Source organism: Lagopus muta, chromosome 1, assembly GCF_023343835.1.
Source record: "Lagopus muta isolate bLagMut1 chromosome 1, bLagMut1 primary, whole genome shotgun sequence".
Lineage (NCBI taxonomy): Eukaryota > Metazoa > Chordata > Aves > Galliformes > Phasianidae > Lagopus > Lagopus muta.
In genome coordinates this window covers 109,710,760-109,854,938 of record NC_064433.1, presented here as the reverse complement: position 1 = coordinate 109,854,938, position 144,179 = coordinate 109,710,760, and the positions used below count along the sequence as shown (strand labels likewise).

Sequence of the window (144,179 nt, the reverse complement as noted above, 5' to 3'; positions counted from 1 at the left end):
CAGGAAGGCCATGAAGTGTGGATGACAGTTTGAAGACTGCAGCTGAAGAAGCAAAGAAGAGGAGTGAAAATCGGGAAGATATGAAAAGAGCTGGTACAAATAGAGTAGAGGATAAACTTGGCAGCCAGAAAGGCAAGAGAAGATACAAACAGCTGATTAATGAGTTAGCAAGGGATAACTAATTAGTGAGAAAACTGGAGGGCAATGAAATTAAATAATTAATTACGCAATGGAGCAAACAAACAGTAAATCAATTAAATGCACGGGGATTTACCAGATACACTGATTAGTTTAGGCAGAACATGGTTAGTGAAACTATTTATTCTTTGGTATTTCAATTATTCATGGTATCTCCGGACACAGAGATTACTGCCTGTTTAAATGCAAGATCTGACCATGTGCCTTTAAAAAGGATTTATCTTGGTAGTGCAAGTGAGAGGGGCAGACACTGATGGAAAAGCATTAGGGATCACAACTGCTCTGAATGAGATGCCTTAAGAGAAGATGTTACAAAAAGATAACATGTACAGTGTTGTGTTGCTTCCTTTTTTTTTTTTTTTTTTTTTTAATTCTTGGTTTGTGTTATTACAGCTGAGAATGGGAGTTGGCAATGTTAGGCTTTTGCTACAGGAGACAGCGGAGGATCTGCTGTGTCAGAAGCAAGGTAATTCAAACACATACAATTTCTTTTTCTTTGATTAAAATTCTGGAGGAAGTCAGAACTTTTGAAAATAAATGGTTAACAAAGCTCCAATAATTTCTACTTAAAATATTTCCTATTCTTATAAGCACTGATATCCTCTCCTGTGACAGTGACAGGGCCCGAGGGAATGGCATGGAGCTGCGTCAGGGGAGGGCAGCTGGGGGTCAGGGAAAGGGGCTGCACCACAGGGCGGTGGGCATGGATCAGGCTGCACAGGGCTGTGGGCACGGCCCCAAATGCCAGAGTTCAAGGAGTGTCTGGACAGTGCTCTCAGACAGAGTCTAATTTTTCACTGGTCCTGTGTGGAGTCAGGAGCTGGACTTGATGGTCCTTATGGGTCCTTTCCAACTTGAGATACTTCATGATGATTCTATAGAAAAAATCTTTCTTAATAAACCCACTGTACCTTCTCTATTGTCTGTAGTCTTTTGGGTTAGGCTGTAACTTCACTTTTCAAGCATGGCAATGTCCTCCTCTGGTCCTATCCACTTTCATTGCCTGCTTTTTAAATACTGGGGCTTTCTATTTATTTTTAGAATTTTAATTCTGTGAATATTTTCTTATTTCCTCTCTGTGAAGTAGGCTATGATCTTAGGTGTGATGACATTAAACTGAAGTGATTCCTTTTCTCTCATTAAATATTCTTGATGATCATAGTCAGTCTATTATCATTCTTGAAAACATTTTTATGAGCTATGAAAATTTCATTTGCATGAAGATCCAATGGCAGACACTGAATACTTTGAGGACTTAACCAGGTGCTGATCATGGTATTTAATGGTGGTTTACAGAGCTAAAAGTTAAGGTTTGAGTTAACTTGTTTGAGTTTGGAAAGTATTAACAAATGTACAATTGCATGGATCACTCATTCATTCTAGTCACCTGAGCATAGAAGTCTTCCTCACCTAATACTTCATTGCTGCAGAGGATGCATTTATCATTAAATTTGAAAGCTACAGCAGGACAGCGGCTTAAATAAACCACTGGTATGAACAAATCCAACTGGCAACTTCAAACTAAACACCAAGAATCATAAAAAGCCACTTGTCAGAGCTGGAAGGAGCAGTTTGATTAAGTCATCGCTTCAGCCCAGACATGTTGGGCCTTATCCTCCTCTCCCAGATGACTCATGTGAAGCGTGGGCAAGTGTGCTGCTGCAAGACTGGCGGGGTGGCACTTGGACTCTGGAGCTCTAATTATGTCTGTCTGACACCACAGAGCTAAAATGTGTAGCTAAACAGATTTATGGTGCTACACTCATCTGAGGTGAATAGCTGCTCCTACTCATGGTTTGGGATCAATAAACTAAAGCAGAGAGAATTTTAGAGGCCAACATTGCTCCAGTGCCTAAGCTACTAGTGAGATGGAAAACAAGAGATGGACCCTTTCTAAATTGTGTTTTTCTTATAACAGTTGCAGGGAGTTGCCAGTGTGGGTCATATGTGAAGTACTGCAGTTGGAAACTCTGTGGCCATCACATTTTACAGCCCTAGCCTTTGCTCTCTGATTCTTGTCCCCACCTCGCATCCTCTCCTGGCTCACAGCAGGGCAGGGCCAGGCAACTCTAAGAGCTCAAGCCTCCTGTCTGCATCTCCCTCGCCCCTTGGCTCCATTAGAGGAGAGAAGGTATGACAGCTGCATTAGGTATGCTAACTATGTGCTCCTGTGAGCAGGCTGACAGCCGCCTCCCTCTCCTCAAAGGCATTTCTTAAAGACCGTGGCAAAGGAGGATGACCAGTGTACCAGTCCTTTCCAGCTCTATCTTCTTTGCCTGGCTGGAGAAAGCTGCATTGCTGTTCAGTAGGAGCAGCATGACCAGGAAATGCAGGAAAACAAGTAGTTTTTTATTTTTATTTTTATTTTTATTTTTTAAGTCTGAAATGCATTATTGCAATACTATTAACTTCTCTGAAACATGTCAGTGTGAAAATTTAGCATGGCATTACTTTGAGTGCTAGTGAGAAAAGAGTTAGACATTGGGCTGTTCCACATTAGTGAAAGCCACATGATTCACTTTGTTCTTAAGCTGATATCATTGCAGTTACAACAGACAATTTGCAAATGCCTTGCTGTTTTATAAAAGCCAATGTACTTGGATTCACAGCAGGTACTAATATTGTGTGCATCTGCTGAGCTGTGCACGGCATCAACCTGTTTTTAATTATACCTGAATGTCAGACTCAAAATGTGTCTGCGAACAGGAAAGATGAAAAGTAGGCAGAACAGGATGTTATGTATTCCCCATCACCTTCCACTGGCTGGCCGCCCACAGAAGCAAGAAGAAATTCCCCTCTTCCATAGTGAAAATGTAAAGATTTACTAAGCTCAGCACTGCCAACAATAAGGTATAATCACTACTATACGGAAGCACACACATGTTAACAGGGGCGAGCAAGGAGCTCTGAATATCTTTCTACACCTTCTTCATCACTGATCAGCAAGAGGCCACAAGTTAACTCTTGCTTTGTTATATTTTATTTGCATTGAAATGTGTGAGTTGGATGACTCAATATCCTAACTTCACCATAAAATAAGATATGTGGAAGTGTATGTGGAAGAGAGCAGGTGTTTTTTGTTTTTTAATACAGGAATAATAAAGACAAAGTTGAACAATGCTCCTGTCTTTCATTATTTCAACCAAGAAAAAATAAATAAAATTACACAGTTACACAAATATGACAATTCAAACTACAGCTAGGCATGTCCATGAGGCTTGAAATTCTGGACAGTGGTTCACAGGTTCCTTGAAAGTTAGAAGAAATGTTTTTCCTCAGTATGTTCTGGTGGATGAAAAGTACTAAGGAGTTGGTAGCTGTACCTTTAAGCCTTTCCTTTAATTTATTTCTGTCATTTGAATTTGTTTCTTTTTCTAATTGCATTAACAATTGTGTACTGAAAAAACTGTGGAATGTGCCAGGAATCTGTGTGTGTAGTCAGCATACAACATAAGAATAGGGGCATGCCTGCCCAGAGAGAACAAAAAAAGAATCCATGAGCCCATTCTATTTTACTCTAGGTAAAATCTGTTGAAACGTTTAGATTCTCAGTATTTTATGGAGTTGTATTTCTATCACATTTTGCAGATTTTCTGAGTCTTTCAGCAGAACCTGGGTGAATTAACCAGTGATAACTTGTGAAATCAGCTCTCCTGGCAGGAATTTGTGCACAGGCTGCCCTGAGCCCCTGGCACAGGTGACCCGTCCTGGTGACCTGTGCAGGTCAGTGCAGGACAGCAGCCCAAGGCTGGGGGCACTCCCTGGCCTTTGCCAGAGCCCAGGGGGGTGAAGGGATGAGGGCCAGCACACCTCACTGCTTAATATTTCTGTCCAAGCTTTAATGAGTTTAGTCAGAGGCCTAGGAGACTGTGGTGCTGAATTCCTGCTTTCCTCAGCTGGGCGCTGATCCAGCAGAAGCTGTGGTTGTAGTTGCCCTGGCACTATCTTTGCTCTCCTGGATTGTAATATAAAAAATGCAAAAAAGACTCTTGTGAAGTAGACTGAAGGGCCATTTGGTATAGTTCAGCCTTGAGGGTAAGCAAAATAAACCAGAAATGAGGTTGAGCTGGCTGTAGATGTCCCTGTTCATTGTGGGGAGTTGGACTAAACAACCTTTAAGAGACCCTTCCAACTCAAATGATTCTATGATTCTAAGACTCCTGAATGTCCTCAAGACTTATTTCCTTTGTAGCCCTTCGATCCAAATATTCCCTGAACTTTTTGCATGCCCGTTAAATTTAAGCCATCAGCAGTAATTTCAGTTTTATGGTGACCAGGTACTATCTTGCCCCTTTGAGTCAAGCTCTGCCACTCTCCAGTTATGAGCCCCTAAGGGTACAGAGGTGGCACCTTTAACTCTGTCAATGTATGCAGTGCATTTGCTTCTGAAGGTTAAAAGTACATTGCTGTTTTTTGAGTTTTATCCGATTTACATACTTGATTTGTCAGTGGATATGTCCTATGTAACACTTCTTTTTTCCCAGTTAAACGAGCTCTTTCATACAGCCCTTTCTTTGTCACCTGAATACACTTTAGTGCACTTTTGTTCAGGCAGTGGGAATCCAGACAAACTAGAGTTAATTCCCCATGATGTTTTCCAGCTGACAGGCCTAATTGATTTGATTTCCACTCTTTTCACAAGTGACCCCCCTCAACCCGTCATCACCACTTCTTTTTGATACTTGAGCTTTACTTTCTGCTCTCACGTTCCACTTCAACAAGTAATAAAGAGCTGATTAGGAAGGAAGAACCTCATTACTTGTTTTCTAAAATATGCTCCATGCGCAGCATATTCGTCAGGTCATGGCTGTGTCTTCTTAATCAATAAAAACATGTGCTTCTATTAGGTTACCAGTGCCTTTTATCATCAGAATGAAGTTAGGAACCTATTACTTTGTGTTCTGCTACCCACGCTCCAGCAAGGCTAGACAGAGATAAAAGACAGCTGAGTAATATTTTCCTGAGGTCCCTGATGATGCACACAGATGGTCTGTAACAAATGAAATATGCAAGGTGACGGCTGGAGTTCTCCTCACACCAAGTTCAACTTTTATGGCTTATAGAGCGTTTCATGGCACAGCTTTGTCGTCGAGAAGGATTTATTATTGGCAAAAGGATTTGTGAAACTTCACCTATCAGAGCTATTAATGGTTGTAATTGGAAGGAGCTTAGTAGTCTCGCTGTACTTCTCCCTTCATTCATAATAAAAAAACCAACAGAACAGTTGGAAAAATGATATATTAAAAAGGGCAAGAAGGCCATGTGTGACTTGAAAAAGTCTTCAAAGAGAAACTGGGGATTTCGGTTATCAGCAGGAAATGAGTGACAGGACTGAAGAATCCCATTAAGGCTTTTAGCATATGTAAAAACAAACAAACAAACAAACGAAATCCAAACACTTATTAAGTCAAGTGAAAGATTACATGTTGATAGCACAGGGGAAAAAAAAAAAAGCTTTTGGAGCAAAGTAAACACAGCTCTCTTTACACTACCAGAAAGAAATGAGTATATTTGTTTTGGCCTATTAATGTGTCCTCTCTGAGACAGCCTTATCAGATCACAGTCCAGCTGGTGACTGTATCCATCAAATTCACTTTTGCTAATGTATTAAATAATCTGGTCATAATGCCTGGCTGTGGATCATTGTCTGGTGAGCAGGAATTCATCCAATTTGAAATGAGCATAGGTTTGAACACAAAAATCCTAGCCTTCCTAACCCTTGGTGTCTCAGCCTGGTGATGAAAGATGTTCCAACAATCCAAATATCTTCTGCAAGAAGATACAGAGTCAAAAAGTAACTCAGTTTCACTCTGTATTGATGAAGCAGATGGTCATAAGTGCTTACATTGCCACTCCAGAACACTGGGAGCAACTCACCACCATGCCTACATCCACATATTTTGGAAGCCACATGTGCAGATAGAAAAAAAGACCTGGGTAGTGTCAGCTTCCCACGAAAATGAATTTTTGTGCCTCTTCATTGGGAATAGGGTGCCCATGGACAACGTGTGGCTCTGAAGAAGATGGCTCTGCTATAGAGATGCTCCTGAGAAATGCAGGGCATTTTGTCCAGATCCTAGGAGTGAAGAGGACAGTGGCAGCCCCAGACCCAAGAGATGCCAGGCAGCTGAGGTGAACGAGATCAAGGACTCTTGCAGCTAGTCTTGCACTCTAGTCCTGGACTCAGCCTCACTGGTTGCAGTGCCAGTAAGAATGAAGCACTGGTGACTTGACCTGTTAGGATTGGTGGGGTGAGGATGAGCTGAGGAATCATAGAGTCATTAAGGTTGGAAAGACCACTATGATCACCCAGTCCAGCCTTCAGCCCATCACACCATGCCCACTGCCCATGTCCCTTAGTGCCACATCCACATGGTTCCTGAACACCTCTAGGGATGGTGACTCCACCACCTTCCTGGGCAGCCTGTACCACTGCCTCACCTTGCTCTGAGAAGAAATGTTTCCTAATATCCAATCTGAATTTTTCCTGGTGCAATTTAAGGCCATTACCTCTTGTCCTGTCGCTGTTACCTGGGAGAAGAGGCCACCACCATCTCAGTATGACCTCATTTCAGGAGATGCATCTTTGAGGAGATCTTGTCAAAACCAGGTGGGACCATGTGCTATAACATGCTGATGCTGAGCAGAGCAGATCTGTTGGATCCAAGTGACTGCTGAGAAGCACATGACTCCCATGCCTCCCATGCCACACCTTCTGATGACCTCCGTGCCACATTTGCTGATGGGAAGAGATCTCCCTTAAAGTTACCAGATTGTCTTTTCTGGACTGTATTAAAATATTTACATAGGTGTTTATTAATTTTGCAGCTTCAACCAATTATACAGTCATAGTTTTTAAATAAATCAATCCATAATTATGCATATAAAATATACTGTATTTCTATATATAAACCTAAGCCATTTCCTGTCTATATGGAAAGTGTGAGTATTGTCTGCTGTGTAAAAAAGGGATATGCTTCACTTTTTCCATTTATTGTCCAGAACATACCCTCATATCAAATGGTGTCTGATTGAAAACAGTCTCTTAATGCATTACAAGTAAAAATAACCCATTATTATGTAATATATGATATACCCTTTCCTCTTTAAGGCAAAGCATGCTTGCAAATATGTCTAGACAGCATGATGGAAAAGCACAAATTGGCCTCTAACTATTGCCACCCACTTATCAGGCAAACCTGGAATAAAATTTAAGATACTGCAGTCTCACTCTTTGCACGACATCTGTAAGGGGGTGTGTATCTCTGAGATACAAAGGCCTCATTGCTTACTGCACAGCAGAGATGCTGAAAACTCTGTTAATAAGAGCATGACTAACGTACCTTCATGGCCTGATGAGAATTGCCAAGCGACTGAAGTATGCCAGTGTTTCCTGCGAGCAGCGGTATGTCCTATGTGTGAACATAATTAAAAGGTCTTCTTTCCATGCTGCTGATGAATTAGTCACCTGCCAACGCTCCAGACATGATCAGAATTCAGAATCTATTTGCCACATTTTGGAGGAATGCTTTTAAGTCCTGTCTTCATCATTCTGTCCTGCATCTGACCATTTTTTAAAGAACTTCTTTTAACTCTGTGTGCTTGTGTCTGGTAATAAAATTGTCTTTGACAAGGTTCTTTTTGCAAAGAGATCATTTTCCTCCTTAGCACACCTCCTTGCTACCTTGCCATGGCAGGGACATCAACTTAGCTTTTACTTGTGCTGAGGAATCTCAGGATGTAATGTACATCTTGGATTTTTTTTATACTTACGTTCTTGTTCTCAGCATTAGACAATAATGACAGGGAGAAAATGATAATGGAATGGAAGAGCGGCTGAAAGATAAATCAGAGAAAATCTCTGTTGTTCGACTTAGTTATTATCCAATGCCATTAATTTTCCACTTGCAAGATTCTTTATATCCTTCAGAAAACGTCAGTCTTTCTTCTGATGAAAGGTGAATCAGCAAAGAAGTGGGCGATTTTTGTATAAAGGATGTCCCACATGGTGTGTGATTTATATGGTTTCTAAGCATTTGCATATTTGCATCTGTGCACATATGGGTGTTGGCGAGCAGAAGTGACTGACCTTGGTCCTAAACCAGGTATAGAAGCCTTGCCATGTGTTCTGCTCCAACGCTGTGGTGATGAAGGGCCAACATGGGTTAGGATGACCAAACTTTGTAAAGCAATAATAGAGTACACATCAATCACATCAATTAGCTGTGATCTGTAGCCTGTGGGTTAGAGCAGATTTAATTCCCATTCACTGTTGAAGGAAAGGCTCTCCTACACACATATATCTTCCTTACAAGGGGAGGAGAGGGGCAGCGCTGAGCTCTGCTCTGTGTGACAGCGACAGGGCCCGAGGGAACGGCATGGAGCTGCGTCAGGGGAGGGCAGCTGGGGGTCAGGGAAAGGGGCTGCACCACAGGGCGGTGGGCGGGGAACGGGATGCACGAGGCTGTGGGCACGGCCACCAGTGCTGGAGTTCAAGGAGCATCTCGGCAGTGCTCTCAGACATCAGGTCTGATTTTTGGGTGGTGCTGTGTGAAGCATGGAGTTGGCCTCGATGATCCTTCTGTGTCTCTTCCAGCTCAGAATATTGAATGATTGTATGATATGCACACACACACACACACACACACACTACACATTTATGTACATACTCACATGTACAGCTGAGAGGTAACCTAAACAGGATCTTTTTTTCATTTTGTTTTGGAAAGTTAGATTAAAGCTGCTTCTAAAGGATGAAACAAGGAAAATGGCACATACACAACTCCTGTCTCCTCACATACAAGTAAATTGCCAACTGACTTAGCAGATATCACAGTGGTTTTAACACAGATGCCCTTGTGAATCGAGCCAGAAAGCTGATCACTATGCACCAGAAATGCACTCGTGTTTGAGCTCCAAATTCACCCATTTGTGTAAGTGAGGTTGCAGCTGTTGGGACAGGCAGAAAAAACAATCTGAGGAATAATCTTCAAGGCAATCATCAGGAGGAACTTTCCAGTTAAATTTTGAAGTTAAATGCAGCCTACCAATGTGTTTTGGATTTTCTCTGCTATTTTTAAAGCTAGAAGAAATGTCCAAGCCTCTGCCCAGCCCTCCCTCCTTATGTTTGGTGCTGTTATCGTAGTTGGCCTCCTGTCTGAGGCAGAAGATCAGTCAGGAAGTTAACCAGAGGGCCAGATGCTGCTCTTGGAAATGCTCATGCCAGAGCCAGGCTTCCACACATTTCAACTGCCAAATTCCTTCCACACAAATGTCCACAGTTTCTGGCTCTTACACTGGGGTAGTTAGAGGAAAAGCCTGAAGAAGAACGTTTTCTACTCTACAATTATCAGGGAGAAGCAGTGCCAAGGGAATAATACTGCTGACATATGCTGGCATGCTCTGTGTTACCAGTTACTGCTTTCCAGCCAGAGAAAGTTCTTGTTTGATGATGAAGATTTGCACACGTGATGGAACAAGCAGTACACTTGGCAAGCTATGCCCTAATGAAGGCAATTTGATTTCCCACTTACAGGTAACACTGAAACGTAGATGTCTACACACATTTACATGTTCGTTAGATAAATTCTGCAATCCCTAGCCCTCCTTCCCAGAAAAGGCACTAATACTACAATAACTACTTACAATGTAGATCATGGTTGCTACCAATCTAGCAATTTATTTCCCTTCAGGCTCCTGAAATCCTGTCTCTTGAAAAGTTTAAGGCGCTTTGTGACACTAAAAAGCTTAATATTCAAAAAATCATATGTATATTTTTGAAGTAGGGCCTGGTTCTACATAGACTTGGCTATGAGGCTCCTGCTGATGTCTTTGGTGTGTGTGGAATTTCTGCCCTTTGCAGACACAGCTCCAGCGCTGCAGGTACTGAAATGTTATTCCTTCAGTCACAGTGCTTACATGTTTTTTTCAGTTGTGCATATTATAGCACCTGGTCATGAAAGGAAAAAGAGCAGGTGAAAAGCCAAATTTGAATATCTGTCCCCTTGAGACGACTTCAAGCTATGGTTCATCATCATGCTTCAACTTATTTGTCCTCTGAATCTCCTGACATGAAGGTATCAAAGATTGCAGGGTCTACAAACACAATCACAATGGGGCATTCTTTCCTTAGACAAAACCTAGGAGGCTATGTGGGCACACACATACACCTCCTCTAGGATAAAGAAGTGAGATTTCAAGTCCACAGCCATATTGACACTGTCTAGAACATCAATATTTTTAACAATCTGAACTGACTTTTCTTCCAGTTCAAGATTACTCACTTGAGATCTCTATTGCAACTGCAGACCTTGAGCACATATAAGGTGATGTGGGTGGTAGACCCTGAGAGATCCAGCTGCTACCTGAAGCCTAACTCCTCTAGGGTGTCTAGTTTGTTAGCTCTGAGCTATGCCTGTGCTCTATGTCAAATTAGAGCTAAAGGCTATTCACATCATTAAAAAAAAAAAAAACCAAAACTTATTCTATCTGGCATAGATTTTTCTTAATTCCAGTCACTTCTGCTGTAACAGTTGATGTGACAAATTAAATCACAAATGGAATTGCATCCAAAAGTTCTGAGCAGCTCAAAATGTAGTAGCAAGGAGATGGAGGTTGGACCTAGGACAGAAGCTGAAATTCAACCATAAATATAACAATATCTACGCTACCTGAAGATCTTCTCATCAAAAGTACATGATAAAAATCCCAGTGCACATAGGAAATACTGTCCTCTCTTTAAGTGGCTATTTAAAGCCTGTTTCACTCAGTGTATCCATAGGTAAGAAATGGTGGCAGGGCCCACTTATTGCTCCTCTCTCTATATGCAGGTGCAACATTCCTACCAAATGCCAGTAAAGGCTAGGGAATTTCATCAAAGATTTTGTCTTTTGTTTAGTGGCATTTTGGCTTTAGTTTCACCATCCTGCTGACAAAGTCACTTGAGTGTTTTTATTGATTCAAAAATCTGGGCATTAAGACTCATCTTTATAGTTCTCCAAACAGTAAACGTTTTGAAATGCAAAACTCACACAGCTTTTAAACTTTATAGGCTGAACATTGAGTGCTGTAAAGTGATTTTTTTTTTCCAATAATGGAAGCAGAAAATGGTAGCTGTTAATTCTACTTGCTAAAACAAAACAAATAAAATCAGAGCTGCTCTACGAGATGTCAAGAGTTGGTCATCAATAATTAAAATACAAAATTTTCACATCCTCTGATTTCAAAAGATCCATTTTACAGGTTTTATCATACAGTTATACCTTAACAGAGGAATGATTTTGTGCATGTTAATGTAGTTGGAATGAAAAGTAATGTAGGCAGAAATGGGAATGAATGAATGACAACTTGGAAAATAGATTTTCTCTCTTCTTCACTGTAGTAATTACGTACTATGTGGAAGGAATTCAGGGGGTTAACTGTGGTGGCATCAGCTATATCCTTGTCCTTCCTGGCTTTTGTTTTCCTACTCTTATGGGCATCCAGTGCAGGAGACTCCAGAATTTCTCCTGAAAATCTATTACAGGTCTTCACAGTCTTACTACAATGAAAGATGATGGGTTTTTTTTTTTGTTCCCTTGGTCTAACAAGCATCTTCTATGCTTCAGTTTAAGTTTCTACCTCTCCAACTCACCATAGACTGAGCATAAATGTATTCTTCTGCTATTTGCAGTAAACCTTTAGATATTTAAAGGCATTCTTACAATCTCCTCCATCTTTTTTTTCATAACAGAAATTAATTACAATGTTTCCAGACTTATCCTTATAGGGAGTTTGCTGTAGTTGTGGTGATAGTTACAGTGCTCTGGACCATCCCTAGATGGTCTGCTTCTTCCTTTTATGCTATAATGCAACTAAACCCAAGGCGGTTGGATTCGTGGAGAGACAAATTATCAGTGTCATCTAGTGTCTGGCAGCTCCTGAATTTCTTTTCTAGCACTAATAGTGGGTACATCACAGCCCTCAGACTTCATGTATATAGTACCTGTGTGATGCTCAGACATGCTTCAACAGCTTCTAGCACATACATGGCACACCCTCATAAGGAGCTATAGGTTTCGGGCCTCTATGTACAATTATAGTGTTTCAGTAAAAAGCTGTCCCCGCACTAATCTTGCTTTCATCTCAACCAGTTCATTTATCTTCCCTTTTTTGATTCCAAGACTCAAAACCACAGAGGATAGAATGATGCATCCTGGCGTTCATTGAGTTCTCCTTGCCTATACAGAAAAAAACTTTCACTTGAGAGAAATGCATATGGGAAAGATTGAGAATTCAGCAAGTCCTCCTCTCATAAATCTTTCACAGTGCCCTTCAATTTCTTGAGAGCTCATTCCCCCTGTCTTGATACACTGCATGCAAATTCTGAGGCATTCTTGAGAATCATATCTGTTCCAAACATCTACAGATGAGCTACTTGGTCACCTGTTCCCTTCTCTGTAGAGCATTACATCCTCACCATTGTGTTTCTACAGTTTCAAGCACTTTTAGGGAAACTGGTTTTCAGCAGTAGCTAAAAGGCAGAGTCAGACCCCATCACGGAAGAGAACAACTTCAGAATTGCACCTGTAAAGTAGGCATGTGCAGTTACAAGAGGAAGGGAAAACAGTCGTACGCTTTCCTCTAATGACTGCATTCCGCATATATCTATTCCATTTTTGTAGCTATATCTGCTGCTGACTGGCCTGGAGTCAGACTCTATCCGACAGTCAGGCTGTTCCTCATTATGTACATGTCTCATCAGTCCAGACATCCTTTAATTTTGCTTGATCCTGAAGGTTTAAGTAACGAGTTTTCCAGAGCAGCCCATGGCTGGCTGAGCAGATACATTAAAGTACACTAGGCATCTTTATACTGGTTGGTTCAGCAGTGTTAACCAAAAAGCCACAAAAAAAAAAAAAAAAAAAAAAAAAGACAGGGCTGGGATGGATTGCCTATGTGCTTACTCAGAGAGCTGGCTGGATTTTTCAGCCCTTGATGCTATTACTGATGCTTACATAGTTGAGTGTAATGCTAGCTGAGAAATTTCTTCCATGAGCAGTATTCACACCTTTGACTGAGCTATGGATGTGTTTTGGGAAGGAGTAAGCTACTTGAGAGGTATCTCCCTCCTGGTTCCTTGGGTTGCACTAGTAGCCTTCCCCATCACTCACTCTTCTAAGTTGGAGGTGGTCATTCCAGTTCTGCTGCAGGAAAGCAATTCAAAGCCAACACTTCCCTCAAAAGATAATAGGAAAAAAAAGAGGAGTGTGTTACCTTATATTTAAACTCCTTAAAATAAGGGCAACATGAGTTAGAAAGCAACTGCCTGGCCCGTGTGTGTCTGCTGAGGTATGGGGGCTTGTGGGGAAGCTGACTGACACAGATGTGCACCTCCCTTCCTTGCCCACCCCAGAGAGTCACCCCAAGGATCGCCCCTGTAGCCCACTCCCAACAGAATGATATTCTCTTGTGAAGGAGTGATCACATTACCCTGGCCCTTTGTGTAATTCTGGTTCCCAGCGATTGTTTTCTGGTGACCTTTTATTGTTAACAGTTAGTGCTCAGAGTGGTGTAAGCATATTTTACATCCTCCTCAAGCAAACAAAAAAGCTGGGTGGGCACGGGCTCATTTCCTGGTTCACACCCATGACTCCTTTGTGTCTCGGATCTCCTCCCACTGTGTCATAGTCAGCAAACCCACTCCCTTACCTTTTGGCTCCCAGAGAGAGTGACGTCTTTGAGGGATGCGTAGGCACGCTCCGTGTATCCCATTCTCCTCTCACATCCTATAGGAACTCCGCCTCTCCCCGATACTCAGCCCTTCCTTATCCACAAAGCCAGAAATGCTAAGTCTCTGTGCAACAGAGTGCAAAGGGCAAGGATGAAGGATGGCTTTTAATAATTTAAATGTACAGGCCATATACACTGCCCTTCAGTACTGTGCTTTGGGTGCTTGTGTATACCTCTGTACACTAAATACCTGAACAGCCTGCTCAACCTCAGTCATTTACACATGCTCCCGGAGACATAGACAAACCAGCCGTCTGTAGATCATCACATATAATTGCACAGATTTCCTTCTCCTCCCTCTCTACTAAATTGCCCCTGAGGAGCGAAGGTATAGCTAGCTGCACGCTGCCATATGGACAGCCCCGCAGACCTGAGGTAGACCACAACCAGGCCGAGTTTTTGAGCTGAGGACCTTTCACAGATGTACAGCACGTTGCCATTAAGTCCTCATCTTTTCTGTGGGGGAGAATGGAAAGCGGAGAGGCTAAAGAGCTGGGGAAGATGCTCCAGTCTAATTCTGCTTTGCAATATGGCATGTGTGTATGAGGGTGTGTGTATGTGTGGGGGGAACTACATTAATCAAATTGTGGTCCTTGTAGGGTACAATGGGCAATTAAAAACAGCAGCGCAAATTTATCCTGCAGCCTGCTGGCAGCTAGTACATAACTCCTCTTTCTGTGGAGAGCTTAACTTAGCAGGTCTGTGCCATGACTAATGAAGCCATCTCTCCGCTAGCGCGCTAATTCCAGACCTTTTGGGAAAGAGCCCAGCTCCGCTTGCCGCACGGCCCTCCCCTCACAGGCTCCTTATGGCCACCCGCAGGTCCCTCCCACTGCCTGCACTGTGCTTGGGAAAAGTGTGAGAAAATATTTCTCCCTTAAATCTGCTTCAGGGGACTGCTTTGTGATGACATTTAAGGATAGATTTTCTGGGGTACTTCTCATTTTGCCTGAAACATTTGAAAGCTGTTTCCTTGGCACTCCTCTTGCCACATAACCTGATCCCATTGGCCGCAGGGAGAGGCACACATCTCCCCGGTAAAGTCATAGTTAAAATAAACACTAAACTGTCCAAGAACTGACTTCCTCGACAGCTGTGATTCAGGCTCCCAAAAATGCCCTGCACAGTGAATCATGCTTCCTCCTGGAAATGACAAAACTTCCTCATCATGGTGTTCCAACTTGCCCTCTCCTTGTGTCCGGTGCTATCAGGAAAGCATTGAATTGCATGCCACATTTTTTCCGTGGTCAGTAGGGAGATACATCCTTTTTGAAGAGGAAGAATTTCTATGAGTCAAAGGATGAAAAACTGAATATTAGTACCAGCCCCAACATAAATAACACAAATAACAACATAAAACCCCACAGAGGTGGTCACTGGGTGTGTTTTGGATATTCGCCTTTCTGGCAACTTGACTTGCCTGTTACAAGGCAAACTTGCTCTTCACCACTGGAAGAAGCAATGAAGTTGCAAATACTAGTATCATCTGTCTGTCTTTCTTTCCTGCCTGGTTTGATAGGTCTTGTTTGCTTGCAGTTCAGACAGGGCAACATTGTCTAGCCCAGGTTTGAAGGACGACTGCATTTGCCATCTGTGCAGCAAAGGTGTGAGGAGGGGGAGGAAAAAGGGCAGTGCTTCTGGTGACTTCTTCCAATCAGACTTACAGAGCAGGCGGTTTCACAGACATTGCAATGACAGCAATTTACAGAAACAATCTGCAGTATAAACTTTAAAATGAAAACAATCTCTTTCTTTCTACCCTGCCCCCCACAAAACCTTGTGATTCACTGAACAACATGTAGTTGGGATAAATACCTTACCATATGGTAAAGAATGACTTGCACTCAAAATGAGATTTTAAGCAGCTCTTTTTGCTTCTTTATGTGCAAATTTTTAACTCCCTCAGAGCTGGGGCAGTTGTAAGCCCCAGATGCACAGACTGTGTAGTTGTTATTAGTTGTCAGGCTTTGGGCCAGATGACATCCTATTCCTGCCTGAATCAGAAGTAAAATCCCCAAAGGAATAGATTTTAACCTCATTTAACTGTAATGAATAAGAGAATTTGGATGTCAAAGAAAAATGGAAAATGTTTGAGTGGAAATATAGGGGAAACAACCATGACTTCCATAAGGTAAACTTATTTGCTTTACCTAGCTGAATCCCATCATCAGCAAACAGCATGTACTTACTAGGAGATAATTGTAAGTAATACTAAAATCAGTAACTTTCATGCATTTAATCTAGATGAAATGCATCTTTTTTTAAGGCTAGTTTTTACAAAACTCAAAGTAGTTGAGACTCAAGTTTGTATTTCTGCTCTTTACATTGTCTCTGAGAACAGGCATTATTTCCATGTTAGCATTTCAGTTTTTCAGACATGATTCACAGTTGCTGCCCATAACAGATGAAGAACTTTATAGGTGAGCATGAAGACAAGTAGCAAAAAAAACAGCTGAACAACAACAAAAAACAGCAAAAAAAAAAAAGGTCCAGCCTCAAAACAGGTAAGGTGATTTCTTGCTTCTTAAAAGACTAGCTCAAATCTTCCCCCTTCAAGTTACCTTTTGATTTCTTTCACAAGCTTCTCTGTGGCCAGAACGATCTTTGCAGTCTGTTTTAAAGTACAAGTATCATCAACCTATTACCTAAATTTAATGCTGCTGGATAGCAGCTGATTTGATCATTGGAGTAATAAATATTCTTAAAAATGATCAACAGGCAGTCCCTAAAATGCATATATGGGCTGTGTTGGAATAGCATACATAATACAAAATACCTGCTTTTTCATGATCCTGAAACACACTGATCTGGAACTGCAAGGCACGAGGAGAGGTACTGAATCACAAGGACTGACAATGCTCAGCAGTTTTGCAATCAGACGGGACCTTGCCAATTTGCTGACTCATTTCCTCTGGTCCCTCAGATGTAAATATGAGAGGACTAATCCCACTGCCACTGTTCAGGGTACGCCTCATCAACAATGTCCAAACCAAAGTAATTTGAATCTAATGGGGAGATTCACACATCATAAGTATGTACACTCATGGAAATGCAATTGAAACAACACTCAGAAGGAACACTTTTTTTTTTTTATTTTCTTTTTTTGAAAAGTGTACTCTTAATTGCAGGAAGCCTTATTTTAAACTACCAAGAGAGATCTGTGGGAATTAGCAATTATCTGTTTTTAGCAGCAATGTCTGTTACTTTTTTATCCATCTGCCTTTCATATGAAGGTTTGAGCCCAATTTTTGTACAGCTGTTGGCAAATCCCACTTGACTACAGTGGAAGAAACTGATTGTTGATCTTTGGAAGATGGTTTAGGTGTCTTGTGCCGTACAATACATACATGCAAAAGAAACTTGTACCAACTCTTCTCACTGTGGTTGCAGCCAAAGATTAGGACATGTAGGCAGCGGCTATGGCCAGAAGGGGATTTCAAGTTGGGAAAATGTTGGTTGGAATGAAGAATAGAGGACATACTCCCGGCACTGAAATGTCTCCTTATAGCTCTGATGGGTCATATAAAAATGCTCTGTGTTTAGGTAATGTTTGATTGGTTACATAACATACAGTACTCATCAATGGTGACATTCATTAATGTAACTGCATACAGTGATTATGGATTTAGAGGGCCTGCTCACTCCCACCTCCCTTAACATCTGTGAATACCACAGCTAGTAGAAAAATACCATAAAAATTCACAGAAAGGCTTTTCTCAAAGTGCTACCTTGAAAAAGAAATAATTCAGCTACTCTGAAAACTGGTTAAAAAGTAGTGAGGTATCTTCAGAAAAAAAAACTGTTGAAATCAAAATCTCAAAACTTTTCTGTCAGTTCTAATGAACAAGCTGGTCTCTCTCTTCTTCTATGGATCCACATATAAATAAATATATAGCCATAGTTGGAACTAGATGATCTTTGAGGTCCCGTTCCAACCCAAGCTATTCTATAACTTTATGGTTAGAAGTCTGTTCTCACCTGGAAATAATCCCTCCCCATGCTCACACATCTCCTGGCTTTCTCCACTTGCACATGTTCAGGATCTTTGCTCCTCTGCTCACAGACTTACCCTAGCACACACAGTATGAAGCCCGGTCCCCAGCCAGCTGCTGTCACTCACAGAACACCAGAGGAGAAGATGTGTCAAGTTGTGGCCCCTCCTAGCTAACCTTGTGCTGTTGACCCCATGACTGTGGACTCATCCTCTGTGATCCCGTGAGTCCCCACCAGCTATGCAGGGCTGGAGCAGGTCAGCATATGGCTAAGATGGCTTCAGAGCATTGCAGCATGTACTCCTGGTGACTCACTAGGAGTTCACCAAACAAACCAGACATCAAGCACTGAGCAACTCTTCTGGCTGTGTGCAAATGGAAGTAAAGGTTTGGACAAAGTGTTGTTGTTCCTTTTTTTTTCTTTTTTTTTTCTTTTTTCTTCATGATGATTAATGTCAAGTCCAAAAAGGGCTCCAAGACAAAAGAAAGGGAGCTAGAAAAACATTGGAGGGCTCTCAGTCTGTGCAGTTCCTCAGCAGCTGCTGGGGCCTGCTTATCTCTAGAAATTGCAGTCATCTCTGCAGTACTATCTCATTACAAAAAAGACATTGAAGCCCTGGAGTGTGTTCAGAGAAGGGCAACAGAGCTCTGAATGGTTGGGTGCACAAGTCTTATGGGGAGTGGCTGACGGACCTGGGATTGTTCATTCTGGGTAAGAGAAGGCTCAGGGGAGACCTTATCACTCTAAAACCACCTGAAAGGAAGATGTGGTGTGGTGGGGGTCAGCCTCTTCTCCCAGGTAATAGCGGTAAGATGAGAGTGAGCAGCTTCAGGTTCCACTAGAGAAGGTTCAGGTTGGATATTAGGAGCTATTTCTCCTCAGAAAGAGCAGTGGCACAGGCTGCCCAGGGAGGTGGTGGAGTCACCATCCCTGGAAGTGTTCAAGAACCATGTGGACATGGCACTGAGGGACATGGTTAGTAGGACAGAATTACAGAATCATAGAATTGCAGGGATTGGAAGGGACTTCAAGCGATCATCAAGTACAACCTCCCTGCTAAAGCAGGTACCCTATAACACAGGTAGGCATCCAAATGGGCACACTGGTGGCCCATGCCCAACCTGTTGTTCACCAGGACCCCCAGGTCCTTTTCTGCAGAGCTCCTCTTCAGCAGGTCATCGCCTAACCTATACTGATGCATGTGGTTATTCTTCCCCAGGTGCAAGACTTGCATTTGCTCTTGTTAAACCTCATCAGGTTCTTCCCTGCCCAACTCTCCAGTCTATACAGGTCTAGTTGAATGGTATCACAGCCTTCAGGTGTGTCAGCCAATCCTCTCAGCTTTGTATCATCTACAAACTTTCTGAGGGTGGACTCTATCCCTTCATTCAGTTTGCTGATGATTTTGAATAAGATCAGATCCAGAACCAACCCCTGGGGAACACCACTAGTTACAGGCCTCTATCCAGACTCCGCACTGCTGATGATAATCCTCTGAACTCAGTTAGTCAGCCAGTTCTCAATTCACATCACCATCCACTTAGCTATCCCACACTTTCTAAGTTTCATAACAAGGTGTCAAGGTGTACCTTGCTGAAGTCAAAGTACACAACATCCACTGCTCTCCCCAGTCTACCCAGCGAGTGATGACATGATAGAAGGTTGGTCAAGCACGATTTCGCCTTGATGAATCCATGTTGACTACACGTGATAACTTCCCTTCCAATTGCTTGGAGATGGCATCCAGAACAAGTTTTTCCATCCCCTTTCCAGGGACAGAGGAGAAGCTGACTGGCCTGTAGTTTCCCTGATCCTCCTCGCCCCTTTTGAAGACTTGGATGGACATTGGCTATCTTCCAGTTTTTTGTCACCTCTTCTGTTTGCCAGGACTTTTCAAAGATGATAGAGAGTGGAATCACCTCTGCCAGTTCTCTCAGCACATGTGGGTGCATCCCTGCAGGACCCATGGATCTGTGTGCATTGATTTTGGCTAGATACTCTCTGACCAGATCCACCTCAACCAATGGAAAGTCTTCCTTTACCCAGACTCTCTCATTTCCCTCCAGGGTCTGGGATTGCTAATCTTAGCAATAAATACTGAAGCGAAGAAGGCATTCAGAATCTCTGCCTTCTCAGTGTCCCCATTACCAAGATGCCCACTTCATTTAGTAAGGGACTCACTTCTTCCCTCATCTTTGTTGACATACTTTAAAAAAAAGCCTTTCTTGTTATCCTTTACCTTCTTTTCAACATTTAATTCCAAGAGGACCCTAGCCTTCCTCACTGCATCCCTACAGGTCCTGACAACATTTCTCTATTTTTTCCAAAGGTGGACAGGCCCTTTTTCCACATTTCATGGATCTTCTTTCCTTTCAGTTTATCCATGAGTTCCTTGCTCATCCACGCAGGACTTTTGTCATCTTCCCCTGATTTCTTACTCTTAGAGATGCACCAATCTTGAGCTTGGAAGAAATGTTTATGCACCAACCAGCTCTCATGGGCCCCTCACCTTCTAACACTCTAGCCTCTAGCCCATGGATAACTCCAAGTAGGTCTTTGAAGAAGTCAAAGTTGACTCTCATGAAGTCCAGGGCACAGTGAGGATGGGCTGATAGTTGGACGTAGTGATCTTAGAAGTATTTGTCAACCTATTATTCTATCAATTAAAGAAAAAAGAAAAATGATAAAGTCCCCTAGGGAGCCTTGGAGGAGGAATGGGAAATGAAGCCACATAAGATACTATGTACTTACTGTAGCAAGACGGCTACTATACTATTACTGTATACTATACACTATACTATTACTATATACTATTACTGTAGCAAGACAGATACTATGTACTTACTGTAGCAAGAAGATCAGAGGAGGGTGTGAAGAGTAGTTAGTGATGGTCTTCACTGCAAGCAAAAGGATGTCATAACAGCAGTGTGGAGAGACATGAAGATAAGAGAACAGAGCTGTGCAGAAAGCTACAGTAAGAGCTGGTGTATGACTTTGGAGTAACTAAGCAGCATAAAAAAGCACTACCAGAACCCACCATAATAATGAACATCTGTTTTCAGTGGGAAAGTATGATCCTAAGGCAGAAGATGAGTCTCAGAAGAACATTTGTTTTGATGTGCCACTTCACTGTACATAAACTGTTTCACCTTGTTCTATGACATGTGAAGAGTAGCTGGGCCAGGCATTTGCAAAGCAAAATATGATGTGCTTTTATCTTGCTCTCTCTCCATCCCACTTCTCACTTTCTAAACACTGATGGAGAAGGTCACATTGGGCAGGCCTCTCAAATCTTCCATCCATAAGGAATGCCTCCCAGTCGAAGAAGATTATTTAGGTTTTAGATTATTTAGATCTGACAGTTGGACTAGATGATCTTAATGGTCTTTTCCAACCTTAATGATTCTAGGTTGCCTTCAGTGAGCCCCTTCATGGCCATTTGTATTGACATAATGCAAGCAAGAGTGCTGGCCCAAGTTGCTGATCAGTGTTCCCCAAATTAGCCAGAGCCGAAGCTCAGATAGACTGCAGGTTTTGGTAAATCTGCAGTCCTTCTCTGAGGTAAAGCTGTCATGTTTTATGTATTAGCATCCAAGAGAAATAAATTTAGGATAGCGTGGTAGCACTTCTAATCATGCATGCTAACTGCTTTACTGGAAAAGTGAGCAGTTGCAAAATTCAAATCAGCTATAGCCTGCATAGTTTTTCACATAGGATGCAAGATATATACATTATATGGGATGTTCAGCAATTCTAATAATAGATCAAATATGTCCCAGAAGTTAGTTTTTGAGATGTTTGCATTTTGGGCAGAAATCCTTTCAAAATATTTCCTCAGGCAACCAGTAGCTCAGGAGTGAGGAATTTATCTTGTTTAATTCTGACTGTCTTAAAAGGAGAAAGATTGTGGGGATCAGCTCCTTAGCTGTTGCAAACTGGCACCATTCCACCAACCTAAATCAACCTTTGAGTTTGTGTACTGAAAATCTGGCCCTATGCTTCACTTAATCCTAGAAATTTTCACTGTATTGGCAAATCCAGTTTGATTTAAATGAAGAAGTATTAAACGTTTTCAGTTCTGTCTTACTGTCAAGTTGAGAGCACCAGTGTATAGGTCCAAGCACTACTTGTGATCCTGTGTATGATCAGTGTTTCAACATCTCACTGCAAATAGCCAAGACTGATGTAGAAATGGTAAATTTAGTGTCTGATCTTATGCAAAAAGAGGTGAAATTTGAACACCTATTGAATAAATGAACTGCTTTGCAACAGCTCATGAGGAGTGATGACTCCTGCTTGGCTCTATCTGTATTATCGAGGTATATTATCTTTTGTACATTTTTCAAATCCATCAATAAAGTGGGAACTGTGTGTCTTTGGCTCCAAAGAAGGTGTTGTTTTAACTATTTTAACTATGTTTCTTCTCATTGCAAAGGAAACGAAAAGTGGGATAAAGAGCTGCTAGTAAAACAATTTCCAGGATTGCCTATTTTTCTTGCTTGTAAATGGTTCGCTTCAATTTAACGCTAAGTCACTAATGAACGTCTGGCAGAGGGGACTAGTGATTTATGCCTCCTTGTGATGTTCTCCTGGCAATTGTCCAGACTGCTTTTTTCTTTGTACTTCACTGACTAGTGCAAGGATGCAGACTGGTAAATCTTAGTAATATTGGGAACTGAGAAATTCTGGTTCTTGTGTATCCAGTGCAGACGCATAAATTTGTCTTCCTGAAATCCATCTTCTTTTTAAAAGACAGCCTTGCTAAGGCTATATTTATGAATGCTAACGATAATAGAGGCAAAGCTCATGACTTTATAGTTTGGTGCAAATTTAATTCTAAGAACAGGAATCAAACCGCTTTATTATTTTTTAAGCAAATATAACAAACTTCCAAAAATTGAAGCATATACTTATTACATACAGAACGAATTTGCTGAAAATGAACATGACGAAGTAGGAAATAGTCTGACTTAAAAAAAAACAGACAGACACTTACTACAGACATCTTTTATTATTTTTTTACCTGTTAGCTTATGAGATCCTGATTTATCTTAAAATTCTGCTTAGAATTCCCATTTAGCTGCAACTCTCCAAAAATTCATTAGTCCTTTTATCTGTATGTTCCTCCTCCAAAAGAGTTAAATATGATATTCCAGAGATTGCCACAAATAACTTTCCTCTTTGCAAATAACTGTTGCTGCTATTATTATCAATGCCAGCACAGCTTAGGAAAAAATACCCTCTGTCAGAATGATCCCTATTCCCAGTCCAGTGGGAATGAAACCCAAACTGTCCTGGGATGATGCTGTCATCAGGGACCACATTTTGAAAAGACAAAAATGGTGCGCTTTTCTGAAGCCATAGGAAATGAAGATGTAGACATCTTATGCACAGTCCAGCATACATGTGTATGTGCAGTTGAGGGAACAGCTGGCTACTTAGGCCAGAAAAGAATTCTGAAATAATGCTGAAAATGACAGTACAACTAGGGCAACAGCAAAGTTACAGGACACTCTTGCATGATGATTTCCTTGGCAATGAGGAATGGACACAGAAGAGACAGTCTTTGTGAAGTAGGTTACATACCCTTAGATGCTTTGACTTTTCATAGTTTTGTTTTTATTTTCAGTTTTTATGCTGTGGCACATATAGAATGATTTTTACATACAACATAAGAATTTTTATTTGTCTGAATTATAATGCACCATATGTGAATGCATCTGTTCTTCAGTGTGTTGCATTTATTATTTGTGCTATGGTGGGGCCTCAAGTTTCCACCTCAGATCAGGGTTCCAGCTTGCTAGGCAGTGCGCAAATACATAATGGGAAACATTCTCTGCCTAGAGAAAAACATGCTCTAAATTGTCGAGAACAGCTTAGGGTGGGAAAGCAAAACAGAGTCAGAGTACCGTTCCATGGTAGCTCAGCCTCATCCAAACTGAAGTCACCATAGTCCCACACCTCCAATCCAGACTTCTGATTGCCCAGAGGTGGCTAGGACCAGATCATGGCTAGAGAGCTGTATCACAACAAGGAGAAGAGAAAGGTAGATGAGAGTAACCACCTTTTTTGGTAAGGTTAGTTCAGCAGAGGTGATTTGCAGTGCTGCAATACAAGTGCCAATGCTGACATGAGGAAAGGGCCATGGCAGGACATTGGGAGCATAATAGCCCTGCTATAGGTTGGCAAAAACTGCTGTAGAAGCATGTGTGGAGAAGCTGCATCTGTCCCACCTCCTACAAACTTAGTGCTGAGCAAGACAAAGCACCACAGCTCCACACAAGCACATCACTCTCTGCACTACCCCTCACTCTGCTGTGCTGCAGACCTCACCTGCTCCCACTGCCTGGTGACAGCAAAATGCACAGAGAAGGACACTGGCACTGGAATCAGGCCCTTGAATTATCAGGGCTGGAAAGACCACTAAGTTCACTTTGTTCAACTGTCAGCCTGCCATCACCATGCCCACTAACCACTTTCCTCAGTACCACCACATCTACATGGTTCTTAAAAACATCCAGGAACAATGCCTTCACCACCTCCCTGGGCAACCTGTTCCAACCTTACCCAAAACAAAGGATATTTGGGCAGCTAAGCCACAGAATAAATGCTTTGGCACGCAGTAAGTTTGCTCAGGAACCCAGTTTTTCCCACTCCTCATTGCGTATGTATGCACACACATACATTCAGGCCCACATGATGTCTGGAGAGTGGCGTGGGATCGTCTGCATTTCTGGATCTTCAGAGCAGGAGCTCAAGGCTCCTGGTACCAGAGGTTGTGCTGAGTTCACTTGGCCATGGCCAGTAGGTACCATTTATGAAGCCTTTGATGTTACATGCCGCGTTACTAACAAAACTGTGCATTGCATATATTCAAGCCATAAAAAAGGCCAGAATGGTTTCTATCCTCAGATCTTTGTGTTCTTTCTGCTCCTTTCATTTTCAGTTCACACTGTTGTTTTTAAAAGTCCACTGGGGCTCACTCCATCTTAGCATTTGGTTTCTTTCTTTGTCCTCCTACTGCAATCTGTTACCTCTTGTTATCTAACATTATCCCCATCTTTATTGCTTTATGTGGTCTTGCATAGTTGCTGCTGCCTCTAGGAAAAGGCTGCCTGCCTCTGAGGGCATATCTTTTTTTTTTTTCTTTTTTTTTTTTCTTAAATTCTCATTTTAAAACACATGTTTTTCCAGCATTTATGATGCAAAATTGGCCTGTCCTTCTCTGCTATGGGCCATGAAGCATGCTTGCTTTAATTTACCCTACATGCTGTGCTTTTGCATTCTTCTTGTCTGTAATTTATGCCACATACTGTGCACTCCCTTGTTTTATACAACATAAAGTTGCCAGATGGGTGAGTGCAACGCATGCTTTAAAATGAAGGCTTGAAGGCAACTGCATAATATGAAGCTGTAGAACAAACCAACACCAAAAAGGAAAGAGCATTTGAAAATATATCTAAACGGGTCAGTAGTTATTATGTGGGCTAACACTCTCAGCAACACCTCCTAATTAGCAAAACACGCTATTAACTTTTCCCTGAGATTTACTTTTTCCTGCTTGCTTTTCATGGTATATGGTGGTAAATGGTGGAGCAAACAACAGAGCATTAAGAGGAAAGAGGGATATTTGGGCCTAAACAAGGAGCAGTCATTTTGCAGAAGGAATTGGTGCCTAATGATGGGAGATTTGTTTGGCTGTGGCTGGTGGGTCAGTTCAGGAGAGCACTTTGCTGGGCTGTAGAAGATATCTTGTGCATGGAGGATTTCTTGTTATTGATCTGCTCCTATCCTTTCCTAGCAAAGGTCATTTTACATGTCACCAGGGTTTATTCCATGCTGTGCGTTCTGAATAACTGAGGAGCCCTAGCTCTCAGTTAGCACTACTCTGTGCACTCCATGTTTCCTTGGGCACATGTCATAGCAGCTGCACAGCCCTAATCTTCTATCACCCCCATCTCAAAAACAGGATGGCTACATCCAGCTTTGATGCAACTGCTGATCTGCACCATTTGCTCTGGTGTTGCTGCCCTAGACCGTGCTACGCAAGATGTATCTACATCACTATAGTTCATGCAGTCTGTATTGGGGCTACAGAAAGCAGATGTAGCCATAGAGTCCTTCTGCACTAACCAGTCCTTCACTCACTTTGGGGCTTCTGCAGTACTTTCTAGAGGAAGAAGGCAGTAAGCATAGTGGTTGGCTCGGTCAGTGCTCCAGCAGAAGGAAAGGCTGGGATTAACCATGCATTTCAGGTTGGCTGTTGGAAACCAGGCTGGGATTGCTAAACAGATGATGTCATACTAAGCATCAGCACCCTCACTCTGCTGTGAGTGTTCTTGAGGAAAAACGTGAAGATAGGGAAAAAAAGCATGTGACAAAATCCTACTGCCTTGTGGAAGGGCCAGTGGGAGGAAGAAAGATGAGGAAAGAAATCATCTACATGCAAAATGAAAAGATAACATATCTATGCTAAATGTTGACAAATACTCAGCTCTGAGAGAAGAAGTCAAGATGCAGAACTAAGTTTTTTGCCTTCTTTTTGCCCTCTTTCACCTATCCTCTTTAATACCAAAACTGTAGCTGGTAAATGATCCTACTGTATCATCCTTAGACTGTTTTTGGAATGCTCTCTGTTCTCCCATCTACTGTACTCTTAATTGCTTTTACTCTAAAACTGGCTGATGAAATTTCCTCATCGGAAAGATGAGGAATGAAGAACAATCGTGTTGCTCATTGTTAGAGAGCGAGTCTGGAACAATGGGGCAGGGCTGCTAATATAAAGGCCTTTTGTGCTCCCCTAGACTGAGTGATATACACAAAGTATCTTCTGTGGAAACAGAAGTCATTGGTGATATTTCAAGACCATTTCGTCACCATTTACCTACAGATGCTTTAATTGTAAGTCACAGACCAGAGTTTGCTGATGCAGGTATTTGGCATTTCAAGTTCCTCCTCAATTTTTTTTTCATTTCTTCATTACTGTGAATGCAGATAGATTATGCTTTTGGTGGAGATTATGTCAGAAAAACATAAAAGGTCTGTACCTGATACGATGAACTTCCTCTTGACATTAAATTGGTGGAATAATGGAACAGAAAAATATATATCACACTTAGTTTAATATGCCTTTAAGAAATCAGGTTAAAGGACAGAGAGTAAGGAAAATTAAGATCCAAAATAGCTGCTTATATATTTCCTTTGTTTTCTATAGGGCTGGACTTTTTAATAATCAATCAGTTTATCTCATGCACGCTCATATATTTGAGTACACTGGACACAGTCCAGGCATTGATTGACTGTCCTTTGCAGCTCCTACTGTGTTTCTTTTTCTTCCGAAGGAAGAAGAAACTCAAGAAAGAGAAACTTAGCATGACAGTGCCTGAAAAAAAAGTTTTCTTTCCAGGCCTGAAAATAACTACTATGTGCTTGTTTGTCGTGGGTATATTTCCTGTTTCTGTATGACAGCCATTAGAAGAGACATGCCAGTGCAACCAGTAGAGTAGCTTCTTTTCTAAGGACATCTATGCGAGCATACGCAGATACATACAACTTTTATTCAGGGCTTGACCTCCATCATCACCAAATTTTCAGTTGCATCTCAACCCTGTAATTCAGGAGGCTGATTTATTAGTGAACCTCTGACCCTAGTCCCATAGAACAGTGTTCCAAGAGTGAGAAATGAGAGCAGAATTTGCCAAATCCCAAAATTACAATCTTATTTTCAAGGCTTCTTTCTTTTTTTTTACCACCTACCATGGGCAAAAATTCTGCACTGGCTCAGGTACAACTGAGCTGGTGATTCCCAGAGGACAGCACAGCAAAAAGGTCTCTCACTGGGGTGGCGAGGACAGAGCCTTCTTTTGGGAGTTCTCAGTTCCCTTCCTGAGGCCAGCTGACACCTCATGTGATGCTCAGCTTCTTTGTTATACTGGTTTGAGGGCGACGCATCTCTGCCAAACTTTTCATTCTTTTGGTTTGAGTATTTGGATTGTCATCAGAAAGGATTGAGGCCGATACACTGAATTTCATACCACTAGGATCTAGTTTTCAAGAGAGCAATCTATCAAATGGTAACAGAAGGAAGGACACACTGACTTACTCAAGATCAAAAAAACTTCTGTTTACATGACTAAGATTTAGTCACATACCTGTGACAGGGCTCTGTATTGGCTCTGAAACTGATGTGAAGAGCACATCCCTCGTTTTGGCAGGGGTGGAAGTTCAGTGCATTTTTCAGGGATGAAACTCAGAAGAACAGAGAAGGTCAGTTTAACCTTGTGGTTGTGGTTATGAATGAGCAAGGAAGTTTAAATTACACTGGAGGACAGCTCCTTTAGTCACAGGAGCCTGTAGTGCACTCTAGGGCTTTTATAAATAAATATAAGCACTTTGTGTTTTTACAGCAATAAGCAAACTGTTAAGGCACAGTGACTAGGTTGTTCTTATTTAGCTTTGCTGATGATGAAGTTCCTTATTGGTTGCTCAAGATTGCAGCTACAGAGCGGGCTATAAACTGAACAACCATGCATTTTTCACAAGTGCAACACAGTAGTTTTTCAGTAGAACTCTTTCTTGCTTCCTTGTTATTTTAAACGATAAGCATCAAGTGAAAGAGCTAATTAAATTTGTGTTTAATCAGTCCAACAGCTCATTCCAAATCTGACAGATTGTTTCGTACATTGGGCTGAATACAGTAAAAGCAACAGTTTTCTTCCTAAGCTCCTCAGCCATTACACATAGGGTTGCGTGGACAATATCAACAGCTATCCCTGAGAATTCTTCTGTTCCAGACTTAAGCACTTTGATGGCTGAGATACTTTGCTGCATGGTTTGTTTCACCTTGTGATCAGCTGCCCCTTGGATTACACATGCTCTTCTCAAAACGCCTGTCTTGTACCACAGGCAACACGGCGGTTCTGTCTCACAAAACATCTCTTCAGAGAAATCTCCCAACATGGTTCAGGGCTCCTCCCTGCCACCCGTGTGGCCCAGATTTTGCTGGCAGATGCTGGCTGGGTGTATGCACTTGCTCAGCAGCACTGGGTGCAGCCAAGCCTCCCCAAATCCTTCACTCAACTTTGCCTAAATTGTCGCAGCAGCAGCAGCTTTTCACTGACTCACCAAAGCCCTATTAACTGAATAACAGAACATTTCCAACTGTTTTACCTGGCATCTGCCATCATTAAGTAATATTAAAGTTTTCATTAGTAACATAATCAGAAGTAAATAAAAGCCTAAAGTCAGTAATGCTCCGACTGATGTGACATTAGTTGTAAGAAAGATCTGAATCAGACTTTTAGTCTTTATTAGCCAGGTGATTAAATACAAAATGAATTTCTGAGAGTGAGAACAGATGCCCAAGATGCATTTATCAAAACCTAGGCAGAAAATGCACTTGCACTTCAAATGGCATCTCATAATAGGTGGCATTTACAAAAACATGTAACTGTACAGTGTCCAAATGATTGGGCAGCTCTTTAATAAATCTTGTGCAAAAAGGCCTTTTGTGAAGAGAAGCTGTACTTAGCCATATTCTTCTTATTACCTAAATCTAGAGTCAACTGAGAGGGAAACCTCTCCTTGCCAGCTGTGTCAGCCTGCAGCACTAACAGGAAGGCTATTTTAATGCTGAACTGAGAACTGAATTACTTACTCAAACAGTAGTTTCCAAACTGCAAAATGACGATCTTGTTCCCTTTGCAGTGTGTTCCTAACAGCATCCCTTGCACTGCACAGTTTCAAAAGACCGTGCCTTTGCCATATACACACACAGCATCTTGCTTTCTGAAATTGGTCTCCCCCAGCTGATTTGAGCAGCTACTTTTCCCATACATCTATTTCAGTAACTCTTCAGCAGCTGACAGCCTGACCAGGCTTCAAACCAGCCTCCAGAACAGCTGGGTGGAAAAAAAACAGTATTTCCAAGCTCCAGGTGGACATGTTTGCCATGGAAGTTATGATTCGTGTTCATACTGCTGCACTCTAGATACCTGCAGTAATTTGTGTGCACTTTGGTTTTCACTCTTGTGTGTGCTGAAGCCTTTGGGAATTCTACTACTGACTTCATAACAAGTGCTGTATCTTAAACTGTCAGATATCCCTCCTACTGTGAAGAATGAAAGTATTCAGCCAATTAAAAAGATCCTTTTTCTAAAGAAATAAATGCAAATATATTGCTATAGTATGTAAAATAATCAGTAAGGAGAAGGAAGGGATTGTCACCCTCTGCTCTGCCCTCATGAGGTCCAGCTGGAGTGCTGCACCCAGGCCTGGGGCACCCAGCACAAGGAGTGGAACTGTTGGAGCTGGTCCAGAGCAGGGCAACAAAGGTGCTCACAGGGCTACAGCACCTCTCCTATGAAGAGAGGCTGAGGCAGCTGCGCTAGTTCAGTATGGAGATTCCAGAGAGACTTCATTGCAGCCTTGCAATACTTAATAAGAGCTTATAAACAGATGGGCAACTAACTTTTTACATAGTCTGATAGTGACAGGACAAGGGAATGGCTTTAAACTAAAAGAGGGGAAATTCAGGTGAGATGTTAGGGGTAAATTCTTTTCCCAGAGGAAAGTGAGGCATTGGCACAGCTGCCCACAGAAGCTGTGGTGCTCTATCCCTGGAGGTGCTCAAGGTCAGGTTGGATGGGGCCTTGGGCAGCTGAGCTGGTGGGGGGCTGCCCTGTTCATGGCAGGGGTTGGGGTGGGTGGGCTTTGAGCTCCCTTCCAACCCAAACCATTCTGTGATTCTATGAATTTAGACTAGGCTTTCAGAGGCAAATGTTAAGAATGCTTTTACAACCTGGGTATCAGTCACTGGATCTGAAAGGCTACTGAGCTATCTTGTGTGAGGACAGGGGGCCTGGATCCTCACTGAAACTCTCAGATGGGAAGGGCAGCCAGCCAGACCTTCCTGTGGCCAGAGCTGTAGGTCTTTTCTTTCCACAGAGGATATGTTCTCCCATATCAGGAGGCAGCTGATTGTATCCTTAAAGAGTAACAGAAGAAATTCCCCATGCTTCACAGCATGTTCCAGAGAAGGCTAACTGCACATGGGATTGATAGGTCAGTGAGCCTGGACACTCCTGGTATCATGGAAACCATCTGCTGAGGGGTCCACAGGAGCTTTCCAAAACTCTCGTCAGCTTCCTGCTGCCCTGCCTTGTGACAGCAGGCCTTTGGGAAAACCTCTGCAGCTTCTAAGTGAAACTTGACTTGCACATTACTTGTTCAAACAAGCTATGAGTACATATGACTCATCATTTCCCTACTTTGTTTTGCCTGTTAAGCAGCCATCAGCATTTACATCACAATTGATCATAAAAGAGCAAAAACCGTGTAGCAGTTCCAGCCTCACCCCATGTGAGTTACTACAAGAAATTAGCAGTCCTCCCTCAACTCTCCACCTTAACTGATATCATTTTGCTTCCTAGTACTTATTCTTACAGCTTTTACGATCTGTTGTGATCTGCAAACTAGCACATACAAACAAGTTTATGGCCTAAACAATCTGGTTACAAACTTCAGTGCACAGGAACACTCTCGCTCCTTCAGGCTGACCCAACCTGAAGGTCAGAGCCCTGTCCAGCCTGACGCCTTGAGGTCTTGAGCATCTCCAGGGAAGGAGCTTTTACTGCCTCTATGGACAACCTGTTCCAGTGCCTCACCACCCTTACGGGTATAACAAAGTTATTTTACAAATCTAAATCTCCTCTCTTTTGGTTGAAACTATTTCCCTTCGTCTTATCACAACAGACCCTCTAAAGAACCCATCCCCTTCCTTCTTAACAGCTCTCCTTTAGATACTGAAAAGACAGCTCTCAGGTCATTCCAAAGCCTTCTGTTCTCCAGGCATGCTTGTGCTATACAATTCCAAGCCCTATTTTTCTTCACAAGATTCACTTTACAGAGGACTTAATTTTAAGCAGACTATGGGGGGGGGTGGGATTTTAGGGCACAAAATATACAGGACTTGAGTGCTAACTATCCTGGGCACATGTGCCACAGCTGCATCTGTCCCAAAGCAGATATGCATTAAGTGACAGCTGGATAGATAAATATGTGCACATCCATACAACTGGAGCACTGTAGTTTATTTTCCTGAAAGCACGCGATTTGTCAAGGACCCCAGGGGAAGTAGACGAAGTGGCAGCATCTTGCTATAAGCAGTGGCTAGGGAGGGAAGAAGAAATTTGGATCATGAATGGGAAATCCCAGCAACAGCTTCCTTTCTCATGACAGCAAGTTCCTTAAGATGAACTTATTTCTCTCCCTGCAGGGAGAAAGATCAGACAGAGAAAAAGCATCAAACCTAGAAGAAGATAAATAGATATCATGGAAAGCAATGATGTCTGCAAAGCATTTGGCTTTATTATGTTAATTAAAGCAAGCCTTAAGCAGAATTTAGGCTACTAGTCCCTATTACGCTATTGATTGTGCTGCAGTCCATGCCAACGTGAGAACCAGACTTCGGAAAGCCCACTTGATGGCTGTCTGTTTTTGAGGCACCTGTCTCAGTATGCTCCTACAGTACAAGGTATTGTACTGATATGCCATCTTTCTCACCTTGGTCATAACCCAGCACTTCTCACTCCACACGTGGCATCCCCTGAGAGTCCTGAAGGCCATCTCATGCATTGTTGGTAAGAGAACAAAGTGTAATGACATAATGGAACAAAATAGAAGTGCAAACTATCTTTGAAGAACCTGCTTTAGATTTCAGTGAGCAGCAGAACACAACACTCCTGGTGACATCGCCTTTCTGGTGATGTGCTACTGTAATTTTTTCTTAATTAAACAGAACTATTTAATTGCCTTCTAATTTATTTAATCAACTCATTTTTCATCGCAAATTTATCATTGGCTCAACTGAGCAGCTTTTACATGAAAGCCACAAAAGAAAAGAAAAAAGATGTTTCTGCATGGGGAACATTTTAATATTCCATCCCTGGTTTTGCTTCCTTTTTCTGAAGAGTAGAAATTCAGCATTTTCTTTTTCTTTAAATAATCCTTCTTGCTGTTGGGACAACTCCCTTTTAAGGCCAAGTTTCGCTCAGAGGGAATGTTGACTGCATTTATAAACACCCACTTCCTAGGGTTTATAATAGTAACAGCAACATAACCTGAACTATAGTTTCAGCAACACGAGGCAAATACATTCAGCAGGCCAACCAGCTTTTTTGGAAAAAAATTTGAGATGTTGTCAATGCCACCTTGGTTTTAATTTTCTCAGCTCACACAATCACATCTTTGAAAACCCCCTTCCTTTTTCTTTGCCTCTTTGAAGGTAGAAGCTGATGCTTCCTTCAGCTCCAAAATTCATAGTCAGAATATTCAGATGGTGCAGCAACCACAGAAGCAGGAAAATGCCACCTTCTTTATAACTCAGGAATTTTAAATGAATCCAAAACTGTGACTGTGGATAGAGTTTCCAAGAACTACAGTGAAGACCAAATTTCACCATATGTGTTATTCTGCTCAATATATCCCCTTTAACTCTGGGGAAGGCTGCCAAAAGAAGAAAAAAAAAAACCAACCCTTGTGCAGGCCATTTCTAGTGTAACTTATTGTAATCTGATTAATCAGTTCAGTACCTTGAAAAAAGATATGATGTAACAGAGCAAAAAGAATTGCCACTTAATAAGGGTTACACACTTCCCAAAGGATGAGCCATACAAACCACAGCCTCCAGAAACACCACTGACTTCTGGATGTATCCTGCTCTGACACCATCAGCACTGAACCAGAGAGGGATACTGGCGTCTGGTCTTTAATGCTGCCACATTAAAGCTTGAGGTACCACAGCTACCTCAAGCTTTCCAGCCACGCAGGTTTGGAATTGCTACCTTGTATGAAAGTTACTGTCTATGTATTTGCGTCACCATAATATTTTGCATCGTGTCCACCTTTTGTCTAGAGTGGGATGTGTAACTGCAGTGTGATACCAGAACAGCTCCCAAGGGCCTGGTGCTGAACTTGCTCAGGTGGCCATAAATGAGGAACAACCCCACTGCTGGTGGTGACACAGAAACGCACAAGCCTGGACTCGGGTTTCTCATACCTGTTGCACAGTTTTTAAGTGAATAGCCAGGGGACTGAAAGTAAAATGATCTGCCTCCACCCTCCTAGAAAAAAAAAAAAAAAAAAAAAAAAAAAACCAACACCAAAATCCACTAAAACAAAACCCCAACAAATAAAAGCACATCAGAAATGTGTAAGGAAAGCAGTGGTGAGGAAATTCTCACTGCAAACATAGCAATCCTGTGCCAAATGAGTTGTCATGACTTTACTATAACATTCCCACAAAGAGGAGCTGAATTTTTCTTTATTGTGAAATCTTAGTTGTGAGCCTTTCTGCTCCTGGGAAAAGTCATATGTCAGAATAGAACAGTGTTTCCAAATATGACTAGTCTGAGCAGATAAACAATGAATGTCAACAGAGCATTCAAGGAAGTTTATATCCGTGGTTAAACTCCTTTCCGAAGGAGTGTATATTCTTGTTTTGGTAGTATTACACATCAGAAGTACCTTGCCTTTGTGCAAAATACTCTATTGAACTGTGGTCACAGTTACCTGCAGTCCAAGTATCAGCTGTGCTCAAGAACACGCTATAGCAATACCGTGCACCATGTTCAAAAGTTTCAGGTTTCTTTACACCATATTTTTTGATGCTGTTGTACATTAGGCACTCACAAAATGAACATGCTAATTCTCTTAGTTCTTTCAGTTGACTCCAAACCAGACAAAATTTGGAGGTTCAATCTCTTGTATTTCTCAAATCTTGGAGACGATCCCACTTTGCTACTTCCTGTCCAGAAGGCTTTGAGGACCATAATGGGGCAGAAGACTCAGTCCTGACCACTCTGTTCTTACAAATACTGGGACCAAGCACACCTTGTCCTTCTACGGAGGTGAAAACAAAGCATTCTATTAGAAATGAGGGATCCTTTAGAAGCAAAATACTCCTACAACTATGCTGCCTCTATGGCTCCCAGATCCAACAGCTGTTTAATACACTGTGCCTAGCAGCCTTGGAGAGGTTTTCTACCTCAAGACAACATCCATTTTAGTCACATTTTGACCACCAAACCACAGCTCAGTTTTTGCTCTCTGGATGTATCAATTTTTATTTCTTAGAGGCAGAGCAACACCACTTTATTAAAGTGCCCTGCTGCTACTAAGCAGACTAAAAACTAGGGGTCACACCAATCTGCAGATAATGCAAAGAGGAAACTGAATTTGGGTCTCCCACTTCCTCAGGTTGCACTCCAACTTATATAGGCAGTAGCACTGAAGGTAAGAACTCTCTCTTCTGGTCAGTGTCCAAAGTCTTCAAGAATTCAGATCTTCTCCTCTTCCTTCCAAGTTCTCTTTATTATTGACAACACACTTTCAGTTCTCCTCAAATTTTGTCCATGTGCTTAGGACAAATCCAGCATTTCACATACTTCCATTTAAACTGAATTTAAACTGATTTTAATCTGCAGACAGGCTAGCTCTTAATTTCACTATACCTCAACATCCCTCTTTTGTAGATGGGGAATTACAGAGCAGATGGAGATATAACACACTTAAAACACATTCAAGACAGCAACTTTCTTTTGTGGCCCCACAACACAGCAGAATCTTGGATCCAAGAAAGCACATTAAATCACACTGTACTTGTTAAGGGAAAACTGAAGGGAGTTTGGTCACTACGAGGGTTGGGTTTTGTTTTTTTTTTTTTTATACTATTAAACACAAAGAAACCCAGAAGCTTGGCAGCCTATCCCTCCATGTAAACCCATGTCTTTCTACATTATGAGGAAGTTCAGTTGAGGTGAAAACCCTCTGTGAAAATTTGGATTCTGAAATGCCTTCTAATCACTACCTGAAGTCTTTTTTTTTTTTTTTTTTTTTTTTTTTAAATCATTATTCACTGCAAGTAAGCTTTAAAAAGAAGGGTACAACTGGCCTTGAGAGAAGGCTAGTTTCAGCAGACTGATTACATGACCAGTAGGATATACTGCATATGACTGATGTCTTAAAACATTCAGGGAAGTCCAGTGAGTTTCTCATTGCTGTCCCCTTCTAACAGGGTCGCCAACCACCAGATCAGGCTGCCCAGAGCCACATCCAGTCTGGCCTTGAATGCCCCCAGGGATGGGGCATCCACAACCTTCTTGGGCAACCTGTTCCAGTGCGTCACCACCTTCCGAGTGAAAAACTCCCTCCTAATACGTAACCTGAATTTCCTGTCTCAGTTTAAAACCATTCTTAAAATGAACTTTTTACCAGGACTGCCTGGTAAAAAGGACTGAGAACCTTCTGCAAAGGTTGGCTTTTCAGCAACTCATACAACTTGCTTTCACACCTCTCTTTCAGTATACGTATATAGGAAAGTAAACAGAGGAAGACATTAGAAAGAGTTGTCACAACTCCTAACCTTACAGTTAATGAATCAGCTCTGCAGTAACCATGACAAACCCCACTGTTGTGTGCTGCAGTAGCTGCCGAGGCTAACCACAGACAAAAGGCAGCACTGGGGCCTGTTTGCTTTTACATTCATTCATTTTCTGAATATTGGAAAGGCCGCAGCTACAGAGCAGAGGTATTCTTGGCTGTGCTGCTGTGGTTTTAATGCCTTTTACATGGACATTTTAGAAAGACTGCAATTATGCACAGCACTGAGATAACTGTGGCTAAGTCTACAAAACCATTTCCTCTGAGCACGTACTTCCCTAAGTGAGATTCATGAAGCAGGGAAAGCATGCTCAGGGAAAATAACAGCAACTGCTGCTCTCAGCAGAGATGGCACCTGCTCAGTTTCTGATACTACTCTCAAAGCAAGCCCAGCTCATCTATCTATACTACAGGACATCTAGAGAACAAGCACGCATGAACAAAGGAAGCAAAATATCCAAAAGGTGTGGTATGACATATGTCTAACTGAACAGTATACCAAGTTTCTAGGTATTTGAAAGGGACTGATCCCTCTTCTGGTAAAGCAGATCTAAAGAAGTGATTTATTACAGCTACTCTCCACCAACTTGTCCCCTGGCACCTCCCTAGTACTCAGCCTCTCTCTAAAAACCACAGCATCTATAGCTATGTAAACATTAGTTGGCCAGCCTTGAGGTACGCAAGAACTCCCCTAACCAGTCATTCATCCTACATCCCTCTGCATTTTAGACAAAGCACAGCTTTGAAATTAGATACAGTCATGATGAGCAAGCTGCTGTTAGAGGCGAGTCCCTTGCAGTTTCTATCCAGAATTAGTGTTTAAGTGTCTCAGAAGATGCTGCTTTCTTGTAGCTATGAAGAATCAGAGATTCACTGTATTAATGATTCCGCAAATGTCTTTAGATGGGAGAATTAACACCTACTGCTGGCAACATGATTGACTTCAATTGCAGTGCCACTACCTTTCAGGATCTTGAGAGACACTAATTTTGGAAAGGTGTTTTGCATGGAAGACTGGCATTCAAAGCAAATGGAAGATTCAGTGTGTGCAGGTGTTACTTAGCAACCCACAGAAGAAAACTTTAGTTGCAGCTAGAAAAATTTCTAATTTAAAAGGATAGCATGGGTTAACGGTTAGGGACAGCAACAATTCAGCAAAGCCTTTAGAAACAAAACTTATGCTGCTGTATACATGGACAGCAACTGTCATATTAGCCATACAACTGCACACCATTTTCTTAAAATTAAGTGCAATTCTCTCATCTTCCCTGAGCTACCACTGGAAGATGCATATTATTAAAAGGAGGAGTATCAGTGGTATACATCTCTGTAGAACTATCTTTTCTTCCACTCAGCCTGAGCAAGCCTCTGCTGAAGGGTTTTCAAAGAGAATGATCCAAAACATTCATTCTATCCCTTCTGCTCTGCACTTCCACAGGCACCTCCTTGGAGGCTTCCTCTGTGCTGAGAAGAGCTTGGAAAACAGCTACAGCACAGTCATTCCCCATCAAGCAGTCAACCTCAGAAAGGAGATTGTACAGGACATATTTAAGCTGTACTTAAGCTGTAGAAATTTTCCAGATATCAGCAATCTGCTCAGTCCAGTTGGGAATGGAAACTGAAACAACCCATTCACTTTCGCACACTAAAGCAACCAACCATACTTGCATTTTGTTATTGCAGTATTAGAAGCTTCATTACTCCAGTTTTGCTTGAAGAACCTTAAGAGAATGTATGTTGCACTACTGCATACTGATAGGGCAGCATATGCTGTAAGTGCATCGAGATAAGACTAGATACATCCTTTCAGTTCTTTGAAATTGATTTGTGCAGAAACAATATGCATAGGCAAGAAAATAGTGTTTAGAGTTCAGAGGTATTCTTTTCAGAACAGAAATAGTAAGCAGTGAGGCCTTCCTAGCAGTTATCTGGAGCCAGAAAGTAAAAAATATTGTTCTTACTTGTATCAAGATTTAAACAGATATAAGGCCAAATTAAGAGTCAAGACAGGAAGAAGTATCAGTGTGGGAAGGTATTATGTGAACAGAAACACAGAAGAAAATACAAGATGAAAGTACTGTGATCTTCTCCAGCCCACTATTCCAGCAAACAGATCCAACTGGCACTGTTCTAGCTCCCATTATCTGCTTAGTGAATTATGCAGGGCAAAAAAAAAAAACAAAAAAAACCAACAACACACCAACACAACAAAACAGTACAAATCAAGCTTGAATTCCCAACTCCACACTCTGCCTTCTGGAGAAGGAATATGGTTGAGTAATCCAGTAGTTATCAACACCTGCTGCATTGATCTGGTTTCAGAGATGCTGCAATGGGTTGGACAGCTCTGAACTGTCTCAGTCTCATATTCCCCTCTTTGGGCACGCGAGTCACTCTGCTTCTGTGCTGACTGCAGGCCTTGCACCTCTGAAATCTAAAAAGAATAGGAAAGAGTAGGAATAACAAACAAAAACAGATGGTAAGAGGAGTAACCATTTTTTAATGCTTCCATTAGCTATGCTACACACTGAAAATTACAGAAAAACCTCAGAACAAGGTAATAGTTTTTGTTTTGTTTTAAAAGGTGCATGTACACAAATGCAAACAGCATGACAAAAAAAGAAGAGGAACCAGAAGTACCTGCCCACAAAGGGGATTTCAACATCGTAAGTTTAACTGAAACAGTGGGGGAACTGAAACTGAACAGGAGAGGGGGCTTAATATTGAATACTGCAGTGATATGTTTTAATTGCTATACAGCATTTGCCATGTAGCCAGTTGGGGCAGAATTACCTTACTCTGATATGAACCCTGAGAAGCTGAACAACTATCGGCACAGAAGCAAAGCAACAACATAAGAACTGCTGCTATCTTAGTTCCAACTAAAGCTAAAAGAGCCTCATAAACACCACAGACAGGAATATATTGCCATTTTTATGAATATCTTAAGTATGCTTGTCGAGATTCAGGAGGCAGCTTTATGGAGAGAAACATCAGTAACACAACCAAGAAAGCACCAATTAATTTAAACAACTTAAATATGAAGTCTTCACCAATTTACGCTGAGAATACATGCTAACAGATTAGCATTGAGGAAATCATGTAAAGGAGAGGACAAACACTTGCTCAACATTAACAAGTAGTTTCCAAAGATGTATGGATAATCCAGTTCCTTCCATGGAGAATCAATATTTGCTCCAGATACTGTCTGTAGTCAACCCTGCACAATTTTACAGAAAACAAATGCAAAAGGTGAATTGCAGGACTGCCTATACTGAATGTGTTAATTAACTTTATGTTCCCTAGTTCCTTTAACATTTTGTGGAAACATAGTTTAACAAACAGAACAACACAGTTGTTATCACTAGAAGTTTTATTTGTTTTTAACAGAATCAAATAATTTTTAATACAAGCACTCACTTAGGAACCCTTCTGCTTCTTTAAATATGCTATTAAAATTAAAAAAAGTTCTGGATATCTGCTGATCTTAACCTGTAGATAATTCAGAGAACACAGGCTTAACCAAACCATACATTTCTTCATTTTTTGGCCATCACAGCTCTTCCAATGTCCATGGTTAAAGTGCATATGATATCAATACTGAAAAGTTAACAGTACAGCCATATGCTGTACAAGCTCAAGCTGAACAAGCTTCCCCATTCACTACTATGACTGCAGTTCAAGTCTGAATGGACAGTCTCCTGCTATTCCAGGCCTCATCTTCTCAAATTGAAACTGCCTGTTTTGTCACTGTTCAGCTAAATATAGTGCACAAGTGAAACATCCTAGTTTTGGTGAAGCTTAAGAGATCTAGCTGGTACCAAAACTCAATATGTTAGCTTATCCCTCCCCAATTATTTCTAGGCACTTTGTTTATAAGCCACACTATGTGTAGTGTTTTTTAAAAAAATACATTTATCAGACCTATAAATAGTTTCCCACTACTCCCTTCTTCAAAACCATTTCCTAACTATACAGTACACACACAGCTCTCTCTGAAGTTTAAAGAGAAAGCAAGACCATCACCAAGGCAAGGTAATGGTTATGTACACAGCATGCACTAGCTCCCACTCCCATGAGAGCCACTCAAGTTCAGATGCCTGCAACACTCCAGTCCCATGTACCACCTTCTTCTTAACTAGCTTCAGATCCACCCTGGCTTCCAGCTCTACTGACACCAGCTGGATCACTTGAGCTGGAACAAGCAGTAAGGAAGCCCACAGACATCAGTTGCATTATTTTTCCATATTTAAGATTGGCAGAGAGGCAACTCAACAACAACAACAAAAAAATTGTAGACAACCCTCCACTTTGTATTTCCAGGCAGCTGGAAACCCAGCAGACAATGTAGCTGTTGCTTAACAAACACAGAAATCTACATTGTATGCCAGGTTCATGCCCCAAACCTGGACAGTCTTCCCACACAACTGATTAACAGCAGCTGTGTGCACCGCAGTTCACAGTACATTTCCTCCCCTAATATGCAGTAGTCACACAATCAGACAAGATATCTTTTTCAACACCCATCCTTTGGTTGGGGTAGGCTGAAGACTCTTCATTGAAGAAGTCCAATTATTTTTGTAGTTCAAATTTACAGATACCAGTTAAACCACGGCCCCCAGAAAGAGGCTATGGAAAACATTTCTGCTTCCCAATATAAAAATCAGATATTTGATCTAATTCCCACTGTAAAGTAGATCCAACACATCCAATCCTTTACTTGGGGCCACACCTCCGATGTTAACTTGTTAGCACTGTGAACTTGCTCTGCACCGAGGAGAGAAGACAGAAATCCAACAAACAGTCTAGATGGAAGATAGGAGATGTCATCAGAGACCCAGTAGCCAGATGTAGCTGCTGATTGTAAAGACAGAATCTACACTGACTACTGAGCGACTGATGGGCAACTACAAGTTCTGGGCTGAATGATCCACAGCATTAGTCCAACACCACCTGCAGAAACAATTAGAAAAAACATCAGTATAAGAAACATTTGGTTAGACAGACCTTACAGAGAGAAGCATCCACAGTTAGTGTTCTACAAGAAAAGAGTGTTTCAGGACAATCGCCTCAGTTACGCACTTACTAGTTGTTATAATGAACAGGCATTCACAAAGCGTTCCTGAAACTTTAACCTGAAATAACTTGTTTTTATTTTCCTATACTAGTAAAGAGTCAAAAGCAGCTAACATGAAATGCTCACAAATCGGAAGTATGCTAATATTAGAACAAAAGCCAACTCAAGTCTCCCCTTAATCCTCAATGTAGTATGAGAAGCTGAGAATTTTTCAAACAGGCTGTTCACTGTCCAAAAGGGCATTAAATAAAATTGAATGTAAAGGCACAGGGGTAATCCTGAAATGGTGAAACATATCCCACATAACAGTGAAAGAAATACAACCTCTACATTATTTAGTAGGGAGGGAAGGGAGCTGCTTAGAGTTCACTATAACAGCATTTTGAGTCTTTGCATAAAATCTCCTGAACATAGCTATTTGAAATAGTCTAGTATCAACTGAAAAAATTTCAATTCCTCTCAGTGCTGAACCTGTCATTCTTCTGCATTGCACATCCAAGAAAAACATGAATAGATACACATCTAGGTTGTGCTTCCAACGGTGACTTCAGTATAACTTCCTGAATTCTTCAAGTGGAGCTAAGTGCTAAGACTTGGATGCTGACTTGCCATGTAAAAACAAAAAATGACCAAACTCCTCATCCAATATTTCAAATACTTTATTAAAACACTTACTTAGGAACAAATGAGATTTTCAACTTTAATGACAATACTTTCAGCTCTGCCACTGGCCCGCTAAGTGTTTCACTGCCTTTTTTTTTTTTTTTTAAAAACAGAGCCGTGACTGATTGTAAGAGCATTTCCGCACTTTTTTTAATATCATTTGCTTACCACAGTTCTACCATATATGTTTGACTAGATTATAGCCATAGAATCAGATTAAGGATAGATCTACTGGAAAGCAAATAACTAACAGATTACTATAAAGCACTTCTAGAAAGGAGTGGTCGCTGTTACATCCCATAATTCTCCTGAACTTTACCACAGTGCCATTTCACAAGCAGTATTTAAGCATGAATTGACATTAACTGATTCCTATGTTGTATCCCTGCTAGCCTGTACCTCTGACAGCACTTTGCCAGTATTTAGTGCTATTGGAAGTGCAAGAGCAGCAGAGCTGAAGCTGGTAAACAGATACTAGGATTTCTGCTGGAAAACTGATCTGCACAGTTTATTTACCATAACCTGTCTACTTCCTCTCCTTTTGTATGCAATGCTTTCCTTACACTTACCTGACTCCTCAAGACAAATCACCATCCTGCTGTTCCCCCATGAAAAAAGCCCACTAACTTTCTACTATATTTCCACTCCCCTAAGAGCTTGGGCTTTCTGCAGGAAAGAGTCACAGAATCATGGAACAGCCTGGGTCAAAAAGGACCACAAAGATCATCTAGTTTCAACCCCCTTGCTATGTGCAAAGTCATCAACTACCAGACCAGGCTGCCCAGAGCCACATCCAGCCTGGACTTGAATGCCTCCAGGGATGGGGCATCCACAACCTCCTTGGGCAACCTGTTCCAGTGTGTCACCACTCTCTGAGTGAAAAACTTCCTCCTAATATCTAACCTAAACCTCCCGTCTCAGTTTAAAACCATTCCCCCTTGTCCTATCACTATTCACTCTCCTAAACAGCCATTCCCCCTCCTCTTGATATGCTCCCATCAAGTATTGGAAAAGGCCACAGTGAGGTCTCCCCAAAACCTTCTCTTCCCCAGGCTGAACAATCCCAGTTCCCTCAACCTTTCCTCATAGGAAGGGTACTCCAGCCCTCTGATCATCTTAGTGGCCCACCTCTGGACCCACTCTAAGTGCTCAATCTCCTTCCAGTATTGGGGGCCCCAGACCTGGACGCAATACTCCAGATGGGGCCTCAAAGAAAGAAAGGTTTGCAAAGGTCTCAGAGATGGAAAGCTCTTTCCTGTAGCACAGTGGACCTGCTCTGCACGTACATAATATGAAGTCTCAAGCTGTAGCACCAGCCTAGGTCATCCAATCCTTATTTCAAATTGAGTAGTGCACTGGTTTGATATCTCTGCAAACTAAATTCTCATTACCACGTGAAAGGATTAAAAAAAAAAAAACCTACCACACATAATTTGTAATATAGACAGGTGATGCTTTGGCATTGGTGAACTCTTCTAACAGGTTTATCTATGCAAGAAGGAACTGAGCTGCATATCACCAGATCAAGATAAAATTGGAAAAGCACTATGGGATGTTGCTATGCACCAAATACAAAGGCAGCAGATTAGAACATTTGTGAATCACTGCTTAAGATACTCCTACCTTTACTTGCTGAATCAAGACAGGTTTAATGTGATTTAAAAGTTAAGTAGCTCAAAGCAAGAAAGACATGCACAGATACATACACCACTGTTCAAATATAGAAAAAGGTACAAAGTCAATAACTATTTTTTTAGTGAACATCCTATCTGTTGGATTGACAGGGAAGAAGACAGGTCCTGATCAATCATTTTGTAGTGGCAGAGATTCATATCATGGGATAATATATTATTAGAACAGGGACAGCACTGACTTGTTAAATTCTGTCACAAGAAGAGAAAGCAGCTATTAAGTAAGAAGATCACAGAAGCGAGGGCTGCAGGGCTGGGGGGAGTAATGTCAATTGTAGCAGTTTGAACAATAGTTTTTCCCATGATGTCCAAAACAGTATTTTTCCTGAATTTAGTGACAACACTGTACAGGTGACTGAACAAAAAGAAGTAGGTGCTGCTTTACTAGTTTTACTATTTTGCCTAAGATCCATGTTGCAATATTCAAAAATGAAGCAGAGGATAGTTTCAGTACTTCCTAAACAGAAAGCAAGCCATTACCTCCCCAGGTTCAGAGCTGACAGTTTAAGCGAGTTTTATTAAAATTCTTACCAGAGACAGCCAAAAGCCTGCAAGTCAGTGCACTGGACTGCAAGTTAAGAAACATTTCTCCACGCTTAATGCACAATACGACGGAGTTTCAGCATTCACCAAGCATGCCAAGAACTTTTAATTACCTAATATGAACTTAGGCAAATAGCCATTATGTCTTAAGTTCAGAATTCAGTGAAACAGCTCAGTGCATTGTTTTAACTGAGCAGATATATGCTTTACAAAGAGCGTGTAATTGTGGAGTTCAGCTATGCACAGCAATTTGCCCTACTTAATGAAAAAGTTAGCCAAGGCACTGATTGTAGAGAACTATTGCACAAGTTTTAAAACCCAAGGTAATGATACAGAAGGTGAAACCAACATTAAATACAGGTGTCTAATTAAAAACACATTCTTACGCACAAATTCCTCTGCAGTTACCTAATTACACCAGAGCCAGGATATCTCTGCAGCAAAGCATGTTTCCAGCGATCCCAGATCCTGCATACCTCAGACCCTGTGACTGTATTGGTCAAACTCATTCAGACCAGCTGATGGTCACTTGACTCTCTGCACTATTTATACATCGCTCCATTAACTGAGCGACTCTGATTGGGCTGAGCACATTTACAAAAACCCTGCCCAAGACATTTTTTGAATTACTCCACCAGAGAATACTAGTATGAGCAAGCCTAGGGAGGTATAGAGTTGGCACGGTCTCCTAAAACAATTTCCTAGAGGCAAAACCACTTGCATTCTCAGAGGCCAAGTAACGAGCTTGTTTTTAAAGTTGCATTTATCAGCAATTAAAACACAGTTACCCTTAACCAGGACCTATTTCTGAGCTGATTTTTACAGACAGTCTTTGAAATATTTAATATAACTAGACAAACTGGCTTCATTGTAAAACCCATAAAGGCCACTGTAAAGAGTGTGTGTGTGTGTGTGTAGATATATATATATATATATATATATATAAATAAGAAAGATGAACACAAAAGAGTCAGTCATACGGGCATAAATAAAATCAGTTTTATATGAAGTTAAGTGTCCACTGAAGTTATCTAAGCTTATATTTATGAAGAGAGGCATAAAGCTGCCATAGGAGCATATAAAAATGAATTAAGGTTCCTAAGCTATTTGCATAGCAAGAAGGAATCATCTTCCTTTTCATAGTGTCTGTATCAGGATGACACTGCTGTGCAAGTAAGCAGCATGCAGTTATCAGCTATCATTTGTCAATACTTACACCCCAGAACATTGTAACTGTCCACTTGATAGTAATAATAGGAAAAACTGACTTCAAATTGCAATTTGTTAAGTTATGAGCATTAAGTTAATGTAAAAGCAGCAAGCGGTGCCCACGAGGGCTCTGTTTCAGCAGAGCATCAGACAGCTTGCCAGAGGATTTCAGCTCAGCTCCTCATGAGAAATGCAGAAGGCAACTATCCACACACCAGCAGCAGATGCAACATTACAGAAGCACCACCAGCTCACTGCCTGCGTGGACACAAACCCAGCATCTCTCAGCATAAGGCACACTCACAGCACAGGAGATTGCCAACGCAGGAAAACATCAGGATAGGAAAGTGAAAAACAACACCCTCCCCCCCCTCCCCAGCCTGTGCCCCCCCGAGCTCACATCCCTAAGCCAGACCCACGCAAGGTGTGAGTCAGACTGCGTGCAGCCCCCGTGTCTGCTCCATACGTTTGCCAGACGCACCATGCGTGCGTATGTCAGGCGTGCATCAGGGTGTACTGCTTGTACGGGAGAGGCCCACCCTGCCATTAAGAGGCAAATAGCTGGTGCTCACAGCACACCACTGTTGTTGTAGCAGAGATGCTAAGCGAGATTCAACAGTGTCAGAGAATTACTTGATCGGAGTGTTAGCTCATTTATATATTTTTACAGCACGCACGTACCTTGCAACAGCACACCCCCAGCGTGCCATGTATTAACAATCTGAACTAGCAATCCAACTGAAACATGAGTAGAAACTAAACGGGTTAAGCACAACACACTATTTTTAGTGCTGATAGACATGATTCAGCTGAAATTTAAAAAGACCAACTAGTAGAGAACTCTGATGGTGGCTGAATTTATCCAGACAACTCTCTGCCCTACAGCACAGTCAGGTTTTTAGAGTCTAGCCATCAATGTCCTCGCTATGCAATTCAATTTACGCTACCATGTGGTTCAAGCGTGCTTAGCATGTAGTCCTAGGGGAAAATAGGGGGCTTCATCTTTCATTCCACTGTCATTTTTTCAAGGCAGATACCTCTGCCCACAGAACACCAGGGGAAGAAAATACCGCTCTGAAATGGCAATCCAGTGAATTAGAGAAAGCACACCAGGGATGAGACAAGTTTCTGAATGGCAACAATTTCTAAGATTAAACTCCCAGCTCTGACAGTATGATCCCTCTGTATAGTCCTCAAGGACCTATTTTAAAGTTAATTACTCTTCCAAGTGCAGTTAGTACTTACTTCAGGAGAACAACGCTGTTCATGTGTCACTTGAACTTTGCAATAAAGGCACTTGATTATTCAATTATGGAGATGACGCGACAAAGCCAGCTGCTCCTGCATCACACCCTAATACGTAATAGGAGGCTGGTGAATGTGAATTCTTTACCCACCCTCTCCTTCTAATTACCTTACTGTCAGATAAGCTCAGCTGGAGGAGGTAGCTCCTCCAGCATTTTCAGCCAGCTGCAATGTGAAGTTTATCACATTTATGCTTTAAGCCAACTTAAGCTGTTTCTGATCATCTTATTATTCTACAGGAGAAACAACTCTGTCCCCCATGCAGACCTGGCCAGGCTTGAGAAAGAGAATACAATGACTGCTTAGATACGAATTCCAGTCCAATTAGTTGTGAGCTTCTAAGATGGGGAAGCTGGACTACAGGCATGGTTTGGGCACTGTCATGCCTTATGACTCAGTGGGACTCACTTTCTCCCCAAAACAGTCACCATCCTTTCCCCTACTAAATGCTAAAACAATCCTACTTGAATGAAAAAGAGAACAAGTCCACACAAAATTTCACACCTGCTATCTTACGCAACAGCATGCTTTTTTTTTTTTCCTGGAAACACAGGAGGAAAATTACAATGCACCAGGAAGGGCTGAACACTATGTTACCCACCTCTATGTTTAGAAAACACAAAGACTGTATTTCAATGAATAACCCAATCATCTTAGGTAGACGGTGTTAAAAAACAGACATGAACAAAGAATACCAAGGAACGTTAAAGAGTGCAGTAGGCTGGAAATCAGAGCACTGCTCCAGATTACAGCACAGATGAATCTCGTTGAGGTCTCCAGAAATTCTGGAATGAATGCTATTCTGGACAGTAAGTTCTCAACAACCGCTGTTCTGAACTACTGACAATATCAAGCCCATCACAATAATAAAAACTATCACAGTTTTTTAAGTGTTAATAAAAACCCTTATGAAAAATGTGAAAGTCAGGGACACACTTTATCTTGCCTGAAGATTATCACATGACATCAGCATGCTTCTATGCCTCAGAGACCTTAATGTGCATGTCTACTCCACAGCTCACATGACTTTGCTTCCTTTAGACCATAGAAAGAAACAGAAGCAAGCGTCACAGAAGAGCAACAGGTACATCGTATTAAGAAGCTTCTCAAAACAAGGACTGGTTCTGTAGAATAAGAGTCAATATGTTTACCAGTATTAAATCTGCTCTAAGTAATACAAGCAGGTCACGGCACACAAATAAAAACTCAAAGCTCTCCATGTGCAACATTCCATGTATAACTTGCATGAAGGCATAAGGCACGTAGCAGTGTCAAAGGCAGTTAGTGTTTCTAAAGACACTAAATTTCTTACTCCAAGTTAGTATTCCCAGGCACATCGTGGTAGAAATCACTCCAGTTCTTGAAGTTAACCAGCAGGGGAGTTTTAAAATACAGACAGAGGCTCCACAGGAAACAGGAAAGCTGCATCTTACTGAAACAACCATATAAATGAAGATCCCTCTACATAAATATACACACACTTGTACTGAAGTGATGAGATTAGGTAAACAGATAGAGAAGCACACTGGCAGGAGAAAGTGATGGATGTCAGCACTACCCAAACTTTTGTGTAGTTAAACAGAAGGATCTATTTGGATCTGGGTCTGTACTATAGTGGCAATCAGTAGAGTTATTTAATGATGTTATTAACATTTGAGTAACACGTGCAAGTTAAAGTCAGAACGACCTCTCATGCTTGGCATCATAAAAATAATGAAGAGGTCAGCAAATAAGTGACTGCTTCCATCAGTGCAAAAGCACTCTGTACGCACCGATTGCTAATCAGGAAGTTTCTAAAAAGAGTCACAATAATTAAGGTAAAAAGGCAAGAAAACCCAGGATAGGTCTCAAGGATGCAAGAGATGCTGACAATGCTACTGCTACTACTGCTGATAAATTAAAGGTTACTCATGACATGCAACGACAACTCTGGCATAGCTTAGCAACCCAACACTAGGAGAGGGAGCTGAATGGGATACTGAAGAAAAACCATAAAGCCACAAACTTAATAGGTCAAAAAGTATATGTGACCACATTATAATAAGAGGCAGAGACACCAGGGATTTAACTTTTACTTTATCCCTTTCTCAGAATGGGAAATGCAGAACTTGGAAGAAAAGAGTGAACTTGTGGATATAGTGTTTTGTCTGAATGATCTAGCTGCCACAAAACAGAAGAGAGACCAGCTGGAGAATCATCTTCTCCCACAGTAGATGTAACCTCCAGGCTGTTTTATCCACACAGAGCCTTGCCAAGATTATCTTCCAGTTTTTCCATAGCATGAATTGCTTTTAGACCACCTCCAGCAAAAACAAGAAAAAATAGCTAAAGGCCATTGTACACAAAAATAGCTAGAAAGAACCAAGAAATAGCTCTCGAGATGAGACTTTCAGAACTATAGGAATGCTGCCGGAGCCCTACAAGTAACACAGACAAATAGGAATCATATATTGTCAGCTAAAGTGATCTTACAATGAAGACAACCAATTTATTCAGGGTAGACAGGGATGGTGGTGAGGAATTGACAGCACTGAAGAACAAATGAGTAGGACATCCTGGGGTATTTGAAAAAGTGCTCTTGAAGGGACATCTTTAGCAGGATGAAATATCAACAATATACAAGATTAAATATTTTACTCCTGTTAGATTCTGTTTATGACAGAATGGAGGACAATGCCAATCTCAAGCTCTAAACTGCATGTTCATATATTAAGGAAATATATATGAAATCAAGCTCTGTGATTAATGCCCCAATACTAAGTAGTGCAGTGGCAGATGAGGAGTTAATTTATTCTGCAACATGAAAAGCTGCTTTGGGAACTACTAAAATTACAAGAACAGTTCTTACCAGTGCTTCTCATGAGGACTCCCAGTTTGGTCCAAATAAGCACTACTCCAAGGGTGGGTGTGATGCCCACTATCAGTTCCCAACTTTAACCCACCAAGAGCTCTGCTGAGAAGCCATTATTCCTGGTTCCTAACACATACTGAGGAAAAACTCAAAACAGATTGACTACAGGCTATGTTATAGAAATATAGGTTATACCTGACCTACTTTATCCCATTTGAATTACTGCAATGCACACTCATTAGACACTGTTAAACTCAGCTGTTCAATACTTGCATTTAAAATAAGATCTTATTATGAATCCTTACTTCCAAGATTATCATCACGGAGAGCAAGAACAAATCCTAGGTGTTCCATTTGGGAGAGGTTTTATGAGTTCTGCAGAATTGTTTGCTTTCTCATTCCAAGTATTTTTTTAACATATTCAAAGCATATCTGCATTGTCTATGGAACTCTACAGTAAACAAGAAAAACCTTTTTAAGCCAGGCCTGCACAGACTCAATAGCTTTCTATCTGAACACTTCCTCATTTTCTAACCTTAGTAATAGCAAAATAAAGATGGCGGCAGAGAACGCTCCAGTGATTTACTGTCAAAGCAAAGCAGTGAGGACACTCAAGCAAACATCCCACTGAGAATGCTGTAAGCACTTGAAAAGCACAAAAAGGTCAGATGAAGCTTAAGAGTAAATATGGATTCAAAAGCAGAGGATACAAACCAACCACTTAATGTGCGTATTCCCACCAGGATTACTAACAGAGGGTTTCAATTCAGAGCAAAGCCAGCTCTATGAGTGAGGACTCCATCTCTCTACAACTGCAAGACATACTGGCTTAGGTATATACATGCACATTTTGTTCATTTAAAAGTCAGTGACAATCTTTGCATTAAGCACAGAAGACTTCCATATTCATTCACAGTGAAGTAGTTAACTAAAAAGCAAGGTTATCCAAATAAAGTGAAGCAAAATTCACTGCAAAATCGACTGAAGAATAGAAGAATGCGCCAGATCCATTACTGCAATTAAATTTAATCTCTGAAGAAAAAAAAAAAAAATTAGTGCTAACCTCCTATTACAGGTCAAAATGACAAGACAACTTACACACAGCCATATTAAAATTCAGATATCACACTGTATACTTTTATTCTTAATATCAATGTAAAGAGAGCAAAAAGTTGTCTTTATAGTATAAGAGCAGTACATAATTCTATTAAAACAGAGCCAAAAACCAAAGCCCAAAAAACTAACAAAATTGTCCTGATAACCCACCCAGTAAGTTTTAGATATACCCAATATCTTGCAATGCACTGCAGTAACGAGTCATTATCAGATTGCCAGTGCCATTAATCCTCAGTTTTCTACAAATGATGGGGAAAAATCCACAAAAACAAACCCACACATGAATATTTCTGATAAGCAGTAAGGAAAATGGGTACTCATGACTCTATCTTATGTCTGCTAATGGCATGATCAACTTCAGCTCAAGTCTTATTTCTCCTCTTCATTTCTCTGACCATAACAGATTCACAAGTATTGCTGCGAACATGTGAAATAAGGCATGAAACAATCTCTTTGCTGTAGCCTGTCACAGAGCGCTTCCAGTCTCACAGAGTCATTTGTTCACTACTTTTCAAGTTACAGATAACATCTTTCAGATATGAGACCTGGGACTTGAGCTCCAACACATTTAAAACATTTTCCTACCGTCTGCATAGTACCATTTTCTCCTAAAGGAAGAGTACAGTGACAATTATAGACCTATTTGATTCACCATGCCACTCCAGTAGCCTTCAAATGGCTCTTAGAGAGAGTACCTTCATTTCATTGGCAGAATGCCTCATGCAACATCACTGGGTAACTGATGGGGAAAATGCAATCACCTACATGGATACAAACATCAGCACAAGGTAACAACTCAATAGTGGAGTTACACATGTCAATCACTGGAGGAAGTATACTGAAAGTTGTCTTTTTTTTTGTTGAGATAATTCCAGAGCCTAGATCATGGTGTATTCATATCTTGCATGATATACACACAAGTACTATATGTAAAAAAAATAATCCACTGCAATAATCAGACAACAGGAAAGTTGCTTAAAATGAAGCCATTCAAAATAGGCAAAGTTTCAGAGTAAAGAACAAGCAGTTCCAGTGAAAATAATCCGTCTGATATATTAACAGAAAAAAGACATTTTAATAATTGGTGCCTTCAGAAAAACCAACTCTGTTAAAACTGTTTTAAATCCTGAGAGGTACAGTGAGAATGAAGAATTCCACGCTACATCTTGCAATAACAACAAGGAAGTAACTCTTTAGATCCTAGTGGGTTTAAGCACTTTTGGCATTACATAAACATGTGCTGAACAATTAGATGCGGCTTCAAATTTGCCAGAAGCTGCTTTTAATTACTTATCTAGCTGACATAACACCATGGAGCACTGAGTCAGTCATACACAGAAGCATCACTGGAAATTCTTCTGAAAAACTGCTGAGCACACAAGGGCAAGAGGCACAAGCTGCAAGTGAAGGTGTAAACCAAAGTAAAAGAGCAATTGCATCCAGCACAGCCTCTAGGTCTGCTAGTGGCAGGACAGGGGAGTTCAAAGTTCACTTTTCACAGTTGATGTGGGTTTCCTTTAAGATGCCTGGAAAATGACTATGTTGACCACATCCACATTCTGAAATACTTTTTTGAGAACTCCTAACGAAGCTTCAGCCAAAGGAACAGGAACTGACTCATTTGTACAGTACCCATCCACTGCACAGTCACTCTCAAGCGTGTGCCTGAGATGCACGTGGGCAGAAATAAAGCCATCAAAATTTACACTGTATTTGAGAGATTACAGCTAGAGATTTCATACTGACACACCAGCATACAGGTTGTGAGCACACCTTTAGGCTTATCTTTATGGCCACAGACTGCTACTCACCATATCAACTCCACTTTTTCTGAATGCAAGTTTATGCGCAGGACTTACAACTATGAGCTCTCCGTAGCGTATTCTTACTATCTGCAACTCAAACGGGCCATGAACAAACAGATAAAGACAAATGAACCAGCATTGCTATCACAACCTATGGGAAGCATGCAGAAAATCAAGCGTACTGTTACGAACCAAGTGACTAAATGCTGTATGCGACTCAGTTCTTTCTTAGGCATGTTTTATGGCAAGATAAAACTGCTCTCAAAATTAAACTTGAGGTATCCTGTAAATCATCTCAATAAATCAAATTCACTCAGCAATCTTCAATGCATGGGAAAACAGCATGCAGAGAAGGAAGCTCTCTACAGAAGGACAAGTGGGTACTACCAAGTTTCAGTGTAGGGCTGCTAGTTATGCACAGACTTGCAGAAAACAGGCATCCCATTTAGAAGTCAGCTTTCTATCAAATAGGTGTGCCACTAAGCCATTGTTTAAACCCACCGAAACTACACTGAATCATTTCCCTGAATAGCATCACAATGAAGTGGGTGTGTTGTTTTTAAATCAAGGTGTCCAAGCAATTTAACAATTTTTAATCAACACATGTACAAAACACCCCCCTAATAAATTCTATAAGATTGTATACATAAAACTGCCCCAAGAAACAGCCCTTCAATGCCCCTCCCTTCCCCCCCCCCCCCAAAAAAAAAATTAGGGAAATAGAGATTGCAGGGAGAAAGACAACTTCCAGCAGATAAATATTCAGGCAGCAAAAGTATACTGAAAATATACAAGGCAGTCACACACTGTTGAGGGGCTTTCTGGTAACATCACGACTCACTGGGCAGAAACTTCTGGGGAAAGCACAAGCTTTTTGACAAGGTAAGTACTTTTTCCCCTCCCTACCAGATCAGGAAGATGCAGAACACATCTCCTAGCTTCATCTGAGAGCAAGAACACATCCTGGCACTTGATAGTTGAGAGGCAATTGGTTTCTTATTCAAGTGTAATGCCATAGTCCACACTCACTTTCTACAGGATAGCTCATGTAACTTTTTCAGAGCAACCTTTAAGATACAGCAGAGCTACTAAAATACATGATTTCCAAAAAAACCAAACCAACCAAACAAAAAAAACCCTGCAAGTATACACATCTGTTTTATAAAAGTACCTGCAACAGTAACTTTGCTGCTGCTACTCATGTAGTTACTAGAAGACAAGATGTCACCTTTTGTGTGTAGAAACGACCCACTTCTCCTTGTCATTCTGCCTACCAGAAGTGGCCAAATAAAACTCCCAAGGCACCTGCAACTGATCTTCATCCTGACTTCCACGCACTAAGACTCCGCACAGATTTCAGATGGGCCCACTGTCAGAAAGCACTTTGGTTTTCTGAACATGAAGTGAGATTTCACCATCCTCAGCTCCAGCTGCAGTATTACAGAAGTTCTTTGCAAGTCCTGCTTAACAGTCAATTCCTCGATTAACAGCTTCTGAGTTGTTTCAGGAAGACAGGTGATCACTCAGCTATAGTAGTGCCACAATTAGGACTCCCACTGATATTGCACCTGTTTGACCAGAGGTAGCACTTCTGTGTTCTTGAGCTTAGGTATAATATAACAATAATATATAATATATATATATATATATATATATATATATATATATATATATATATATAAGGTTGGAAGACCACTAAGATAACCTTGTAGTCCAACCACCAACCCATCCCCCACCATGCTCACTAACCACATCCCTCAATGCCACATCTACATAGCTCTTGTAGATCTTGAGAGACCGTGACTCCAGCTGCTGGGCAGTCTGTTCCAACATTCCACCATTTGTAATCAATCACTCCAATTTGTCCAAGCAGTGCAAATCCAGGCTAAATTCCCAGATGTGATGACAGGGGAGAAGATGGAACAACTGATGGCCTTCAGGTGAGCAACATCTTTGAAATAATATACCAATCACATACAACCTGCATCAGGCAGCAGATGGCAGCAAGCTGGGAACCAACTTGTTTTCCAGCTCCTCAACTCAGCCACAAGGCTCACCTTCCCTGTTCCCACTAACAACTACTTCCAAGTATTAAGGACACTGCATTGCAGCACCGGTTAACTGGTACTTACTAACTGAAGATCAAACAACTTTTTGAAGATGTTTAGAAACCAGAAAAATAATTCCCTTAAGCAAAGACCACAGTAATTCCCTTAAAAAAGTATTAGTTAAATACTTTCGTGGCCCTTAGTGCAGTTTTTCCCCTCGCATCAAAGCTTCTCACACCATGCTCTCCCTGCATCCTCTTTGGGCTCCCCCTACTGCAACTGCAAATACAATTATGCAATGTACACGAGAGCTGTGTTTCCTATAGTTTCCGGAAGAAAGAGTAAACATTGGATTTCATCCTCATTCCACAGCTGCTTCCAGGGAGGGAGGCCTCCCATGTGCTCCTTCCTCTCCAAGGAATTCGGTCAGAGGGGCAGAGCCTTGCTGGCCAGAGCTCAGCTGCAGCAGCTCCAAGAGCACCACAGCTGCCCACTGTGAAACCTCACTCATCAGACTAGGCACTCTGCTGACTGTTATTCTGTGCCACAGGTAGTTGCTGGCTCAGGGAGCTGGCACCTGGAGGCTGCCTTGCCTATTGTTAGATAGGAGATGGAAATGCTGCCATTATTGACAATAAACATTATAATATATAACATTTGTTGTACTACAGAGCCATCGGAGATGTGTATTTACATGTTACACCTCATTATACATACATTCATTCAGAAGCTTAACTAAGGTCGTAGGTTTGAATTGTTAAGTACTTGCTGATGCTGTATGAGGCTCCTTCCCATGCTGAAGTTTTCACCTTGCTAACCCGATGAATTTGGTTAGAAATTAATTTATCAATTTGCACTATTTCCTTGCAAGTTTAATCCTCACATATTTTAGCTTAAGGAACTAACACCAAAAAAAAAAAAAAAAAAAAAATTTTCAGTTCTTTCAATTTCTTTAGATTCCTCCTAAAGTAATTAGGATGGCTAAAATATTTCATTTTACCCCATCACAGAGCTTTTCCAGACCCCCCCCCCCCCCCTTTTTTTTTATTTAAAGTATATTTTTGGCCAATCTAACATACCAACTTCCCCATCTTCTGTTTGGTATTACCAAACACCTCCCTCTTAGTACAAAATAAGGAATGTCATCATACACTCATATTTACATGATCACCTCCCATCCAAAGCATTTGAATCCCATCCCGTAAAGCTCACCTCTGAATGACAAACCTTCCTCACCACAATATCATAACTTTCAACTAAGCCTGCAATTGAATACAAGATACTCTCATAGTTGTTTGTACACAATAAATCTGTTCTTGTAAATAGTTTCCAAATGTGTTATTCGGGGTTTTGATTTGCTTAACTTCTCTTTTTCTCCTCCCAGTGCAAATGAAGAGTGTGCAAAACAGGCCCCACAAAAGCACAACTACTATAATTTCAATGAAGTAGAGGGACCATTTGCTAGTAGAAACCATTTCACATTTACTGCCCAAACACGCACTTGTTAGGCAAGGGCAGTGAAAGATTAGTAGAACACAAATATTTAATTATTCACAAGTCATTGAGACCTGTGACGTTTTCCTTAAGGTGTGAACAGCTGGCTGCAAAATTTAGACCAGATGTTGCTCTTAAAATGAGCACTGATTATTATAAACAGTTTCAACCATGACCAAGACAGCTCCAAAACTGAACAGCACCATGCACCTATTTATAGTAGATACTTCTGACAGTGAAGAAAAATGAAACATCTGGCACAAGATGATTGTGAAACAGATAAATCTCATCACTTAATAACTTCAGAGTGTAACTTTTCAGTAACATAAGCAAACATGAAAGGAGGAGCCTAGAAGTGAGCAGGAAGATGCTCTCACACATAGTGGGCACAATTACTGTAAAGATGTAGTGCTGAATTACCATTGAAAAGCCAACGTAGTTCTTTACAAGCTGCTGAGTCTTACTTCATATTTTGTAGGGTACAACTCCAACCTGTAGATTAGATTCACCAAGGGAGCTGCACTGCTGTCTTGCACTAAAAGACAGTTATATATAATAAAAGTTATAATGGCACACAATGGCAGTGTGTGCCATTATAACACAAATAAGCATCTACACATTCACAATAAGGAGGGTTTGGCCCCTTACCTACAATGGGGTTTGGAAACACCAAAAACTTATCACCGAGGACATGAATAAGAGCTTTGCATGGCTAGATGTCAGGGCAAAGCCAAAAGCTTTAAGTGATATTGATATAACGTTAGGATAAGCATATGGCTTCACAGCGCAATCAGTGAGACAACAGCAAGAACTGTAACAGAGCTCCTCTGAGAAATAGAATTTCTTTTGCCCCTAAGTTAGCATTAGGACAGGACAACTATGGTGCAGTCTAACAATGAAATAAAGCATATCTCAAAAGTAGGCAGGAATCTGAACACAGGTATACAAGTAGGTATTTTCTTCTCAGGAAAATATTGCCTGCTCAGTTTTTCTACGCAAAAGTTGTGTCACATCACGTTTATCTGTTGCAATACCCCATGATATAATGTGCAGTATGGCATACTTACTCTAAAGAACAGTTATTTTCTTCCCTTAACATCAATGCTCGTTACTCAGTTGTTCTGTATCTTAGTCACTCAAGGATGACTAAAGGTTTCTTTAAAAAGAAATCTCACTCTAGAAACAGAATTACTTCCAGGAGACTGCAGACAGCAGTCTTCCGCGAACCTTACCCAGACCCACCTTCTCTTGGTGACTGCCACCATCATAGCTGGTTTGGACCCATCTGAGGTCCATTTAGGCAACCAGATAATTAGATTCAAGATAGCGGTGGGATATAGAGGCATACAAGCCCAGCAGTTTAGAAAGAGGACACAGACCCTCCTCCTTGGGCAAATAGCTGTGGTTCAAACCTATTGCTAGGAATAGTTGGGTAAGGCAATGACTTAATTGTTTGGTAAGCCTACAGAAGTCAGGCTTTCCTGCAATGGGTATTTCTGTGTCAGGTATCTTTAAGAACCGGTGAGAAATACATCCATCAGGATTCACTTAAAAATAGTTAGCCTAACCCTTTGGGCAAGCTGATGGTCCAGAGAACCTCTTGTATGCCACAAAGTTCATTGTCACATGTTGTACTCAGAGGTCTTCATTCCATGATCAGCTTCAAAAACACGCAATAATTCTGTATCATTTCTTGAGTGAATTCATTCTTAAGCTTTGTTTCATTTGCTTTGAGCCATAAAATTAGCTCTACCTTCTGACTGTTAAACTCACAGCATAGTGATGACTTACACTTGTATACCAATACATCACGTATTTAAATTTATACTGCTTATCAACCTTAGTAGCAATACAATATATTCACAGAAATGAGATGGCAATGCTTTGACATTATAAGATGAAACAACTATAATTATATCTATCATACATGCAGGAGACGGAAGCATTTAGATTCAGTGCACCTAAGCATACCCATCCAGTAGCTTAGGCTTCACTCTGTTGTGCTGAGAATCTCCAAAAAGGTATTTAAAGCAGCATTAGTGGCCTATCACAAGTCTATACATGTGCCATATATACAAGCGTTTTGAAAGATGTTCTCAAAAACCCCAAGCAAACAAGTAACATCAGTTCTACTTATCACAGCAAGAGCTGGAAAGTTGTTTGTAAGAACAAATCAAGGCAGACATAATAGCCTGATCGCCCCCCTGGGAGAACTGCTGCAGTCGTATTACACTGCATTTCTAACAGTTATAGGTGCAGAAGAACTATCTGCAGTGCTAAAGTTACAGCTGGGTGAACAGAATGTTTCTACATTTATGCAATGCGGCTTCAGATCAAGAGCCCACTTTTCAAACTTCAGCACAGGCAGGACTTGAAGGTGAAAATGTCTCACTGCTCAAAGGATAAGCACGCCAAAGGGCAGGTAACTCCTCCTCCCCTTTCACTAAGTAATAATAAACATAATGCATCTTCAGAGATGGGAACAGTGGGTGTCCTTGCCTACTGAAAGCTTTCCCCGAATTGCAGGCATTTGGAGACGTAACTGCCACCCCAAAAATAATTCCTGGTAAAAAAAAAAAAAACGAATCGTTTTCTAAGAAGTGATAAATCATCGTACTTGTCAAAAGGTACCCACCATCACCACATGCGTGTTTCATGGAAAAAAAAATACATATCAAAGGGACTTTATATAATCTAACCCATTCAAGATGCTCTGGGAGTGGGAGGAGTTGCACACCATACATTGGAAGTTTCCATAGGTTACTGCAGCTACCAGAAGGATTTCAGGCATCCCTCACCCAAAAACTGATTTGGTTGGAAAACCCACCTACAACCCAAGGACGTGGGGGTGGACAGGGAGCAACATGGTATAGAAATCATAGAACGGCCTGGGTTGAAAGGAACCACAACGATCACCCATACTGACAAAAACAAAAACGAATAAGGAGCTCAGGATTTGCTCTTATCTGGCAGTTCTCAACACCATGACATCCCACAACAGGCACCTCCCGATGCTCGCACCATCTTGCCATCCACGCTGCTGAAACATTTTACAGACTCCACTGACTCCTGCAGTGCTACCAAAGCAATCTAAACCAGGGCAGGAGTCACTCTGCCACGTAGCCCTTCCAGTACTTGAGATGCCAACTGACGCAAAATATCTGCTGACATACAAGAAGCATTTTGCTCATTTCCCACCTCTGCCTTTCTCTGCATCAGTCATCGAGCACCGCTACTTGAATTAACAGAAATAGATATTAAGATACAAGATATACCAGTGACAGGGTTGTTTTTCTGTTGGCTTTTTTTTTTTTTTTACAAATATTTTCATTATATACATACACAAAATCAGACAGCAACAACATATTAACAGAATTAGCATAAGATGTGGTTTTGCATGAGATCATCTACTACAAAAGTTAAGATTTTTTTTTTTAAATGAATAAACTGGAACAGTCAACAGCATGACACAAACCAAAACACAAGCAACAGACATGATCTAAACAGACCGGGACACGCTGATTTAATTCCTGAAATTTCAGCCTACATTAAAACCAGTCAGCCCTCACCTCATAACAGTATTTCAAAACAGGTGAGCAAGCCCCAATGGGAGGCTGCTGATCATTTTATTAACACACAACAATTCCTGTAGGATTCTCCTTTTTTAAGCTTCCCATACTCGAGCAGAACAGTATGTGTTTTTTATTTTCGGGAGGGTGAGGGGAAGGGAGGGGGGGACCTCCGGCAAGAATGCTAACCTTATGAATTCTTTCTCTGGAATTTTAATTGGTAAATCTATAAGGAAAAATGTACCCAGCTGCACAGAGCTGCTCCCCAATCCCAGGATGATCACAGGACCTTGGAGCAGTCAGTTCCAGGCTGAAAAGAGCCTTTTCCTCAGGTGGCATTGAGACACACCTCAGCTAAGGGACTGTAGAATGGCTTAGGTTGGAGGGGACCTCAAAGACCATCTAGCTCCGACCCCCCCATGCTGTGGGCTTCATTAGCAGAAGACAGGTTACGCTCTTCCCCATTTGCTAAGGCGCAGTGCCCTAAGAAGGCATGCTTATCTTGAGATCTATTATTTTTATTGTTTCTCTTATTAGGCATTTCCTACTCATTTTCACTATAAATTTAGCTACACGGCAACCTTGAGCTCTATTTTTAAATAAAGCATTGTTCAAAGAACTTCTGAAAATCATTTTAGGAAAGAGAGAAAGGCTTTCCAACATTTAAGACAAGCTTCATAGTAGGAATGTTATCTCAACACTGAATAGTTCCTATTTTTTTTTAATGAATGCATTTAAAACCAGAGCTTTAAAAACAAGAAAAGCAGCAAAATAAAACACCGAGAAGTGTCACGCAGAGCACATCTCTTTTAACCCGTAACCAAAGTGCTTCTAAACACATCCTGAAGTTACTGCTCAAAAAGAAAGTAAAAAATAAAAGTCACAAACTCAACAGATTTAAAGCCGAAGTTACAGTTTCCATGTAATACGTTCGCTATTTATTGTATTTACTTAGAGATACACCAAACCCATGCTTTACCGCAGGTACTCCCGCTCCTCACCCGACCCGGGGGCAGCTCTCGCAGCCCCAGTTACGGTGCCATGTTTAAACAGAAGCCAACGGCACCGTTTGACACAGGATCTCGTTTTCCAAGCCCGTACCGGATTCGGGAGCCCAGGGGGAGAGCAGCACGATGCGCAGCGCCCGTCGGACTACTCCCGTCCTCCGCTTTCCCCAGGCTCTCCCCCACGCGGCCGTCGGCCCAGAGATGTCGGAAGCCGCCGACCGAACGGCCCGCGCCGCCCGCAGCGCGTCCATGCGCGCACCGCTCCTTCCCCGGCGGGGCGCAAAAAGCGCGCAGCCACCGCACGCGTGCTCGCCTCACTTCTCCCCCGCCGGGCTTCCTAGAAGCGCTTTACAAACCGCTCCCTCCAACAAAAACGAAAGGAAGGCAACAAAAGCAGGCGCCGCACGCCCCAGGTACGTTTCGCTTCGCCCCAGCGCACCGCGTAACGGGGCTGCAAGCAGCGCCCGGCAGATCCCACAGCCCCCCAACACGGGCCAGACGCACCCCCACCAGCGCTGCGTTCTCTCCGCACTCACCGCGCCGAGCGGCCTTTCCTGCTGCCGGGCGGCTCCCTAAGCCTCTCCGGGCGGCGATACCGCGAGGTGGGAGCGCAGCCCCCACCCGTACACCGGAGCCCCCCAGTACGGTGGGGCCGGGCCGGGAGCGGAGCCGCCGCGCACGCCGCCGCACGCCGCTCTTATAGCAACCCGCCAATTAAGGACGGCCAATCAGCGGGCGGCGGCCACGTGACGGGGCAGTTCCAATTACCGCGGAGAATTTTTCTGAATTAGCGGGGTTACACAAAGGACACTCATTGAGGGGGAAGGAAAAAAGGGCAGCAAGCGCGAGCGGGAACGCCCAGCCGGAGCCTGCTGGTGATTTAAAGCAGGAAACTCCCTCGCCTCACACAGACACGGCCGCATTCAGGACCAGCCAGCATCTAAATAGGAGGAATGTCTGGCACACATTACGCTAATCCGCGCGCTGCGAGCCGCGTCCTGCAGCCATCGGCGCGCTCTCTGCCCCCGCCGAGGCGCTCGTTGGGGGGGGGGGGGGGGGGGGGGGGGGAAGGAATGAAAAGAGGCACCTTCGGCCGGGAGAGCCCCTCTTGGTTACGTAGAGTAATTGTTATTAAATATGTAAGCTGGAATTACTTTCAAAGCAAAGGCTAGAGCGGCGCGGCTTTGAAAAACTTTGTATCATACAGTGTGCGAATCCGTTAAAAAAAAAAAAAATTATTTCAATGCCTCATTCAATGCGTTAAATAATCAACGCTAGCTCTCCATGCCAGGAAGGAATCAGCCTGCTTAAAAAGCAAGGAATGTGCTGCCGTGCTACCGACCGCTTTCCATTTTTATTTTGCAGAATCGCTCCCAAAAAGAGATGAATGGCACACAAGGAACGGCTTCTGTCTTACATGCAATACTAAAACCCTCACCTTGCCTACATGCCCCTACGGCACGCAGGTGAGCGCTGTGCTTCAGCTCTCTTTTTGCACCTTGAAGACACGCACGTGGCCATGCATGGCAGCAGGAAACACCATGAGGCAGAACCGGAAGGACTGTGGGGCTGAATGCCACAGCCACGCCAATCCCAACTTCTGAGCAGGAAAAGTATGCCATGGCAAAGCACTGAAGATGATTCAAATCGCCTCTCCCCCACCCTCCAGTGCCACGAAACAACAGCCCTCTTTAGCCAGGGGAGCGGGACCATGTGGAGGGATGACTCAAAGCTCTGGGGTAGGGAAAAAACCCACAGAGCAGAGCACACAGCACCCCATCCCACCCCCCCCCCCCCCCCCCCAAAAAAGGCACACCATCTCACATTATATTAATTAAACACACAACAACTGTCTTGAGGTAATAAACACGACAAAGGCAAAGCCATCTCGTCCTACCGCAAGATAAGTTTACTGAGGTCAAACCCAAGGGAAAACTAATCTAACCACATTTTCAAATTGTTTGGAATATTCCATAGCCCAACAAAACCATAAAATGACAAAAACATCCCATCCTAGAATAGCACAGGGATAACAAAGAATGTTTTGTTTAATTAAAGGCAGATGACCTAATAAAAAATTTCACACTCACAGTGCGCATATAAATCTTTGTCTTGGTTTTACATCTATCACATTTTTTTTTTAAGAAAACAATCCTATGTTTATTTCCTTTAGATGATATATTTTGGCTTTGAGTGAAGTTATTTCATTAAATATGTCAGAATACTTTAAAACTGTAGTCTTTATCTTGCCATGAGCTTCAAGCAGGTATGCAACTAAATTACAAGTAGCCAGACCAACTTATCAACAGTTACATCTTCCATCTTCTACAGGGATAGTGAATAAATGTCTCAAAATGGCCATGGGTTCCTATTAATATTAAAATTTGAAATGAACCGTCCTTTCTTTCCAGAAGTTTAACTATAGACAACTGAATTAAAGAAGAGACCTAGGACAACAGGTATAGCTGAAGAACTTAGGGACTGAGAAGGAAACCAGCGAATACCTCTCTTATTTTCTGACCCTGCTGTCATCTCAAAGAGCTGCAGCTTCTCCTCAGCTCCTGAAGTTGAGAGGTTGCTCCTGAAGTTGCTTCTCATGGTTTGGAACTTTACTCTATGTTTCCATCCTAACCTTAGTTCGGGCCAGCTGTTGACACAACATCAAACGATCACCATCGTCTCTCTTTGCTTCAAGTCATGTTTCCCTTGTCTTGTTCTATACTTTCAGTCTTCCATTCTCCAACTTGGTAGAAAACAGACATGTAGCTGCAGTTGTCCCTGATAAGTTACATAAGCCTAATGATTTTATCACACTTCGTTTCTGAGTTCTTCCCAAAGCACTTATTATGAGGTTCTTCACAACAATATTTTAGATTAAAACAATCAAATTATTTCACTATTCTTTTTGAATGGAAACCGTGACTCAGATGAGCCAAACACAAAATATTCCAGAGAAGTATTCTATGTATAGCGTTCGTGTGAGCTCGTGTGTCTGAAGCCAGCCAAATCACGTAAGTACTCCATAATGGAAAAGCTGATTAACCATTGTAAGTATCTCAGAAGCACATTTTAAGGTAAATCCTTGTAATATCCATGTGAAATGGTAGACTTAAGTCTCTAGAAAATGAGAAACAGAGGCCAGGAGTATGTAAGCGACTCAATCAACATCACACAAGTTTCCATCAGGAACTGAGTCGCATCAGGGAACTTTTGGCTCCCCATCCCACACGCATGTCCTGGAGCACACTGTGCATCTCGTTCCAACCAGTGCTGAGCTGGATGGTCTCCAGCCACCATCCACAGGGCTAAAATGTAACACTCAAAAATGATAGCAGCTGGTGCTTAATGGGAAAAGACGTGCTTGCATTGCTGACCTCAGTGTTGAGAAATTTTATTTATTTATTTATTTATTTATTTTGTAAAGTTAGGATATCTTATGGGACTTTCGTCCTAATGGAACGCAGGAAGGTGCATCACTGCACTGCTGGCAGTGGTGCCTGAATTTCGGTAGCTTGGCTGTGCAAGCATGACAAGTTCAGCTGGATTCTGCTTGTTGTGCTTGCTGGGAGAGGGATACTTCACTGCAACGCAGAAACCCAGTTACACCAAGAAGAGAAGGGGGGGACTGGGGAGTATGAGAGAGAAGGCACAGCTCTCTTCATCCCATTCCATGTACTCTCACAGATGTAAATGCCCAACTCTTCTCTTACATTTTTCTTTTCTGAATGTTTCCTCAGTTGTCTTTCTTCACTGTCCCAGCAAAGCCTGTTTCCTGTTATTCTGAGCAGTTTCTCCCATTAGGGAAGTTTCCCTATTTTTCCCTTTGGATTTTCTCACTGTTGTCACTTTGTCCAAATGTGTGGGGTAACTGACTCCCTTTAAGATGCTTGTCACTGGCACCAGACACAAGGGCTATCTAGTTGACCTGTTTATTTGGGAGTGAGACAGTCCAAGGTAGACAGTTTGCACATTGCATAAAGCAACCACACAGGAAAGGGAGAGGAAGAGGCCACACAGAGACCACCCTTCCCTCTTCAGGTCAAGTTCATTCATGCCAACACTTTGTGGCCAGGACTCAAAATATAGAAGTCACATCAGTGCTGGAGGAACTCCAAAGGAACTGGACAGCATCCTTCATGCTAATTACACTGACAGACCTTTCCCATTCAGAAAGGAATGTCCCCAGTGTCACAGAGATCTGGACATGTGTACAAATGCCATATTGTTTCTACACAGTACATATATGGAAGCAGAAGTTGTTAGGGGAATGAAGAAGAAATGAATATTATCTTTTCACAGAGCTAATGAAACGTGCATCATTTAACTAACAAGTTAATCTTTTCTGAGTAAACAAATGATCTGGGCTCTGAGAATTTTTGTTTCCCTATTGATTTTTACCTTTAAGGTATAACCTATTTGTCTCTTGCAGTAAGAGTGGAAGGGCTACATTAGTGAGCTTGGTTAAAAATACTCCTTCCCACCAACTTAAGCAAGTCATGGTACATACTGTGATTGTTTCATTGCATCAGTGTGCATTAAGTCCTCTGTGCTCAGCGTTATATACATAAGCGCACGTGTCCGCTTTCAGAGGCACTGAGCTGCTCCTAATTTCCACTGGGATTGCTGGGCTGCAGCACCTCTAAATAGCAGATCTCTATAGCCATCTTTTCATACACAAAATACCTCCTTTGATTCCAGCATCTGATTGCAGAACCTGAGCTGTATTCAGTGTTCAGCTCTTACAAACGATAGCTCGCGAGATACAACGGTGAGCAGAATCGTACCACACACCTCCAGTGGGAGGTTAAGACAGGAGACTGCCAATTACCCATATAAAGAAGTATCTGACACGCTCTAGGAAACCAGGGAGACTGCTATAAACTTATGTAATGAAAGCACTGCAGCTTTTATCTCTTCTTGGGGAAAACCCTGCTAATATCTAAAAAAATGAGGTCATTAACACCAATTAAGAGAAAGACAGAAATAATATTAATTAAGATAGCTCTTCTGGTACTTCACCTCAACAAGAATCCCTATACACAGTTTCCTTAGAAGTTTTTTTTTTTTTGGAAAGCCATATTCATGAATCCAACAACTTGTGCAATTTTAGCATCGCTTGCTGTAGCTTTGCTAAACTGCTAAAAAGCAACCACCTCTCAGAACTAACACAGTGCTGTTGTCTATTAAAGTAACATGAAAAACAGAGTACTGTTGCTGCCTCCATACCACTTGTAAAAAGGAAGTCTTATTAGACTCGGATCGACATATGTAATACGGCAGCCTGAAGAAGGATTTCATTTGCTCTGTTTTTAAAGAGCTACTCAACTTTTTCAGACTATGGTGACATAAATATACAGTGGGTGAGGGTGGGGGTGGTTTGGGTGGGAGAAGGGGAGGATGGAGGAGGACAGGGTTTTATGCCAAGAGCTGAATCATAACCATGTGAGTAATTTTGAGTTTTTTTTCCTTAAGGGTATGAATCAAATTAAATTTGTTTTGCTGTGGGTGAAGGAAGAGAGAGAATATAATAGCATGAATCAGAGCTATCATCAAATATGTGGCACAGTCTAAAAATTAATTACAATTACTGCCTTCTTCTAAAAAGTTTCTGCCATAAGATGTAGCAATTTTGTTAATCAATATAATTCATTGAAAATATTCTCATGAGTAAAAATCTTTAGGTTACCTTCCTCTGCATTTTTTTTCCTATTGCAATAGAAAAATATTAAAATCTCTGAATAGAGATCTGTTAGATGCCCTTTTGCTCTGGCTCTTAGCAAACTGCTGCCAATAATGAAAAGTAGTTATTAGACTCCATGTAATTTTGTCAGTTGGAGCTATCTTGAGGATGAAAGCACATGGAAGACATGCTTCACTAGCACAGATACCCTGACATTCTAGTTAAGACAACCTATTTAACGAAAAATGCAAACAGAAAAACACTCAATATTCCTTTAATTGTTCTTTCCTGTGAGAGTGAGATGAAGTATTGGAAAATTGTGTGCTAGACACTGGAGGTTTTGCACTTTGGAAGAATAATTGAAATACGTGATACGGAAAAATACGTAAGGGGCTCAGAATATAAAACCTCTTTCTAAAGAGGTCAGCATAGATACATGGGGGGAAAAACAACCAAGCATTATTAATTATTAGCTAGATAGATAACCAAGGACATATGTTTCTTTGTACTAAGTAAGAAACCACTGGTTCTGGTAACTAAAAAGTTAGAGAGACATTGCTTCCAAGCCTCTAGTATGGAGAAAACAGTATTTAATTCATTGTCTGAAAAACACTATAAACCCAAAGCAAGACATCATTTGGAATCAATTCCTCTCTCTAAACAACTCCAGATCTTTCCCATAGTAAGTCCTCTGCACATGCCCAGCCAAAATCTGTGCAGAAAGGACTCGTATCCAGTGTGCTGTGGAAGTCAGCTGACTGGTGAACCACGAGCCTCAGGGACATGATTCCCAGAGGGACACAACGCTTGTTTCTGTGGAGAAATCCGCAGCTGCTGTGATGTCCCAGAGATGCGTTGGGGGAAGGAAGAAAGCAGATCTCTTGGGGTTGGAAAAGACCTCCAAGATCACCTAGTCCAACTGCACACCTATCACCACTATTGACCACTAAACCACATCCATAAGCATCACAACTATACGCTTCAGGAACACCTCCAGAGACGTCTGTGAACAACAAGTCAACATCCACTCAAGAGCTTCTGCATCAGTTGAAGTTTCCCATTCTGTCTGGACAGTGTCTGAGGGGACAGGTTCTGGCCTGGTGCCCGCTGCCTCTGCCATACCCGTGTTAATGCCAACGTGCCAATCTGCTCCATTCCTGTCAGTATCTTCTAGAGGTCTCCAAGAACAGCCAAACTATCACAACTGAAACCAATGGTCACTTCAAAGACCTGATGGTCAGACAGAAGGCCCAAAAGTCTCGTGGCCAATGCCAGATGACAGACGATTCCTTTAGCTCTTCTCTTGGACAGCCCTCTCTGACATGGTCAAACATTTGGTTTACCAGCCAGACTTCCTTGCTACATTGCCTCCCTTTTTCCACCATCACTCCGTACCTGGTTTCAACCAAGCCTCAGCCTGCTGCCAGGCAGTACGAAAGCCGGCCAACTGACTTATGTCAGGTGAGAGAGGCACGTCTTCACATACAGGACATACATGTGGGGGGAACATAAAACTCAGAAGATGTTTTGCAATAAGACACCCAAGACTGAAGAGCTAGATCACTACAGCATCTGCTGGGATCACTCTGAAAACACAGAGGTAGAAATTCTTCCATACGAGGTCTGAAGGCCTGCAAAAAGATTGGCACCACACCTTAGCCAACACTTATTGGTCTGGCAACATAATTGGCACATAAGAATTTTCATTACATTCACATTGTCACGGAAGGTCAATTCCCCCCTACCTCACCCTAGACAAAGAACACTGATATTCTGTAGTTACAGCTTTTACTTGCAATGAAGAATAACTACCAAATCCAATAAAATGCAAGTTCCCAGAAATAATGCTCTCATTCAAGAAAAAAGATATCTTTACCATATCTATGTTTCATCAGTAGTCATCTTTATTTATAACCAAAAAACATAGATTACCAGTGAATTTTCTATGTCTCTGGTTAAATTATTTCTCAACCACTGTGCATAAACCAAACTCCTTCAACTCATGCTCATTCTTATTTTGGCACACAATGCCAGGTTTTAGTAGGACGAATAACTTGTCTCCAGAGGGTACATGCTAGTTGGTAAATTTAATTTCAACCCTTCCATACCAAATACTCACATTTTCTCGCACATTTTAGATGAGAAGCTTCAAAAATAAAAAGAACATGTTTCTTTGGCAAAAAACACTACAGGAATACAACTCAGCAGCTGCCTTCCCAGCCAATAAGCAGAGAGCTATCACATGCAGGTTAACGGAAATTTGTCCTATTTTTAATAACATAATGGCTTTGGTATAGCTTTGGTATAGCTCATGCCTTTCCTAAAGCTATGAAATTTTAAATATGTTTCTAGAAAAAGAAAGTATCTTTGCTATCTGCTGTTCTCAACTATTCAAGATGGAGTCTGCTACATAGCCACTTTGGCTACAAAAGTAGATGAAGGGGAGACAGTGATTTTAATTCCGTCTCTTTTCCAATCTAAGTAGTGATAGGAATGGAGGGAATGCCTTCAAATTGCGCCAGGGGAGATTCAGGTTGGATGTTAGGAAAAACGTTGGTCTGGGTGATCTTAGAGGTCTTTTCCAACTTTGGTGATTCTATGATTCCATGAATACAAATTCAGAAAAAAATACACTGTAGTGTTTCGCAAGATTATTAGGGGTTTATTGGAACACTGAAGATTTTTAACAGAAAAGCTCCTATAGTCAATGGCTTTAATTTAGTAGACAATATTACTAATACTTGTTTACTTCATTTGCTTAGGAGATGTTTCTGAAAGTAGTTACTGAAAACTGAAATTCTGTTTTGCTTTCAAAAAAAAAAAAAAAAAGTCACACATCCTGTACGTTTCTAGAATTGCTGAAATAGTTCAACAAAATGTGATGAGAAATTCCATTTGAAAATGCCAATGCATGCAAATATGATTTGAAGTATGGGATGGCTTGATGAAAAAACTAAACACAAACATTTCTCCATGATTATATATTCTATTTCTTCAGCCCTATGAAGGAAAGGTGTGGGAAGGCTGTGGAGGAGGCGGGGTGACTGAGAGGAAACTGCAGTTGTAATCAAGGGGATCATATACAACCAAAGTTCTTTTGTTTGTTTGTTTGTTTTGCCTTCAGAACAGAAAGTTCAGTACAAACATAGGTATACACTACTGCATGCCCTCTACAGCACCACATTTTTTCCTGCCTTGTTAATTCTATAAGGCAGTCCAGGACTACGAATTTTTCAGTGAACTCAGAATGGATGCACATGTGAGCATTTAAACAACCCTGTGATTCCTGAAACTTGTTATTTCAGAATTGTTTTAAGACATGTTCCAGGAGAGGTCTTAAAATAGAAGAGAAGCAACTCTGATCTTGTGCCTTATACACAGAGGAGGAGTTGACTGCATAGATTAGTGAAGCCATCACAGGCCAATTCACATGCGTACAATTGCTTCAATAACCCAGAAGAACATCCAGAGCAGAGCCACAATAATAACAAACACAGAATTAATTTCCACCTTCTAAATTAGAAGGCAAATTTTATCACTGCTGGCCTGTAAGCTTCCTGGGGCAGGGAAGGTCTTGTCTGTCTCTCTTGTAGAGCATTAATCATGCTGCGGGTGCTTACAGCTAATAAGATGCATGTAAGTCTATTCTGATGTGGTTTCTGACACTTCAGACTATTGAAGAGTCACACACACACTCAGACGTACTCTTACCTCCCTACCTAATGATACATTAATGTTCCTAATTTAAAATACAAGTCATGATAGGAACAGAAAGACTTTGTTTTTGTTTTCTGCCACCCAGACAGAGTCTGTGGCTATACATTGCAAATACTTGGCAAAAACTAAACCGCAAGTATGCAGCAGCGCTGTGAGTAATAAAGATAATGTTTGTATTTTGTTTTTGAAGAGCCCTAACCAACACACGAAAGCAAGCGTACTGAAACTAAATAATACTCAGACCTTTAGAAGAACTTTTGAAGATCCAAATTATGCAATTTAAGCACTTTGTTCTTTAACAACCTAAACATCATGTAAAATTTACAAGCATTAACTCTGTGCAAGTTCTCCAGGCTGAAAAGTGGAATGTAGCCATTCTTTTCTACTCCAAATATTAAAGCTCAAACAAAAAGCTCTATTATTAATAAAAGGAAAAAAGTACCAAATTCTGTTGCCCCAAAAGTTGAGAAATACTACACTGCTAAGCATGCCAATACAGAATTCTTCACTGTGTAGAATCATGTGGAATGTACAGGTGTCCTGTAGTTACTTTGGTATGATAAGCAATATCCATTAACTTTGACAGCACATCAGTAATTCTGCATGGACTACAAGAATAATGGATAAGAAATATATTTGTTACTTTTCATAAAATAATGGTGTTCAAAAGACTTTCAAGCCAAAATAAAACACACAACCATAAAAACAAGAAAGGGAGAGTTGCTGAGGTAAGACTTTCCTGAAAGACAAATTTCTTCTTTAGCTCTATATTGCATGCTAGATCAAAACTTTATTATTGACAAGCATGTTGCTTTTATTCAGAACAATTTAAATAAATTCTCTTTCCAGAACTACACTGTGCACTCACTTGCCAAAAGCTGATGAAAAAGAACTTCACATTGCATCCAAAATTATACAGGTTCCCTTTCCTTCTCTTTATCCTTTATAAAGTAGCAGGCAGATCAGGAGTCCCTTTGTGCAAGTGGGCTCACTTGAGTCATGAGGAACACTGCTTCTGCTGCATCAGGGAACCCTGAAAGGAACCCTCTTTCCGGATGACCTTTCTAAATTCAGAATTTACAGGCTTTAGGAGGCAGAATTATAGCTCGCCCACAGCAGTACATCAGTTCACTCATCCAACAACGTATTTTGGACTTGCAAACGGGTTGTGTTTAAGAGTAACCAGAGGGGAGCAGAGTATTACGTGGTACAACCAGTTAACTAATAATAGTCACATCCTGCTTAGCAGGGTTGCATATTTACTGTCCTGTTACCTCACTCTCAGCAACTATCAATGCTGAATTCCTTGACCATACACAATCAGAGGCATTTTGAGAGTACTCTGACTGGATGACAGATGGAAAGTCAAGGATCCAACTGGCTCCTCCCCACAGGGCACACAGGAGGCAGTTTGAACAGATGTGCATCACAGAGCATCCCTGAAAAATGTTGACCAGAACTGCCAACACAAATCCTACAAAGCAGTGAAGCAAAGCCAGGTCTGTAACACAGCTCTCTTGAAACCCCAGTGTGCCAAATGAGCCATCAAAAGAACCACCATTATCATCCCTACAAGAAATTGTCCAAGAAAACAGGGTTAGTCAGGCTCAGAGAACTCCAATCAGACTTCACCTACAAGAGAGATGTATATGGGGTCTTAATCCAAGCCTCAGCCAGCCTTCTCCAGCACTGAACTGAAATGCTTAGCTTTACCATTGTGGTCCCCTGCTCCGCCAAACAGCCCAGACCTCTAATGCAGATGCTGCCAGCCAGGCATCAAATCCAGAGTTTTCAAGTGCCCCAGATCTGCCCAGCAATCAGGCACTAAACCAGGGACAACACTCACCCACAGATATCTGCCTGAACAGCCAGATCTCGGTTTTCAGAAAAAAATCACCATTTTACACCTTGACTGCTATGGCACACGACCATGGATAAAAATACGCTTTGGAAGAACCTCTTTGCTAACAAAAAATGACCACAAAGGATATCTTAAGATCCACTCCACATACACACAGGGAAAACAAACAAACATAAAACCCAGAAATCTTCATTTCCAAACAAAAAGCTCTCCAGCTAGACTAAATCTTCTCTAAGCCCAAGAGAGCTGGCTAGAAAAGGCTTAGAGAAAGAGCAGAGACTGCCTTATCCTCATGCTGTCTGCTCTGCCAAAATGATTTTAGAGACTGGGTTCGTCCTGGCTTACTGGTTTTCTCAGGGAGATTCTGGGGAAGAATGGCACTAGGAGATAACTGACTATCACCCCCATCACACAGGAAATTGTGAAGTGTTCCTGAAGATGTCCTGTCAGCCTGTGGATGGAGAAAAATGACCAGCATGTGATGTGTGTGCACGCAATGAGTGTGAGAATGGTAAACCAGCAACTGAAGATAGAAAATAAAGTTCCAGGAATAACTAACTGGTTTGCAAGAATGACTTCCCTGCTTTCCATCCCTAACCTTTCCTTTCTCTTATGCATCTACATAAGAGAAAAGGGAGCTTTCTTTTTTAAAGGGAGCCGTACCGCAACCACTGTTTCTATTAAATTCACAAACCAGAGCAGTTCTTTAAGGCATTTGGAACTATGTGCAATCCTTGAAACATCTGTCTGGCCAGTACTCTCAGAAGTGTCACCTTAGTAACTTTTCATCAAAGCTCTTCAAGATTCCTGTTTGCTCAACTGCCTGAAGGTTTCATTCACTGACCTCCATTGGGAAATCATGTGCAAACAGTTACTAAACCTTTCAAAAGCAGACAAAGAGCAACCAAAGTATCCTCTTCATGTGAAGGACATGATCACATCTGTCAGTGAGCATCCCCTCCCACCCAGTCCCCAAATCAATCCCTTTCACAAGTGAGATCCTCTGGTTAAGTCCTTCCTAAAGCCTAACCCCAAATTCAGGCAGATGTCACTGCATGTGCAGAACTGACAGCTTGTTCCCACCTACACTGGTGCCCATAAAGGGTGTGCTGGATACAGGTCCAAAATCTATTCCTAAAGAAAGGCTGTGCGTTTAGTTAGACCAAGAGATCTGTTTCCACCTTGCTGCCCCTTAACAGTCCTCCAGTGGTTCAGGAACAGCAAAATTTGGCAACAAGCACCTAGTAATTTTTGATTTCCTACAAGCTTCAGCTGTCCTGCATTTAAGTCCAGGACAGCCAACCACTTAATCACCTCCACAAATAAACTTTTCCAGAGCACACATCAGAATAAAAACATACTATAACAAACTTATTTTAAGATGTCTGCTTACTCTAGTCTGAGAGAAAAGTGGTGCTTGCACACTGAAGCTCAGCATTCATACCATTCACACAGTGGCTTTAAAAAAAATAAATTGAATGAGCAGGGAACTGCCATTCTGCAATACTGCATCTAGAGCAAACGCTGATCACTCTTACTTAGCAAACATTGAACGGGCTGCATGACACAGTTCTCAAAGAAATAAATCTTCATTTTTAGATTTTTTTAGTCTTAGCCAAAGAATGAACGATTAGGTTATTTTCTCATCTTAATAAATGATGCAAAAGCTCCAGACATATGGTAGCATTTGTGTACTTCCAGGCAAGCGATGATAGCTTTCAAATGTTACTTCCCCTCCTCCTCCTCCACTACATGAAACAAACACACTGCAGCCCATTTAAAACTTAGTGACACACACATTTAAGAGAAACTATTTCAGTACAAGTTACCAAATGCCAGATGCTTGTGTTAAGTAATTATATTAGGAAATAATGAGGAGATGAACATCACTATGGGTTGACAAAGTGCCTATGTTTACCATTAAAGTTAAAATAATTTTAAGAGGTAAAGTTTCTGCTTAAATTAGCAAGGAGCCAATATGTATAACACATATCAACCACAATAACACCTACAAGATCAGAGGATTTGGTACTGACTCATTCGATCTTGTTAGTATTAATCCTCAACTGCTTCATTTCTCTTTTTCTAGTTTAAGATCCACAACAGGACTCAATTTCTGAATGAGGCAATGGTAATAAAATGGCTGAAGACAAAGTGTAACATTTTTTAAGAAGCAGGAAGCCCACAAATCTCAATATGGCAAGGTATGGTATTGTAAATATTGAGGTACTTAATTAGGAGAAGTCATCTCTTTAGGCTTCGCCTCTTGTTTTCCTTGGAAAGACAAAGCTGTATTTCCCCAGTAGCTTTTTGCATTTACAAGATTCATTTCTGTTCTCAAGAAATGCCTATGTCCTCCCTAAAATGCATAGCACAGTCGTACTGGAATTGTTCAGACGTCCTCTCTGACTGAGTGTTGTACTGTCATCTACTATTGCTCAAGACTGGTCATAACACTCTGTAACATTTACAAAGTTGGACTCTGTTCAGCCTGTCCACCCAGTAGCTGACTAACTAGACATCATTACTTGAGACCAATCTGAAGAAAAAGGGAAAACAAATAACCTGAATACCATATCCCCACTGTATGCCTGTATTTTCTCAATCTCAGGGAGTTCTAACACTGAATAAATTGACAAGTACACTATCTGTAACAACTTCTGAGGTTTTCACAGAGCAAAAAGAATGAATAGCCGGCAATTAATATTATTTTGCATTTTCAGAATGAAAGGAGAAGTTTAAATAGGAAAATGTTTTCTACTGGTTAGAGGCAAATTCTTGTTATTCCTTTAAATTAAAAAAATGTTATGTGCTTCAGGGGGAAGTAGGCACCAGTAACAACAAGCTGTTCACCACTTCTGAGCCAAATGCTTGCAAAAATACTGAACACAGAATACATTCATAGCTGCGGCAAGACAGAATAAGAGCTAAGAAAATCAATAGGGAAAGACAGACATCTCTCTCCACCTCGGATGAGGCTAAAAAGAACAATTCTTAACCTTAGATCTTAAACTTACAAGGCTCTGCTTCCAGAAAGCATTTTTAAATAAATTTGTATGGAATTAACATGAAATCAGAAGCATTTGACCAGGGAAATGCTTCATCCTTGCATGGGAATTGACATTAACATGGAGAAACTTAGGGTCTGTTCAGAACTTACTCCTATTTATACACCGAGGCGAGCTGTAAATTGTGAGATTGAATGCAAGATTACTCTAGCAGCAATTGGCACAAACCCCTAAACAACATCGTGGGCTGTATCTTTAAAAGGTGTCAGAGGAAAAGCAGATGAAATGCTGTAATCTCCACCCACTGCCATTTAAGAGCCGCTGCCCACGCACTCCACACACCCAGCATCCTGAAATCCGCCCTGCTTGAAAAACCCACTGCATTAGGCGATGGAAACTCGGGCTGTGCTGCACACAGCTGCCCCTTCGTGCCGCCCCACGGCAGGGCTGGCAGCAGGCAAGCTGTCCTCCCCAGGCTCTGGTGCCCACGTTTAGCCATCTTTCCATCAAACAGATAAAAAAGGAGCCGCAAAACACAGGAGCTGTATGTCTAGGATAGGGGTATTTCTGTCGTTGGCACAACTGAAAAAGGGGCTGTCCAACCTCAGTATTCTTGGGGAACATTTACATCAGTCTCTCTGAGAGGTCTGCCCTGCGTTAAGGCAAACATATTCAGCTTCAGCATATATGCCCCTCCATTGTGTGCAACGGTTTGCATGGACACTGCCCACTGTGCAAAAAAGTTCAGTAAGAGCTTTAGCACCATGGCTCCTTTTTCTTCAAAGGAAGGGGATTTCACTGAGAAAGCGAAAAGGCTGGGTTATGGGGATGATTACTTCATTATATATTAAGAGTTCTCAGAACAGAACTCAGTAAATACATCATATAGGATCTTTACATTTAATGAACTCCTTCGATATTCTTTGGGAAAAAAAATGCACGGTCCTATAAAATTTCCTATAAAATTACATACAGTCAACAAGCCATTGAACCACTGCTCAAAATGAACTGAACAGTTTAAGCACACCTAAATGAAAATAAAATTAAAACTATCATTGCCTATTTGCAAGATATATTACAACACTTTAGATCTGGCCTCTAAATATGACTGAATTTCTTGTAGCTTTGGAGAGGACAAGACCATACACCTTATTCTGGACAGCAACAGCAGCTCTTAAGTGGGGGGCAGTCCTATTTGGAAAAAAGCAATGAATTTGTATCACAGATGAGATGTTGATGCTGAGAGGATTACAACTCTTCTATCATGCAATGCACACTCAGATATTTAATAACTAGAGAAATGAGGAGAAAACGTTTGGAAAAAGTGAAAAAATGAAAAAAAGTGGCTCTTGAGATACAATTATTACAAAACAGAAGATCTGCAACAAAAACAGACCTTTATTTTAAGGAAAAAAAAATAAAATCCTTAGGAAACAACATCTTGGGCAGTGTCACTGCAGAGTACAAACTATATTATCTTGTCATAGTATGTTGTTTTGATTGGGATGAATTTTAACTGAATAACAAACTAAATTACAGCTTCAGAAACATGTGCTAATGCTGAAGAGCTTGGAACGTGGCACTTGAGAAAACAAGTGAGTGTGGACGTTCTGACTGCTCTTGTTAAGATGTAAATGATCACCAACCTTAGTGGCAGGTCATCATTTGGGGACTTACCTATATTATACTGTTATAAATGACAAACAGTAACACTATTAAAAGAAATACACATGCACACACACATCAGTTCCTCAGAAAAGGTGGTCCTCTGTAAGGATAGCTATGATCTGAATAAGCAGGACAAAACCAAATCAATCTCTAGTTAGCTTTGTTTAAATTGCAGCATTGTTTTTTTCCATCTCTCTTCTTTTGCTTCCCATCAGCACGTAGCAAGTCATGATTACGCTGAAGAATTTGCACATCATTAGCACCACTTACGAAGTCTTTTCATGCTTCATTGTCTTTGGTAATTTTAAAACACGGGATATTTATGATGTTCGGTATGGCACCTTCTGCATTCAAGCTCAGAACAACCCTTCTCATCAGTACCGCACAGCACAACCTGCTGTCACTGGTCAAAGCATTCCATGTGGCAGCAGGTGGAAATGATGGGAAGCTGCCAGGAACAAGTCCCACACAAGCACTTCCATGTATGATTGCACTTTACAGAATATCCACTTTACTCCTAGGGTGCTCCAAAAGCACAGGGGCATTTTAACACCCTGTACAGCTTCTTGTTTACACCTTTAATATGATGAACTTACAGGATATTCTGTCCATGTAACTGAAGTTCAGAGCACGTACTGCAATGACAGCTTTCAATTGGAATATAAGCATGTTGTGGCAGGACTTTCACTTCTGAATAATCATTCCTCATAAACAGTGATTAAGTGTGAGAGCTCATGACTATTTCAGATGCTTATTACTTCTATCAGCGCATATAGTCATAAGATTTTTTCTTTCTTCTTCAGCTGCTAAGAGGCACGGCAAAATTGATTTGGAAATAACTCACACGTATTGAAATTAAACGCTAACATGAAACACTTTATTTGAGAAGCTTTAGGGACTTATAACATTTTGTTATAGTCCTGTATGATCTGGGAAGGTTACAACAGATATTTCTGACAGTATGCTTTCGTGCTGAGGCTAAATTTCATTCGCTAATAGTAATGCTGCATCGCAGCTAATATAAAGAGGACTTCTCAAGGGGCTCTTTGCACTGTTTCAGAACAGGTGCCAGCTTTCATCGAGGTGGGTTCTCTTTAGTATTTTCTGCGTGCACAGCTCATCGCCGTTTGCCGCGTGTTACATAGTGGAAACCGCACTCATAAAGGAAACGGGCGTGAAACGCCGGCGGAAAGCGAGAAACCAGCGAAACGCTCGACTTGCCCGAGCTGTCCTCAGCAACCCCGGCTCCATCCGAAGGAAGATAAGGGGTCGCTGGGGCCTCGGGCTGCCCGCCATAGCGCGCAGCCCGCGGGGAGCCGCAGCGGCGGGAGCGGCCGGGAGGGGGCGCCGCGCTTTTACCACACAAGGCCGCCGGGTAGGCGAAGCCGGGCGCCGCTCTGCACGGCTTGCAGCAACGGCGTGGGGCTTAAAGAAGCAAACCCCGCGCCTGCCTGAACATTCAAGCGAGGCGATAAGCTACAGAATGACACGTCTAAGAGGAGCTTAAAGATACAAGCAAGATTTTAGCTAATGGTAGTACTGTTTCGCGTGACTGAGCTTTAATATGCAACCGAAGTCTTAAGAGAAGGGTGTGAATAATGGCAAAGAAGTCTAAGCTCCTCAGCTCCTCAAAGCTGGAAAATCCTATTCCAGATTTGTCATGTTTGTGCTTGTAAGTCTGCTCGGAAAGAGAAGCTAGGAAAAAAGAGCAGGGTTTTGTTTTAAAGCAGCTACAGTACTGTCCATTGAAACTGAAGTAGGATCCCACTTAATTATAACACTTGGGTGTTAAATTAAGCCGTGACAAACACGTATCAAGAACCTACTCAATTAAGCAGCAGCAAAGTCTACCCTGTATCAAGTAACAGAACTCCCCAAAACTTCAGTCCTCATTGTCTAAAATTAATTTAAAAAAAAAACAATAAAACTATGAGTCAATGTACAGTAAAACACCTTCTAAAGATAAAATAATGTGATCTATCTAATCTTTCCCCCAAATTTTTCCTTGACATTCTTAAGCTGATTTATTTATGAAAGTGTCTCTATATTTAATAGTGTTAAGACGTTATTTTCTTGCAAGTTTACTCAGTAGAGCCATTAAACTCTTGATTTTCCTTCCACTACTCTAAGGAAAACTACTGTTATCCTTTATAATGCCATATACACAGAACCAGTACCTCATTTGCAGACAAATTTTTTCCTACCTAGATTCAGAGCAATCATGATCATTAGGCAACACTAGAGTTAAATAAATGTGACCTAAAGTGATCACAAGTCAGAATTTATTTTGACAGAGATATTCTAACTTCAATAAGTGGAAACTGAAAAACTGCTCCTGAAATATTTCAAGCATACCTCACTCTCCAAATGCAGATATAATAAAAACACAAATGAAAAGCTAGAAATAGAAAAGCTCAAAATAAAAATATTTCATATCTCTGAAATGCATTTGAACAAGATAGGCTACTTAGCCAAAAGTCAAACATGCTAGTTCTCACTGACAATTAATAAATTAAAGAACACTCATACATTAAAAAAAAAGAAACATAAATAACAACAACAACACAGTCTACAGTGAATATCCAGTTTTAGCTAGATGAAAAAAAAAACAAAACACAATACTCTCTGAAATAGTTTCACATTTACCTATTCCAGCTCCTCTCCTCTCTCCTGTTGCTACAGCAGTGCACACATGTAAGATATGGACTGCCTTGTTTATGTACATATACCAATGGTACCTCTAATGCATGCAGCCTTAGACAAGCCCACCTGCTGGGAATTCCCCTAAGGAGAGCACCATGAAACATAAGAAAATTTGCATCTATTCATAAAAAGATCACTTTACTTTAGATGAAGCCCATGTGGAATGGTTACAGATGAGCTTGAGACATTTATAGACTTGATACCTCATTTCTCCAAAATGCCAAGCCTGTGCAACTCCCTGATCTCAGTAAGAAGAGTACATTGAAGAGAGAGCTCCTCATTGTTGCCCCCTTGGCAGAAAGACCAGCCTCTACAGGGTAATCTGTGCTAACCAGCCTGACACTGTTCCATTTCACTCATCTTTCCTCACCTTGTGAAGCCTCTATTTCCCTCCATCCTGTAAAAGAGAAAAATAAGTCCCCAAATCCTTTAGAACTATCTCAGAATTGCTGCTATGACCTTACCTATATGAAAACATTGTTCCTCTGTTACATGACCATCCTCTTCCTTGTCTGTGTTGCCTGATGCAGTTTAACTTGCCAGAGACAGAATGCTCCCTGCACCATGATGCAGTACAAAAGCCAATGTCACTTTATTATCCTTTTGTAAATACACTATTACCACTACCAATGTGTTTGATACTTCATCTGCCTCTTGTAATTATCCTCAAATTTGGTCTCTTGAAACAAGGTGTTTTCTTAACCTTGCAAATGATTAAGGACCACTAGGGTAAAGACCACAGAAGGAGTCTTTCACCTATCTCACTACTCTGTTCTAGGTTCTCCTTCCCTCAGATGAAACTTCAGTTTATCCAAGCATTGGTTGCTGTTGTAAGGCAATGCCAATACTGCACAGCCAGCTTATCATGACATTTTTAACAGTGAGAAAAGAGAAACAGCACGAAATGAAATATAACTGCAAAGTCATGTACCTTTATCCCTACTGGGTGCAGCACCAGCATCTCAAGAGATACTGCATATGCTGACTGGAAAAAAGTATGTTTCAAACAGTTTTTGTTTAAATATTGCAGAATCATAGATAAGGTCACCAGTAAAATACATTAATTCCTGCAACACCTTATCAAAATAAAGTCTTCAAGCTCAGACCACGAGGAGTTTGTCAGAGCTACAGGTGGGAGCTAGGAACACTCAGCTGCCTTTTTCGCCCTAGGATCTCATGACTGCATCTTTCATTACAAGTTGTTCCAGATTTCAGAGAGCATCTGAGATCTTTCAATAAAGAGAAGTAAAGGTGAGGGAGAATGCATGACAGATGTTGAAAGAGAAGGGAATGTGGCACAGTAGTTAGGCATACAATCAGCTGAAAACCACTTTGATCTGTACTACCTGCCATGTCTTTTTATTTTCCAATTGTTCACTTACTTGCAGTAAGCACACTTATTACCACTTGTTTTTTGTTAGTTTTTTTTTTCTTTCTTTTCCTTTCTTTTTTTTTCCTTTCTTTCTAAGACATCATACAAAGGAATTAGGGAGTTGGAGTCCTTTGAGGCGCCCTCAGGACACGAGAAGCTTCTTTTCGCAAGGTTTGCAAATAGAAACAATGAAAGAAAACACACATGAAACTGAGAGCATTCTAATAATCTTACCCCCAGTCATCTGTTTAGCTTCTATATACTATATATGTTTTGGGTTCCGGTCAGCAATTAGTATTTCTCCAGCTTTTGCACATCTCTGTTTTTTTAAGACTACCAACACATAAGAAAGCAGCTTCCCACGACTGAGCAGAGTTTTTATCCTAAGCTGTTGTACTGGTCCTTTAACTTTTTATGACTCATAGTTTAAGTATTTGGGAATTCCCCTCTAAATATGAGTTTGACACACTTGCATTACAGAAAGTTATTTTATTCAAAAAGTAACAGAACGCAACATTCATGCAATCCCCAGGTCTATATTTAGCAATGCACAATAGGTCTTTTTTTTTTTTTCCAAAAAAGCTTTCGTACTGATTGTAATTAAAGACAGATTGAAGGGGAAAAAGAAAAAAAAAAAAAAAAAAGAGGGAGAAGAAGATTGAATAGGAAAAACAGTGGCATTGAGAACAATCATAGTGTTATACACTAAAGCAAACCAGGAGCTTTTTTTTTTTCCTAAACTATTCAAGCAATGCTAGGCTGTTTGAACTCCCTGCCCTCCAGTTGCATGTAAAAGCATGCAGCTTATCTCTTACCTGGCTGCTGAGGTACCCTCTTGGTGGGCTGACCAGTCACCATGGATCACCTGACCAAAGCCTGGAAAAAAGGAAAATAAGATCAGCTGACCATCGGTGCTGGCTAGCTTCAAGCTCAAGCACTGCTCTCCACAGCACTTTGTCATGTGAGTCTGGACAGAACCAGCTGTCATTGCTTCAGAAAAAGGGAAACGGGCCCCTCCGCTTCCACCTCCTTCCTTCCTCCTCTCTCACTCTTTCCTATCTCTCTCTGCCTCCAGCCTCCTCCCTTTCTCATTCTCCAGCCCCGCTCATTCACCGCCTGCCTAGTGGGGGTCTCCCAGGGGAAGCCACATTCCACAACATGCAAGCATTTCCCCTGCATCTTGAGGTTTCTCAACAGGCTGCCTACACACTTCTGCTGAAAAAAATAAAAAAATAAAAAAATCAGAGAAACAGAGAAAAGGCACCACATTCCACAGCCCTCAGTCAGCCCTGGCAGTCTATGAGGCATTTTCAGTCACACAGCACAAAATGCATTAGTCAGAGCTGAAAGACCACACACTTTGTACCACTACCATGCTAACAGAGAATGGTCTGAGCAGAGCTACAGGAAAAAGGAAAAGGAGGGGTTCCTATCAGTGCTCCCATTTTACACGGTGCACCCACCCAAACCCAGGGACATTTCATGGGGAAAGGCCCCTGGGTGACACCCACAGCAGAACTACAGTGGGTGTGGGCAGAGGGGACGGCTCTACGTTCCTGGAGCACAACCTTCACGGCCAGGACTCCCCCTCCAGCAGAATGTGTTATTCCGAAGACTGCAAGACATTATCTAAATCAGAACTTCTATCTCCCCGATGGTTTGTTCGTAGGAAATAGAAGCCTAGAAGAAGCGAAAGTAACACTGCATGATTCAGATTCCCCTAAACCACATATACTTTCAATTCAAACTTTTCCCCTCTTCGATACTCCCTATAGTTCTGCCACTATATCCATCTATGGAGTTTTCTTTTCTCTACTGACGCAGTTTCAACCCCGCATGTGTGCAGAGAATCTGATCAGCCAGGAATGAGAAGGGAGCTCAGTATAAAAAACCCTCATTCCTAATCCAAATGACCTAATCGTTCATCTATCTGCTCGCTGCTTCCGTTCTCCCTCTCCACACACACACACACACACACACATACACACACACACACACACACTTATCTATTGCTTGAAGACATTTTATGAGCACATGTATGGCTTAGGAGGAAACACTACTTTTTAAAATACGTTATAGAGAGAGCGTGCGCTGTGCTTGCGCGTACTTGTGCCCACTGAAACCAGTACCAAAGTCCCCAGCCCCAAATTCCCCACTCTGCACAGGGACCGTCCCTAACCCTGCCAGACACACTGGCTGAAGTCAGCATAAGAAAAGGGCAGGGAGGTGGGGGACAGGGAGGTGAGAACCCCGAACCATTTGCACTGGAATTTCTGTTTAGGAAAGTCCGTGCTTTAATGAAAGACTGATACTAGATACCACAAAGAAACTTTTATTTCTGTATGCATATGACTCATATACATTTTCTGTGTGGGTTATGTGGGTTATGTTATGTTTCATCTTAAAAAAAAAAAAAAAATGTTTCAAGGAGATTTTTAAACATTAGTTTAAAGAAAAACATAATATGTTTATGTACAATGATGTACAATTGTTTTTAATCTGCCTTTTATTGCACAGCGCTATATAGAGCAAGTTCCCTAATGTGTTGTTATTGTATAGTCTGCATTAATGAATACAACAATCAGCAAAAATATTTATCCTAAATAATTTCCCCGAATGGCTCCAGAAAAGTTTACTAACTGAGCCTTTCAGAAAAACATACCTTCTTGGTTGTTTGGTTATTTTCTTTTCCTTTTCTCACTTTCCTGATTGTGAAAATATATTTTCTCAATACGTTACTGACATAAAGGCAATATTTTATGAAACAAATGGTAGCTGCTGCTGTGCAGTATTTCAGCAGAGGAAGGCTATCCAGAACAGCCTCCAAGATTGAACACTGTCGCCATTATAACAAAAGCATTAAAATGAATAATTCATGAGCAGAGGGGCCACTCTACTATTAAAAGGCACCAAGTATTCCACGAATTGTCCAAAAGCTATCCCTTCTACTGCACAGTTCCTCCAACTACTTTGTTACTCTTTATTATTCTTCACTTTTCTTAAATTGCACAAAACAGTAATTAACAGAAGCCAAAGGACCTGCGTTAGGATATTTTCCACAGGAGTAACACATGAAAGCTGAAAATGAGCCAGAAGGAAAACAAATGTGTTTATATTTGATGATGGATCTATTAAAGGGTGGAGGAAACAGGACTTCAACAAACTTCTCGAATCTGCACTTTCCAATCATGAAAAGGACGAATGCAGCAGTATGTCCTTTGCCTTTATTTGGGACCTTCCTTTTCAGGATCTCAAAGCATCGCAGCAACACACTCATGAATTAAAAGACCTCATTAGAGAGCACTTGCAGAACTTTTCTTCTGCGTACAGCTGCCAAACATAAAGCCTTAAGAAGACCAAATGATTTGCTCCAGTTCACAGAGGAAGGCTTGTAGAGAGAGCTAAGAACAGCGCTTCATCTCCTGCTTAACAGTCCCATGTCCAACAAAAAACTTCCTTGCTCTACACTAATGGGTAGCACAATGTTAAATAGTTCTGCAGATAGAAACCAGTTTTAGCATCCCCCAAACAAAACAAAACAACTGTGATGCACAGGTAATTTCTGCAGGGCTAGGGAAACAATGTGATCCACTAATTCAAATTTACCCCAGAATACTTTACAAACTCAGGCTCAGAACAAAGTTTTTAAAGGAACTTAGGTTAGAATAGCAAAGTACATCTGTGTATGGATCATATGCTGCATGAAAAGCACATACTGTGCCTGCAAAGAGATTATTTATAATACATATTTTCAAACTTCTTAAGGCTTACTAAAAACAGGTACACTAGCATCAATCAACTTCTATTTCACTTGAACCGAATCTATTTCTTAAAATAGAGAAATTCAAGAAATTGTATGCCTAAGTAACTTTACCAGTGATGCCATTCTACAGTGTCGAGCAAAAACCATAAAAAATATCTTTCCGTACACAGGTCCCATTCTCTTTTTAGGTTTTCCTACTGTCTTATAGAATTGGGTTGAAATCAAATCCCAAGTCTCTCACTGCAGTAAGTTTACTGGATACATGGCAGCAAGCCTATTGTAGTGGCACACAAAAACATGTCCCCAAGATAGAACATAGCGGGTGGAATGGTAACAGCAGGTGTAGTTTTGCAGGAACAGACACTGTCACTAGTAAACTCTTAATATTTCTATTTTAAATTAGTCAGCTTTCTTGCAGAGCCTTGGTAAGAACTTCCCTGAGTGTTGCTTTCATAATTCTAATTATCAAAAGGGCCTTTTTTAATACCAACAGCATCTACTTGAAAAAGATGCTCTTCTGATCGAGTATTAGATTTCTGCTGTGCCAAAAATTTGTCCTTTGGTCAACTGAGAGCTGCTCCCACAGCAAGTCCTTACAGGAATAAGGAAATAGTCTTCAGCAATTAGAACAATCTGTACAGTTAAATATATTTTTAGTTTGCAGTCCCCAAGGAACTGTGGCAAGAACTGAACTACAAAAAAAAAAATAAGATAAAAAAGTGAAAAAAACCCCACACTTGTCTGTTAGATGTAATTTATACAGCTCAGCTTATAGTGAGCAGGTTCACTGTAAGTAATCAGTTACTTCAGTGCTAATGATCATTAATGGCTTGACAACTTGTGGAAGGAAATAAAGAGGTCAAAAAATCATAAAACGCTTATGAAAATGATTCAAAGTTTGTCTTCTTCAAAATAACCATCTTGAATCAATACACAGGAAGAATTTTCTGTCGATGTGAACATGATGAGTCTGTCCACCAAACTAGCAACCTCCACCAGGGAATTCAGATTACTGAATCAATATCTAGCTATAGGTGTTTTGGAAATCAAACAGAATCAAAAAAATAATTTTAGAGAAAACATTATCAGAACAGAAGGATTACTACTGCTTCTATCTGGAGATAGGTTTAAAAAAAAAAAAAGAGAAAAAGCAAAAAGCTTTTCTCAGTCTTAATGTCCATGATCGGGACAAGAATTCCAAATAAGGAAGTTAAGCGGGATTTTGGTGCTCAGACAATCAATGAAAGCTGGATGAGAAGAGACAGAACTAGTATTTACTGTGTACTTTTATACAATAATATTTATCAAACTGATTCATTGGTCAGTATGCATGACTGTCTCAGAACTACATTATGGCTCTAAACAAGAATAAACAGAATTATTACCTTACCATTACTTTGATCTATAATCAAATGCAAAAGAAGAGGTTAAAGAAATCAGATGGAAAAGAACTGTCCAACAACCAAAGAACACTCCATCTAATCACAGTATGCCTTAAAGTCACATCAGACAATATACACAACTTTATCTAGAAAGTTTTGGTATTTGAATTTTAAACTTGATATAAGGAAAAAGTGCTTTTTGATAAGGGTGGTAAGGCACTGGCAAAGGCTGCCCAGAGAGGTAGTGGATGCCCCATCCCTGGAGACGTTCAAGGTCAGGCTGGACAGGGCTTTGAGCAACCTGATGTAGCTGTAGGTGAACCTGTTCGTTGCAGGGGGGTTGGACTGGATGATCTTCAATGGTCCCTTCCAACTCAAACCATTCTATGATCCCATTGATTACCTCCAACTATCTCATAATTTCTAAGAGCCTGTAAGTTGAGTAGACTTATCTTCTGCTGTTGCGCTGGCATACTAACTGTTGTTAATAGGAGAAAGTGAGCCTGTGAATCACATAGACTATGAAATGTAGCATAAGCACAGAAACTAGTCAGAGGCCTTTGAATAATACAGAGGCACAATACAACAATTATTTAATGCTCTTAAACAAAACTTTCATACGCTAATACATAAATCAGTGTTATAAATTACAAAAAAAATTCCAGAGAAAATTTCAAGGGCTAAATAAACAGTAAACAGGACAGCAGAATGGTAGTTCCTACCATCTTTATAATAAAAAAAAATATGGTGAAGGAGGTGTCTCACCTCAACAACAAAACCAGAATCACGGGTTGAAGTTGGAAGGAAACATCTGGGTCCATCTGGCCCACCCCTGCTCCAGCAGAGATACCCACAGCAAGGTGCCCAGGACCACATTCAAGCAGCTTTTGAACATGTCCAAGGAGGAGATTCCACAGCCTCTCTAGGAAGTCTGTACCAGTGCTCTGTTACCTGCAGAGCACAGAAGTGCTTTCTGATGGTCACACAGAAGGTCCCATTTTGTGTCCACTATCTCTTGTCCTGGCATTGGGCACCACTGAAAAGAGCCTCGCTCCTTCCTCCTCGTACCCTCCATTCAGGTCTTCATAGACATGGATGAGATCTCCCTAAGCCTCCACTTTGCCAACTGAAGAGTTTCAGCTCTTTCAGTCTTCTTCCCATTCAAAGTGCTCCATTACTGATCGCTGTGGCCCTTTGCCACAGTCTTTCTTGTATGGAGGAGCCCAGAACTGGACCAAGCACTCCAGGGGTGGTCTCATCAATATGGAGTAGGATCACCTCCCTCCACCTGCTGGCAGCAATCCTCTTAATGCAGCCCAAGATAGTATCAGCTTTCTTGGCAGCAAAAGAGCATTGTTGGCTTTCATTCAAGTCTGTGTCTACCAGGACCCCCCAGATCCAGTCCCTGTTCTGAAAAAGCTGCCTTCCAGCCAGTAAGACCCCAATGTGTATTGGCGCCTTGGGTTGTTCTTCTCCAGGTGCAGGACTTTGCACTTCTTCACATAAGTCTTTCAGGTGTACAGGTTTCCCAAGAAGTTATAACAAGTTGTGTATTTTGACTAAGGTGCACACTGCTTTCATTAACATCATTATTTTTTCCTTTTAGCCATCAGGCTAGACTTCATGAAATAGGGCTTACTTTCCCTCCTTGACAGGAAATCCTAGGTTCAGTACTCTTTCCTTCTTTTCAAATACCAGAGCTATTTCTTAGAGTAGAGAAGGTAAGATTTTCATGACAGTTCATTTTTATAATCTTGACGCTGTCTGACAATCACAGTTTTTAAGATTTTGGGAGTGCTGGCCTAGAAGAACTCAGGGAAGAAAAAAAAAAAAAAAAGGTAAAACTTGCATATACTTAAAAGTAACAAATTTGTTAGGGTATGCATTTTTAGGATAATTTTGTGGTGCTTTTAAACAGAATAGAAGCAGCAACTCTGAGTCTGATGAACTTGCAGCACCATGTTGCAGTCTCTGAAGTGTCAAATTGCCATATGAAGTTAAAGGAAGTAGAAAATGTTTTCTTTTGGGCCTCATTATCAAACAATCTACTGCCAAACGGGCAAGCTAGTTATAAAACAAAGAACTGCACTGACAGAAAAATTATAACAATAAATTTTCTTCAGACATTTGCAATTCTGTTGCCTTAGTACAGGTCTGTGTTACTGTCTGAAATACCCTGTGTGTCCACCTGGCTTCCTGCAGGCAATCCTCTAACTCCCAAAAGGCTCTGCACCAGATCTGCATGCCTCATGTGGGTGCTACAGCACCTTGAAAAAGCTAGACAATTCCATTTACAAAACTCAATCCCATCCTAAACACCGCAAATGACAAATATGACTCTTGTTCATGCCCATACTTAAATACACTGTGTGATAAGCGTGTGTAAAGCAACATTTTGTGTTGTGAAACAAGAACAAAATAGACCACAGAAGACAGAAGCCAAGAGTGACAGGGAGAAGAATTTAGCACATTCAAGCTTCGTGCTCCAATCTCCAAACAACTTCCTCCTTTTCTCCTTACTGCAGTAATTCTCTCCATCATAAAGGACAACACAGGCTCTGTGTTTACTCGAGTGTATACATCTCCTGTACCAAAGCGAGATCAATAAACTAGGCACTATAATTTAACATGGAAAAGGGGTATATGTAGGCCATCTGACTACCACGTAAACAGAGAAACAAACAAGGCAACCTCGTGTCTTCTCCTGTAGCACGGAGTTCACTGAGAACCCTTCAAATACTCCCATGGCAAGAAAATCAGCCAAAACATTACAGGGTCCTACAACTGCAGCTCATACCACTAATAAGATTCTATAGAATCTGTCCAACAAAAATAATTATGCTGCCAGTGCTTGCATTTTCCTCTCATCTTACTCAGTGTCCTCCAAATGTTCAACTCTGTTTTTTATTCGTTACCTATATTTATGACCTTTCTAATTAAACATAAGAAAGGGGATCAAATACTTCTTTTTTGGGTAACACGCTTTACCGTTAACACAATTTTTAAAACAATCAAAAGCAGCTCCAGACCAACAGGCCTAAAATAAAAAGACAGACTTTACCATTTAGCTCAGACAGACACAGGGATGTCGGAGTTCTGAACTGACTACTCAGGTACTAGAAGCAAGATGAGTACACTGGCATATGTACCATTTTCTCAAGAAGGTCAATCAAGGAACATGGTGTCACTGACTACTGTCGTTTCTTTTGCAGTGTTATCATGACACATTGAGTTCCAGGCTTTTGCCATTTTGATCTTCTATGTGATACATGGTACTAGTTTTGCGACTGTGGCATGAATGGATATCCTTAAAGCCTTCTTTGGGGCTTAATGGCTATTATGTCACTTGCCTGCGAGTAATTTCATTTTGCTGTAGGTAACCACACAAAAGAAATAGGACAAAGATATCTTTCTCATGTCTCAATTGTTCCTATGCAAGTCAATGTTTGTTTGCTGTATATAAAAACAGGAAGACTATTTGTGCCCTATGTGTCTGCAGGAACATCTGCTTAGTATTTCTTACCATACTAGTATTTTGTTATAGAATCTCAAGCAATGATAATATTCAAAATAAAAAAAGTTTGCAGTACTTCCCAATAGGAGAAGAGGAAAAGGTAGATTTTAGGGTTCCTCATCTGTTTCTTCCTCAGTTTTAGCTCACCAGGATTATTAACATCAAAAACTTACAAGCATGAACAGAGACTGATGACCAGAAGTCAACCACCTCTGTCTCTACGCTTGCTTTACCTAGCTTATGGCTATTCTGCACAAGAATTATAATTGCTTTTATTGGTGTTGTATCTAAAAACATATTTATTTAACAACAACAACAAAAGCATGTTACATAATATATAAAAATATTTTTTTAAGAAATAAATTAATACTTGAAGTTCTCTGCTCATGGAGAAATTGCCATTAATTTTTGCCTCGGAAAAGTTTCAACAACTTAATTCGAAAGCTTACCCTCTACGAATGTGAGGCATTAATTAAAATTCAAATAGTTTGCTCACAGTTTTCATGGCTAGAAGCCGAACTTTTTCAATAGCATGTCACTAGCTAAATCAAGTCCTGTTTAATTTAAGAATCAGAGGAAAACAAAAGAAAGGGAGGAACCTTAGCAAACTGAATGAAAGCCAGCTTTTAAGCAAGGGTGTAGAACAAGAACAGGGCAAGGAGAATGCAAAGGAGTTTTCAGTCCTATGGAATGTAAAACTTGCTTATGCTACTCTTCAAATGTAATGTTTATTGCACAACAACAATAAGACTGAAGGCCACAATTTTTACAGAGATTACCTCAATTACTTTCTATATTTGTCTTTCAGGTTGTTATAAGATGGAGGTACACATGGATTTGCCAGGCGCTAACATTTTAGAGCATTTTAAAACAATCTATAGCAGGTAAAAATTATCCTGGAATTTGTATTCCTGGTTTGTTTGTTTATGTTTTTATGGAATAATTCACAAGGTAATAGGCATACAAGTCAGTAAAATACTGATACATCTAAAAATGTATGATGTGCAGAAAACTACCTTAGTGCGAAGCTGAGCACTCAAAAGGCATATGAGACTAAGCTAAAGGACATTCACGCAACCTTAAGTCCACCTTTATGTTTGCACATAGCAAGATAAAGTCTTCAGTTATGGTTCAAAACCTAGAGCTTCTTCTTTTACAGATCCATCCCATTCAATACACAAGATCATTAGCTTTTTGTTCAACAAGCAAAATGATATTTTTTTTTACGCTGCTATTCACTACATGGCCATAGAACTGCTGTATCCTATTTCACTACAACTCTGAGAAGCAAACCTTTTCGCAGGCTTGTAACCACCGTTGGTGCAGTGTGAAAATGACATCCATAATACTAACAAACACCATCTTCCTATTAAAAGAAAAACTAGGAAGAGGAATGACCTTCATTTCATACCTTGGGAATTGTGGTGTAAAGAGATTAAGGCTTAGACAGCCACAGTTAGTGGTGCTTACATGTAACCTATGGCAAAGAAAATAAGAAACAATACTAAGTGATGTTAGCAGGCTAAAACTGTAAGTCGCATTGGTTCAGCAGCTGATTCAAAAACACCTCAGCTCTCCTCACAGCAAGTCCCTGCAAAGGCTCTCAGCTCAGGGGTAATCATCTCTGAGCAAGCTGTCTCCAGCCAGGAGTCAGAGACCTTCAAAATGCAGCAGCTGGTGACCTCAGAAGGGAAAAGACTGCTGAGCACTACCAATAACCAAGTACAGTCAGACACTCTCAAAACAGGGCATAAACAAATAGGGAAACCAGCTTTTCAGTAGCGCTGAGGATGTCTCTCAGACCTCTGTGGCAGAAGCAGGAATAGCAACCAGCTCTCCTGGGCAGCATTCTGTTGCCCTTCTCTTAAGCCATTCTTTCTTTGTGAACTTCCCTCATTCACTGCTTATCTTTCGAGGTCTGTGGCTGTCAAATTTGATTCATCTCCTTACAAATCCACCTGATTCAGTGAGTAAAGGAAGAAGTCTTGTGGAATAAATATTATATGAATATGTAACTAGATTCTCTGCCACAGATACATAATCAGAACTACAATGAACTAAGTTAGCACTGCCAAAATTCTGACTGTGGGTAATTTTTTAGCACCCGATTTATCACATTATTATTCAATCTACTTTTATTCAGTATATTTTTAAAGCCATAGGAAAAAAACATAGAATATTTTCATAGGAAAGTTGGCCTGATCACAGCACGGACTAACTACAGCAGTAAGGTGATCCCTTCCATTTAAGCCATCATTTTGACATTGGGTCAGCTACAAAAAGCAGGTGGCAAATAAAAAGAGACAGTAGTCCATGCTCAGAAATCTTTAGCTCTTCCATTGCACAAAACTACAGTTGACTTGCACACAACTTTTGATTCATTACCTCAATCTTGATGTTTCTGCTTTCACACTTTATCTTTTCTTTCAATTTTTGCCTTAGAATAATTGTTCTTCATTTACTCCTAAGCTTCCAAGGACTGAACCTCACCACTGCTACATAATCCTACCTTCTTCAGTTACTCATTCTATTACATCTCTAGTCCCTCAGGTTTCTAAATCCCAGTTCCCATCCCCTTCTTGGACCTTCTTGTTTACATCTTTCATTTAGCTACCCAAGGGACCCTACCTCATCTCCTCAGTCGATCCCATCATAATACTTGCATCTACTTAATCTCCTCCATATCAGGTCTTTCTCCCGGACTCCTGAGAGTCCTTATCTCACTGTCCTTACACAGAGAAACTCCAGCTCCAGTATACAGCATCCATCTAAAGTATGCTGTGCATGCTGTGTACTTCACACTGCACCTTCTGTGTTCCCTGCATACAAGTCTGGAATTTTCTAGAAAAGCTGTAAGATGATTTTAGAAAGGTTCTTTGTTCACAGTTGTAATAGCCAGGGTCTGCATTCCTAAATGCTGCAGATGATTTCCACGTTCAGCTACCCACCTCCAAATTTCATATCCCTATCTCACAGCACAGGCAAAAGAGCACTAAAACTATGGAAAACAATCAAAAATAGCTGAACATTTTTTATGTGGCAATTTAAATCCTCCCTCTTCTTACCTTCAATGAAATGTGCCCAAGGTAAAGTTGTGACACGGTCAATTTATGTGGTGTGATGGACTTGTGCTCCAACAGAGAGCAAGCTCCTGTAAGAAGAGGTAGTCTGTCCCTCACTCTCTCCATCCTTTACCTCCTACAGTGATCACTTCTGCTCCATGCCTTCAGCATGGATGAGGAACTAAACTGACACGTTAAATGGAGTCAGGTGCAAACCTTCAGTCCCTTTGTGTAGCTCATGAGTTTCGTCTTATATCTGCAATCCCATCAGACAGATTCAAGTGAACTGAGGTGGTGGGCCTACAAATGCAGTTAAACCAGACCACCCTCTGAGGCTGAGATCTGGATGATGGGGCAGAGTATACTGGGCACAGTTCAGTGCACACAGTCCAGATGCATCAGACTGTACCTCTTTTGATAAATCAGAAGGAAAGGAGAGGGTCTTCTCCAAGATCAAAATGAGAACTCTGAGCTTTGTTGTGGTTTTCTGCCTCTTTCTTTTCAGGATAAAGCCAAGAGAGCTGATTGCAATTAAGTTCTATAGGGTATCTATAATAAAAAAAAGGGTGCTTGTGAGATGAATTTTAGAGTTCATATTTACAGCATTCCTTCAAGCAGATTTTTATTATGTATTACAATTCTTACTGTATTTTGCAGTCACTTTGTATTACATGTAGTTTTGCAAAATGCAGTTATATTATACTGAAAAGCTGACAAGAGTTTACATGAATTATTTTGGTATAATTACACTTTTATTCTTTTTAAAAAAACTCTCAATCAACTCCACCAAAAGAAAAAAGTCATTTTGTTTTAAAAACAAAGAGATGAAGCCAAAATATGCAAGATATTGTGCTGGCATTCCACTTTTAAAAAAATAAAAGCTAAGGGTATTCACATAACAAAGCTTCCACAAATTATTCCTATGGTAATTAAATCCCTCTTTGCTGGAAACTAACAAAATGCCATTAAGACCACAAGACAATTATTATCTTTCATTCTTTTTGCTTTCTATATAATACAGTATTACCTAAGTTTCAGCGATTCTTGCTGCGCTATCCACCTCTCCTTTAAAGAAAATACTCGGTAACCATAGCAATACTTTCCCACCCTGGTATTATTTCCCGCTGGCTTGTTCTAGGCTTTTGCACATAGCAACCACAGCAATCCTTGTTCCAAACTGTCAACTTCTTCTTGGCAACTCTTAGTAAAATTATCTATCTAAACTATCAAGTATTCAGCCGTACATTTTCAAAACAAAATTAATACATGTGGTCTGAACAAATTGTATTTCAATTGTAACTACTGTATGCGATACTCTCATGTCACAAACACTATCATCTGCAATATCAACATCTATCTTATGCCTTTATTATTTTCCACAGAGCAACGCACCAGTCTGTCCTTTGATAAAAAACAATGAGCAGCTTTACAACACTCTGCTATTATTCACTGAACATTCACACTTGAAATCTATCCCACTCTTTACTGAAACATGTACAGGAATATCAGCTATACCTTCTACACTTGACTAGCTGAGCTTTGGCATCACAAACAACACAGGCTCTGCAAGGCCTTAGTCATACTTTTTAATTTTGACATCTAAGCACTCACATAGCCCATAAAAAAACAGATATGCACAGCATTTGATGACTGTGCTGCATATGGCTGATCATAATCATGTTCATCACTTCTCAACTCTACAGGCATAAGCAGCCATACTAGCATGACTTACATGTCTAATTCTTTGCAGAAGAAAGCACATCAGAAGTTCACAGAATCACAGAATGGCCTGGGTTGGAAGGGACCTCAAGGATCATGAATCTCCAACCCCCTGCCACAAGCAGGGCCACCAACCTCCCCATTTAATACTAGACCAGGCTGCCCAGGGCCCCGTCCAACCTGGTCTTGAACACCTCCAGGGACGGGGCATCCACAACCTCTCTGGGCAGCCCGTTCCAGCACCTCACCACTCTCATAGTAAAGAACTTCCCCCTGACATCCAACCTAAATCTTCCCTCACTCAACTTAAAACTATTTCCCCTTGTCCTGCTGTTATCTACCCTTGAAAAGAGTTGACTCCCCTCCTGTTTGTAGGCTCCCTTTAGGTACTGAAAGGCTGCAATGAGGTCACCCCACAGCCTTCTTTTCTCCAGGCTGAACAAGCCCAGCTCCCTCAGCCTGTCTTTGTAGGGGAGGTACTCCAGTCCCCTGATCACCTGTGTGGCTCTCCACTGGACCCTCTCCAACAGCTCACTGTCTTTCTTGTACTGGGGGCTCCAGACCTGGACACAGTACTCCAGATGAGGCCTCGCAGGGGCAGAGTAGAAAGGGACTATCGCCTCCCTGTCCCTGTTGGCTATCCCTCTTCTGATGAAGTTCAAGTCACACAGCCTTAGACTCATCATTTTATTTCATTTCTCTTCATACTGTAACAGCATTAAGCATCTCAGCTTTCAGTAGACTATCTTTTTGATCACTACTTTACTGTAGAATCTACAACTGCAGAGATTTTTTTTTTCCTGTATGACAACAAACTCACACAACCACTTAAGCAAATGGAGATCAATTCAGTTGAATGTCTTTCTAACAGCAATTTAATTTGACACAATAATTACAACAAGAGCAGTAGTATGCTTTGAGATTTACCTATGCTTTGATACTAATTGAATTAGTTTTCATAAGCTGAATAGTATAGTACAGAAGGTCAATATTAGTGAGGCAGAAAAAAGTACACTTGTAGGCAACAGTAGATGAATATATTAATGTATTATCACTCATCCTCTCTCCACCTACATTCTCATCCCACTAGAGACAATATGGCTTTTGTCATTGGTATCTATGTCAAAATTTTATCCCCACTTCTTATTTGTTGGTATGAATCACCCAGCAATATTCTCTCACTAGGTTCTGTGCAGGGGTAGTTCCACAGGAGTTAATATGTATGCATGACAAGCACATTTACAGATCACCTACTGTGAGAGAAGCATTTTGTTACAGTGACAATAGATGGAATCAACCACAGGACAAGTATACATATATATATGCTTACATTTACTTAAATGTAATTTAATGTAATGTAAATGTAATTTACATTTACATATACAACCACTGGGTAAGTATATATACACCTTCTATATGTTTCCTATATGTGTGTATCTCCCCCTCTCCAAATATAAAAAGGGGATTACTTATTTATTATATTATTTATTATTTGTGCATGCATATGTAGATATTTGTAGATAAACATGAGATATATGTGTGTATATAAAACATTAAATTATATTTGGAAAATGGGACATATATATGTACTCATAAATACTCACGTTATAATATAATTAGTAAAAGATGGCTAAAAAAATCTAATAAATAAGTGATGAGGTTATTCACTAAGTCAGCAGCAGCTACCTAGGTTTTTCTGAGTTTGAAATCTTACAAAAGAAAACAACAGTGAAAAATAATTTTTATAAAAAGATTATTCCAGAAGGAGAGGAAAGTGTACAGATTACTATTCCATGCCTAATGTTTTAAATAGACTGGGCTAAAGCATATCCTAGCTAAAGGATGCATCAGCTATCCATAAACATACAATTTTTCTACAATTACCAGACAGCTGGGGTTAAACAGTAGAGAAATATACCCTAACGAGATGGGATATATGGGAGTATTGGATCATATCCTCAATGAGGATTTTTTTACTTGTTGTTTTTTTGTTGCTGTTGTTTGGTTTGTTTGTTTGTTTTTAATGTAAGGAGTTAAGCACTCATGGATGCAGAGAACAACAACAGAAAAAGAAGTCTAGATTTGGAGAAGTAAAGAAATTATGGTGATATAATTACTTCTATAATAACTGCTACAGAAAGGAAAGACAAAAATATATATACTATGTCATGTTGGTATTATGCCTAGCAGAGACACGTATTTAAAAGTAATCTTAAAATTTACTTAGTTAAGCTTTCATTTTAAAGAAAAGAGGAAAATTTGAAGCTACTGTTTCCTGTGATTTAGCTATGATCACCAAATGAACAGCAGGAACACAGAAAAGAAGTGGTAATTTTGTCTCCAGAAAGCCTAAAAATCTGTGTTGTTCTATCAGAGTAGAAAAGTGCTCTATCACTGTACAGTAAATTACTATTTTGTAATTTATCAACAATTATGCTCAATTTATGGAAGGATTTTCACAAAGAATCTTTCAGCTGAAAATCACAAACCATAAACAAAATGCAGACCACTTCATTTCTTTTTTTTTTCTTTCCCAAGCCAACGGTAATACATTTACGAAATTATAATTCAAACTGTATTTTTAATATGTTGTTCATAAGTACCACGAAAACCAAGTACTACTTTCTTTGCTAAGTTTCATGAGATTACAGAACAAAACTCAACTGTAGCTCACCAAGAACTTCTTGAAAACATAGACTTTGTCAGTCTATTAACAAGCCCATTTATGTTTTATACTGAATTAATCAAATATATTCTTCCTTGCTATAAAAGCCATTTTGTTTTGAATGTACGCACTTTGGTTGTTCTCTCATATCCTAGAGACACTGTATTCTAGAAGTCACCATCGCCATGCAGAAAAGCACAGCATTCTGCTGAGTCTTCATTTGAATTATACAAGAGACTTAGAGGGAATGAGGCCACTGAGATTAAAATTTATTTTTGAAATTATAATTTAGTCCATAATCTAAGGAACACATGCTTTAGCCAAGCCACAATGAAATAACTTTAAAAACCTTCATACGAATTCAATGACAAAATAAAAAAAAAGGAAGTCAATATTCTTCCACTGGAAAGTCAAGACAAAGCGATGTGTCTTATTACTTTGTTGCTCTTTAGGATAGCTCAGGCTCACCTATTTAGCAAATTTCAAAACTTTTTTGTTTTTTCAAGTTTATCCCCTCTTTGTAGAGGATAACTGCCCTAAGGTTTACTGTCTTTTGGAAGTTGTGAACATCTTATCTTTAAAATCTCTGCGTTTTGTTTTGAAACTGCCAAATAGTCTTCCCTTTTTGTAACGAGGTAAAGACCTCATTACAGTGACACTTCAAACACAATGTCAATGTTTCCCCATAAGTTAAAAATGAGTATTGTTTTGGTGCTAGTCTACTCAAAGGAATTCTTTTCTTTGCAGGTTTCTGAGGTCTCAGAAGACTCTCTCCAGTCTACTGCACATGGATCTTGCATGCGAACAGCCAATGATCTAATAACCACTGAACAAAAAAGTGTCAAAGGAACCAAAACAAACTTTGAGTTCTGTGACATATCTCAGGTATTTGGGGAAATTAGAGAATATCCTTTGATTATAAATTCATTCTTTTAAAAATAAATAAATCCTTTGAGTCTTTTTTTTTTTTTTTTTTCTTTCTGGAAATGTGTAAACTGTCTCTTACCCAGTATCACAAATAAATTAGCTTTAAAAGAATCAAAAAACAAATCTCAGTAGAAGCAAGACACAGTCACGTTTGGGACATACACATTAACCACTGTGGATTCAACGTTCATGTTAGACTGTATTATCACACAGTATCCAAATTTATCAATCCTGGCCTCAATTCAAATATGCAGCTAGATGCCTTCCTAAGTGCTCAGCTAAATTGAGCCTTTACTACCATTTAGAAGTATCTTAATATAGAAAAGAACTATAGATTAACTGACGTATCTATTGTCTTTTTTGTTTCAAACACTTCTATTTAAGCGCATTGCTCTTTGAAGAATATACATATATTTATTGGGGGGGAGGGGGAGAGAGGTGCGTGGAGGGGAGCAATTCAAACACTGAACCATTCCAGACCTCAAGCTGTCTGATTTTTCCACTCTCATGTCATCTATTCAATAGTTCAGTTTCACTGCCTATTACTGTTTAGTAAGGGTTGTGACTGACATTGAATTTCTTACTGCTCATCATCTAAAACCAGCTTTGAAGGACCATGTGACTGCTGGAGTTGATTTGGAAATCCGAAAAATAAGACATAAACCAGCATTTTAGCAGTTGGCCAAGGAAATAATAGCTTCATAAAAGAAAACAGTGGCACAGGCAGCAGTGACAGAACTCAATTCTCTTTTGCACCACCTGATGTCTTAGCCATGAGACCCTCCTTTGTCCTTGCCCAATGCCCTATATCATTCACACCTTCTCGCTCTTGTGACAAGAAAAAATTTAGAGATGAGGTGTTCCCAAAGCACAGTACATGCACCATTAGATAAATGAAGGCTATCCACATAGCCCAGCACTTCCTCTGAAACACATAGGAAGCTTGTGCAAAGCCAGGAACCATCCCATGCTGCTAGCTTACAAAAAGGGTATAAATTAGGGAAATCCCTATCTCCAGTAGTTTTCTAAGGGATGGCACCAAACATACTTAAGGCCCAGAGGCTGTTGTTGACACTGCCCACAGGAAGGGAGCTGCAGATGGAGGCAGCCAGCAGGAACCTCTGAGAGAAGAGGGTTGCCTAGGACAGCTAAATGACTTTGACGTCTTTGCCCAAGCAAACCAGCACAGGAATATCTGTGATAATCTCATCTCCTACGTGTCTCCTACTCATACCATAAACACCATCATTTTACCACATGCATGTTTATTCTGGGAAAACAACAAAACTTACCATTTAATAGAAGATTTTGCACTAACACTTCCAAGAAAGCAGAGCTGCAACCTCAATTTTAGCATTTCTCAGTGCTGGTTGCTTAGTTCTGACCCCTTAACGTTTTTTTTTTGTTTGTTTTGTTTTGTTTTTTAAAGTGCATTCTGTAACTGCAAAATTTCTTCAGTTTTCAAGGAAAGAAAATAATCAAACAAGGCAGTCAAATTTATTTTTGTGGCAACCTATTGATAACTGCACAGCTGAGAGTCAGAGCCATTAGCATTCAGCCCTATTTCTTCAGACAATCAAGTAAAAATAGCTTGTGGGGTAGATCTTTTCCAGTGCACCAACTAGGTGAGAAAGAGGAATCAAGGAATCTGATGTTACAGTCAGTGTACTGGAAAGCAGCAACATCCAACAGCTAATGACCTCCCAAAACTGTCCCTCACCTACTTGACCTCTCACCAGTCATCTTGGCCTCGTTGCCAATCCATCTTAACTTTTCGCTTTCTTGTGGTTACAGCAAGTCTGACCCTATTTCTTGCCTTTTTTGCTTCCTCTATGTGACACATGCATCAGACTACAGCCCATCTTTGCTCACTCACCTTCTGCTGCATGGTGCTCAGAAGCCTGCCAAGGGCACGGCCTCACCCATGCTTCTAACACTCCAACGGAAGTCAATGGGATATACTGGTGCACTGATGATTAAATGTACTAACATACAATAGCATGCTAAGAATGCAGTCTTCAACCTCATGCAGTTGTTTTTGTTTTTTTTTTTAATGGGATAGGCTTAGCTCCCTTTACTCTACCTACTGCTCCTCTCTGACAATCAGGAGACAGTTCTACAAGCAAGTAACTCCATATTCAGAACATACAATGTGGTTTTTTTTTTGTTTTTTTTTTCTAAGGAAGAACAAAAGAAATAACCGCTTCCAAGTGGTGCATAGTGCAATTTTGGGGCTAAGTTGATTATGTCTACAAAGGAACAAAAAGAAAACGACTTCATATTCCGAATGAAGAGAGAGCATGGAACAAAATGTAATGCGAGAACAACACAGCTGAAAACAAAAAAAAAAGACATGCCATTTTTTCAACAATGCAGATGTTAAGATATTGAACATATTTTTAGCACGTATCAGGGAACACAAAAAAGAAAACAATTTTGGAATAGCAGTCTTAATATACATTGTTACCCCATTTTTCACAATATATACAATTAATTTTATGAATTCAAACACGTAGCTCTGAAAGACACAATTTTTTTATTTTTCCCCATGAAAATATCAAAATTTTTACTGCTTTTAAACACATAAATTCTACAGAATTGTACCTGGAGCACCCTTCATTCTTTTCTGTTTTTCTGCTTTCAGAGGTCTGAATACTCTTGTATCCAGACCTCACCCCTGTCAAAATAATGCCTGAGATTTTATACTTCCATTCTATTTTTAGTTTCGACTTTTAGTATGCTGCACACACAAGTCTCAAAAACTCAAGGTAGCATTACTCAATCGCAGCATGCATCTTTTTTTTTTTTTTTTCTTTTTTAATAAGTTGATTTAACACCACAGCAGTTGTTCTATGTGCTACAAGGTTTGTCATCATCCTTTTCCAACCTTCTCTAGAAACTGAGTGTATCTACAGCTCGGCAATCTATGCAGCCTTTGCAACGAAATGCAACTGCTCCTCTTCTACTGCGTAAGACTGGGCCTTCTGCATACACAACAATATACTATACAGCACAAGAATATCCATGGTACCATGGCAGCATTCTTGCAATTCCAAATAATACCAAACTGTAAGGTCTTGTACCTTGTTCAGTACCATTCAATGCCATCTTGTCTGAATACACTCTGCACAATGGACCCTGCTGCTCATTCATCTTTGCCTCTCCCTGGTTCCCCATGACAAGACCATTCTTTTGCTTTGCATCGCTGCTCCCTCTCCCCAAAGAGACAAGATAAAGCACAAATGAAGCATGTGTGCAGTTTTTCAACTCCCCTGTCAACCAGAAAGTGGTTTTCTAGGGTAAGCAATTTGATATTCTAGAGGGACAGATAATACGGTCCCACTATTCCCACCACGACTTGATTCTCCAGTGTTCAACACTTTCTGAAGAACTGCTGTTCATGACCACCTAACAAACTGGTGTAGTTGAGGAGAACCAACAACTCTGCCAGCCCCTCAAAACTCCATCCCACACTCAAAATAGTTGTAGCGATGTGGCACTGCCAAACATAATGATGCCTCACCTTGTGTTTGCCCTATAAGACCCCAAAAATGTCACCCTCCATTAGTACATGGAGGCTGTACATCTCAGAGGGCAACATTTCATCTTACACAGTATGCAAAGAAAAGCACTCTGCCTCTCCTCCCAAATTTGTGAGGCAGCTCTTCTAGAATTTCTAGGACCTTGCACAGTTTGCAAGGTTTTCCAGTACTTATTTACCTACCATTGCCATTGACATCATCCATGACACAGAGACAGTGGGACACACTGGACTAATGCTAGAGAAAGAGCTTTAAGAGCCCTGGGTTTAGCCTCCCTAGGTTTAATTACAGACTACCAGACACAGGCTTCAGAAAGATATGAAAAGTTCAAGAAAGATGAAGGACCTGCAGAAAAGATGAATGTCTGTTTTAACTTAAACTGACATTGCATTTCTAAAGTCATTTCAATAATCCAGAACACTGGAAGAGAGTTATTTGACCTGTAAGCAGAACTGAGCAGTTGAAAGGCTCAGGAAAGTGGTTCTATAAGCACAGAGCGTAACCTGTGAAACCTTGGTTTAATACAAGATGCCACACACTATGGTGTTATTTCATAAGAAATCATTCCCAAACATAAGTTATATACTGGATAAAAGAAGGTATGAAATATCAATTGGGCAAAGAGTCAGGAAATTTTATCTCCTCACTCAAACTCAGAAGACCAATTATGATAAGCCATCAGGCAAAATGGAGCCCAGATGCCAAGCAAGGCAGCTCCCATCACTTCATCTCCCCCAGATGATCCTGGCTTTGCAGTCACCTAGCCAGGCTAGTTCCTGCACCTTAGCCCTAAGGCACCCCAGACAAGTGAATGTAGGGGGTGAAGGTCACACAAGAAAGTGATAGTAGTCTACATGGCTACGTTCTAGCTTAAGAACAAAACAAATCTAACTTAATGGAAAGAAAGTAGTTGACTGCGAAGGGGCAAACTGGGAACAGGGGTGTTCCCAAGTTCCTAATAGTTTCTAGAGTTTGTGGGGAAAAAAAAAAAAAAGTAAACTTTTTCTAGTTTTTCTCCATATAAGTGGAAAGTACAGCTCACTGACTTAACTGCAAAGTGTAATGTCAAATGTAAGTAAGCATCCATGTAGACAAACTCATTTTTACACAACTGTGAAATCAAGGAATTAAAGAACATACAATGTAGGCCTGTTCTCTTACTCTTAAAGCTCATTCAGTATAATCATATCTAAAGCTCAGATACTCTCTATAAGAAGAGAGTATCTCTAGTCAAGCCCAGTATTCCCCCAAATTCTTGATTGTATAAACAAAAAACAAACAGTAAAGGCAAAAAATAACGTGAATGTGAGGTCACACTTCTCTAAGAACACAGAAAATCAGTGCACATTGGAAGCCTAGGACTGCCATCTGGATCACAATTAGCCTCATAAAGGTTTTAGGTCACTGAAGAAATTCTTTCACAATTGTGCTTTGCAATGTTATGTCAAACAAAGACACCCAACAGAAATAAACTTGCCAGTCTTGATTTTTCAATGTATATTGAGGCCAATACTATGAAACAGACACTGGAACTGAGTCCAGAAGATGCTACAAAAATTGGAAAAGACATATTGAAAGCTTATGTGATTTAAGGGATAAAGACCAAGTCTCTTTAGTGGGACTTTAGGAGTTAAATCTGCATAAATGATCAATAAGGACAAGCGACTGCTTAAGCGTAGTACCAAAGAGATGATTCTCTGTCATCCTCTTCATTTTTTGTAAGATATTGACCACTGCAGAATCATCAGAGAGCAAATTTTGGTCCTGTGGTATACCGATGGGTTTTAAAAGAGCATAAAGATATTTCTGACTTTAAAAACAAGATTTTGAGGGCTGTCTTAGTTTTTTAGCTGAAGACTGAAATTAAAAGAAAATATTTAACATTTAAAACAACTAATGTATTTCCTATTAAAAAGAAACCACTTTTCTAGACAAAACATTAAGACTGGGAAAGCACAAGCATTTCCAAATGCCAGGTTGCGATGTTAAAATTTCTTAGAAATAATTTAATTTTCTATGAAATATTTTGTGCTCATTCTGTAATTGGGGAAAATTCATGTGAATATCAGTCTCACCTCCTACCAATTATGACCAAAATATTGCCTTTTACTTCCCATCAGTGACACACGAGTACTGGCATTTTTATTTCAAAATTTGTATGTGAGGACAAAATGAACATATTAGTAAAAGGTTGTGGTTAGTTAGGTAAACTCCCCGTGGTAAATTTAGTTATTTCCTGATCTCACAGCTTAGTAAGACAGGAAAGTCTTTTGCCAGTCTCTGCCTTCTCAATATATGGCAACTCATTTCAAACCAAAAAGAGATACAAAAAGCTCCCCTCTTGCAATGAAGTAATTAATCACTGTCTGTTAACATTCTTTCCTATACTCGTATCACTTTTTAAAGGAATTCCCCAAGTCTTTTTTCTTTACCAAGACTTTGGGTGTAGTATTAAGCAAATTATTAACATTAAATAAACAATTTAATTCTCAGCCTCACAAGATAATGCTTCCCTGCAAGTCCTCCTGTACTTCCACCACCCTCAGTCCTCTCCCATTATATGTGGAAAAAATAACAAAAAATGAAAATACAAAACAAAAGACGAAAGCATATATGGAAATGTTAAAAAAAAAGTATGTAAAAGAATACCAAAGTTGTGAAGTGCAAATATTAAACCCACTCAGACTGAAAACTGAAAAATGCTATGAAGTTAATCAGCCTATCATTTGGGTTTCTGTGGGAATTAAACGGGGTATAAATAACATGAGAAGTGTTACAAATGTGATCCTGGGATTCAGCTTTAAAAAACACAGGCATACAGATTTGAGGTAAGCTTTCTGAATTAGCGAACCAAGAGAACACAAAAGAACGCACGGCAAATGCTTCATGCACTGTTCAGCATTTCTTATTCTACAATACGCAATTTCAAAGCAGAGATACTAATTTATACTAAAATTCTCAGAATCTACACACTGTGAAAGACTGTATATAACCTTAATATCATCGAACCACTGATTCAGCAGTACCCTGTAGGCAGCCAGTATGAAGGGACGAGTAAGATGGTCTCTGAGATCTCGATGGTAGCTCTGTTTCAGTAGCATTCTCAACTTTTTCCAGAGCAAAAATGAGGATGGGGATATACTATGAGAATGGAACTACGTTAAAATGAGTTCACTAGCAACAGGTTTGTAACAGTATCACACATTTTAGCTCTGTACCTGCATCAGGAGACTGTTAAATTCAGATTAGATAGAAATACAGTTTTTTATACCTCAAGCAGGGTGGATTCTTCAGCACTATGATAAAAGGTAATTTCTACATTATGAAGCCTATGACATCAGCCACCACCCACTTGCAGAGCAAATATATAACAGTCACACTGAGAAAACTTCTGCTAAACACTTGGGGTTCTTCAATTTCCAGCAGTGACTACAAACTGAAACACAACTCAAGCTTGTAGCCTGTATTTTGTATCAAGTATACACAGTTCAAGCCGACATAAATACATGCACTCTACAATCCAATAAAAAGTCATAATTCTCAAGCATTAATTTTATTTCTCCACTCCTGATACATCTAACTTCCATGGGCAGGGAGATCTACATCTTCACCAGAGGCCATAAAAACCAGTTCTGCTGCAGCTATAAGAACTAGAAAGCTGCCTGTGCTCCTCATTTACAGGAATGTGGAAACAATACACAGGATTAATTGGGCTGGCATCATCTGCAGAAGCTGTGGCTTTCTCTGGAGTGCAATTCAGAAAAAAAAAAAAAAAAAGCCTAAATTGGAAACTCAGAATTGCCCTAGAAACCCCAATAATTTTCCATTAGCCAGAGAGGAAACACAGTGTTTCTACTAGACTTATATTAGTGGAATCAAGAGGAGAAGGGAGGGGATGGGAGGGGAGAGGAGAGAAGGGGAGAGGAATTAATTCATTGAAATGAAGAAGAGAAGCTTCTCATAATAGTCTTGGAATAATACATGCTGGCAATGGAAAAGGTAAAAGGACATTTGACTAGAGTACACGACAGAAGTACCTACAAACTTCAGGGCTAACACAGCAACATTTTATTCATCACATAACCAAGAAAAGACAGAACCATCACCCAAGGAAAGTCCTGTTCTACTTAAAAACAGTCTAAGAGATGAAACTGGTTATCAGTTCTGTATAAAACCAAACCAAAACAAACAAACTCAAGGGATGAAAATCCATTGCATTTTCTGAATAAAATATTCCCTAGTTCAAATTGGACAACTAGATGGACATATTTTGACAGACCACTGCAAAATAACAGGAAAAAAAAAACAAAACAAAAACAAAAAACCAACAACCAGGAGAGCAGCTAACCGATTTCAGATGAAAATCTGGAATCATGTATAAAGACTCATTTCACGAAACTTTAAAAGCAACATTCTTCATATCCAAGTATCGTATCTTGCCTGGTCCATCTTCCCCCTTTTGATTGTATTCCCTAGGCCTTTTGATAAATTTGTGCCACAATCTCAGACTGCAGAAACCATGAAGTACCTAATGAACATGAAATGTGAGGAGGTAAAGAGAACCATACCTACCACTTACTCTCTAATGCAATCATCAACATTTTTGCCCAAATACCAGCAACCATCAAGATACCTAATATTTGTGCATTTGATAATGGCTACATGCTTTTTCTTTCTTAAACATCATTATTTACACCATACCACTGCCCCAAAGCCTCACAGCTAAGTTTGATTTAATTCTAACTCCCTACGAATTTTTCAGCTTCACAGCTTCATATCATCCACAGGCTTGATCAGCTCTTCACTATATTCCAAGATATTACATAATTAATGAGAAATAAATCAAAAGGGAATTTTTGTGGGATGCAACTTTTTTTTAACTTCAATCATTAAAATAAATCAAAGTAATTACTGAACCAGTCATAGTTCATGAATAGCTCAGTAAAGTATGTAAGCAAGTAAGTAGTCCATTTGGCTTCAAATTCATATGAGCTTTCTACAATTTGCTGAATCAAAGACCTAACAGTGGACTTCTTCACAGTGGACTTTTTCACATTTTGCCTGCAATGAAACCAAATAACAATGGAAAAAATGAAAAAAGGAAATGGTTCAAATAAAAAAAAAAAAAAAAAAAAGTGCCTCTTTTCACTGAAAAACATTGTGAAAGATTCACAAGATCTTTCTGCAAGAAATTCATGACATTACTTTTTGGCTCCATAGGACAATGCTGAAGCTCAAACTTAAAAGTCAGAATTTTAAATAGAAGAATCAATAACAGAGGCGTGGTATTCATCCAAAAGAAACTGGTCCTGATTTTAAAAGTTTAAGACCTCTGGAAACAAAATATGATAGAGCAGATGAAATAGAACTCTTTATACAAACCAGCAGGACTTCAAACCCTGAAGAGTCTTATTACATATCTTCTTTCATGTTAATCATGGTGTCCCATGTAACTTCATGTGAGAACTGAGTATCTCTATGATGGAATTCACAAATTTTTACATGTTGGAGTCTAAATATGCAGCTAAAATGGGACATTTGGAAGAGTTCCAAAAAACACCTCTGATTTTATACCAGTGAGACAAGATCTCTTCTCAACTGCCCAGCAATTCAAAGAACTACTTTGAATTCACAAAATCACATCTAGCTAGCAATTTTTCTTTTTGAAATGTTCACATATAGACCAGATTCAAATAAAAAGTGAGGTTACAGCTCTGCTTTTGGTCTCTACATCCTCAGCAGCCATAATTTCTAGTGATGATGTAAAAATAAAAAATTTTTTTGAAAAATGCTCCTGCAATTGTGGCAGAAACAGACAAGGATTTGTACAAGATCATACGGACAATGTTCAGCAGATCTCACATTTTAGCTGGACACAGCTATGGATTACTGACAGTCTTTTGAAGTTAAAGTTAGGAACCACATGTCTGATGAAACAGGATGAGAAAACATACTGTCCCAGTACACTTGCTGTCCCTGGATACTGCATTTCCTTGACAGCCCACCTTACCAGCATTGGTCCCAACACAGGATGAAATAAAAGTCTCTACTAAAAGACATACAATACTGTCCCTAATTGATGGCAGGTTGATCCCCAACCAATGGAAGCCAGAGTTGCAGAGTTGATAGATGGTTTCATTATCTAAGTAATGACAAGAACTAGACATCAGAAGAACAATCTAAAACGTCCACGCAAAGATGGAAACAATCTGGTTTTAAGTGCAGACACCAACCTTAAATCTCATCATAGCTTTGACCCTGTGCTATAGTCCAGGGCCTTACTCTCGCCTGTCATCCAGAACACAAAACTATTTCTGGTTGCAGCAAGGAGAGTGGAGGTCTATTTTCTTTGGTGACAAGTAATAAGACACAAGGAGACATGCTCAAGATGTGCCAGGGGTAGTTTAGACTGGATATCAGGAAGAATTTTGTCACTGGAATTAGAAAGGACCATAAAGGACTTCACCTAGACCTATCTCCCATGATGTGGACAGGGCTGTGATCAGTCAGCTCAGGCTGCCCATCCAAACTGGCCTTGAACACCTCCAGGGATGGGGCATCCAGACTTCTCTGGGCAATTTGTTCCAGAACCTCACCATCCTCTGAGTAAAAAATTTCCTCCTGCTATCTAATCTAGAGAAATGGATAAGCATTGGAGTGCACTGCCCAGGGAAGATGTAGAATCCCCATCCTGGAAGATGTTTAAGAGATGTGAAGGTATGGCACTAAGAGATACGGTTTAGTGGTAGGACTGTGTAGGTCAGGCCGGTGGTTTGAACTGATGATCTTGAACATCTTTTCCAACTCAAATGGTTCTATGAATTGTACCTGTGTTTATTTTTCCCACAGATGAGCTGAACTCTCTTCAAGTGGTTTGAAGGAAAAGCAGGGAGGTAATTTAACTGCTTCTCTGATAGAACAACCTCTTGCGCGCAGCAGTCACAAAATAAGCCAACATCTCTACCTATGGCAACCTGATCTTCCAGTTACCATCTGTGGGGTCAACAACCGTGTCTTTCATACACTCAACGGAAGCAGTACTGCAAAGACCTGGATTACAGAAAAGTGAGAGCAAGTGTAGCCATTACTGACCTCTTGGCTACAGCACTAGTACAGAAAAATCAGAAGGTTCTTTTGTCGGCAGATTTTTCCAGCAGTCTGTTCACAGGGTCATTTTGTATTAAACCAAGAGTGCAAAGGAATTTGTAAGTTACTTAAGCTACAGTCTGAGGGATCAGGAAGCATTCAACAGAACAATCCTGTTCAAAAGCATCTTAAACATACTCTACAGGCACTTTCACCTTTACAAATTCCCAATTCAATATGCAAATGCCCACATCAGAAAGTAACTGAGATGACATTGGTAAAGAAGTTGCCAGTACTGGCTTGGTCTCAGTTAGCAATCATATGCTCATTTATTTTGCGAGGTAAAATATGTTGAGCCAAACAACCTTTGTAAGACATTTCTCACCAAAAACTGATTTAGCACATTACCATTTTTGTTAGTCCAACTTTTTCTCACTGAACACGGGAAATAAAAACATATTTAAACTTTCTAAAGTGGCCAGATTTGAGTTAATGTTATGTCTATATCTTTCATACACTACTAAATATTCATTGGAATCATAATTTACCTGTGGGTGAAGAGAAGGAAAGAGGGAGATGATATTTAGAAGTTTCAGAAAATAATGAGATGAGTCAACATAAACAATCAAGTATAATATCTATGCATTTAGATGATGGTTAACAGTAAAACTGCAAAATAGGGCTGGGGGAAAGAGCAGTGAAACAAAAATATAATAGGAGGCACATCTCAAAGGACAAAAAGTGGTCTGCAACAATTTCATCCCCTTAAACTTGCAGACTTGCATTTCAGGAACCAGAAAGACACAAGGCTGCAGGACATGATGTCAGAAGTATGTCTACTCCCAGCCACTGAGCAGAGACCCGATAAGCAGTTGTTTAGTTTTGCTTTGAGCTTTGGCTTCCATTTTATCTATGGTTCCCTAAGAGTTTACAGCTTCATTTGTGAGCAACGCAGTCTTTGTATAACTGAAATCTGAGTCAAGGACAGCATGTGATTTTCATTTTGACTTCAGAATTATTATTATTTTTATTGTAGAGTGCACAACCACTTCAACTATCAGGAACAGCAAGGACAATCCAGATGAAAACTAACAAATAAAATCAACTATTTGCAGAGCATTAAAGTATAACTGCAGAGCCAGGCACCATCCCCAAAACAAAAAAGGAGGAAGAAGAAAAAAAGAAGAAAAACATCAAGCCCAGTTAACATTTAAAAGAAAATAAAAAAGGTTTAGTGCATATGCAGATGTTTCACCATACTGAACAATGCAGCGTTCTCAGTCTTCTCAGAGGACTTTGCATCAGAAAAATCCAACTGAAGCAGCTTCCAAAGAACTGATTTCATGCAATAAAAGATGCACAGAAGCATCCATTTCCTCAGATAACACTGGGATAAATACTACTTGAGAGGTGTGCTTGGCTGTTTGTAAACTCTTCTCTGTTTAAGACCATGCCTTACGTTTTAAAGTACAGTTTTAAATTATTTGGAAGTCTAACTCCCAGAGTACAGCACTAATAAAAATCTGTTTTAGGATGTCTGGTCTCACTGATGTATAAATTCTCTTTTAATGTCAGACTGCCACTGGTTCAGCATCATTACTTTATTGCATAAGTTAACAGAGGCAGAACTGAGATTTGTTTTCTTATATTTTATTTGTTTTGCATCATACTCCACTACAGGAAGTCAAAATAAACTAAACTAAACTAAAAAAATAAAAATTAAAAAAAAAAAGAGTTTAAAGTATGCTTTCTACTGTTCAATAGATAGAAAACCTCTAACTAGTGCTCAAAGAGCTAGGAGAAATCAGAAAACTGATTCTCCTTCCACTGGTGAGAAACAAGAGTGCGTTAGGGCGTTTGGAGGGATACATACCCAAACATGCTCTATTACCCAGCATTAGCAGTTTAAAAAACTTCATGTAATTTCTCTGTGTGATTTAATCTTTTTGTTTCAGAAAAATCTCCGATTTTACTTTTCTTTTTTTTTTTTGTTTATTCTTATTTTTAACATGATCAACTCTGTCATGCAAGTATAGAAACCTGCAGGACAAGACCTTAGGAAGTCTGAAATAACCTTTTCTTCACTAAAGGTTTAAAAATGGGCTTAGCTACTATTGTCTTCCTGTGTATTTTTATTCTAGTATCACTGGAAAAGAAAAATGACCTACTAAAAAATCTAGAAAAATCAGGTCTCATGCTAGCACACAGAATGGTTGCATAGAAAGGGAAACTTGAACTCACCGGGGCCAGCAGTCTGTGTCTCCTTTGTCAATCTATGGCCTGTGTGGACAGGGAAAGGCTCCTCTAGAGGATAAAGAGTAGAAACTGGCTGTGGATGCCGCATGTCATCCACTGAAGATGCTGATTTGCTGTGACTGCCCACAGGAACCCAAGACAACTAACTTGGTGGAGGGAACTTGGTGTAGGGAACCTGCTTTGGCAGGGGGGTTGGACTCAATGATCTCTGCAGGTCCCTTCCAACCCCTACAATTCTGTGACTCTGTGATTCTGTAACTTTCCTCAGCTAAAGTCAGCCTTTGAATATACTCCAACACTTATTCCCTAACTCTTCACATCTTGCAGGACTCTGCTGGTTGTACTGACAAAACCTCCCAAAATCTCACACTGGGAGATTTTTCTTCCCAGACTCATCATGTTATTTTTTTTCCCCTAGTTCCATTTGTCATTTGAGTTGTATGAGTCAATAATTCTTCTGTAACTTCTACATTCTTTTAATATTTAAATGCAATTTTAACACTTAACAGTCAAGTTATCCTTTGTTCTTAATAACCTGTTTTCTCCAAGTCCTTATTCACTGTAATGTACCTTTAGCCCTTAAAGTTTGGATAAGGCAAAAACCTAGATGTAATCTTATCCTATTAATAGGAAATGGGAATTTTACCTTCCATATTTACTCCTTCCCCTGGAGACTTCCAAGGTGAGGCTGAGTAAAGCCATAGGCAAGCTGATCTAGCTGCGATTTCTCTGTTCATTGCAGGGGAGTTGGACTAGGTGGCCTCTTCCAACTCTAAGGATTCCATGATTCTGTATTTATGACTCAAAATTTTTTTCCTTTTAATATATAGATAAGCATTTTATTATGCAGGTAAACCTGCTTCCAATTCTTCCAACTTAAACTTTATTTTTTGCAGTTAGGTTTTTAATTCAGTTGATCTGAAGATAAACTTCAATAAGCACCCAATAAATTTAGGCAAGCACTGAATACTGGCACCTCAGAACAAAGAGATATCACGTCCATCACATGGGCACTAAACTTGAAGCATCAATTTGGTACAACGAGGACCAGTAGTCTTAAAACAAAAGCAGTTAAGAAGTTATTAGCCCTAATAAAATAAAGAAAATGTTCTTAGTGTATCAGGAGAGGCATATAGTCAGTGCTTTGTCCAAGGGACTGCTATTAGTTTTGTTTTACATATTAACTGCTGTATTCAGCCAAACCAAAGATACACCTATCCCAAATATTGCATCTTTCACAGAGGTTAGGAACAGAGGTCCAGGGAAATGCATTGAAACAGGGAAAGCACCTCACAATCCTCCCTGCTCTCAAGAAACTGTGGCTTATTCTTTTAAGCATGAGATGGCGCTTTTGTACTGGATGCCCAAATTCAGCTGAACTTCTAGTGGTTCACAGTTAAACTACTTGGTGCAAGAAAAACGCAACCTCTTATTTTGTTCTGAATCTACCACCTGATAATTTTATTTTATCCCTTCTGGGTCTTGTACTACAGGAGATGGTTACTGAGCATAACCTACTCACCTTTTCCATTACGCTCCTACATAGATTTTTATCATTTTCACCTTCAGCTGTTTCTTTGTACAGCTGAATATTACTAAGCTATTTAATTGCTCTTTATCATCATGCCACCCATTTCTACTTCTACCACCAAGCCCCTTTTCATCACCCCTTCCTTTAAACACAGGGATTAGAACTGCACGCAGAGGTCAAGACAAAGCATGGAGTTTACAAACTGCAAAGCAGTTTTCTGTTCTGTTACTCTGCTATTCTTCCTTAGTAACAGTTCTGAATAATTTACTGGTGCTTGGATTTACTGAGGCAAGCTCTCTACTAAATATCTTCCTTCAGTAGATAATAGTAGGATTGTTGTCCTTTGCATTACTTCATCTTATCAGCTTCATCTACTGCTTCATCCCTAGTTACCAAGTATCGCAAGATCCCTCCTTAGTTCTTCATAATTGACTTTTATTTTTGCTGTCCTTGCTATAAAAACATATCACTTATTCCTAGCCTATTTTTCAACGAGTTGTAAGTCTAGGAGAGGACTTTCCTCTTATGTCATAGCAGTTTCATTTTGCTAAGCACCATAGGTGAGTCTTTCTCAAAAAACCTTTGGAAACCCACGCTTACTGCATCAGCTAGATTTTACACTTACTCACAACATCAGTGTCTTCAGAGAACCTAGACTGATGAAGCAGCTCTACAGAGACAGTGCTGACTCTCTCCTGATAGAGCAAATTTGCCCAGAGATCCATTACTTCTCTTCTTTGTTACAGTCACTAGCAAACTGGATGGTATGAATGTCATACTTGTCCTGTTCTTTCCTATAAGCTTCCTGGTAGCCTTCTTAAAAACTGACATCACATTTACTGACTTCAACTCCACTAGCACAAAGCAATACTACAAGACTAAGCACCATACCCACTAGTTCAGCATTTTACACCGGGAGATCTACAGCTCTTTGGCAAATTCAGTATCCCTGCACAGCAAATATGAACAACTCACATCAGTAACTCTCGTGTTGTGCAATCTTCTTTGAGCACTACAATTCTCAGTCATCTATTGGCCCAATGGCTCTTCCCTTTCTGATGTTTTTAAAGATGACTTCTGACAAGCTTCTTGATGTTTTATAAATCACTCAGACTTTCACTGTCTTTACTGTGTATTTTGTTCTGAATTCATCCAAGTTTCACATTTATTACTTTTCTTTTAGGAGGCAATAGCAGAAGTGACCAGATAAGACAAGTCTTTGAAGGATATATATATATATATACACACATACATATATGTATATCTCATACATACATATATATATAAATATCTTATAGACTATTCTGCTGCTTATCCAAGCTTTTTTTTTTTTTTTTTTTTGTAATTTTTTAAAGCATCAGAGAAAAAGCTGTTAGAGGATATTTACTTGTTCTGGATCTCTGATCAATACCTTTAATTTCCAGACTGGCTGCAAGTATCTTATTCCTTTGGCCTGTCCTCTTACCAGGCTTTTTCAGACATCTTAATGTGCATCCTGCTAGCTTATCTCTGACACATCCATACCATCAATAACTTCAAAAAATAAAATGGAGAGACTAAATACCTGGTTCTAGATTTCTAGATGCTGCATAGCAACTCCTCAACTTTAATCTGACCATCCATCCTTCCAGGCTTCTCTCTAAACAGGTCTTAATTTTGTTCAAGCAGTTCTACACTGTTTTCTATAATTTTTGTCAACTTCCATCCAATATGTAGCAGTGTTAAGGACTTTCAGCCCCAAAGATTGCATCTTCTTGACCCATATGAACTTTCCATCCTCATATAAGGTACTGAGATAGTCTAGTCTTCTCCTGATGTCAGTCAGTTTGGCATACAGTTGGAAGGCTATGATGTGCTCCCTTTCAGCATCATAAATCCACCTGCACTCTACTTAACTACACCTTACTACAACAGGAGATCCACTCCTGTCACTGAAGATCAACACCACGGAAGGGTATTCTTAGAGAATAAGGAAACTGGGCCATCACCTAAAAGAAAGATATCATCTACAGAATATAATTTCAGGATCATTTCTTAAAATTTCAGTATCCTTCTGCATTAGGATACACTTGTATAATAAGCTCAGAGGCACCCAACCTAGATATGGCTGAAGGACTACATCCCCATAGCTTTATTTTACACATTTGGTAGCTAAGGATACTTACTGTATACATGTACTTAGCATGTGACTTCCACAAGAGTCTCCCTCATTTACAATAGCCTACAATGAGTATCTTCCAGTGCTGTAGCTATATCTTTGTTTTAACAGCTGTATTAACACCAAAATTAATAAAATACTACCCTTTTCTAACTGGAGAGCTGACAATGAGCCAATCTCATTAGTCTGAGTAGCTAAAGTGCCTAAACTAAATGGCCTCAGACATGGTCCTATGTTAACAAACATTTTTGCTGAGAGTCAAGCAATCATACTTCATACTCTAACAGATTACATCCATTGTTATTTTAGTGTGAAATGACTGATTGCTTTGAGGGGCTTGCACAGTTCTGAGGCAACAAAAATGCATAATCAGCCATAGCTTTCAGTTCAAAACAATCACTGGACAGTTTTCTACGATGTTTTCTAAGGTGCAACATCTGTAGTATCCTTAAGAAGAGCAGCACCCACTGGTTCTGCTGTTTTAGATGTCAAATTCATGTTTCTTACTGAAAACTTTTCTTTCAATTACAACTAATACAACATAGCAAACTTGACATGATTCACACAGTTCTGAAGAACATCGTAAGTCCTGAAAGTTTCACGCACACAGCTGTATTTATAGACAAGATGGTTAAACATTTCATTTTATTGTTAATGATAGATTGCACCATACAATAAAGAGAAAAGTAATTAATGAATTCATAAAATAGGCCTGATCTTTCAGCTGATAGAAAATTCCCCTTTACACCATTAGAGCTAATTTAAAAAAAAAAAAAAGAAGTGCAAATACAGTAGATACTTCATAATCTCCAGTAATGGCAGGGAAACTCATCACAACTTGCTGAATGCTATGAATCATCTTATGAACACGTAACTGCTATAGACTTTAGAAGGCAGTTTAACAAGTAGTTTCATTCACTGATGTCAATACTTTCTAATTAGCACAGAGAAGTGTCTGTAGATTGAACTCTTGAGCAGCACGTTGCTTAGTTAACAGTTTTAATATTTTGGCAAACACTTGATGTAATGGGAGACTACATTAAAATTTTGTATCTGTAACAGTTTCATTTTCTGTTCTCAACACACAGGCATAAACTAATGAGCTCAGCACTGTTTGACAAAGCCATAAGCATATACTGACCTGTACTACATCAGAAAAATTTTTCAAAGCCTTTGTGAATAGCCACATTTAAGTTGGATGAACTGCTTAGCTGTTCTGTGTAATAAGTTACAACAATGAAAACTACATGGCCATACAGGCCTTAGTGCTGCATACTTCCTCCTCCCCAGCTACGCCTGAGCAGGTCAACTTACAGAAGCAAGTGATGAGCAATAACGTGACGGTCAGTGAAATAAACTGTCTGCAAATGTGTTCTCACTTTGTACAAGGTGACTTGGTCATCTGTGAACTTGTGGGAACACCATGTTCTCTCAAAAGCAATTTAAAGGTTTAGACAGAATGCCTTCCTAAAGTGTATAAAAAAAAAAAAAAAAAAAAAAGGAAGAGCCAAACATATTTATAAACACAGTGGTGGTAGCATCTGATAACTTCTTACCAGGATAGATTCTCATTCACAAGTTCCAAAAACCCCTCAAGCTCTGAGTTCACCCCATCCTCCATGGCTTCCCAGGAATCCTGGAATGCCAACCCATGGACTCATTTCTACAGGCTGTCCACAATGACATATGTGTACAAGAAAAGTTTTGCTGTATTCTAATATTCCTAATTAATGAGAGATTATTTAGATCAGGTAGCCTAGTACTTCCCTTTTCTTAGAAGGATGAGAGCTAATCATGGGCTCTTACACATTGCCTTTCCCTCCCACCTCCCCCCAACAGAAATGAGCATTATAAAGCATCACACCCAGATGAGTATTTGAAATGACATCTTTATTTACATCTCTCATTCTCCTCGTGCTTCCTATTCATTGTTCATAAAGAGATTCTACAGGAAGGTCTCCATGCCTATAATATTTGACATTTCTCCATTTCAAGCATATTCAGGGATGTAACTGCACTCAACTTTATCAATATAGAATCCAGGTATTTAGAAGGAAATTAACTCAATTTTCAAGCAACTTAACTATGCTCTGATTCTTCATAGTTAACATACACCATAAGAAGTCTGAAAATCCCACCTCTCATTGCACACTGCATTCGAAGTATTTTATTATTTTCTCATTTCAGTAATCAGATACAGCATTTTCCTTATCAATTAATGCAGTCACAGTAAGAGATAATTATCCAAGAATACCTATTGCGCCAGGAATACTGGGGGCACCGTAGGCAGTTGTATGAATCACTTCACATACCTGTGGTTTTCCAGGTTCCTGTGCTTAGTCATGAGTATACTCTTCATTCTCTTGTACACAGAATGTAATTTCTGCCAATTTTTGTTCTTGGCTTCTACACTGCCACCTGTAGTCATACAAGAGAAATGAGCCGTATTTAATGCTGCAAATCCTACTACCACAACATTTCAGCTCACTTGCCTTTCCGACACAACCACTCCAAAGTATTCCCCTCGGCAAAAGAAAAAAAAAAAAAGTGTTAAAATCCTGGAATTGAGTCATCTGTAATGTTCTCTTTACTCAGTTTCAGGAAGGATGAAAAATCCTAATTTAATCCAACAAAACACTTCCAACTCTCCAAGACAGTTAAGAGCCGTACGGATTTCTACGTATCTCTTGTTGCCTTATGGACACCCAGACACCTTGATACAGCAGGTGGGATTTCTGCAGTGGGAATACAAACACACTTGCACTTCACTACTTGGTAAATATGAAAGCTGATTTGATTTGTTCTTCCATCTGAGAAATGAACACAGTTTTACAGAGATGTAAGCTTCACATGTGGCTTAGCTGCCTCTACATAGCTTGTGAAGAATGCATACAATAGAAGCCGATATTCAGAGGGACATATCACAGAGTTGAAGCAATCTTCAACTTCTTAAAACGATGAACGACTCTCGATTCATTCTGTGGTCACTGCAGTTTGAGCAGCACGCCACAGATTCTGCCGAATTACGCCCCAACACCCAAACCAAATACACAGTACCCAGAACTCCCACGTTAACCATTTCCTGAAGATACGATAAAATAAACTCAACTCTTCCTGGAAAACAGCGAAGCTTTTAGAACAGGGGTTTCGCCGAATACCGAAGTTTCGGAACGCAAGCTCCGGGGGAACGCTAGCGTTACATCTGCGTGTACTCCCCGTTGTTCCAGCGAAGGATGGCTCTTAACGTTTTCTCTGGAAGCCACCGTGAGCGCACTGCCCAGCGAGGCTCTGGTTGGGAAAACGCTACCAAGTCTTTCATAGACAGAAAGTAACTTATCTCCCCTCCCCGCGGCCGCGTGTGTGTGCGAGTGCCGCCGCTCGCGGACCTGCGCCCATCGGGGAGCGCCCCGCACGCGGCGCTATGCCAGCCGAAGAAAGAAAATAATAATAATAATAATCAGAAAGCCGCAGACTGGAATAGAAACTGAAATCAAACGCGATTTTCCAAGAACGCTCTCGCAAAGCGCATCTTTAAAGATGAGATGCTCGTCAATCGTCTAAAATCCAATAAACGCGTTGATTTAAAAGCAATAACGTCAAGCACCGTCTGTGCCCGTCGCCTGTCGGTGCCCCAAAGCCTCGTCCCAGGTAATCCTCCGGCTCCCCCCACACCCCCCGCCCTCTCAGGTGCGCGAAGGGCACCGCCCCACAACCTCCCTCCCCCGGTCCGGGCCCCCGCCGCACCCCGCAGCCCGACCGCCGCGGACCCACCTGCGTCCTCCGGGCAGAGCCGGCCGCTGCCGCAGGATGAGGCGGCGGCCGCTTCTCGATGCTCACCCGCCTCCCGCCGCCGCGCAGCCAGGGGGAGCCGCGCGTCCCGGCTGCTGCTGCTGCTGCTATTACTACTGCTACTGCCACCCGCCCGGGATTCCTGCGGGAGGCGGCGGCTCCTTCGCTCCCTCCCTCCCAGCCACGCTCTCCCCCCCCCCGCCCCCCTCAGTGCCGCAACGCGCACCGTCCGCCGCCCAGCCCCTTCCCTTTTATCGCGGGGCCGGGGCTCCCGACGCCACCGCCGCCGCCGCTCCGCAGCCGCTCCGCTGCCTACACATGGCCGCGGCCCGCCCCCCGCCAGCCCACCTGTCCGCGCCCCGCCGCCGCGGCCCACGCAGCGCCCGCCCCCGCGCCGCCCACAGCCGCTCCGCAGCGGCCCCGGGCGGGGGGGGAGCGGGGCGGCCTCCGGAGGCGCGGCGGCTTCGCTCCCACCTGTGCGCGCAGCCCCCACCCCAGCACCGGAGGTGTCCGCATTTCTATCGCCCTGTGCGTGTTCGGGAAGATGCTGGAAGCCCGGTTCTTGGCGGCTCTCCGGCAGCTGGTGGTGAGGGATGACCTCGCTGGAGGAGGTCGGCTCTCAGAAGCCAGCGCACGGTGCCAAAGCAGCAGGTACACGCACAGACATAAGTGTTGAAAAGACATATCCTAAGCAGAACTGCAGCAGTTCAGGTTGTGCGTGCTGTCACGGCTCTGGCACCAAGGGAAGAGCAGCCTGTCCTGTGCTGACTGTTCCTTTATTCTCTGTTTTTTGCCTGTTGTATATGAATGTTGGAAACGAGCTCTGCATTTCAATGATTGGGTTTGCATCTTTCCTTGATCACATGTTTTTTCACTGTGATACTGACATTATGAGTGCGATCTGGCAGACCGGCCAACTTTCAAGAGTGCTGGGAGGAACTCAGTGCTTTGATGCAGTCATATGGGCCCGTATTTTAAAATTTGTCATATAAAAATCTGTTGCATTCATTCTTTTGAGAGCAGTAGCATCTATGGTGGCTAGGACCATCTTTACCTTCCCCAAACGTTTCACTAAAGTTCTGCATTCAGTTCAAATGTTATGCTTAAACTCTTCAGCGGGGTCTGTTGTGATAGGACAAGGGGGAAATTATTTCAAACTGGAAGAAAGGAGATTTAGATCGGATATAAGGAAGTAGTTATAATAGGAGTGGTGAGGCGTTGGCACAGATTGCCTAGAGAGACGGTGGATGCCCCATCCCTGGAGACACTCAAGATCAGGCTGGATGGGGCTCTGAGCAACCTGATGTAGCTGTAGGTGTCCCTGTTCATTGCATGGTTGGACTAGATGGCCTTTAAGGTCCCTTCCAATCATACGGTTCTATGATTCTACTCTGTGATTCTCTGTAAGATCTAAACTTTTCAAAGCAAACAAAAAAGCCATGCAGACCTCTCACAGATGCTGGTATCACGCTGTAGTCTGATGATATTAAGAAGTGAACTACAAAAATAAAACCTTGCCTTTGTCTGGTCCTTTGCAGAATTAAGGCTGGTTTCAGTTCCTCTCCTTGTGTCTCACAAGTGAAGTGCCAGACCATCTGACTGTTTAATGAGTGATAAACCAAAATTCTGTAGGTAGTTAAAGTAGCAAACAGAAGACATGTTTCTAATAGCAACACAGAAAGGTGCTTTTCTGGAAAAAAAAAAAAAAAAAAGTCTAAAAGATTTAATTTCACCTCATTACTCAACATTCTAGCTGTGCAGATGTGCTTGATGCAAGAACGATTAAAATCAAACAAATCTTCTGCTAAAAATGTATAAATAATCCCATGGAGATGAGGATAGCTGTTGGTACATGCATTCAGGAGGAGCACTTTGACTATGCTCCAGCCAAGTAAAAGGTCCTGGCCCTTCATTCCAGAAATCACAGAATCATAGAATATCCCAAGTTGGAAGGGACCCACAAGGATCAGGTACCCATCTGGAAGCATTCTTTTACAATAAGTCAATGTGAGCACTTAAGATTTGTTGTTGGTAGCCTTGCTTACAAAGACTGCTGTTAAACCTACAGCACTCATTTTTAACATCTAATAAGTAATAACGACTATGTTAACTTTAGATTGGATGTTTATACTCCCACTCCTTGACAGTATAATACTTGAGACATACTGAAAATGATAGGTTTCCCATTCTTCCCTCTGCAACTAAATTTTGATTAGAAGAGTTTCTGGCCTGTAAATGGCACTCTACAATTCCATAGTTACCTACATGAGGTCTGTCAGAGCCTTCAGGGATGTGCTTGTTGCACTGTGTCTCTTCAAACAGTGCATCAGCAGCAGAGACAGAACTGAAGTAGCTCTGGTCTAAAAGAACCATGCCGTTCTCCACTAAACCCCCCATAAATACACCGCTCTGTCTGCAGGTGTCTTTCCTACAACTATTATGAATGTATTGAATTCTATAAGAAAGTTCTGGTCTTTATCAGTGAAGCATGTCTGCTGCATGGGTTCTTTAGAAAGAGAAGTCATCAATCCTGTGGGGTCTCACATGAAGCTGGTCTGAAAGCCAGCCCATCAGAAAAGAAACACCGTTTTTTCTGATTTTTCAAATTGAGAAAGCAAACATTTGGTCACTTCACAATGAGGATTAATCAGGTTCTATGCTATTTGTTTGCCTGAGTTTGTGAGATGCAGAAATCCAGCTCATTCATGCACTGACTCACTATTTTTCACTCCTCTGTCCCAGCCACCTCCCAAACAGCTCTGACATTTTTTCTTCAGCGACTCAGATTTGGAAGAATAAATGCCATTGTTACCAGAATTCAGAGGCAAATTGAAAGCCAAGTGAAATACTGTTCTCTCAAATCTGACAGGAAAACTTACAGGATGGAAACATCCAGAAGATAAAACCCCCTTCTTTTATAATATGCTCCAAAAAGCATTACTTGTCACTTTCCCTTTGCTCCCAGAATATACACAGCAACTGCTGGGTTGTTGTAGCACTCAAACTTTCTAGTTTTCCAGATGATGAGCTGTGACTCAGTACTCCTACTGATACACCTCAACAAACCATCTATTTGCTTTATGTGGTGCTAAATCATCTCTCTATAGAACTAGAACCTATTAAACACCCTCTCATGTCTGCAGATGTAATCTACTTCGCTATGTCCTACCTAGCCCGCCTCCTGCCTGAGACCAGACCACGCAAATGTTCTACTGCCCTGGCATTCCTATAGACCAACTCCTTATTTCAGCTGCTGCCCAAATGCCCAATGTTGAGACGACCAGCTTGTGTATTTGGAACAGGTTCTGCACCAGGGTTTGGTGGGCATGGAAGAGGTTGCCCAGGGCAGTAATCACAGCCTCAAGTGCCAGAGTTCAAAGGGCATCTAGACAACACTCCCACACCTACCATTTGAATTTTTGATGGTGTTGTGTAGAGCAAGGAATTAGACTCAATGATTCGTATGTGTCCCTTCCAACTTGGATTATCCTATGATTCTATGATTTTAACCATGAGCGGTGGAGGTCAGCTTGCATGCCACTTGATCTTCTGTCTCGCCCATTCTGCTTCTTGGTGAACAAGTCTGGAAAAGTGCTCTTTCTCTTTGTGTTGAAGTAGTTTCTAGAAACTAATTCTGGAAAAAGTACGTATTTTTATGTAAAATCCCTTGGAAAAGTTAGTGAGGTGATTAAGCAACTTGTGATTCATTTAGCATCGAAGTTACTTCCACCTATACAATGGAAACCAGAATTTGGCATAACAAAGCCAATAGTAGATTGAGGAAGATTAATAGTGTGAGCTCTTTGGCGTTCACAGATAAGACACACAAGTCAAAGTTAGGATAGCATGTGATGATTACAAACAATATTAAGGAGATAAAACACCATTAGTACATTTATCAGCAAAATATTTTTTCATGGGAAAGCCATTATGCTTATTGCCCATAGTAGCTCCAGAAATGCCATATAAAACATTTAATATGCAAAAATATTATGCTAATGAGGAATCTGTTTTAAATAGTCCTCGTGAACTAACTACACAGTGCAAAATATATCACGAGCAGCTAGGATGTTGTCCTAATTTCAGGCATTCCTCTGACTTCAGGTTGCTATTTACAGTGAAAATCAACACAGTGCTATAAGAGTACTTAAATATTTTTGAACATCCATGAAAGCCCTGCAGAACAACAGAAGTGGAGAAGAGGTCAAGTTCCTTGACACAGAATTCAGCAAAATGAGGGAAATAAGCGGTGGAAAGGAACTTTGGCATGGAGGTAGGGGGAGAAATTTGGACAGATCTCTGCAAAGGATAGAAGATCACATACACTATGTCTCAGCAAGTGATACTAAAAGTACTGTGCTTCCTACTAGGGCTAGACATCTCAAGTAAGGAAGCTGATCAGCTCCCCAAGAACAAATTCTCCCTCAAAGAATTTGCTTTTTGTGAATTCACTGGGAATGCATATTAGTTGCTTGCAACAACAAACAGTATGCTTACATTTTGTCTTTCCTTCCAGGTTAAATTATCATCCTTCTATTAATAGGATCCTCAATAGCCTTCTGCTTTTTTTTCACAAAGAGCATCCAAGACTTATTCATAAAATGTTTTAAAATCTTGCACATTTTGAAAGACTTGGCATGAGTGAAATTGACTGTTTCAATTTAACGTTGTTATAATCATTCCAAACTCATTGTTTTGGACATGCCAACTTTCCAATTATTGATTTAAGAATAAGAGAGAGATTTTCCTTCATATCAGTTTATTCGTTACTGGCTATTTCTTGTCTCTTCACAATGAATATGATACTGGTAAAGATCCCTCTTGAGCAAAGCAAGGCTAGAGTGCCCGTTCCATGGAAACACACTCATTTAGCAAAACTATTCTACTTCAAAGAATCATAGAATAACTCAGGTTGGAAAAGACCTTAAAGATCATCAAGTCCAACCACAACCTAACCATACTGCCCTAACTCTAGCAACTCTGCACTAAATCATGTCCCTGAGCACCACATTCAAACAGTTTTTAAACACATCCAGGGATGGCGACTCAACCACCTCCCTGGGGAGCCTATTCCAGTGTTTAACAACCCTTTCTGTAAAGAAGTGTTTCCTGATATTCAACCTAAACCTCCCCATCTGTAACTTGAGGCCATTTTTCCTCATCCTGTCACCTGTCACCAGTGAGAAGAGTCCAACCGTGCTCTCGCTGCAATCACGTTTCAGGCATTGGAAGAGAGCAATAAGGTCTCCTCCCAGCCTTGTTTTCCTCAGACTGAACAGCCTCAGTTCCTTCAGTTGCTCCTGATAGGGCATATTCTCCAAGCCCTTCACCTGCTGTCCTTTAAAAAATTTCCTTTTCAGTAGAAACAGGAACAAGTTCATAATCAGCGCAACTTGTAAATTAAGCTTGTAATAGAATCATTATTAGGATTGCCTTCACATTTGTTTTGCTCAAGCCTTCACAGTGCTCTTCTACCATCGCATTTCAGTACATCTAAAGTCACTTTTTTATCACAGAAAAATATTTGGGCTTGCTGGAACCATGTCCAAGAAGTCAAAAAGAAATGTGCTTTACATGGAGATTCCGATGCAGGTTTTCAAAGGTCTGTATTTTTCATTACAGTACTCAGTTCCAGCAAACTGTATTGCAGCTAATATCACAGGATCACCAAATCACAGAACTGCAGGGGTTGGAAGCAACCTCAAAAGATCATTGAGTATAACTAATTGTAGCTAATGATGGATTTACAAATTAGATGTCCATGACCACATAACTCCCAGGGAACTATGTCCATTTTCATTCACGTCAACTGTTACAGTCATTTTTCTCTCTGCAGTCATTAATCTGTTTTCTAATGCAACAATTTCCCCAGACCAGACCTACTTTGAGACATCATTGCTTATTAAAAGCTGTGGCAATAAAACTGTATTTCTAAGAACTGCTGTGCAAATCAATATAATTTCTTAATTGCTTAACCAAATAGTTGCCATGCTAATGAGTCACTGCAATTCTCTGTAAACATCTCTTTCTCCCCTGGTTACATTTCTTTAGTAACTCCATAGCCAGATGGAAGAGAAGGGCCTCTCTTTCTGCTGTTTGCAGTCATTACAGCTTATAATATTGCAGTTCATTGACTGATTGCCTTCCAACAGTTTGGAAGTCTTTGCAAGCCTTTAGAGTATCTACTTAACATGTATTTCTGATAGCTCTACATCTAGCTCTCATGTAATATACACGTTTATAAAATGACTATTTTACAAAAGCAGTGGACAGGACAGTCATGTGGTCGGCTGCCTAAAGAAGCATGTAAAATATCTTGAAGGGAAAGTCATACCAAAATTGTAAATTTTACATAAGCAAATGACAAACTTATATACGGTTCAGTCTGATGAAAGTAAACCCCTGCCTTTTGGTCTTTTGGTGATAATGTTCTGAACTTGCAGATTATGAACCTCTGTGAAACTCCAGTGCAATGACATTACTTGTACGAGTACCAAATGCTTATCATCATTTAATAGACATCTTCCAAGGTACAAAAATATTTTGCTCCTAAGTGATAAGGGTAAATATCAAACACTGAGCCATGATTGTCTGATAGACCTCTAGTAGCTGTGATGGCTGCTCAAATATTAAAATACAACCCCCTCACTGGCAATTGTTTTGGTTAGTAGAAACTGTTTTATCAAATATATGGTGTTATGTCCAATAAAAAGGCCCTGATACACCTTATTACAGTTTTGTGCCCACCATTTGAGGCAAAAAATATATTTCTATATCATCTTTTCTTCTCTATCAATACAGCCTCATCCTGGGTGTTAGTTTCTTAATTTAGCCCTTTCAAAAGGGAAGCATCAGCCACAAAGTTCAGATGACTCGGGTCACAACTTCCCTGGCATCTGCTGAATGGCTGTATCAGTGCTTTTGGTTTAGGATCCTCTTCAGAATTCCTTATTCTTAACCACAGTCAGAATGAAGCAGTGAGAGAGGTGGTGTCTCCTGTCTTGTTTCTGGTCAGATCAAGCCGGGGTTGCCCTCCGTTTCCTTACTTGCCTATGAGGGCAGGAACACTGATGAAAATCAGCATAGCTATCGAAAAAGTACACACTAATGCTACCTGAATGGAATCTGGGCTTCAGATTAAAGAGTGATCCTTTCCCAGTCATGTATTTTTTCTTTATTTCTCCATCCTGAAGAGTCATCTTTAAAATATATTAATATAGAGGGTATAAAGCGTCTCATTTTATCACTATGTCTAATACAGAGTTGAACTTATTTTACCATCCACATTTACTCATGGACGCATGAGTCCCAGTTACTCCACAAGCACACAAAAATATCATGACGAATAAAATTCCCTCCATGTTCAGCATCCTTTTCCAGCATTTCCACATGCTGAGTTTTCGTTTGTGAATAACAGTGACTGACTTTCAAACAAGTTACAGTATGAGATGGAAAAATTTATTGCCAATTATAAGATGAATGAAAGACTCCTAAAACAGGCTGGCCAAGTTACAAGGCCTTAGCTGGTGACTGCTTTGTCAAATAAGAAAACCAATTAAAAAACAAAACACAAAAATAACAAAAATAAGACAAAACAAAAAAACACCAGGCAGAGCATCAACTTGCAATTTCTCTTAGAAATTGCAAACTCTTAAAAGTAAAATCTTCAGATTCTGTTCCTCTCCTGAGATTAATTTTCATAAAGGTTAAATCAATACCACCAAGGTCAGAAAATGAAAGCTGGACAAAGAATGCCATCACCATTCCAGCTCTATATAGTTTCTGTGGATCATCTTTTTATTGTTTCAACCCGCATAGGAACGGTAAGATTGCAAATGTCATAGGAATACCTAGCAGTCTGTTTACTGCCCTTTCACAATGCGATGCCATTCCCCACTGGTCTGAGTTATTACTGCAATGAACATTACTAATAATAACTAAGAATGCACACAAATGGCCTGCCAAGCTGAATATAAAAGACCAAAAGGTCATCAGAATACAGGATCACGTGTACTCTTTTTTGGTTTTATCACTCGATAGGATACCTTAGGATATGATTCCATGCATCGATCAACATGCATGTTCTTTGCCTAACTAGAATATGTTGGAAACTGTGTGACTACTCATAAGGATTTTCCAAGGAGTACAGGGATATAAAGTTTTCTGTGTTCAAAGCTCTCAAATGTCCCTGAATCACAGAATCATCGAGACAGGAAGGAATTGGGAGGATGGGAAGGATCTCCTACTCTGGAGATCATCTGGTTCAACCCCCTTTTATAAGCAGGGACACTTGGAGCCACTTGCCTGTGTCTATGTCCAAATAGCTGCTGAGGAGGCAGACTCCACAAACTCTACAGCACAGCACAGCACAGCACAGCACAGCAGTGCTTCCTGGTGTTCAAATGGAAACTCTTGTGTTCCAGTATGTGCCCACTGCCTCTTGTCCTGACACTGAGCATCACTGCAAAGAGTCTCACTCCATTCTCTTTGCACCCATCCTTAGGTATTTATAGACATTGATGAGATCCTCTGAGCCTCATCTTCTACAGGCTGAGCATCCCCAGCTCTCTCAGCCTCTCCTGACAGGAGGGGTACTCCTGTCCCTTCATCATCTTAATGGCCCTCTGTTGGACTCTCTCCAATATGTTCTTGTCTGTCTTGCCCTGGGAAGCCCAGAATTGGAGAGCTACCGGAGTGTCTCACCAGTTATGAGCAGTGGGGGAAACCTTACTTTTCTTGCCCTGACGAAAATTGTCAAATGGTTATTTTGCATCAACGTTTTCTGTTCCAAGTGTTAAAATTAATTTGGAAGAAGTTTTGCTGTCCTCTCCTATTTAGGAATTGTTCAAAAATGAGCTACAATCACAGAACGGAAACAAGGAGTATCAGGGCTAGGGATGTCAGAGATCTGAGCTGGTGAGACCATGGGAAGAAATGAGGAGGAACAGTGCTGCCAGTTGCTCCATCACAGCTGCTGCCTGCAGAAGGTGAATGTCTGCCTTACTCCCTGTGGACTATTCAAGTTTTCCAGCAATTCTTACAGTGTTCACTTAGGGATTTTGTATTTTGCTTTTAAACTATTTAGGGTTGTTTTTTTTTTAATTTTTTTTTTTTTTTAATTTTTTTAATTTTGCCATTCCCTTTGAGTTTAACAGAAAAGCCAAGGTAAATCGCATTATTGACTCAATGTCTCCTTCCTATGGTATCTTTCAAAAATTGCTTGGACAGGAAGGAAAATGTTTATGTATGTAGATTTAATATATAAGAGGATTATAAAAAAGCACTAACAACTTCAGCACAAGGAATTTTCTGGGAAATTAATGACTAGCTGAAGTTAATGGCCCTGAGCTTCACGTTGGCCCATCAACTCTCCAGGTCAGTCATTAATTCCCAGGAAATACCTTGTACCTTGATTGTTATTGCTTTAATACATTAAATTCAAGTTAAAGGCTTGACTTAATGTTTAGCCACTGTAAAGCAAAACACAAGGAAATGTTCCCACTGGACATATTTAATGCCGAATGTATTTTTATTTACCTTTTTTCTATAGGCATTTAAGCAGACGAATTGAACCTGTTTACCAATTTGCCTTGTTTTTACTGATAATAGCACACACACAAAATCCTCCACGCAATTTTGTAACTTACTAATATTTCATTTAAAAGATCTGATCCAAGTTCATATATGACTGAATGCACAGAATATAGACGTGACTGTACTTAATGGGTGAGGCGAAGAAATTAAGAACTGATCAGAACTAGTATTGTTGTATCTAATTAGTATCATACTAGTTTCATTATTACAAAGAATAAGGCACTATGACTGTTTACAGGCTTCAGCTGAAAGTGAAAAATCAATGTCTGTTTTGGGCCAAAACCAGCTGAAAGGTGGAAATCTGATGATGCCAGCCGTTCTTGTGAAATTTCTGCCACAGCGGCCTCCATTAAAGAGGAGAAAAAACACTGTTTGCAGGATTTTTTTCTGCTGTGTTCTGAGAAAACCAAATTGGATCTGGAAGAAAAATTCACCTAGATTTAGAGTGAATTCTTGTCTAAAAGTGTGGTTTCATCTTTCTGTTGTTCTCTGCAGGGCAGAGGTAAGGAAGGAAAAAAAAGAAGCTTTAACCAGACTTGTTTATTTACTCAAAAATTAACATATTAATCACATATATATTATATATATAATTATACTAACATATATTAATATAATATATATAAACAATATATTTTTAATCTTTCTAGCTACATTAAAACACATATATATATATATTTTCTTGAGTCATTTTATATGTTAGTTAGTGAATGTGGTAGGCATTTTCAAACATAGCCAGTATATTTTCCTTCAGTACACAAAGAAAATAAATTGATAAAATCATTACTATCTTCAACACTCAAATGGTAGTGTTTGTATTTAATCCATTGGCCAAATAATGAATTTTTTTCCACTGTTGAAAATAGTTGCACGTTGGCTGAAAAATGTGTTTCTGAAATTAATCTTAAAATTTCATAGACAAACTTGATTTCTTGTGCCACTTCCTTAAAGCCAACGGAGTTATGACAGAGATAAATTTGACTTACTGTAACATGACTGTATACTAAAGTGAGTTTTTATTTGATGTGTACATAAAAGAGCATTGGAATCACTGCTAGATGTCTGCATTAAGTTTTCAGAGGTTTGGCAAATGTCACACAGCCACTGTCATGTATTGTTCAAGACAGTACACAATCAAATGTCCTTGGAATGTGAGATGATGCTAAGTCAGGTCAAAATGTGTGACAAAAAATTGCTTATAAAGGGATTCAGACAACTTTGTCTATATTTTGACTGATATTCTCCTGATGAGTGACTTTGTATGGTCACCTAAACTATCTATGCTTCATTTTTGCCAGACTGTAAAATGAGTAAAGTACTCATGAGATAAAGATAGGGAGAAAGAAAACACCTCTGCTGTGACTTTGAATGTGATCTTCCACGCTGGCAGTTATGCCAGTATAAAACTTGTAATTTTGCACTAAAATCAATTCCTCATTATCTAGGAACAGGGGATGGGACAATTTATACAATGGATTCATACAGGCATTGGAAGCAGAGTACAAATACTTATGGTGTTCCTGCATACCTGGCTTTGAGCTGGAGGCAAGGAGGCCTCCCAAGTGATCAATGTGGAGCCACTGGCAATCTTTTCACCCAACAGTACACCATCTGAATTACTTGCCTGACATAAATGACTGCAATGATAATCTCTCCCCACACAGGGTAAAACTGCTTTAAATTCTCTGTTCTTGTAAACAGGTTTTATTGCCTTTTCCTGATGAAACTTTTGTCATGCACTGGGTAATCCATCTGGTCTTTTATATGACTGGTGTCAGCTGTGCATCTTCATGCACTTGGCTTTGGATGAGCCACCCATTCCTCTCTCCATTGGCTGTTCTTCCACCACCTTGAGTACCATCCTTACTTTCAGCTTTTGCTTATTTAGGGGACACAACTGTGGACATGCGTCACACAAAGGAATGATGGAAGAGGAGAATGGTGGCCAAGGGCCACCTGCAGGAAACAAACATTGCTAGTTGCACATTTGCCACATCCTCACTCTGTGCAGCAGATGCATCAGGTCCCAAACCAGCAACCTCAAACAGGAAGCAGGACAGGGATGCTGGAGATGTGAGGCACTGCAGGGGCAAGTGGCAGGGGAATTGCATCCAGGGGTAGTCTCATAACCATATGAATAAAGCAGGCAGGCTACTCGCTTGGTAGATGGTAACATGCATCTGCATGAAGCAGTAATTTCAAGTCTCAATCAAAGAAGGTTTAGAAATAAAGGATGCAAGACAGGAATGGAGAAGAAGGTTTCCAGTGTGGGAGAAGAAGTTAACAGCAAGGGGGTGCTGATCTCATTTGAAAAGATGCAGTGAACATGGCAGGTTGTCACAGATCTCAGCACATGAAAATTTTGGAATTGGTTTCCAGTATGAAAAAGTGAAACTGTGAACTAAGCCATCGTTTCCGTCCTACTGGAGACTCTGCTTTTTGTGGTGACAGAAGCAACCTTTCAAATGTTATCTGAACAGCAGCCCAGCATGAGGAATTATGCCCATGTCTTCAGATGTCCTGAAGAGAGCTCTCGGAGAGGTTGTAAGCCAACCTCATTCATCTCATTAGGGTGTTCCAACTAAAGGCCAGTGACGATAATTGAAATGTCAACATTAGCTTTTTAATTGCACAACAAACAATATCATTTGTCTCTGTAGTTATCCTACATTTAGAAACAGAAAGTGCTCCATCTACTCTGGTAGGTAGATGTAGTGTCCAATTGTGAGAGCTGCTGTAGATCTTCACCTCAAAACTGTGTCTAAACTGAAGTGCTGTGAGGTTCCTATAAAAAAAATCCTCAGTTTTCCTACAGAAGTCAACAACTCAAATTTTCATTCCTGCTTAAAATCCTTGCCATCCTCCTCCAGCCAGATGCAAAAGTATCCACATGCGATATTTTGCAATCATTAATTATTTATTAAATACTATATAAGAAAGTATAATAATTCGTTCTTTAATAATTTACTTTATAATATTTTTATACTAATTTTTACAATATATTGAAATTTTCTTTAGTACAAATGATGGTGTCACACCAGAAATTGAAGAACAGATGGCACTCTGAAATAGGTTGCACAATAAGCACCATTACTCTCTGAAGACATGGGATTGCAAAGGAAACAGTGAAAGACATGGGATTGCAAAGGAAACAGTGAAAAAAAATCCCTATGTGAAGGCCAGCCTCATAACTCTCTGGTTTCTTGGTACATCAGCCATGGATAACATCTTGCAGGGTTCTTCGAACAATACCATTTCTAATTAATGCATAGTGATGGCCTATCCAAAATGGGGAGAGTATTTCTCAGGAGTTGCAAAGCACCCATGGCCACCTGATTTTCCTGCTTTAGTGGAGCAAATCCTGGGCCACGAGGGCAAAGCTCAGTGGTGCTCTAAGGGCCACCCACCAGTGACACATCCATAGGGACAACTGCCAGTGGTCCAGGTCACTTTAGGAGGTCAATGTCAGTTAGGAGATGTGTGGTCTAAGCAAGGCTCTGGCACAGTGAGATTACTGCCTGTTCTGAAGGCAGGCTGCTGTGATGCCTCTGAGGGTCTCATCTCAAGCATCTCACCTGGGATAGCAACTCTGCATCCCACAGCCACTATGGGAGTTGATGGGCTGCAGGTGGGACTCTCTCTCTCCTTCCTTTTGGCTCAGGAAGGAACCTGATGCCACTAAGTCACTCTTCCAGCAACATCATCAGTACAGATTAAAAACAGCTATTACACCCTCCCACACACTCATTCAGTAGCCATCATCAGACACCTTTCCACACCCTCCCTCTCATCACGTCCATTCCAAATTTTTCCAAACGATCTGAAGTTGGTAACACTATTGTCTCAGTCATGTTTTCTTCTTGTCATCTCATACAATCTGATGTCATCCACAGTCTTTTTTCATATGTTCATATTTACGCTGAGACAACCTTCACGCTCTCAGCTCCACTTAATCTAATTGGGATTGTCCCTCTACACAGTACAGTCTCCTTTTTACTCAGGTCTTCCCTAAACTCACTTCTATCGTGTATTGCGGATGCAGCCTCTTGACAAAATGGAGTCTCACCGCTGTAGAAATTACTGCTGAATTGTTTGTTCTTTTTAAAGTGTGAGGACGTCAGCTGGTCATTCTAGTAGGAAAAAAATATTTAGTGGACTCATTTGTTGTTTTTCGGGGCATGGGAGATGTAAGAGGCTTTTGCAGCTGGGTAGCACCAAGAGTTGGTAGGCAGAGAATGAGAAACTCCAATTGCTTCCTTCTCTGATTAAATGTCACCTATGCCCCTGCAAATATATAAATCTTAAAGTACTAATTTGAAGCTAATCATAATTTGCCATTAAGTCTTGCATACAAGTACAGAAAGAAAAATAGAGTTTTAGTACTAGAAACAGCTAGGTAACCAAAAAAGTGGCTGAGTGATTCCAGTTCAGATTTGTGCCTTTTCAAAACAAATATTCCAGTTTCGCAGTACAAGCAACACAGCCTGCTAGCATGCAACTTCGTCTATGAATCACTGATGCTGAAACTTTTCTATCTGGAATCTTTGGCCCATAAAACGCTTATACAACCACTACCAGCTTTACTATAGCATTTCCTTTCCTAGAAAAGAGATAGATTATGGTTTGAGATATCTGTCTCAATTAATTTGCTAATCAGTTAAGCACTTATCCCAGTCTAAGATAATTATGTATCATTTAAAAACAAATTCATGGAAAATAAGTCCTATAAAGGTCTTTGCTATCAATTTAGATAATTAGCCATAGTTATTGCGACGTGTTAGACTGAAAGGATCTGTGGATCGTATTAATTTATAATCTGTAGGTCAAATGGTTCAACAGATAGGTAAAATCCCCCAAAACTGCAATCCAATATAAAGGTTGTAAAACTGTAGTGTAACAACCGAACCAGGGGACGGTGCTGAAATTTGGCTTCCTGATTTATTTCCTAGGAAAAAAATATCAGCCAGAAACCATAGGTGTGAGACCCAGAAGATACTGCTGACTGTCAGTTGTTACAGGTAAAACAAAGACATATCAGAGAGATTAGCCTGATATTAACATGGGAGAATACTAAGGTAGAGAAGCCTCTTGTAATTCCCAGAGTAAACAATATTTGTGATCCAATGAGAAGAATGGCATTACATTCCACTGAATGAGCCATCCCATAAGACATGATGGGCTCTGATATCCGTGCAGTTTCCTAGATGCCATCTTCACATTTTGTAGGCCCAGAACACTTTTGGCTTATACATTATCTCTAGTTATGAATAAAAATATTTGACTGAAAAAAAAAAAAAAAAGCTATTACATCTGTAATAGGAGTTTGTACATTATTACATTACCATTACAAACATAAAACATAATTTCTCATGCTTTGCATCTCTGAATTGGTTTGTGGTCTGCCTACTTGACTAGAAAAGTGCAACTGTGTTGCTTGCTAGAATGTATATTTTCATGTATACCTTAACTAAATGGGAATTCTGTTTAGACTTTCCATACTTCTAAAACTTCACAGACTGGATACAAACTGTAACTTTTAAGTTCCTTTGAATGCCATACCAATGTGGCATTCTGATACCTGTAACCTGATACACTTCATGATGTTGCAGAGGGTGCAGCACTTTTCATTGCTGTGTGTAGTAATGGAATTGCTTGGGGTGTCCTGCATTTTCGGGTACTTAAATGTTTGTCTTCTGATCTTTTGCAAATGTTTGCTGCTTTTAAACTTTTTCCTTTCAAAGTTGACCTTTCTGAATTTGCTCATGGCTACATTTTACTTTGTTTTAATGAGAGCAGAAGTTGTCAAATGCATTCTCTCCATGTCATGTGTGGGAGGGCTCTTGTAAATTTTGCCATCAGGTCACATATAAGCTACCGCTGATCATAATTTCCTGCTTTTTTCCAAAGCACCAGGGAATCAATCAAATAATCATTGATTTTTCTTCTATTATTTCCATTCTTGTTTCATCCCATAATATTCTGGTCTGAGCCAAGAACAAGTTCCTGATACTCAAACCATAAAACTCCCTCAGTTCTGTACCCAGGTGTTAACCCTGTTTCCTAGTCTCTGTTCTGGGGAAAGAGAATTACATTCTCGCTCATTTGCAGCCAGTAGCAAAACAGCTGCCAAGCTCAGTAGAGCCAGAAACTCATCCAGAAATTTCCTTTCATGCTGCCTGGGAAGCTTCTATGCTGAGGTAGTTCACATCTCTTGAGTTGGACCCCTGAATCCTGCACTGTCATTTAAACTGCTTGGGTATTTTCTTGGTATTTAAGGAAAGGAAAAAAGAAGAAAAAAAAAAGAGAAAGGAGATTGTAATTTTTATGCTGTTGTTCTTGTTGACCTGCACTTTTTGATTATAAGAAAAAGGAATTAAAAAATAGTTGTACAGAATAATATGAAAGTGGCTCCAAAAGTAATGCCTTCTATTTTATGATGTTGGCCCACAATGTCAGAGGCGAATTTTGGTGATATGGCAGTACAGGCTGAACCTTCCCATCAATATCCCATTATATTTTGTTACCGCATGACAGATAGCAACAGAGGGACAGCCTGATACAGTGGCATCTTACATGGAAGTGCATATGAAGCAAAGGTGTGTCATTGAATTCCTCTGTTCAGAAAAAATGGCACCCACTGACATTCATCAACTCTTGCTGAATGTTGATGGAGAACAAATAGTGGATGTGAGCACAGTGAGGTGGTGGGTGGTGTATTTCATTGATGACAGTGACATGAAGACAAGCTACATTCTATATGGACATGCACAGCTGTCACACCATGAAATGAAAAGTGCCTTGGTCAGCTCATCTGCACAAATTATCAGCTTATGACTAGGGAACTGAGAACAGCTTCAATGAACTAGAAACAATGATGGCAACACTGGAATATTGCAAATTGTGTGCCAGGTGAGTACCATGAATGCTCACACAAGTACAGAAAGAACACTGTATGCAAGTTTTTCAGGATGTATTGAACAAATAAGAGGCTGAAGGTGACAGTTTCCGGGATCATATCATTGCTAGTGATGATATGTGTTGTCACCACTACCAGACAGAGTCAAAACAGGAGTCCATGGAGGGGTGACATGTGAATTCCCCATTGAAGAAAAAGTTCGAGACACAGCCCTCAAAGGGTAAAATGATGTGCACTGTCTTTTGGATAGGAAAGGGGTGGTAGTTCTGCATTTCCTTGAATGTGAATAAACCACCAACACTGACTGCTACATCGCAGTGCTGACTGAGCTGAAAGCTCAGACTTTCAGAGTAAGCCAGTGAAGAGGACTTTTCTCTTGCAACACAGTAACGCCAGGTCTCAGGCCAGTTTGAAAACCATGAAGCATATTGCCAGTCTTGGCTGGACTGTCTGGCCACACCCACAATATAGTCTGGATTTAGTGCCTTTTGATTTCCTTCTATTTGGGACGATAAAAGATGGACTTCATGGGTAACATTTTCCTCCCAATGGTGCCAGCATAGCAGCTGGCAGCCAGTAGGTCACCTCTGCTGGTGCAGATTTTTATGAGCCTAGCAACCAAGCTCTTGTTCATCTCTGGTGAAAACACATAGTAGTGATATGTTGGAAAATAGTTCTTTGTAGCTAAGAATTTGCTCTGTCAAATACCATTATTGTGCTTTTTGTATCTCTTGCAGTTCTTCTGGAAATAAATAGGAAGCAGTAGCATTGGAGTGAACTAAGTTAATGCAAGTGTATATATATGATATCTGCTTGTGTGTATGCATACATACATGTATACACATCTAAATAGACGCATTTGAGTTTCCATGGCCAAGCATTAAATTAGAGCCTTTCTCTCTTGAGATGAAGCTTTTTTTTGACATTTCTTAGCTCAGAATGCTATAGACTTCACATGGCTGTTGAACTGAAGAATGTAGCAGTAGTGTCAAGTCCACATCATGCATACATCATGGGACTTCGAGTGCTGTGCATTCAGCAAGAATAGCTAACTCTATGCTCCACACAGAAGAAAAAAATAAAATCTAAATGCGGCTGTACTGAAGCAGTAATTCAAAAACCTTTGTGTGTCCAAAATGTACCTCTTTTTGAAGTTAGTCCAACCAAGTGTAGTCTCATGATCATACGCCTCTCACAATTAACTTCCTCTTTGATAGAGTCACGAAACCCAGCTGAAAATGAGATATTCTGTGGTTTATGAATGGGTTCAAAATTTCATCTGTGCGCTGTCAGAGCAATGTTTTCAGACAAGGATTTCTGATTTGTGAGGAAGGGATGGCTCTGTCTGTGCTGCCCCCAGGGACAGCCAAGCCCTGCCCAGGAGCACGGCCAACACTAGGTCCTGGCGAGGGGCAGCGCTAGGCCTGGGTGGGCACTCCCTGATCCAGCCCTGTTCAGTGCTACCACTCTCCTCTTGCTCTCCTTGCTGTCAGCCAAGACTGCAAGTGACATGTGTTTACAAACAGCAGAGTTAACCACATTCTGCAACTACTTAAACTGTTTTAAAAGCATGTGGGCTGGCCCCCTCTCCACCGCAAGTGTTATAAATAACTGTCTTCCTGGCTGCTGTGTTTACAAACTGAGCTCCTTCTACCACCTCTACCACCCCCGCCTGCTCCCTTCACAGGCACGTGCTACTTCTCCCAGGACTTCAAAGTTTATTTCTCAAACACTTTTGGGGTGTAGGAGTGAAGAAAGAGGAATAACTGTGTTCACGTATGTCAGATGTGTCAATTCAAACCAATTCCTTTCTTATTGTGTGCTGGGTCATGCAGGAACTAAGCTTCAATCTGTTTTCAAACTCAAAGTATTAGCACTGAGATGCTCTGCAAAGATTAAAAGGCTTGAACTTCAGAAATCCTAGCGTACTTTGCAGGTGACACAGAAGTGGAATGAAATCCACCCCCATGTTGTACAAAGGTAGATGGTGCTTGTCCACGTTTTACTTCACTGTCCCATTGGTGCTCATTTAATCTCTTACTCCAAAGCTTTAGGCTTTTGCTTGAAGGCCTACTAATGACTGATCATAAAAAAATTCCTCTTTGGTGCCCATGATTCTAGGAGAAACATGTTGGAGAGCACAAAAATCCTCAATTTAAAAGCAAAACCTTGTTTCATAATAATATACCTTGCAGCCGGTACTTTCTGTACGGGGCTGAAGGGTTCTCTTTCTGCATCAGCCATTAAGATCCACAAATAACTTATGAGAAATTTCAAGTGATCCACGTCAAGCACCTAGCAAGGTAAGTGAATGAATTTCACTAATGGCAAGGATGCCTTTCTGTCTCTTACTGTGGAGTCTCCCAAATGCTGACTTGTTTTTTGCCATATGAAGCATCTGATGTCACTTTTTTGAGTGGGTGGAAAATGCTGTACAAAGGTTAATCAAATTCTTTCATCCTTGCTCACGAAAGTAAGCTCATATTGCATTTCCAGTAACTAAGTGCACTGCTATGACAGGTTGGGGATTTACTTCATGCTTATGTGTGTACTCCTGGTGATGAACTGGCCATGCGTTCTCTCCCTTCTTACTTCTGCTCAAATTATTGCTCAATCTGAATGTTCCTTTGGTCTGGGTTTGCAATGAGACAACAGCCAACACTTCCAGTTATCAGCAAGTAGGCTTCAGAGCACGGTACCAAGGAATCTGTATTTGCTCTGCACACTACAACGAATAGAAATTGAGATTTTGAAATGTTGAGAAATTAAATAATATCTCATAAAAGAGAGTATTTCTTTTGCCAAGTAGAAAAATAGCGATCCTTTATTGCATATGCACATGCTTCCGAGTGTGGGAAAAATCCCACCAACTGTAGTTTGATAGTAAGTAACTGATGATAGGTTTTGTTAGGCAGAGGCCTATAACAGCAGGAATCAAGGGTGTCACCTCAGTGGCTAGAATGCACTAGAACTGTCAAAAAGCCTGTGATCATTTTTTTTTTTTCTTTTTCTTTCTAGAAAGTCTGTTTAACATGTATAACAGGTTGGGATTGGCTGAGATATGGTGGCTACAAACAAGTCGCAGTCAGAGGTACAGCTGAAGGTTGAGGAGCAGTGCACAAGTTATTTCTGGCTGGCTTGCTCACATACCGCAGGAGGGTAGGTGTATCAGCACAGAGATCATCACAGCTACCTATCTGGAGCCTGCAAGCCAGGAGGGCTCACAGCCTCCCACACTGCCTGCTACTGCCAGCTTTACCTGAGCTAACAAGTTCAAAGGCAGTTTAGATGTGCCTGCATGAGCTCCAGCAACAGCTCTGCACTAATAACTGGAGCACAGCATAGAAGTGTGAAATGAAGAGAGAACAACCAACTTCAATGGCCTGGGTTGGGCGTCTCCTGTCTTCTGGCAGTGCTGTTGACAGGAATGAACCCAAGAAAGGGCTAAGTGTGAAGGGAGGTTACCTGCAGAATACACACACAAATGCACATGAGCGTATGAGGTATTGGTCAAAATTGAGGAAAAACATAAAGGAGACTCTAATGGGGCTATGGGAAGGGAAGCACAGAGCGTTCTGATAAATAAAAAGTAAACAGCTCTAGCAGGAGTGATTAGGAAGTTGCAAACACTTTTCTGGCTCCTAAACTGTGATGCTGAAAATTGGCCATATAACTGCAAATGACAGGTCTGCAGAAGCACTTCTGTAGAATATGTCATCAAAATAAAACCAAAAAAAAAAACAACCAGATGATATTTCATATGGCATTAGAAAAAGGATGGGAAATACATTATAAATAGCACAGTGTGACAAGTAAACGAATATTACACTGCCAACTGGGATGCTGCATTCAGATTTGGTCAGTGCTTTTATAGGTGATAATACAGGAACAGAGGAGATTGAGATAAAAAAAATTACTAAAATAAGTAGAGAAGAAATTTCTATATGAAAAGATGAGAGGGATTAAGTCAATTTAATTTAAAGGCAAAATAAGGTGGAATATATTAGAGGTTGCAATATAATGACTAATACAAATGAAATATCCTACACTTCTATTTAACGTTTCTCTCATTCAGAAATTGGAAATATTACATGATAAAAAATCCACAAGGAGCAATAAAGACTGTTTTTTTTCACACAACACAAATAAAAATTACTGTCTAGAGCTCTTAATTCTAGCAGATTTAAAGTGGACCAAACTCTAATAAAGAAATAATATGCAAATCCATCAAGTTCAGTAAATAATTATCAAGAAGTTACATGTACCTTCTTTAGATAAAACAGATCTTGGGCTGATATCATATGCCAATTCAATACAGAAAGGGCAGGAAAAGGGTAGTAAGAGAGGAAGAATAGCATGAAAATTGTTTTTCTATACCTGAAGGCATTACAACTTCAAACACGATATCTAATGCCCTGCTGACATTAGATGTAAGAATCACAAGTTTTTCATGGAGGTAAGATTCATCTTTTTCCAGTGGAAAAGCTTCTGGTGCTATTCTTGCATTGCTGCAAGCTATTGAACATACATTCCATGTGTTTGCATGCAGAGAACCCGCTGACAGTGCAGGAGTGAACCTCATCTACCCGATGCCTCAGGCCAGAATAATGGAGGAGAGAGGAAATTCCATTTCTGGTGGGAAGAAGAGAAAACATTTTCCCTACAAATTACTTAAAATAAAATAAGAATCCTGAGAGCTATTTGTTACTGTTTGTAAAAACTGAATAAGTTCCAGAGGGAACAGACTGGCGGGCAGAAATCTGGGGAAACACTGCAGAGCTAATTGATTTATTATATAAATCCATGGCTTATCAAATGATTATCACTCCACATAAATGACATGAGCAAAAAAGGAACATGGTAGCTTTCCGGAGCATCAACCAGCATCTTTTTGGGAAGAAAGATTTCATGTACTATCAAATCTTCAGGAACAAGTGTCTCATGATGTGCAGCAGTTATTGAGCAGGTTTTTCCAAAAACAGAAGATCCTCCTTCCCCCTACCTTAAAAAGAGAACAAAACAAAAAGAAAAATTCCCCAGGACCACAAACAGCACAATGAGAGGGAACAAATATTAAAGAAAAAACCCAGGTCTTTGTAACCCAGTTCCTCCTACATGCATTTCCCACAAACTGTCAACATCCCACAGGAATCTACCCACGTTACACATCACAGCACAGCTCCCAACAAAGGCATCTCAGCCCATGATGTTTCAGGCAGCTTTTCAAACCGCCTTCAGTGTATCTAGGTTCACCAGCTCTGTAATTAGGTGATGAGTTTAAGCAATCCAAGAATTTATGCAGAGAGATACATCTCTGGTTTTTCAGCAAGATTTATGCCTGCAAGGTCTAGCTGGAATGAACAAAGGTTCATCTCATGAAGAAAATGAGACTTTCCATATCTCTGGAAGGCTCCAGTTCAGTGAAGCACTTAAACATATGTTCAGGTTTATCCCTGTTTAGAATAACAATTAAACAAGCATGGAGAGCTCAGAGTTCCTCTCAGCTCCATGGAACTAAAGTATGCGAGTGCTCTCCTTAACAGGCTTTAGTTTGTAAACACCATCAATAATAGTGTTAATAATCATCATCATAACAACATCTGCTCTGTTTGGCTTTACATGACAACACCAGACTTCAGAAGTGAACTATGATAAATCATAATCCTGGGTCTTCCCATAAGCAAAACAGAAAAGATAACTGCGTGAATAATACAGATCCTTGCCAATACATTTTTCTTGGGTACACAGCAGAGTTCTGTATGGTTAAAATGACCATTCAGAATGCTGCTCTGATGTGTGAATAACTCTAAGCTAGTGAATATTTTCATTGATCTAGAAAAATGATGACTATCACATATTTCATGTTAGTCTCCAGCATAAGAGGTTAGGAAAAAAAAAAAAAAAAGTGGAAAAATGTCACTCTAGGAGATTAGGAGAATTTTAATGGAGGAAAGACAGAATACGACAAAGCCTAAGATAAAATTATTGAGCTAAGCAAGCAGCCAATTCTATGGGAGACTGCAAAGTGTGTTTTCAGATGTTTTGCTAATCGTTACCCCGGTATGTGTTGAAAGAAGTGCTTCTAATGATTCTTCTCACATTCCCAAATATTCACCCAAAATGTGAATAGAAACAAATTTGGCGATCAATGATTGAAGTTTCAGCACCAACTGTATCTAGTGTAACTGACTAATCTAAACATGCATCTCTGTTTTCATTGTGTATACTTTAATTGCCATAAAAACTGATTTACATTGTTATCTCTTAGGTATAATAGATGATTTCCTGTGGTCCCTTCCAAACTTCAGATGAACATCAGATACACTGTAAGCCAGACAACACACTGTAGGTCTAAATCGTCCAAAGCATTCTTAAGACCGTGAAGATGATCAGAGGCCTGGAGCACCTCGCTAATGAAGAAAGGTTGAGAGAGCTGGAATTGTTTAGCTTGGAGAGGAGAAGGCTCCAGACGGACTTTATTGCAGTCTTCTAGCACTTGAAGGGAGCATATAAACAGGAGGGGGACCAACTTTTTGCATGGTCTAGTACTGATACGACAGGGGGGAATGGCTTTAAACTAAAAGAAGAGAAATTTAAGTTAGATGCTAGGCAGAAACTCTTTCCCAGAGGGCAGTGAGGCGCTGGCACAGCTGCCCAGAGAAGCTGTGGTGCCCCATCCCTGGAGGTGCTCAAGGCCAGGTTGGATGGGGCCCTGGGCAGCTGAGCTGGTGGAGGGCAGCCCTGCTCACAGCGGAGGGAGTGGAACTACATGATCTCAAATGTCTCCTCCAACCTAAGCCACGCTATGATTATATGAAGACTACTATACTGATATTGCATTTATTTTATTTGCTTTCTTGTTAACTTCAGTAAACAACCTGGAAAAAAATAGTATTAGCCATAGCATGTAAATCTTGGTAATGTTTACAGACAGCTACCACACTTCTTTATCTGTAGGTGACTACTCAGCAGTGCTGCAATGAAGAGCAATAGCTAATGCTTGCTATAGCAATATTATCCAGGCAGTTGTTTTTCCAAATCTAATCTAATCCACAATTTCTTGTCTGTCAAAAGAATCGCAACAGTTAATTTTTTGAAGCAAGTTGATTGTCACAATTACATTTGAAAATGCAACTTTTTTACACATAATACGTATATGAGTGCATATGTAAGTGCAGATATAAGCATGTTAAAATATTTACACATATCTTAATTATGCTTTACTGTTGTTTTTCCAGGAAATATTCAAAATGAGGAAAAAAAAGCAGATTTAGTGGGCAAAAGACTCTTATATCTCAACTGGCACATGGTACATTTTTTCCATTTTATCTTTACTGTGACTGTATGCAAACCACTTTCAGGATACTTTCAGGAAATGTTCAGAACTTTCTAGTCACTGATTGTGAAGCAAAATTTTGGAAGAGGCTTTCAGGCATATTGCCAGTTTCTTATTCCGTGGAAGGACAGGGAAACAAAGAAAGAAAGAAAAAGCACTCCGATCTCATTAGATCATTCAACACTGCTATTAATTATACATAATACAAATCCATTGATTTTTTAGCTTTTATTTGTATGTTAATATCAAGGAAAGCAAATAGAAAAGATAATCATACAAGAGGGAAATCTTTGCTGTCTGAGTCATTACTGGAAGGACAGAATAATAATATGTGGATTGTCCACCACATGGTCCCAAATCTCTCAACTTTCACCTCTACTTGAGTACGGCATTAGACTTCAAGTTACATAGGTGGTGGAAATGAAAAATAACTGTTGTGTTTCTGAAAAAAAACCTAAGCTTGCACATCCTTCCCTAGACATAAAAAAATTGTTTTAGAAAAAAATCTGTTTGTTTGTTTGTTTGTTTGTTTTAATTGCTTAAAGCACTTCAGAATGTCTTGAAATCAAGGAGGTTGCAAGGAACCATAAACAGAGGACATGCTTGGAAATAGAATTTGGGGCAAACATCTGTGCTGTCTTCCTGTAGCTCCACAACACAGATCTGTAGAATCATAGAAACATTAAGGTTGGGAAAAAAACTGTAAGATCACCTAATCCAACAGTCCACCTACCACGTATATTGCCCACCATATCACATCCTTAAGTACAACATACTTAGAACTGAGAGCTCCTATTCACTGAGTCCTCTTAATTTTCCAGCTCAGTTATTGCATCCACTGCTGTTCTGCTCAGCTGGAAGATAGGGCTCCACTTCCCGTTGAACTGAGGTCTGCAGGCAACAACAGGAAGAACCACTTTTGCAAGACAAAAGAAGATGGAAAGCAGAAAGAAAAAGTGCCCAAACCTCACTTCCCTTTCTCTTCTGTGGAAGTCAGCCCACGCTGTTTGAACTTTTCTGCTTTCTGTTAGATGGCCACAGTTCGTAGAAACCAGGAGGGGAGGGGAGAGTTTGGGGAAAAGAAAGGAGGGGGTTGTTGACATGTTTTTATTTGTTGGCTTTTTGTAAAATTCATGGGGTCATAGAAAAGCCAACATAAATTATAATTACTCATCACATCTGCAATTATTAGGAAGAGCTGTTCCTAGTTTCAGTCCTAATTATGGTGCTAGTAATTTCTGATTCGTTTTTAACACAGTATGAAGGATTGCACAAAGTCTGCCCATGAAAACAAGCAGTGACCATAAAGGTGTAAAATGAGATAATTACAGTCTGAAACAAAGGAAAAAAATGCTGTTATTCAATTCCTCGGTGGTAATTAAAACTTATATCTGATGGCCATAACTTCAGCATGTACTTAGGAACAGAAATGAGTTTGTTCATTGCTGGTTCTAATTTACATTTCTACAACAGTGCCGAAACAGAAAAAGCAATGACTAAATGGAAAAGTCTCTATAATGTTGAGGTAAAAACATGTTTAGGGTCTAAATTCCCATTGCTGCAATACCAGGTTCACTAATACCAATCGGCTCTTTGTTTTCATTCACAAAAGGTGCGAGGGCAATGAAATTCTGGACCAAGTGTCCACTGAAGGGCTCTGTGAGTCTGCATGCCTCTCCTTCTACGTATGGTGGGAGAGTTGTGGACTCTTCAGACACTCCTGTGTGGCTTCTGCTTATTGCATACATTGAGCATGTAGGGAACATGAACAGAAAAGGTGCTTCAATCTGTCAGATGGAGAAAATAATACCATCAAAAGTCCTCCATGGAAAAGGAAGGAAGGAAGATAACCATCAGAGCAGTGCTGTGGGGTGACAAGTTTCTCATCCGTAGTAGGTATGGTGTCTCTTTTTGGTTAATGCTGACAAAAGACAGACTCTTCATTTTCTTTCTTCCTCTTGAGAAGATGTGCTTGGTGAGTTCTCCCTGTTACTGCTATGAGGTCTCATGGCCCCTTGAAGGGCTTGGTATGGGATGTCCAGCCCCAAGGAAGGAACTCAGGCTGGCCACAGAAGAGCAGGGTAAAAGGAGGGAAGAGAGCAATTACAAGAAATGATCGGTGGGTGATCACACCTCGATGTGTTTATTTATTCTTC

At 40.5% G+C, this 144,179-nt stretch overlaps 1 protein-coding gene and 1 long non-coding RNA gene across 2 annotated transcripts; one reads left to right on the top strand and one right to left on the bottom strand.

The window, feature by feature from the left end:
* Positions 1 to 41,298: 41,298 nt before the first annotated feature.
* On the bottom strand, positions 41,299 to 118,332 carry LOC125698201 (uncharacterized). The gene is made up of 4 exons (XR_007379107.1): positions 118,163 to 118,332; positions 116,704 to 116,809; positions 81,602 to 81,662; positions 41,299 to 41,352 (listed from the first exon to the last, which is right to left on the bottom strand). It is a non-coding gene; the product is annotated as an uncharacterized LOC125698201 (long non-coding RNA).
* LOC125698183 (uncharacterized) lies at positions 60,658 to 62,503 on the top strand. Its single transcript, XM_048956184.1, has 2 exons — positions 60,658 to 61,190; positions 62,143 to 62,503. Exons 1-2 carry the CDS (start codon positions 60,812 to 60,814, stop codon positions 62,379 to 62,381), a joined length of 618 nt encoding a protein of 205 aa, XP_048812141.1. The 5' UTR covers positions 60,658 to 60,811; the 3' UTR covers positions 62,382 to 62,503.
* Positions 118,333 to 144,179: the final 25,847 nt, after the last annotated feature.

What these genes read in the sequence shown, in the direction of transcription:
- LOC125698183 (XM_048956184.1), top strand. Translation starts at nt 60,812, where the DNA reads ATGTTTAAACAGAAGCCAACGGCACCGTTTGACACAGGATCTCGTTTT. An exon ending in GCAGGCGCCGCACGCCCCAG is followed by an intron (nt 61,191 to 62,142) that starts GTACGTTTCGCT and finishes TTTATTTTGCAG; the next exon opens with AATCGCTCCCAAAAAGAGAT.